The following is a 144179-nucleotide window of genomic DNA, read 5'->3' as shown; positions in this document are numbered from 1 at the left end:
TATTCAAGCAGAGGCTGAACGATCTTGTCTGTATAGAGAGTGTTCTTTGTATGGAAGAAGGGCAGCCATGAAATTCCACCCTTCTGGGCAGTTCTACAATTACAGACTTACTTTGCTATGGCCTAGTGGTAAAATGCTTGCCTAGTATGCATGAAGCCTTGGTTCAATTTCTTGGTACTACCTACACAGAAAAAGCCAAAAGTAGTGCTATGGCTCAAGTGGTAGAGCACTAGCCTTGAGAAAGCCCAAGAATAGTGTCCAGGCCTTGAGTTCAAGTCCCAGGACTGGAAAAGAAAAGAGCAGGTTGAGGCCAGAAGTATGGTCTAGTGGTAAAGTGCTTGCCTAGTATACATGAAACCCTGGGTTCAATTCCTTAGTGCCACACACAGAAAAAGCTAAAAGTGGTGCTTTGGTTCAAGTGGTAGAGCACTAGCCTTGAGAAATAAGAGCAGAGAGCAAATCCGAGTGGCCCATCGTCAAGGTCTCTGTGTCCTGCCAACAAAGCCTCCTGGCTTCCATCCATCCCCTGGGCAACTTCCTCCAGAAAACACTCCAAAATGAAGACAGCTGGTGAAGGCCCAAAACAAGTCAGAGGGTATAATTTTTTATTTACTACCAAGTTGCTAGGCATCAGCGGCTCACACCTGTAATCCTAACTACATGGGAGGCTGAGATCTGAGGATCAAGGTTCAAAGACAGCCTGAGCAGAAAACTTGGTGAAACTTTTATCTCCAATTAACCACCAGAGAACTGGAAGTGGCACTGTGCTCAAAGTCATAGAGTGCTTGCCTTGAGCTGAAGAGCTATGAGATGGCACTCAGAGTTCAATCCCCACAACCTAGGCTCAGAGTTCACATCCTAGTACTAACAACAACAACAACAAAAACTATTTACAGCTTTTCTTTGCTTCTTCTCACAGACCGCAGTAGAAGCTTCAGGATGGGCTCCAGCATACCCTCCCCTGTGTGAGGTGATCTCTTCCTTCTGTACCATCAGGCCCAGGAGCTGCCCCCCTGGTTCCCAGAATTCTGCCCAAACTTTTCACCTACCAGGAGGAATTGGTTAATATAGAAGGGTAGTGGGAGCCATCCATTTGGCCTTGCATGGGAATAGAGGGACAACTGGGTAAGTTACAGCTACCCAGGACTCCTTGGTGAGGTGAGGATACTTGGCTTTTGTCTCCCCTATCTCTGGGGCTGCAGGATACCTGCAGTAATGAAAAATAATGGAGGATATTTGATCCCATAAATATATTGTCCTGGTAGGAATGAGTGTGGGGAGTCCCTCGGGTCTGTGATATTCTGAGCTCTGCTCCCTCCTGTCAACTCCCATGGTACCCATTGCTTTACCCAACCCCTGCCATTTTTCATGCCCAGCCCCTTTCTGTTCTCTGCGTCACTGCCACTCAAATCAGGTGTAAAACATCTCCTTAGGGTTAGTGAAATTCCTCGTTCTCTCTTCTGATTCTGGAATTATGGCCTAGACCAGGGCATTTGATAACTATTTTTGCACACTATTTATTAAGATTATGATTTCAGAGTTAATATATTTTAAGAACTTGTAAAAGATTTTAAGAATAATCAGAAGCCAGGGCTTAGTGGTTCATGCTTACAATCTGAAGTACTCAGGAGGCTGAGGTCTGAGGATTGTGATTCAAAACAGGGAAATGACCCAGATGGCCTCAATATCATCCTGTGTATCCTCAAAAGTGGAGGCAAAGAACAAAGAAATTGGTGCCTCAGTGGTGAAACATGAGAAAGGCTTTACCCACCCTTGCAAGCTTTGATGATGGGAGAGGTCAACACACATGCATAGGAAATGATCTCCAAAAAGGGAGAGAAAGCACAAGAAAACAATTTCTCAAGCTGGGGGTCAGGAGCTACTCAAGAGGCTGAGATCTGAGGATCACAGTTCAAAGCCAGCCTAGGCAGGAAAATCTGTGAAACTCTTACCTCCAATTAATCATCAAAAAGTCAGAAAGGGGCCGGGGTAGAGTGTTTGCCTAGCATGCACGAAGACCCAGGTTTGATTCCTCAGTACCACATATATAGAAAAAGTCAGAAGTGGTGCTGTGGCTCAAGTGGTAGAGCCATTAGCCTTGAGAAAGCCCAAGGACAATGCTCAGGCCCTGAGTTCAAGGCCCAGGACTGGGAAAAAAAAACATCATAAGGGGGGCTGTGGCTCAAGTGATGGAGCAGAAAAGTTCTCAGGCCCAGAGTTCAAGCCTCAGAATCAGGAAATAAAGAAAATAAACAGGTTCTCCAGCTTCCAGCAAGGATTGAGGCTCAGCAATTCCTTCACTTTTAACCTAGATCTAACTTCCAGAGCCATAAGATCATAAGCTGACATTCTTAGTTCTTTTTTTTTTTTTTGCCAGTCCTGGGCTTGAGCTCAGGGCCTGAGCACTGTCCTTAGGCTTTCTCAAGGCTACAGCTCTACCACTTGAGCCACAGCACCACTTCTGGCTTTTTTCTATGTATGTGGTACCGAGGAATTGAACCTGGGTCTTTGTGCATGCTAGGCAAGCACTCTACCACTAGGCCAAACTCCCGGCCCCTGACATTCTTAGTTCTAAACTGCTACATTTATGTAAATCCATTACAGAATTACAAAACATGAATATACTCAACTAAGACTTACACAAATGAAAATTTAAGACTTGAAGCGTCATAAAGTTTGCCTTCAAAAGAGCCTGAAGGAGCTGGGTAACAGTGCCTCACACCTGTAATCCTAGTTACTCAGGATCTGAGAATTCAACCTTTGAAGCAACCAAGAGAGAAAAGTCCTCATGAGACTCTTATCTCAATTATTCACTCCAAAACCAGAAGCAGGGCTGTGGCTCAAGTGATAGAATGCAAGCCTTGAGCACAAAGAGGCTCAGGGACAGTGCCCAGGCACTGAGTTCAACTGCCCTCCCAAAAAGGAGACGGGCCTTACGAGCCCAGATTTAGTAGTACTTCACACCTGTAATACCAGCTACACTGGAGGCAGAGATAGAAAGATTGTAGTCCCACTGCATTAAACTGCAGACCTTCTGTATGGCAAAGGACATAGCTAGTAAATTAAATAGGAAGCCTACAGAATCGGAGAAGATCTTCACTAACCATACAATGGACAAAGGCCTCATATCTAAAATATATCAACAGCTCAAAAAATTGAATCACTCCAAAACTAATCTCCAAAGAAACAAACATCCCATTAAAAGATGGGCCAAAGACTTAAAGAGAGTCTTCTCTGAAGAAGAAATAAAAATGGCCTATAGACACATGAAGAAATGCTCAACATCTCTGGTCATAAAAGAAATGCAAATCAAAACAACTCTAAGAATGGCCAGGATCAAGACAACTAATAACAACCAATGCTGGAGGGGATATGGCCAGGAGGGATCACTACTACACTGTTGGTGGGAGTGCAAACTCATTCAACCACTATGGAAAACAGTATAGCAGTTCCTCAAAAGACTAAACATAGAACTCCCCTATAACCCAGCAATTCCTCTACTTGGCATTTACCCGATTGTCCAGAAACAAGGACATACTAAATCCACTAGCACAACAATGTTCATTGCAGCACTATTTACCATAGAAAAGATATGGAACCAACCCAGATGTCCCTCAGTTGATGAGTGGATCAACAAGATGTGGTATTTATACACAATGGAATTCTATGCTGCTGTCAGCTAGAATTTGTAAAGAAATGGAAAGACTTAGAAAAAAAATCATATTAGGTGAAGTAAGCCAGACTCAAAGGAACTAAGCCCAAGAATCTCCCTCATTTGTCAAAATCAGTAGAAACCTTGGGCTCTCCTAGCAGAGATTTACAACAGAACAAAATCTAGATACATAAGGCCAAATAGTATGACACTAAATGTAAGGACCTCCAGGATAAGGAAACAAAAGCCATATAACTGATTATTGTCTTTAATGTACTATGTTATCTCTCATCTCTTTTGCTGTCCCTTGGTTATCTCATATTGTTATAATATTTCACCTTGTTATCTCATATGTTTTATATGTTCTTAATTGGCTATTTGAAATTGGATAGGGAAGGGGGAAATCAAGATGATCAGGGGAAGGGGGGAGGGCAATGGGGACCATGTCATGAGAAAGGGTATCAATGTTTGTGAAGTAATGCACCTTCTATCTGGTGAATATAATGTAACCCTTCTATTAATTACAATAAAAAAAATCTAAATTTAAAAAAAAGAAAGATCATAGCCCCAAACCTAAGACCCAAGCCAAAAAAAGCAATAAGGGCCTGAGTATGGCTCCAGTGACAAAGTGCCTTCATAGAAAGAACAAGGACCTGAGTTCAAACCCAGTATCCCCAATACCACAAAAAAGGTGGGGGGAATAGAAGTTTGGCCTAGTGGTAGTGTGCTTGCCTAGCATGCACAAAGACCTGGATTCAAATCCTTGGTACCACTTATATAGAAAAAGCTGGAAATGGTGCTATGGCTCAAGTGGTAGAGCTCTAGCATTGAGAAAGCCCAAGGACAGTGCTGAGGCCCTGATTTTAAGCCCCAGGACTGGCAAAAAAAAAATGGTGAGGAGGGGTTCTTAAGTCTCTTTGCTCAAGGGATGGCAATATAGCAGCAAATAAGAAGTTAAGTGATTAACAGGCAAAATATTTGGACTCCAAGGGCAACCCCCACCCTTGTACAATTTAGGTTTCTGTGAATTTCAGAGCAAGTCATAATCTTACGTGAAGTGGGCAGCTTGTTAGCATATGATTTCATGAAAAAGAGTAAGTTTTCCCCACCTCCTTCCTCCCAAATCACTTCTCCATGAGCTCTAAAATCTGGAGCAGTGCTGCCTGCTGAGTAGGGTGGGGTCTGCTTTCTGTCTGTGGAAAACCACCTGCCACAGGCCTAGAATGACAAAGCATTCCCTGAGAAGTGCTGTCTGCAAATCTGTTTCTAACAGAGACAGCGATAACACTAATGATTCTGGCTGGGTGGAGCAGGATGCATTGAGATGCAGGTAATGTTGAGATACAGGTATTGAACCAGGGCAAAGAAGGGAAAAAACTGGCCTGCCAAGATAATCTTTACTATGCAAATTACCATTTTGCTTAGTGTCCTATTTTTTGTTTGTTTATTTTTTCAATGTGGAACTTGGACTCTAGGTCTGGGCACTGTCCCTGAGCTCTTCAGCTCAAGGCTACTGCCCTATCTCTTGAGCCACAGCGCCTCTTCTGGTTTTCTGGCAGTAAATTGGAGGTAAGAGTCTCACGATCTTCAGTGCTGGGGCTGGCTATGAACCGTGATCCTCAAATCTCAGCCTCTTGAGTAGGTAGGATTACAGGCGTGAGCTACTGCATCCAGCACCTTTCATGTCCATTTTTAAAGGGGTTGTCCCCTCACTTCCATCTGTCTCAAGTTGCTCCATCCAGAAGGGCTGCCCCAGCCTCATCTATTGCATTCTCACACGAGATAGGAGACTCTAGGGTTCTTGTAATTGTTCTGTGCCGAGGTGTGAGCCTACAGCATTTATGGAAGTTAGCCTCTAGCTACTTCTTATGAATACACATAAACACACCTTTTATTGCTCAATAATGTTTTCCCTTTTGCAACTTTTTATGAACCACTAAAAAAATAAAATAAAAAGGGGCTTGTCATTTTAATTTTTTTCAAGAGAAGAAAGCACAAATATATCAACTCTTCCCAAATGGGAATTTCTGTTGCCAGCTGCTTCCTCCAAAAATTATTTGTCAGGGGAGTGGTCAAAGTTTCATCATCAACAATTCGAGTTATTAGTTTGGTCCAAAGCCAGCTGGTTTGCTCTCCAGACTGAGTTATTGCATTTCTCTTTATGAGCCCAAACCTGCAAATGCAGAGCACTTAAGATGCACTGCAGCAGAATTCTTCTACTTGCTGGGCCCAAGGGGGTTCAGTCCCCACTCGTTCAAGCTTCCACTCACCTTTCTCAGCCCTCGGTTTCCATCCAGAAGAAACAATCCTATCATCCATTGCCACTTCCACTCAAGTCCAAACCTCTGCATCCCTAATAACCTTCTCAACCATTCTCCCACTCACTCCACACCCACATCTTCCCAATTGAATACGCACATTGCTTCCAGATTCGAACTGATATTTCAATAATTTTCCAACTCAAGTTCTCCCAACTCAAGCACAACCTTCTTCGTCTGCCATTAACCTTACATACCCCAAATGACCTTTCCAGATGTGTCTCTCATGGCTTTCTTCCCTGTGTATTCCACAAGTGACCATGTGGAGGGCCTGCCACAGGGTGTTAGCCTTGACATTGACACATCTTCATGGAAAACCACCACACTGATTCTGGCCACTGTAATAGGGAAAGGATGCACTAGGGGACTTTGGAAACTCCCAGAAACAAACAAGTCAGGTCCAGTGAGGACCCAGAGGAGCTCGAGGGAGGAGGAAGGACCTCAGAGTTGAAGGAAGTACTGAAATGTCTCCTAGGATCATGGCTAGAGTGAACGAATGAAACCACATTCCTGCTTTTTGCCCACATGGCACAGTTCCTGTTGAACTGACCCTGGTGGGTTTAGAAGATCAAAACACCTTGAAAGATACCAGTGCCCATTTTACCCAAAGGAAAAAGAGAATTTCCCCTAGGGGAAAAAAAAGGAAAAGAAAATAAAAACTAATCATATTAAAACCAACAAGTCACAGAAACTGGGCACCCAAAATTGATGTGCACTCACAGCCTATCAGAACACTGCCGTCCGTCCCCAGCCAGCATGCACACCTGCCTCAGCCCACAGCGCATCTCACACATGGTGTGCTTCTGGCTCAGAACACACCCCCTCTCCTCATTTTCCTTGCTTGCTTCTTCAATATAAGGGTATTTTTCTTTGGGTTTTGTTGTGGTGCTGATATGAAGCTTGAACACTGCTGCTTTGGCTTTTTCACTCAAGGCTGGCACTCCACCCACTTGAGTCACTCCTTCACTTCCAGCTTTTTGCTGGTTAATTGGCAAGAAGTCTCCTGGAGTTTCCCACCTGGACTGTAATCCTCAGACCTCAGCCTTTTGAGGAGATAGTATTATAGGCACGAGCTTGTTTATGGTTATTATGTCTAATTCTTTTACCATCTTGGGAGTCAGAAAATCTCTCCTCTCTGTGTTTGTGTTTCTGGGCCTCTACAAAGGTGATAATTTCACCAAATCCTTGAAAATAGTACCAACAGCAATATGTGATCTAAGCAGTTCAGTGCCTGGCAGGTAACATGGCTCTATGTATGATCATTGTTGCTCTTGTTGCTATTTTTAATCAATCTATCCTCATCATTATCGGTGTATAGTTCCAAAGTGGAGACCCATTACCTATTCATCTTTAGAAACCCTAGCCAAATATAGCATACACAAAATTTTCTACTTCTGGTAAATGAATGACTCAATCAATAAAGCAATCAATCAATCAATGAAGGAAGGAAGAAATGAAAATTGGACTCGAAACTGGGATTTGAGTCAAATCTAGCCTTTCTACTTTCACCACTTACAGGAGCAGCCATCAACATAGATGTTGCATAGATGAAGGGTTTGCCTTGAATGTTCCATGGCTCTGGAGCAGAAAGCCCTACTGTTCTATCGTAGGAATAGCCAGGGTCTGCAGGGGATTTTTTTTCATTGGTTACAGACTAAAAAGAAGGACGGAGAGAATGAATAAGTAAGAATAGAGAGTGGTCCAAGATAATATGAAATGCATATACATTGCAAGCACACACATAGATGTTCACATACACACACACACACACACACACACACACACACACACACAAAAGCATGCACACACCAGCCTAGTTTTCTAACTCTGCCAGAGGCCACCACCTGTGCCATCTTTGGTGTCCTTGTTTCCTTGTCTCCACTTCCAAGCAGCTCTCATCTATGAATTCAGCTAAACTCCTTCAGTTCTACGTATATGCTCAGCCCTTGCCATTTTCCACTTGGATCTATAAATCTTTCCTTATGTCTCATCTAGATGGATAGAGAAAATGGGGAAAACAAACCAGATATAGACACTTTCACATCCATGTTCACTGCTGCAAGATGCACAATAGCCAAGTTATGGAAATAGCCCAGATGTCTTACAATGGATGAGTGAATTAAAAAAATGTGGTACTATATACAATGGAATTTGACACAGTCATTAGAAAGAATAATATTCTATCACTTGAAGAGAAATGGATAAACCTAGAACAAATCATGTTAAGTGAGGTAAGCCAAGCTCAGAGAGATACACAGCACATGTTTTCTTTTATATGCAGAAGCTGGATCTAAAATACCAGGACATAATAAATTATACAGGACTCTAAGCATTCACACACAAGGAGACCAAAGGCACAATACCTATGTGCATCTGGTCATACAAAATCGTACTCATGAAAATGAATGCCAGGAAATGGGGAAAAGGGTTTTTTTTCTCTTTTTTTTTTTGCTGTATTTGTTTTCTTTTGCACTTGTTTGTATTTGAGGGTGTAAGGGGAGTCACGGACATTGAGGGACGAAGGGAAAACAGATGAAGCAGTGGTACTCACTAGACACCATCTTGAAAATAAATTATACAGCTTGTAGGTAGGACAGAAGGGGAAAATTGGGAGAAAGCCAGGGAAGGGTTGACATTTTACAAAAGAAAATGTACACTGCATCTGACTTAGTTAACTGTAACCCCTCTGTATTTAGCATTTTCAAATAAAAGGACTTTTTTAAGAACTAGAAAAAATTGCATTTCAATCTTGACCATGTCCAGGCAGGTGTGGTACAACTCTATAACCCCAGCTACTCAGGAAGCAAAAATCATAAAGATTGTGGTTTGGGGCCAGCCTAAGAAAAAGGGAGATTCTAGCTCTACTAACAAGCCAGGAATGGATGTTCATTCCTGTAATCCTAGCAGCACAAAAGGTAAATACAGAAAGATTTTCCCCAAGACCAGACCTGGACAAAAAGTATAAAACCTTATCTGAAGCACAATTAAAGCAAAAATGGATAGAGACCTGGATCAGGTGGTAGAGCGCCTGCCTACCAAGTGCCAAGGCCCTATGTTCAAATCTCAAATAAATAACTAAATCTTACCCATGCCACTTAACTAACAACTTTGGGCTACCCTCCTTTCATTTTGATCCTTAAATTTTGATATGTCAGATGATTGCATTACAGGTTAATTGGATTTCAATATTTTCCTGTTACTCGGGTATAATGGCGATTATTATATACGTTACATCTTATTACAGATTCCGAGTAAGAATCAGTTCTTTTTGGAGGGGAAAAGGGTGGCTGGGTCATGGGGCTTAAACTCAGGGTTTGGGTATGTCCCTGAGCTCTTCAGCTCAAGGTTAGCACTCTACCAATTTAGAGATGAAAGTCTCAGGAGGACATTTCCACCCTAGCTCGCTTAGAACCACCATCTTTTGAGTAGTGAGGCTGACAGGCATGAGCCATCGAGCCGGGCAAGAATCATTTCTTAACTGGTCTCAATTTATGTTCCTACCTATTCACAATTCTGTTTTCTATGTGGTCATATATTTTATGCAATTGGCCATGCCCTGGACACTATGGGGTGACATCACCCGTTCACCATAGGTATTTCCATCCCTTATGAAATATCAATTTTTCATTTCATCATCATGATGATATTAAGAAGACATCATGGGTGTATTTGAGACATCGGTATGTCTTTCCCCACACTGCCCTTGTACACTTAACCAGTTTCTACCTATTAAACAGGAAAGCAAGTGGTAATCCAAATCAAATACAAGTAAAATAGTTGACTCTGCTACCCAGATCTTGCTTCTGGAACAGAGCCCTCTGCTTTGATCTGTTTCCCATGGAGCTGGTTTTTGAGGCCCACTGCTGCTGCTTCTACAGACTCTTAACATGAGTCTATAAGTCAGTCATGCTTGAATGTTTTCTCTGCAACCAGTCTATCAAGTAGCCCAGAAATCTTTCTCAGGCTGAATGTGAAGGAGTTGAGCAAAGGTAAAGAAGAACACCAGTGTTTCTCTTGTTAGACAAATCATTCAGTCTCTTCTCAGAAGGAGGCTATGCTATGGATTTGGTTGAACATTCATTCAGTGAAGACACCAAATATTGTATGCCCAACACTCAGAGCTTGAGGAGAAAAGGAGAAAACTATCCTTTGGTCTGTTTCTATATTTAATATTTCCAGATGGATTTAAGAATATTGCTTTTTTATTTTTGGTGGGTCGTGTGGCTTGGGCTCTGTGCCTGGGCACTGTCCCTAAGGTCTTTAGCTCGAGGCTACCACCCTACCCCTTGAACCACTGTGCCACTTCTGCTTTTCTGGTGGTTAATTGGAGATAAGACTCTCATGTACTTTAATGCCTGGGGTGGCTTTGAACCATAATCCTCAGATCTCAGCCTCCTGAGTAGCTAGGATTACTGGCTTGAGCTACTGGCTTGAATATTGCTATTTTTAACCAGTACTGGTGATTCATGCCTATCAGCCTAGATACTCAGGAGATGGAAATCTGAGGATCATTGTTCAAAACCAACCTGATAGATCAGGCTTTTAACTAATTTATTTTCATGAAAACCAGTTTTCCAGAACACCTTCAGAAGCAGTAATGGCAAAAGTATAGGAAAGCAGTGAAGAGGAACGATCTAGGATAGAGAAGAGGACATTCTAATCTACAAGCCTTGAGACTTCAAGCAAGTCATATAGCAACTCTGAACTCATGAATATTAACAGAACTATGAACCCTACCTGTCTGCTTGGGATGTTTTACAGAAAGATGACTGGTAGAGTTTCTAACTACAGAGCTTCTTGAATGTCTAGAAGCTGAAAATGCAAGATCAGCAGACTATCTGGGCACCAGTGGCTCACACCTGTAACCCCCGCTACTCAGGAGTCTGAGATGTGAGAATCATGATTTGAAGCCAGGCCAGGTAACAAGTCTGTGAGACTCTTAACTTGCAAAAAGCTGGATGGGGAGCTGTGGATCAAGTGAGAGAGCACTAGTCTTAAGTGAAAAGAAGATAAGGGAGAACGCAGGCTCTGAGTCCAAGCTTCATTGAAAGCGCACAAGGTGGGTAGTGGAAGTTAGGACTTCAAACAAGCACATTCTCATAGAAGCTTTTGTGTAGCAGATGTAAATGCAATAAAAAGAATAAAAACTGTACTCATGATGGTATTTATCTCAGCTAAAGAATAGACAGTCAGAAGGAATGAAAATGTCATCTAAGATCAAACCACGAAGAAGCCACATATAAAAAGCTATATTAAAAAGCTGCATGACAAGCTGGATGCTGTTGGCTCACACATATAATCCTAGCTACTCAGGAGGATGAGGTCTGAGGATCATGGTTCAAAGCCAGCCAGAGCAGGAAAATCCATGAGACTCATCTCTAGTTAACCCCAAGAAAATCAAAAGCAGAGCTGTGGCTCCAAGTGGTAGAGCACTAGCCTTGAACAATTAAAAACAAAACAACTCAAGGACAAGCCCCACGAGATAAATATATACACTACATTGCAGTACTATGGCTTGCTTTTGAAAGAAAGGTATGTCACTACCATGTTGCTCAAATACCCACGGCTGATTTACCTGGACTCTCACATTCCCCAAGTCGCAGAATAAACATTTATGGACTATGGTTCATAGTCAGCTGCCTGATTCCTGGCATCAATTCCTTCTATAAGTCCTTCAGCCAGCGGTCTGTGAGCATCCTGCATTCCTCCCTTCCCCACCCTCTGGAAAACAAAGGCTTTCCAGTCTGAGAGGTTTTTTGAAATGATGCCACAAGAAAGTTCTGCATCTCACTCTTCTCCCTGCAGTGCGCAGCATGAACCTGGCAGGCTGTCCTAACCAGGGGCCCTACGTGACTCAACACGTAGATTTACTCTCACAACTCTGGAGCCACCATCTAAGAGCAATTTTCAGCAGCGTTGGTCTCTTTGCTGGGCTGGTCTACAATTCTCAGATGCCAGCCTCTTGACTAGCTAGGGTTACAGATGTGAGCCACTGGTGCCTGGCAACTTAGCTTTTAAAGATCTCATCTCCAAATCCAGTCACATTCTGAGGTATTTGGGGTTAGGGCTTCAACATCTGAATTGGGAGATTTATTTCAGGTCCTAGCAGTTATTCACAAATACACACACACACACACACACACACACACACACACACACACACACACACGGATGATAACTTACCAAGAATTTCTAGAAGTTCTCTTCTGAAGCCTTACTATGCTTTTTTTTTTCCTTACTAGAAGGATATTAGAAGAGAGTCAATGGAAAAGAGCAAAGGCCACAGCTTCAAGCATTTGTAGTATTTGTACTACCCCCTGCTACCTCCAAGTTAGATTGTGAATTTCTAGAGAACATGCCTAGGGTTTTACTAATACTTGTGGTTTTAGATTCCTGCTACAATCAGGACAATCTGCATATACTGGGTGAAGGAAGAGAAGGAGAGAGAGAATGGAGGGATGTGGCTTGAGAATAACAGGACACAGAGCTCTGGATTGGAGACCTGACTCAGTACCTACCTCTGTTTAACCTTTTAGCTCAGAGACAAAGACCACATTCTAAATCAGGGTCTAGTGGTTCATGCCTACAATCCCAAGATTTTGGAGACTGAGGCAGAAGATCCAGTCAAACTTATTTACCTGAGTTTGAAGCCAGTGAGATCCCATCTTAAAACAAACAACAAAAAAAACCCCTATAATCTACAATTGTTATATACTTGCAGCCAAAGTGCCTAATACAAAATTAAGCATGTACTAGACAATAAATATACAATAAATAGGCACTATGTTGAGTGAAATAAATCTATTCTTTTTTCTACTTTTCAAATGGATGATGTACAGATTAGCCACACATTAAGATAAAAACATCCCTAGGATTTTGTAGATGAGTGATTTCTAAATTCAGGATTATAATAAGCTTATTATTGTTCTTGTTTTGGTTGTGGTTACCATGACTACCTCTTTCTGCACTTGACTACTTGACAATCCCACAGGTAAAAAAAAGGAGGCTAGAGTCCTTTACAGACTCAAAATAAAAACAACTTGCCTTCACCTTCTCAACATACTACCAAGAGTTAATTACCTGCTTTGAGGACTGAACAGAACGTATTCCATCTAGAATGAAAACCAAAATCCAGGCCCTGTGGACTCAGGGCCTTCAAAGCTGAGCCTGCTAAGCTGCATCTATTGAAGAACGAGTTAAGTGCTTTCCTCCACTCTCTCCATCTGTAGTGAATTTCGGGGAGGTGAGGACCTCTAGGACCTCTAGGTGTACCCATAGTGTCCTGCAAAAGGCCATTTGGCACAATTCATCCTGAGAGCCAAGCCTAAAGATGGTGATTGTGTCTCTGCTAATTCATGCTCATTGGAATTAATATTTAAAGCAAGGATTCATGAGAAGTCTTGCAGCAAGAAAAAACAGATGTGTTTCTCTTCGTTTCTTAAGAAGTGAGGAAAACCTAGATGTCACTGCTGGTGGCCTGGCTTCTTCTATTAGCTTCCAGCAGGACCTATGTATGCTGTGTCAGCTACGATCTATTAAAATCCCAAATCCTGAAGGTTGCTGCAAGGTCACAGGCAGGGTGACTGCGGCTGAGGCGTGCCTTCACCTCCACCCCCTGTGTCCTCAGCTCCCCCTCTCCTGCTGTTCCTGACTTAGTCCCCCAGGCCAAGCAAGACATCAGGGTTCACGTGAACAGGCTCCACCACGTGCCTGTCTGCAGGCAAGTTCCAATCATGGCCTGGCCAAGGACAATGCCCTGGGTCTCCAAGAAATGGGAAGGTCTGTGCCCCTCCCTTTTCAACAAACAGTCCCTGCCTGGGCGTGGCTGAGTCCAGCCTATTCCCTTTCCGTCCTCCTCCATTTTCCTGACACTAAGTGAGCTTGCTGATGAGACGATGAAGGGTACAGAAGGGTGAGGAAATTCATTCTTTCCCTTTCTAAACTCGAATGAGATCTCAGGCTGCGACCAAGCCCAGTAGCACACCAGCTACAACGCTCTCCAGCCAGTGCCAGAGGTTCTCCGCATGGAAAGCCAGCCATTCATTCACCAGGCTCTTCCTGAGCTCCCGCATAATGGGTTGTGGCTTCAGAGGAACTGGTTGGAGTGCATTACCAAAGCTTTGGCAGGAAGGCCACTAGCCCAGATGTGTGATGTCAGCATAGCAAGGATACAGGTGGGACTTTGTGTCTAAAATCCCAGCTACTCAAATTCCAAAGCCAAACGTAGACAGGAAAGTCCCTGAGACATTTATCTCTGATTAACAACCAAAAAGCACAAAGTGGAGCTGTGGCTCAAATGGTAGAGCACCAATCTCAAGCAAAAAAAAATGGTAAGAGAATGCAAAGCCCAGACTTCACGCCCCAGAACTGGCCAAAGAGAGAGGGAAGAAAGAAGGAAGCAAGCAAAGGATGGAGGGAGGGCAGGAAGAGGGAAGATGGGAAGATGCTTCTCAAAAAGCCCGTAGCATACTTTATAATTCGTCTTTGGAGACATTATGACATCTTGTGAAAAGTTCTTTTATAGCTTACGATTATTTTCATGTTAAAAGCATTCATTGAAGTCAGGTATCAGAACCTCATACCTATAATCCTAGCTTCTCAGGAAGCTGAATTCTGAGGATCATGGTTCAAAGCCAACCTGGAGCAGAATAAGCTATAAGATTCTTTTTTTCTTCTTCTTTTTCTCTTTTTTATTGTTGAATAATATATAGAGGGGTTACAGTTACATTCATCAGGTAGTAGGTGCATTACTTCTAACACATTAATACCCCTTCTCATGTTTTTGTCCCCATTTCCCTCCCCCCTCCTTCCCAATCATCTTGTTTTCCCCCCTTCCCTTTCCTATTTCAAATCATCAACCGTATATACAATATACCAGGCAACACAGTCAGATATAGTAACAATATGAGATTAACCAAAGGGCAACAAAAGAGAAGAGAAATAACATAGTATGTTAAGAACAACAATCACACAAGATAAAACTCTTGTTTCCATATCTTAGAGATCCTTTCATCCAATCTCATCCTATATGACCGAGATTCTTATCTCCAATAAAATACCAAAAAAAAAAAAAAAATCCAGAAGTAGAGCTGTGGCTCAAGTGGGAGAGCACTAACATTGAGTAAATAAGCTCGGGACAGCATCCAGGCCCCGAGCTCACAAAAGAAAATTATCATCAATACAGAGTACACATGCAAGTATGTACACACAATTTTTTCAGTCATGAGGCTAAAACTCAGGACCAGAGCTTTTAGCTCAAGGCTACCATTTTGAGCCAGTGTGCCCTTCTGGTTTTTTGGTGGTTCATTGGAAGTAAGAGTCTAGCAGACTTTCCTGCCCAGGCTGACTTTGAACTATGATCCTGAAATCTCAGCCTCTTGATTAAATAGGATTGGTAGGACTATGGGCATGAGCCACCAGTGCCTGGAAGTACACAGTGCACACATGAATAAAAAATCAAAATTCTAACCCTGTTTAGATATAACTTATTTGTAAATATACTGATCCCTCAAAATGTAGAAGTAACTCAAGTGTAGAAATATGGAAGAGTATAGAGTCATTTTTTAAATACCATAAAACTAGGGAAACAATAGTATTACTTTTCTAGTCATTAAGTCATCTCAGAATAATAATTACTAGTTTTTAAATCTGTTTCTTATTGACTCCTTTTATTATGGCATGATGGTATTTCACTGGGCTATGAAATTGCATCCTGTTGCATGTTTATCACCAATATTCTTTCCAGCCTATTGTGTAAATTTTGAAACAAAAGCCCTTGATGGGTCTGGCTAGGGATATAGTAAAATAGTATATTTATTTGTTTGTTCCACAGGCACAAAGCCCTAGATTCAAGTCCCACCACGAAACATAAGTAAAAGCAATTTTTTTTAATTCTAAGACTAATTTCCTATCATTTATAGACCCTATTTCTTAGATTTTTGCCATTATGGGAAGATACAGTATTGGGCTCATCATAATTGTTAAACATACTCTATAAGTTACTGAAAAAAGTTTTTTTAAAAAATTTTGTACCAGTATTGAGACTTGAACTCAGGGCCTCCAACTAGCTTAGCTTTTTTGCTCAAGATTGGCATTCTATCCCCTGAGGCATGCTTTTGTTCTGGTTAATTTGCTATTAGAGACTCTCAGATTTGTCTACAGGTTTTGACTTCCAACCTTGATCCTCAGAACTCAGCCTGCTGGGTAACTGGAATTACAGTTGTGAGCTACTGGCACCCAACATGAGAAGACTTCTTCAAAACTCTGCCAGTGTGTTATTGAACCATGCTCCTGGGAAGTGGTGTTTATTCTCTTGATTACCCATTGGGGAAACAGAATCTCAGGAAAGCTAAGGCACTTTCACAATGTCACTCAGTAATGAAGTAGCTTCAGGATTTCTGCTCAAGCCCCTCTGACCTCAAAAGTCATATTTTCAGCTCCAGACTAGGCGATGTCTCCCCTTGGGTCCAGAGGCTGAATTTGGCAGCTTTTAATTACCAACAGACTCCTGTGTACTTTTCTAATGAAAACAACACTTAGCTAAGAACAACTCTAAAGAGACATGAAAAAACCAAAGAGTAAATCTGTAGAAGTCAAAGCTTTGAAACAAAAAAAAATTTCCCCCCTCATATTTCCTGAAAGTCGTTGCAGAGGAAGATAGAAGGTGGTGCTTCCAGTAAAACTGTGCTGGCCTCCAGATGCTGACTCACTGATAATGGAATGACATTCCTGGAATCCTGGCCTCTCTAAAGTGGCCTGTCAGGGCTCCAGCCCAGACGACAGGCCTCTGGTTGCTGGTGCCTCTCTCCGGGCCACTGCTCTGCAGACAGAATATTCCCAGGCGCCTTCTGTCTGCTTGTGCTGAGGCAACAGCCAGTGTTTCTCCACAGATGATGTCCAGTATTATCAAATGAATAAGGTTTACTCCTGGGCGTGTATATGCCCTCAGCGATCCAAGCCAGCATTAAACTGAGATACCTGTGTGCCCATGTGTGCTACAGCACGATTCCCCACAGCTAAACTATAGAACCTGCCTAGGTTACCCATCCACTCATGAGTGGGTAAGGTAGACTACATATGTGTGCATATACACATATATACGTTTATGTGTATATACATATATGTTTATATGTATGTGCATACATGTATAATGTGTGTATGTGCTCATGTATGTGCTGTATCCATATGTACAGACATATTTCTGTGTATATGTGTGTGTTTATGCATATGCTTATGTGTGAATATATGTACATGTATGTGTACAGTTAAATAGGTACAGAGAGATATAGACATGGACAGTTACAAATATAGATTAGATAAATAGAAATCTATAGAGGTAGATATATAGTAGTAGATAGATATAGAAGATAGATTAGATACACATGTAGTAGATGGATATAGATACAATGAAATATTAGTCATCAATAAAAAGGTGAAATCTCAATGTTTTAATTTGCATTTCCTTTATTGCCAGTGACATTGAACATCTCTTCATGTGTCTTTAGGTCATTCTCATTTCTTCTTCTGAGAAGTCTCTCTTTAAGTCTTTAGCCCATTTATTAAAGGGGTGGTTGGTTTTGTTTGAAGGATTTGTTCCTGGGGGAGGTGAATTTTTGGAGCTCTAAGCATATCTTAGATATGAGATTATTGTCTGATACAAAGTTAGTAAAGATCTTCTCCCGTTCTGTGGACTTTCTATTTATCCTGCTAGCTATGTCCTTTGTCATGGAGAAACTCTTCCCCTTGATGCAATCCCATTTTTCCAGTCTTTCTTTAATTTGTTGGGAATTCTAGCTCTGACCTATGCCTGGCAGCCCTAATGTGTCTGCTCTCCCATCCTGTAATATTTTCATGGTGTCTGGCCTTACATTGAGGTCTTCGATCCATTTGCTATTGATTCTTGTACAGGGTAAGATAGAAGGATCTAGCTTCTGTTTTCTACATGCACCATTTGTTGAAGATTCTGTCTTTATTCCATCCTGTGTTTTTGGTTCTCTTATCCAAGATGAGATGGCTATGGGTATGGCTTGGTTTTTGACTCTTTGATTCTATTCTATTGAGCCTCAGGCCTATTCTTGTGCCAGTACCAAGCTGTTTTTATTACAATGGCTTTGTAATAGTGTTTGAAGTTTGGTATTGATAGCCTTCCAGCACTGTTCTTCCTGCTAAGGATTATTTCTGCTATTCAGGGTCTTTTATTATTCTGTATGAATTTTTGTATTGCTTCCTTTATGTCACTGAAGAGCGTTATTGGGATTTTGATGGATATTGCAATGAGTTTATAGATAGCTTTGGGCAGTATTGCCAATTTCATGAGCACGAAACATTTCTTTCCATTTCCTTAAGTCTGCTTGGATTTCCTTTTTAGGATTTTTGAAGTTTTCATCATAGAAGTTCTTTATATCTTCAGTTAATTCCTAGGTATTTTTTGAGGCTATTACAAATAGAGTTGCTTCCCTGATTTCAGTCTCCCTCTTCTAATTAGAATGGCCATTATCAAGAAAACTAATAATATATGCTGTCTGGACACTGCTGGTGAGAATACAAACTTGTTCAACTCCTCTGCTTTCCCATACTAGGAAAGCAGTATGAAGGTTCCTCAAAAGACTAAACATAAAAATTCCCTATGACCCTGCAATACACTCCTGGGCATTTATCCAACTGACCCCAATCCAGAACACATGAAAGCCACCTGACAACCATGTTCATTGCAATATTATTTACCATAATTAAGATAGGGAATCAACCCAGATGTCCCTCAGTGGATAGATGAAGAAAATGTGGTATATATACACAATGGAATTCTATGCTTCCATCATAAAAATGACATTTCACTATTTGTAAGAAAACGGAAAGACTTGGAAAATATTATATTAAGTAAAGTAAGCCTGATCCAAAGCAACAAAGGTTGCATGTTTTCCCTCATTTGTAATAATTAGAATGTGGCTATAAATCTGCAAGTAACCGTATGGATAATAAAATTACAGTTGGACATGACAAATTAAACAGGAATCTAACCATTCACACAGGAGAGGACCACAATGGCTCAATAGCTCTGGGCATATCATCTTATAAAATAATGCTTCTTGAAATGAACTCCAAGAAATGGAAACAAGAGGGTTTTTTAAAATTTTACCTTTTATGGTTATTTTTCCCCTTTTGTTGCTGTTTTTTTATTACATTCATCTGATTTGGGAAGGGGAAAAGGAAGCACAGAAAAGGCGGAACAAAGGGTGAACTAATTCAGCAGTGATACTCACCAGACACTATATTGGAAATGAGCTATACAATTTAGGGGGAAGGAGCTGGAAAAGGGGAAAAAAAACTGAGAAAGAATGGGGGAGGGGCAACACTGTTCAAAAATAAATGTATTCATTACCTGATTTCTGTAACTGTAAACCCTCTGTAATCACCTTTACAATAAAAAAAACATTTTTTAAGGAAAAGGAAATGATGTGACTTAAAAAATGAATAGAACTAGATACCATTGTGTTACATAAAATAAACCAGACTCAGAAAAGAAAAATATTACATCTTTTCTCTCACATGAAGAATATAGATTTTCTTTTTTTTAAAAAATGCAGGGATGACATTGTCCAAAAATGGTATCCGTTCTGTACATCGCCTAACAGTTTATAAAAAGGAACAGGTGCTGGTGGTTCAAGCCTGTAAGCCTAGCTAATCAGGAGGCTGAGTGTGAGGTTTGAGACAGCCTGGGCAGATAAATCTGGGAGACACTTAACTCTGATTAACCAGAGCTGAAAGTAGAGGTGTGGCTCAAGTGGTTGAGCACCAAACTTGACAGAAAAAGCTAGGCAAGAGTAAGCAAAAGTACAAGGCAAAAGTTCAAGCCCCAATTCCATCATGGACGCGCGTGTGCGCACGCACGCACGTGCACACACACACACACACACACACACACACACACACACAAACACAGAATGAGATTATTTAAGAAGAGGAAGAAGATTGGGATCAACAGGAAGAGAATTTTGCAAACTTTTCTACCTGTGCTATCTCCCAGCTATGACCCTTGAGGCCTCAGCCTCTGGTGTAGCTAAGGTTGCAGGTATGAACCACCATGTCTGCCATCTACTCTAGGACTGCTTAGTCTCTCCATAGTCCTCAAACCCAGTTCCTCCCCTGAATGAAAATGTTCTTCAATTGACCCCGAGAGTCACAGGAAGAGACATGTCACTTCCTTATTTTGATTTCTATGCTATTTTATGCTCTTCACTACATCCTCCTCGAGACTTTCAGACCCTTGATTTCCTATGTAGTATTCTCTAATTTCTTTTCTCCTACTTATTTGGACAGTCCTTCCCATTATCATCTCACATGTATCATTCATCCTTTTTCTCCTGCATCTTAACATAGAGACCATCCAGGACAGCCTGGTCCCAACGTCTTATTAACTTCTTTCCTCACCCTTATGTCATGTGTATCCAATACTGGAATTATATATAACAAGGGCAGGGAGTCACTTACACATTTGGTGAATGCATTTATCATCTATCTTCAGCTCTTATTCGGGCCTACAAATATGTGTGTTATATAATATGTACTTATTTTTTTTTTGCCAGTCCTGGGCTTTAGCTCAGGGCCTGAGCACTGTCCTTGGATTTTCTCAAGGCTAGAGCTCTACCACTTGAGCCTCAGGACCACTTCCAGCTTTTTGCTATGTATGTGGTACCGAGGAATCGAACCCTGGTCTTCATGCATGCTAGGCAAGCACTCTACCACTAGGACAAACTCCCGGCCAGTATATACTTGTTTATATATGTATGTCTTATATACCTACTTATTGGACAATATCTGAATGTCCTATACATATTTCATGTCTATTTAATTCAATAGTAGTTTTCTAGCTGGGTACCAGCAGCTAATGCCTGTAATACTAGCAACTTAGGAGGCTAAGATCTGAAGATCAAGGTTTGAAGTCAGCCCTGTCAGAAAAATGGAAGAGACATTTACCTAGCAAAAGTCTAAAGTGGAGTCAGGCTCAGGTGGCTCACGACTGTAATCCTAGCTACTCAGGTGGCTGAAATCTGAGAATCTCAGTTCAAAGCTAGCCCAGGCGGGTAAGTTCATGAAACCCTAATCTCAAATTAACCTAGATTTCAAGATCTAATACTGGCACAAAAACTAAAATAAAATTTTAAAATGCCAAAGTGGAGCTGTAGTTTACCAACCTTGAGCAAAAAATCTAAGCAAGAGCTAAAGTCCCTGAGTTCAAACCTCCATATTGGTACACACACATACACAGAGTAGCTTTCTTGCAAGTGACTCCCAATCTCTTTCCTTTGATGCTTCAGCTTATAAATGGTGATATGAAAGTCAGGCATCCTGGACTTTTATCTCTAATTAACCAGCAAACAGCTAAGAGTGGAAATGTGGCTCAAGTGGTAAAGTACCAGTGCTGAGCAAAAAAGGCAAGTGACAGTGAGACCCTGAGTTCAAGCACACTCAAGTTAGATCTTCATAACACGATTTAGGCAACCTTCGAGTATAAATCAGAGCTGTAAGTCATGACAAGCCAGGATAGTGTTACCTACCTCATATTTCTAATCAGAATAGTTATCTTGAACAGTAGCTTATTTCATTCATTTAAAATTTTTGCTAGCATCCCTCCGGCTAGTTAATAAACCCTCTAGTGCTAATAGTTAAACACTGATAGAAGCTACCTACCTGATTTAAAGTTTTTCATGTGCTAACTAACCTCCCCTGAAGTGTGTATTTCTGATTAGAGTGGCTCACATATTAGCAAACTGCCCTGGAGGTAAGTTAAACTAATTCAACATATACCCGTGTGTCATACATTCTATGCTGAGTGACTTTAAACTAAATTACAGACAATATATTGCCCTATTTTGCAGGGCCCTACATGCATGCCTAATCTTCCTACTGGGTAATTAAGCAGTAAAGATTGCAGATTCAACAAATGTTTTGTTAATGAGTAAATGAGTAACTTTGCTCATCTATTAGAACAAAGACACTTGATGGGAACTCAGAATTAATTTGGTCTATCATGACTTTCTTCTTTCATTTCTCTGATATTAGCTATTATTAGTCCCATGCTTATGAAAGTGTTAAGGGTTCAAAAGGACAGCCAGGCACCAGTTAACTCAAGCCTGTAATCCTAGCTTCTCAGGAGGCTGAGATCTAAGGATGAAAGTTTTAAGTCATCTTGGGCAGAAAAGTCTGTGAGACTCTTATCTCCAATTAACTAGCAAAATGCTGAAAGTGGGGGTGGAGAGTGGTAGAGTACCATCCTTGAGCAGAAAATGCTATGGGACAGCCCCCAGGCCCTGAGTCCAAGCTCTAGTATGGACACAAAAGTAAATACTTATTTAAAAATGACAAGTATTTGGCATTTTCACAGAAGACTATTTTCATATTCCTCTGTGATGCTTCCAAATAACAAAGGAGAACCTAGTTACAGCACCTGCAGGAACTAAGTTCTATTCAAAAGTTTAATGACCAGCCCCCAAGAGAAGAAGCCCCACCCTCTCTGCACTGCCTGGTACCTCCAACCTCTTCAATATTCTTAGGCATTCAATAGGATGCCATGGTCTCCATGATGTCATTGTTCAATTGAACCCTGGGAGCTTCTGGGGTGACCTGCAGACTAGGCTAGTGACACGATGAGAGGAAATCAATTTGGTACATTTCAACTTGCATGGATTCCCAGCCCTCCTTTGAGGGCCACTGGCTGAGGTGTTGCCCAGAAAAATGGCGACCCCAGGACACTCACCTCACCATTAGAAGCTCTATCTGTCTCCCTATGTCTTTTTCTTTCCTCTCTGTTTCTCTCTCTCTTACACACACACACACACACACACACACACACACACACACACACACACACACACACACACCTCTTATTCCAGGATTTACAACAAGTAGAGGATGTGATTCCTATTTTACCAATCCTTGAAGGAAAATGATAGGAAAAATGTGAGGCTTCCAATATGGATAAGAGAACTGGCCTCTGATATTCAACAAGTAAGTAATGGGAAGCAAACTGAGGCTTGAAGTCAGGTTGTAGGTGCTGTCCCTGAGCGGGTTTTTTTGTTTGTTTGTTTGCCAGTCCTGGGCTTGGGCTCAGGGCCTGAGTACTGTCCTTGGACTTTCTCAAGACTAGCACTCTACCACTTGAGCCTCAGCACAACTTCCGGCTTTTTGCTATGTATGTGGTACCGAGGAATCGAACCCGGGTCTTCGTGCATGCTAGGCAAGCATTCCACCACTAGGCCAAATCCCGGCCCAGCATATTTATTTTATTTATTTATTTATTTTTTGCTGAAGGTTGGCACTCTACCAGCTGATCCACAGCTCCACTTTTGGCTTTTCGGAGGTTAATTGAAGACAGGAGTCTCATAGACTTTCCTGCCTACACTGGCTTTAAACCATGATCTTCAAATCTCAGCCTCCTGAGTGGCTTGGATTACAGGCACTGAACTTCCAATGCCAGCTAGGAAAGCAAATTTTTCTGAGAAAGGCGGGCGGAGAGGGGTATGGGGAGGGAGGAATTAGCTTCCGGGCTGCAGGGAAAGGAAAGAGGAGTCAAGGTGGGACAAAGTGAATCCTCCATTTAATTAGTAATCAGCTCTGACCTGTCAGATTCTGATTCAATTCCTGAATGACCGAGTCAAAGCAAAAGAGCAGGTAATTAGACAACAGGCACTAGAGCAAACTGTATAGATGTGCTGTGCTCTTAATATATTCTGCTCTTTAATTAGCAATCAGGGCTGATTTGTCAGTCATTCTACCTGTAATGCATAAACCCTGGAACACTGGGAGAAAAGCAAGTTCAGAAAATCAATTATGCTTGTATTTACATTCCCTCAAGGCTGAGACGTTGCTAAAACTGCCGAAATATTATCTCTCACTTTACAAAAGAGCAGAGAGGAAGGGTGAGATTACAATTCAATATAATGAATAAATCTCTGGCTGTTTGGGAAAAGGTACAAAGCCTGAATATTTATGAGACTAGTAATGGGAAATGCACTTCGAAGGACCAGCAACTGTGAAAATAGTTGACCATTTCAAAAGAGTGAAGAAATAAGTACTTGTTCAGGAAGTACAGAATCATCTTTTACATACAAGAAGTTATTTTTAAAAATGTTTTCTGTGCCAGGGTCTCCCACTCTTGCTTTGCTTATAGTTACAATGCTGGCATCCAGCCACTTGAACCTTAACTCCAGCTGCTGGTTAATTTGGGGATAAGAAACTCTCAGATTTGTCTGTCTAGGCTGACTTGGAACCATGATTCTCAGATTTCAACCTCCAGATGTGACAAGATTATAGGTATGAGCCACTGGAGCCTGGCAAAGAATAACTATTTTATTTTATCTTATTTTTTATTTATTTCATTGTCAGGATAATGTATAGAGGGGTTACAGTTACATTAGCCTGGTAGGAGGTGAAATACTTCTCACACATTGATACCCCTTCTTATGTTTTTTGTCCCCATTTCCCTCATTCACCCAAATCATCTTGTTTTTCCTCCCTTCTTTTCCCTATTTCAAATAAACAAACATATATACAATATACCAGATAATAAAGTCAGATACAGTAACAACATGAGATTAACCATAAGGGCAAAACATAAGAAGAAAAATAATATAGTACATTAACAACAACAATCACACAAGGTAAACCTCTGTTTCCATATCCTAGAGTTCATTTCATTTAATCGCATCCTATATGACCTTATGTACCTAGGTTTTGAGCTACTGTAATCCTCTGCTAAGAGTCCTAGATGGGTGCTAATTATTATAAATGAGGCAAACCATTGAGCCTCTTGTTTCCATTTCTTGGAGTTCATTTCAAGAAGCATTTTTTTTATAAGGTGATATGCCCAGAGCTATTGAGCCATTGTGGTCCTCTCCTGTGTGAATGGTTAGATTCCTGTTTAATTTGTCATGTCCAACTGTAATTTTATTATCCATAGGGTTACTTGCAGATTTATGGCCACATTCTAATTATTACAAATGAGGGAAAACATGCAACCTTTGTTGCTTTGTGTCTGGCTTACTTTACTTAATATGATTTTTTCAGTCTTTCCATTTCCTTACAAATAGGGCAATGTCTTTCTTACTGATGGCAGCATAGAATTCCATTGTGTATAAATACCACATCTTCTTGATCCATTCATCTACTGAGGGGCATCTAGGTTGGTTCTGTATCTTTGCTATAGTAAATAATACTACAATGAACATAGTTGTGCTTGTGGCTTTAGTATGTTCTTATTACTGGGTAAATGCCAAGTAGTGGAGTTGCTGGGTCATAGGGGAGCTCTATGATTAGTCTTTTGAGAAATCACCATACTGCTTTCCACAGTGGTAGAAGGATTTTACACTCCCACCAACATTGTAGTAGTGATCCGTTCTGGCCACATCCCCGCCAGCATCTGTTGTTATTTGATTTCTTTTTTTCTTTCTTTTTTTTTTCCTTTTTTTGCCTGCCCTGGGCCTTTAACTCTGGGCCTGAGCACTGTCCTTGGGCTTTCTCAAGGCTAGAGCCCTACCACATGAGCCACAGCACCATTTTCAGCTTTTTTCTATATATGTGGTACGGAGAATCGAACCTGGCTTTCTGTGCATGCTAAGCTAGCACTCTTACCACTAAGCCAAACTCACGGCCCATTATTAGATTTCTTGATCATGGCCATTCTCTCTGGAGTGAGGTAGAATCTCAAAGTTGTTTTAATTTGCATTTCTTGTATGGCCAGAGATGCTGAGCATTTCTTCATGTGCCTACAGCCCATTCATATTTCCTCTTCAGAGAAGTCTCTCTTTAAGTCTTTAGCCCACAGAATGAGTTTAAACTTCAGCCTTTTATTAGATGGTGGTTAGTTTTTCATTACTCTTAAATAGCCACCAAATATCACATGACATTAGGGACTCCCTACCTTTTTGAGAGCTGGCCTTGACCTTCAGCTTGAAATGCCCTTGCTTCTGTCTCCCTATCATTAGGTTGACAGACATATGCTACCATGCTAGACTAGAAGGTGGATTTTTTTTTCTTTTACTTTTTTGTTTGTTTTGACCAGTCCTGGGGCTTGAACTCAGGGCTTGGGCCCTGTCTTTGGGCTTTCTCAAAGCTAGCACTCTACCACTTGAAACATAGCACCACTTCCGGCTTTTTCTGTGTATGTGGTACGGAGGAATTGAACAGGCTTTGAGCATGCTAGGCAAGCACTCTACCACTAGTCTACACTCCCAGTCCTGAAGGTGGATTTCTGATCCAGTAAAATAAGTGCTCATGTGGCCTGTTAGGCACTTCCAGGTGGCCTTCAGAAGAGGATACCCTACAACACAGGTGATGTACCAGTCTTCCAACCTTACTAGAAGATAATGCTCATGTGTTGTGAATGGTTCAGTCTCACAATGAGAAACTATTGATGCATTTTCTTCCTTTCTTTCTTCCTCTCTCCTTCCTTCCTTCTTTTCTTTCTTCCTTTTCTTCTTTCTTTTGTGCCAGAACTGGGGCTTGGATTCAGGGCCTGGGCACTGTCCCTTAGTTTTTTTTACTAACACTCTATCATTTGGACCACAGCTTCATTTCTGATATTTTACTGGCTAATTGGATATAAAATATCTCATAGCCTTTTCCTGCCTAGACTGACTTTCAACCATGACTTTCAGATCTCAGCATCTTGAGTAGCTAGGATTACATGCTTGAGCCGCCATTGCCGGGCAAGAATTTTCTAATTTTAGAGATGCTCCTAACACTAATTTTGAAAATCTGCATCAATGACGAGCATATGAGACCCAGAAAAAAATTCAAAAGCAAATTAATGATTACAAAAAGAAAATAGAAGACAGATGATGTTAACCAACGGGAGGAAGCTGTGTTCTAGAGCAGGTCGAGAGACATCTCACTGGTGTGAGGGAGGGGTTTCTGCCTTTGTTGTAGGAAGAATTGTTGGGCCTAACGGTTGAACCCATGACTTCAGGCCAGGTAAGTGAGGGCTCCACCACTGAGCTACGTCCTCACCGCGTAACAAGTTTTAGAAAGCCAATTCATCAAGAATACATATCTAGGCACCAGTGGCTCACACCTGGAATCCTGGCTACTTAGGAGACTGAGATTCCGAGGGCCATCTATCTTTTCAAAGCCAGTCCAGGCAACAAAGTCTACAAAGCTTCATAACCACAAACAACAACAAAAGGTAAGTCGAGTTGCAGCTCAAGTGGTAAAGTGTCAGCCATGAACAAGACTTGGTGTAAAACACCAAACGAGGAGAAAACTGGAAGTGGTGCTATGGCTCAAGTGGTAGAGCACTAGCCTTGACCTGAAGTATTCAGGGATAGCACCTAGGCCCTGAGTTCAAGCCCCAGGACCAACCAGAATTTTTTTTTAAAAAGGATTTAATTCAGTTCTTTCAGCTGTGCATTTTTACCTTTTGCTTATGGTTTTTCTCTTTTTTTTTTTTTTTTTTTTTTGCCAGTCCTGGGCTTGAGCTCAGGGCCTGAGCACTGTCCTTGGACTTTCTCAAGGCTAGAACTCTACCACTTGAGTCTCAGCACCACTTCCAGCTTTTTCTATATATGTGGTACCAAGGAATCGAACCCGGGTCTTCATGCATGCTAGGCAAGCACTTTAACCACTAGGCCAAACTCCCAACCCCGGTTTTTCTCTTTTTTTTAACCATTCATTTCTATGAACCTGATAAAAAGCTTCAGAAACTGAAAACGAGTTGTTTGAAAGAGATTGTTTCTGAAACAGAACCTGTTTTTAATCCCAAAAGACGATGAAGAGGCAAGCCAGTACCCAGTACTTTTCTGCCACCAGCCCTGCAAAGCATCAAGAGGTGAATCATTTAATCTCACCCACAGAGGATAACACAAAAACTGGATGATGAATTCTGCTATAAGTAGCACCAGTCTGACATTTCAGAACTTCTCCCACATCTAGTTTTTAAGGTGTGCATAAGGTAGGGGAATTAAGTTGCTAGGATTCCTACTAAAAGATTTATCCTTGGCTTTTAGCTGATAAAACCTGAGTCAGCTTTCTTTCACATCATGTTCATGAGGTGTCTTTCCTCCAGGGAGCTCTCCTTACATTCATCACCTCCTTCATCACCCACCCAAGTCCCTATGGAAAAGAAACTGGGAAAGTAGGCATTCCATTGATTCCCAGGAGGAAACACTAAAACTTAGTGAGGAAAAATAATAATAATTTCCTTATTGTAACCATGATTCCTCTAGCGTAGTCTAGGCTTTTGTCCTAGGATACTTGGTAAGGATAAACGATCAGAGAACTTCTCCATTCCGGGATGAAAATCATGATATGTGGCAAGTAAAGCAAATTATTAGAGAATATATTGTCATGATTTGAGTGAGGATTTTAATTTTTAAAAAAGATATCAGGCCATGCCTATAATCCTAATTTTTCTGAGACATGAGAACCACAATCTGGGAAGAAATCTTAAACCAACAAAAATCCAGAAATAGAGCCTTGACTCAAGGGGTAGTGGGCTACTTTGAGTTTAAAAATAAAAACAAAAAACAAAAGCAAAAAAACCGGTGAGAGCCCCAGTAGCAACAGGGAGAAAAAAGAAGATAAAAGTAAACAAGGAAATAGTCATGAAAGAACCCACTGCCATTTCTGAGGGGTTCTTTTGTTGTTGTTATTATTTGTCTGTTTGCCAGTTCTGGCCCTGTCCCTGCGTGACTTGTTTCTCAACACTATGACACTTTGAGTCATATCACCATTTCTGGCTTTTTCTGTAACTAATTTGAGATAAGAGCCTCAAAGACTTTCATGCCTGGGCTGACTTTGAACTATGATCCAAATATTTCAGCCTTCTGACTAGGTAGAATTACAGGTGCTTGGCTTTTTATGTTTATTTTTTGTAAATCATTATTATGACTGCAACCAATGAAGCAGCCAAAGACTACCACCACTTGAAGAGATTGACAGGCTTAGTACATTTGGGGATACCATGTTTGAATGAAAATAATTGACAGAAGAAATAATCAACAGAAGAAAGTGCTAGAATCAACAGAAGAAAGTACAGTGCTCATGCCTGTAATCCTAGCTACTCAGGAGGCTAAGATCTGAGGATTGAGGTTCAAAGCTAGCCGGGCACTAAAGTTCCCATGAGACTCTTATCTCCAATTAACCACCAGAAGATCAGACGTGGCACTGTGACTCCAGGGGTAGGGTGGTAGCCTTGAGCTGAAGAGCTCAGGGACAGTGGCACTGTGACTCCAGGGGTAGGGTGGTAGCCTTGAGCTGAAGAGCTCAGGGACAGCACCCAAGCCCAGAGTTCAAGCCCCACAACTGACACACACAGCAATTTACCAAGGACACTTAGAGACAAGTAGATGATTGAGATTTGAACCCATATTTTTTATTCTTAAGTACTTGATTTTTTCCTAATGTTTCATGTGGAACATTTACCAGTTTGTTTCATCTTTGTGGTATGTGTGTGTGTGTGTGTGTGTGTGTCTTCATATGCTTGTGTGCTTGTGTGGAACTTGAATTCAGTGTAGTCTTATTTAAGGAGCAAGGATGGCACTCTACCACTTGAACCCTTTACTTTAGGCTTTTTGTTGGATAATTGGAGATAAGACTCTCACAAACTTTTCACCCAGGATGGTTTCAAGCCATGATCCTCAGATTTCAGCTTCTTGAGTAGCTAGGATTATTGGTGTAAGCCACCACTATCCGGTTTTGCTTGATCTTCAAACTAGTTCATCTCAACATTTTTGACCATGGAATTCCTGAAATGTGAATGTTTCTGCCTCTATTGTTTGGGAAATCATGTTTCTAGACAAGGCAGACTCAATTCAGTTTCACAAAAAGGAGAAGAGGAATTGATGGTATCCTGGAGAGGCTGAGCTCATAGGAGGCCTCTAAAAAATGTCTGTGACTTGGAATGTCTGAAGAGGAAAGTATTGTATTTTTTAAATACCTGCCTAAAGAAAAAATATTCAAGCTTCAAGATATTACTGTCTTATGCTGCAGTATATGTCTACAAATTAGTATCTAACAAGGTGTAGTCCACTCACATTATTGGTAACAGTGGTTGTAGGGGAGGGTGCTGCTCCATCAGTTACAGCCAGTTGAAATCTCTGAGGATAAAGGATGAGCTAGTGAGACCCTAGAGGAGGGAGGGAGGAAGGAAAGATGAGAAGGGGGAAGGGAGGGAGGGAAGACTGTTACAAAAGTTTGTCACTTGCTCTACTGTGCTTGTCAGACTATCCCTTGCTGGTTAACGGAAAGATCTGTATAGCAAGAAATTAAGTGCAAGCCAGGCACAGTGGCTCACACCTGTAATCCTAGCTACTCAGGAGGCTGAGATCTGAGGATCGAGGTTCAAAGCCAGCCTGAGCACAAAAAGGGCCTGAAACTCTTATCTCCAATTAACCTCTAGAAAATGGGAAATGGGGCTTGGCTCAAGGGTAGGGCAGTAGCCTTGAGCTGAAGAGCTCAGGGACAGTGCCCAGGCCAAGTTCAGGCCCCATGACCCACAAAAAAAAAAAAAAAAAAAGAAAGAAGGAAAAAAAAGAAAAATAAATAAATAAATAATTAGATAATTAATTAAGCGTAGCCTCTCTGGTTGATGGCTCAAAGTAAACAGCTGCCAACAACCATGTGAGTTTGGCACTGGCATAGCTCAGGTAGTAGAGTGCCTCCCTAGCAAGCAGGAAGCTGTGAGTTCAAACACCAGTAGGATCCCCTCATCCCTCTCTAAAAGTTACCAAAAATACCTTTGGGAAAATGAGGAAAGAATATGAATAATTCACAAAAGAAATACAAATGGGCCATTAATAGGCAAAGCAAGTCATGTTCAATAACACTGGAAATAATTGTTGTAATTGAAAATTTGTGTTCACTCACAATAGAGGTAAAACATCAGGAGGGGTCAGGAGATTGGCCTAGTGGTAGAGCGCTTGCCTAGCATGCATGAAAACCCGGGTTCGATTCCTCAGTACCACATACATAGAAAAAAAAACTGGAAGTGGTTCTGAGTCTCAAGTGGTAGAGCTCTAGCCTTGAGAAAAGTCCAAGGAAGTGCTCAGACCCTAAGCTCCAGTCCAGGACTGGCCAAAAAAATAAATAAATAAAAATAAAAGAAGTAAAACATCAGGAATGAGTCAAGCCAGCATCTTTTCACCCAAAATATTAATAAATGTTAAAATGAAAATTACCTAGTACTGAGGGGGAGCGAGGATTTGACACTTATACACATTGCTTTTGGAAGATACAAATCTATAAAATCCTTTCACATGGCACTTGGCACTACATACCAAAAGTCTTAAAGTGCCTACATAGTTTTGAGAAATTTCACTTCTAGGAATTTATCAAGTATGCTGTAATAAATGTACAAGAGCTCTCATGACAAAATTGTATATAACTTGAAAGTTGGAAATAGTTATAATGTTCCATGAAAAGCAATTGGGTAAATAGATCATGATACAGCACTGATGTTAAGACTGCTCCAATACAAAAAGTGAAATGGATTCAATTAGTCTCCACTAAAGGAATACTTAACTGAACAGTAAATGGCACAAAAGGAAGAGAGGAATTTTATCCACTTGGTCATATTTCAAGGGAACCAAAATCAAATAATAATTCCCCAGAGAAAGCACAAGTACAACTGCCCATTTTGATGTCCCCAAAACTGGGCCAAGTGGTATGTGCCTGTCATTCCAGCACTTAGAAGGCAGAGCAAAAAACATCATGACTTTGAAGCCAGCCTGGGTTACATATAGAGACACGTAAAACAAAATGAAGCAAAACTAAAGTAAAACAATCCCCTAAAGACTAGAATGAAATGCAAAGAAGCACAAAACAAACAACAACAAACAAACCTAGCAAAAAACCCCAGCAAAAAGTAGATGAGGGTGTAGTACAAAAACGGAACACTTGCCTAGCACACAAAACACCATGGGTTTGATCCTCATCACTCTTACACTACCCCCAAAAGACCTTTGAATCATCCAAGTCAGAGCACTCATCCACCTTTCAGCTCCCTGAATTCCTTCATCCTGACTCAGCTACTATCAATCAACTCCATTACTCCCATTAAAAGATGACCTCCCCCTCTGTATTATTTAGCTCATTTTGAAAATCATATTTTTCTTATCCTCCAAAGAATGTGATTGGTTTTATTAGTTACCAAAGTTCCTGGCTGGCCAAGCTTTATATGACACAGACCATTGTCATGTTTGCATGTGGCTTGTACTATGTGGGCCCACCCAAAGAGGACAGCATTTCTTTTTAAATTCAGAACTATCAGCCCGGTGCTGGTGACTCATGCCTGCCTATCATCTTAGCTACTAAGGAGGATGAGACCTGAGGATCAGTGTTCAAAGCCAGCCTGAGGAAGGAAAGACAGTGAGATGCTTGTCTCCAATAAACTAGTCAAAAAAAAGTCAAAAGTGGAGCTTGAGCTTACATGGTAATGTGCTACCCCTGAAAAAAAAAAACTAGGCAACAGTGCCCAGGCCCTGAGTTCAAACTCCTGAACTGGCACCCAAAAGAAACCAAAAGAACTATCTGAATTTTCTGGAAAATTCAAGGATCTGACAATACTTAGTTCTGCTGTTGCATTTCCATTTCCATTTCACGATATTTTTGAGTTTCTAGGCATTTTTAATATAAGGAGGTTCTGTTGTGATACTTCCATACATGCGAGAGCAGTGTACTTAGAGCAACCTCACCTCCTCCACCACATTCCACTTCCTCCCCGCCCTCTTCTCTTCTCAGACCACGTACTTTTAGTTTCTTTATGCTTCGTGCATATTCACTTATATGTAAATCCTTCCATTCTCTCAGCCCTCAGTACTCCCTCCTAGTCATTCATCCCTCTTTTTGCATTCTTTTCCATTATCATTACTTAGTTTTCATTCATATTTTGCAGTAGTGGGCAAAAGCTTAATGTTGGTCTCTTTAAGATAAACCGTGCTGTCTTTATCTGCATTCTCTAACCAACTGCTCATGACTTCTTCTACTCGCCAGCTCATTTCAATTATGTACTTTGCTGGACCTTAAGTTTGCGAGGCTCTGTTAAATATTTTCCACTACTCCAACCATTTGGCGAATACTATTCTATGTATCCTGAGTCCTTTCTTTCTCTGCTATAAAAGAATTGAGCTAGATGCCAAAGGCTCATAATTATCATGCTGGCTACTCAGGAGGCTGAGATCTGAGGATCACAGTTTGAAGCCAACACAGGCAATACAGTCCACAAGACTTTTATCTCCAATTAACCACCAAAAAGCTGGAAGTAGAGCTCAAGTGGTACAGTGCTAGTCTTGAGTAAAGAAGCTCAAGGACAGCACCCAGACTCTGAATTCAAGCCCCAGGAAGCCATCAAGAATACCATTATTTGATTTTTGCCTCCATCTGGTAACCAAAAGTGAATTTTGCCATTATTTTACATTTCCCTATAAGACAGTATAAAGGATCATATCTTCTGTTTTGGTTGTCTCTGTCAAATAACTTGCATATAAATGATAGAAAATTGTATGAATGTAACTGGAACCCCTCTATACATTACCCCAATAATAAAATGCAAAAAAAAAGAATACTATTATTTGATACTTCGTTGAATTTTAGCAGATACTTTTTTTATGGGCCATTCATGGATCTGAAAAGCTTTTATTTTATTTTATTTTAAATTTTAAATAAAAATTTATTGTTTTCTTTTAAAAATAAACTAATTTCATTAAGTACATAAATTTGAAAAATTTTAACAGAAAATTAGCTTATAGACATGAAATGAGTAAGACTCAAATCTGATTCCTGCTATTTTTACATAATTTTCTGATTCTTTTTTTCATATATTTTTATTGTAATTAATAGAAGGGTTACATTGTATTCACCAGATAGAAGGTGCATTACTTCACATACATTGATACCCTTTCTCATGTCTTGGTCCCCATTTCCCTCCCTCCCACCCCGACCCCTCATCTTATTTTCCCCCCTTCCCTATCCAATTTCAAATAACCAAATATGCATTTATCCAATATATCAGATAACAAAGTGAAATACTGTAACAATATGAGATAACCAAGGGACAGCAAAAGAGATGAGAGATAACATAGTACATTAAGGACAACAATCACTCATTATATAGCTTTTGTTTCTATATCCTAGAGGTCCTTTCATTTAGCGTATGGCCTTAAGTATCTAGGTTTTGCTCTATTGCAAATCTCTAGCAGATACTTTTTATATAAAATATACAATGCACTAACCATCAGAAATCAGTTTCCATATCTAAAGCAACAAATTATATATATATATGTATATTCACATTTTATACTAAAAACTACAGTATATTTTTAAATGAGCACAAATACTATTTAAACTTGAAAAATCTTTCAAATGATGAAGCAAGTATGATTGTTAGGTGAGACAAACTTGGAGGCTACCGTTGGGGAAAAATTGACACTGCTCAAGTTGGGGTGAGGACAATCCGAACCAGCAGGTAGAGCTCCAAACAGTGCTCCGTGCTCAAGTCCAGCTATCCGTGGCCACTTGACCCTCTAGACCGAGTAGCCTCTCAAATGGAAGACAAGGAAGCTCAAGGGGTAGAATGCCAGCCGTGAGCAGAAGGCAAAGACAAAAGACAAAGTGTGCTGTTTCTTCTCCGGGAAGACACCTAACAGCCAGCCTGCAGTGGGAGACAAGACTTCGGGGACAGCCTCGAGGGTCAAGGTCAAGGTCGTGGGTGAGGCCATGGGCTGGTGGACGCAAGGCTAAGGACAAGGAATGGACTCCCCTCACCAGACTGGTCCACCGGGTTAAGGACATGAAGATTTGTCTTTGGAGGAGATATGTCCTTTCTCCTGCCCACCAAGGGATCTGAGACCATGGTGGAAGATGATGCCCGTGCAGGGGCAGACCCATGCTGGCCAGCACACCAGGTCCAGGCGCTTGTGGCCACTGGTGACCACAATGGCTATGCTGGCCTGGGAGCTCCCGGACAGCTCCAGGGAGGCTGTCACTGTTCCCCAGAGGCCAGCATCCTGGTCAAGCTCTCCACTGTCCCTGTGCCGAGAGGTTACTGGGGGAACAAGCTTGGCAGGCCTCACACTGTCCTGTGCAAGGTGACAGGCCACTGTGGCTCTGTCTGCTTTGTCTCCTCCCAGCCCCTAGAGACACTGGAATGGGTTCAGCTCCTGTCCCCAAGAAGCTGTGGCTGGTGGCTGGTAACGATGGTTGCTACACCTCAGCGAGGAGCTGTACTGCCATCTTGGATACCATCTCTAAGACCTACAGTTGCCTGACCTGACCTCTGGAATGAGACCCTCTTCACCAAACCTCCTTACCAGGAATTCACTGGCCATCTTGTAAAAACCCACACCAGAGTCTCCAGGCAGAGGACCCAAGCCCCAGCTGTGACTAAAATGTAAGATTTTATACATGAATCATAAAGTGAATCAAGCCTAAAAAAAGACAAAGTGTGAGGCTCTGAGTTCAAGTTCTAGTACTGGCACTAAAGTAAAATAATGTTTACAACTAAACCAAAAATTATATTCTATATAATATTATTATATATTTACATTGTGTATTTTTTACGTAAAATACACAATGTAAAATACACAATATATTATGCATATATTGATATATATTATACATATGTATGTATATATAATGGCTGAGTACCAGAGACTCACACTTGTAAGCCTAGCACTCAGGAGACTGAAATCTGAGGAGCCCAGTCCATGAGACTCCTATCCACATTTAACCAAGAAAAAGCTAGAAGTGAAAATGTGGCTCAATTGATAAAAATGCCAGCTTTGAGCAAACAAACCTGCCCAGCCAGGTTTGAATTCAAAGTCCATCACTGGCACAAAACTGAGTAAGGAACTAAACAGATGGACAGACGATAGAAAGAATAGCAGACAACACTTTGTATCCAAACAAAAGCAAACTTGCACAACCATTTTAGCTGCATAATTCCAAATCTTCTGCAGTTCTGCCACTTGGTGTATAAGACACCTCTCCTTCTTCGTCCTAGGACTTAGAATCCCCATTCAGTTAAACAAGTTTCCGACTCCCATATTCTCTGTACGATCTACTTCACTAAATCTGGCCTTCTTCACAAGATTTAGGATTTCTGCGTTGCATTTATCACTCTCTGGAAGCCTTGGAATTCAGCAATAAATGGTGGGACTCATTCCTCCGTGGTCCATTCATTGTTTGTTATGCTACATGCCAAATGCAGTTGATAAATCTAAAGACCTTCTGAATGTCAAAACTCTGCCGTAAATCCTCCAGGGAAGCAGAGCTGTCTGCCTCATCAGCCGGTATATCAGTGCACAGGGGCTGCCAAGAGAACCACCATCTGCAGACATGCCGTGCTTCCCAGGGCCAGAGGCTACCATGATGACACGAGGCTGATGGCATAAAGACCCCCGTGATATGATCGCCATCACTGTCAACACGAGGACATCTGGGAGCTTAATCTATGATCAAAAGTGCCTTGTTTGCAACTTGGCCATCCTGTGTGATCTCTGATGAATAGAGCCACTTAGCGCCTTCTGTAATCACAGAAATGCTGCCTCGGTCACCCAGTCTTTCGAAGCTGAATATCATATAACAGGCCATTCTCTCTTCAATAGTCCCTAAAAGGCACTGAGGTTTTGAAATGACAGACACCAGCAGAGGTTTGAGCTCAACTTCCCAATTCACTTTAAAGCAATGTTAGCCTATTGTGGGTGTTTTATGTTCATGCACATTCATCTTTCCTGAAATGAACTACCAAGATCACATTTGTTTCCAAGAAAGCCCAACCTCATCGGCATTAAAAGATTGCAGTTCTATCACCTTCGTCAATAGTGTTCTGCAATCCGTCGGTTCCAGTGCTTTCTATTACAGCCTTTTCAAATGTCTTCGGAGATATTTGCATATAATAATATGGGGAATCTGATGAGTGAATGCACAATATGTTGAAACTGCTCAAGCAAAGATTGAGGATGATCAAAAAGGCAGAGAATCAACTACAGCCCAATCTGTGTTTATAGCTCTGAATCTGTGTACAAATCAAACAGTTTCACTCTTATGACAGTGTAGATTTGTTACACATTTTCCTTTTAGAGTAAGTTTGGTGGGTGGGTGAATTGTATAAGTCCTTAACACAAGTATCTGGATAGTATAACCCAGATAGCAAGGGATGTAAAGTTTAGAATAAGGAAATAGAATGATGTGTGTGTGTGTGTGTGTGTGTGTGTGTGTGTGTGTGTGTGTGTGTGTGTTTTGTGTAGGTGTATGTATCTGTATATAGAAAGACATAAATATGCATATAGAGATATATGTATGTATATATAGACACATCACACACTCACACACATACACACACATACTTATCAATATCAAGTTTAACAGCCAGTATATCTAAAAGATAGGGAGAAAAATAAGTAAAATAGGTCAGGAACAAGTGGCTCACACCTGTAATCCTAGACCCTCAGGAGGCTAAGATCTGAGGATCGTGATTCAAAGGCAGTCTGGGCAGTAAAGTCCTTGACACTCTCATTTCCAAAACACAACTCAGAAAAAGCCAGAAGTAGCACTGTAGCTCAACTCGTAGAACACTAGCCTTGAGCAAAAAAAAGCTCTGGGATAGCACGCAGGCCCAAAGCTCAAGTCCCAGAACTGTCAATAACAACAATAATTACAATAAGTAAAATAATAAAATAGAGGGAACAGCAATTTTAACATTTTCTATTAGCTCATTGGAGCTTTTAGTCTTCTAAAATGAATATCAAATTTATAGCTTAAATGTGAAAGATATGTCTACAGAACAAAATATGGCAGAAAATTTCTCACTCAGAACACACAAGGGCCTCAGGTAGGAAAGCCTTTCAGCAATATTTCCTATGGTCTTACACTATAAGCCTTCATTTAAAATGTAAGACTAGGGGCTGGCAGTTTGGCCTAGTGGTAGATTGCTTGCCTAGCATGCACAAAGACCCAGGTTCAATTCTGCAGTACCACATACGTAGAAAAGCCAGAAGTGGTGCTGTGGCTCAAGTGGTAGAGCTCTACCCTTGAGGTAAAAGCCCAAGGACAGTGCTCAGATCCTAAGTTCAAGACCCAGAACTGGCAAGAAAAAAAAGAAAGAAAAGTAACAGACTATTAAAACATGTTCTTCATGTTCTTCTTGAATCTACTGCAATGGAGACCACCAGAAAAGTGCAAGTCAAACAATCAGACAAAAATCATTTGCAAATGAAGGTGTCAGAACACTGCCCTTCCATCTTTCCCTTACCACCACAGTCAAGGGAATAAATAGGCTTTATTTTTTCTTTTGTTTGTGCCAGTACTGGGGCTTGAACACAGGACCTAATTCTCTCCCTGGCTGGCACTCCACTTTTGAGTTTTCGTTGGCTAATTGGAAAAAAGAGTCTCTCTTGAATTCTGCCAGGGCTGGCTTCCAACTGGAACCCTGAAATCTCAGCCTTCTGAATAAGACCTCAAGTGTGAACCATGGGCACCTGACACCAAAAGGCTTTACAGAAGAAAACACAGACAGCCAGCACCAGTGGCTCACACTGCAACCCTAGCTCCTCGGGAGGCTGAGATCTGAGGATTGTGGTTCAAAGCCAGCTGCGGTATGAGTCTCTTATAACCAGAAAACCGGACATGGTTCTGTAGCTCAAGTAGTAGAGCACTAGCCTTGAGCTGAAGAGCTCAGAGACAGCTCCCAGACTGGGTTCAAGTCCCACAACCAACGAAAGAAAGAAAGAAAGAAAGAAAGAAAGAAAGAAAGAAAGAAAGAGAGAGAGAGAGAGAGAGAGAGAGAGAGAGAGAGAGAGAGAGAGAGAGAGAAGGAAGGAAGGAAGGAAGGAAGGAAGGAAGGAAGGAAGGAAGGAAGGAAGGAAGGAAGGAAGGAAAGAAAGAAAGAAAGAAAGAAAGAAAGAAAGAAAGAAAGAAAGAAAGAAAGAAAGAAGGAAGGAAGGAAGGAAGGAAGGAAGGAAGGAAGGAAGGAAGGAAGGAAGGAAGGAAGGAAATCAGATAAGGTACTCCTTGTCCCTGACTTCTTTCCCTAGCACTGGAACCCAGAACCTGCAGCTAGAAAGCAAAGACGCAGCAAGTGAGGAGAGAGATTTGTTTCACAAGACATCAGATCACTTCCTCCTTCAACACCAGTACTTGAGGCCCAACCAGTGGGAGATTTATAACTTCAGACCAAGTTTAGAGCTTTCTTAAAGGACTGAAAGTAACAAAGAAGGTCACTGTAATCACTGAACCCAAATGGAAGCATTCTGGTCTTAGAAAAAGGAACTCAGGACAGAAAATCTCACAAATGAGGTAGGGAAGTCAACAGGCATAAAATGATGAGCTGAAAGGGAAAGTCACTTGAACTCTTTGCCATGGCAGCCCACTAGTTTATAGTAGTGAAATGGCCACAAGCACAGTACAGCCGTCTCCTGTAAAGGAGCTGAAGAATACCACATCACCTACACTATACACAGCTTTCATACCAGCCCAGGGGAGTCATCTGCCCAATCTGCTCCAGCACCTGCTCCCTCTCCACACACAAATTCCTAAACTCAAGTCTTTTTGTAATATGCCAAGATAACACATTTATCACAAATACCAACAGATCTAGCATAACACAACTTGCACTAAAATTAATCTTGAATATAATTTGTGTTCTGATGATTATGAAGGTTCTATGGTCTGGCATTGCCTTAAGGACCTAATAGAAGCATCAATTATTACTATGCTGTAAGTTTGACTAAGCAGCTAGAAGAGCCTAGTTAATGTTAGATCTGATAATAAAGTTTGAACACATTTCTAAGTGATGAGAGAAAGGTGAGAGCTGAAAGATAGTACCAAATAAGGAAATGGATACTCAGAATCACAGAAAGAAGAAAAGCAGGGGTGGGGGGGGGGGAGAAGGAAGAGATAAGAACTGAATGGAGGAAAGGAGGAAAGGGTGGGAAAGGGAAGAAAAAGGGGGAAGGTCTCTGTTTATTAACTGCAGAAACCCAAGATTCCAAAATCAGGGTCTGAGGTAGAGAAGGCAAGTTGAATCCTAAAAGATTACTAAAACACCTCTACTAAACAACATTGGAAGGGCAGGGAGGGGAAAGGGAGATAAGGAAAGGAAACTAAGAAATGCCAGTGGGAAGCACAAATAAGAAAGTCACATCCAAAGAGTATTCAAACTAACCATATGACAGTTTTTGAGGAACTGAAAGACCTGATAAGCAAAACTTCTTGGAACTGGACTCAGGAACATTGGTGCCAGGGGTGAAACACTGTATTTCCTTTTTTTTTCTTTTTTTACACTTTAATTTTTTTGAATTGTAATGTATAGAGGGGTTATATTTGCCAGATAGAAGGTACATTACTTCTTGCACAGATACCCCTTCTCATGTTTTGTCCCCATTTCCCTCTCCTCACCCCCTCCCAATCATTTTATTTTCCCCCCTTTCCTTTCCTACACTGCATTTCTAATCCTAACACATCACCTGTCTTTGTACTGGATCATATTCAATTAATTATAACACAAATGTTATATTCTCATTTCCATCTAGTGAATGAGCCTGTAAACCAAACCTGGAACTTAATATGGTTACACAACTGAATATTATGGTAATAATATAAAATTATAAAGATTTAACTCTCAGGGGGTACAGATGCAGTGGAGGGAAAGGAAGGGGCTCTAGTGGCCTGCTCCGGGAGACAGTAGAACAAGATCAGTAACCCCAGCAATGAAGCCATTACAATCTGGTAAGGAAACCTCATACAGGTCATGTAACCACTAGCACTGTTTCCACATCTGAATAATGGGGACCATATCTATTCCATAGGTCTGATGAGGATAAAATTAATATATACGTATATAAAGGGTAGTCCATCTCATATAATAAGAGCTAACCATTTAATATTATCCAACACAAGCAGTTAAGAAATGCTGCCTCACTAGAGTAAAAATCAAGTGGAAAGAACCATTGTTTTCAACTGGAAGGAGGAACAGGAAAGAATCTTTAATAGATTAAACACGTCTCAAGTTGACAATCAGAAAAAAATGGCAGTATTTTGTATTACTTATAGTTAAGGAGTCAGTCATGGCACTACAAACAATGAAACCAGAAATAGTTACACATATTCATTGTCTTTTAACCAAATAATTATAGCGTTATTCTTTCAAAAATAATAATTTAGTAAAAAAAAAAAAAGCTGAAGTCTTTTACAAATGCATTCAGCCTTTGCATTCAGCTGGAGCAAAGCTACACCTCTTGACAAGGCTCAGTCCTTGGAGAGGTGTAACATTAACGCTTTATGTCACCTTTCAAATTCTAGAGATGACACTGGCAAGAGCCCACTTCCACGCAAACTCCTGTGGTGCCCTGGAACTCCAGCATGTGGCCCCAACTAGCAGCGGGGACCAGATCTCACTGAAAGACCGCTCTGCAGGCTGTAGTTTCACACTTCTTCCTAGTGATAACCAAACCATTTGGTATCTCAGAGTTGCAGCCTTTCCTCACCTGTTAGCATTCCTTCCTCTGATGCTCCAAATTTCCATTCATCCCAAAGCACACCTTATGGAAGCATGGCAGACGAACGCCCAAGAATGAAGCCTGCACCAAATGTGCTCAATGTTTATCTTAGTGGAAGCACTGGTCCACTTTCCCCTATGTACATCTTGTCTTAGGTACCAGAACTATTTCAGTGCTACTGAGCTCCTTTTGTCTGTCAAGTGCTACACTAGGAGGTGACAATCCTTTGACACATAAATCAGATAAAATTTAATGAAATAAATTCTACGATAATGCACCAAGTACTGTTGGACAGGTTAAAAAGAGAAAAACCAAAGAAAGAAAAAGAGGAGAGGAAGGCTTTCTCAAGGAACAGGCCAGCAAAACTGGCATCGTATAGACAGAGGCAAGGTAAAGAGCCAGTGGCTCAAGCTTGGAATCCTAGCGGGATTACTCAGGGGGCTGAGATCCAAGGATCCAAGTTGAAAGCCAGCCATGGCAGTCAAGTCCCTGGGTCTCTTCTCTGCAATTGCCTAAAAGTTGGAGGTAGAGCTGGGACTCAAGTGTAGAACTCCAGCCCCAAGTGAAAAAACTAAAGGACAGCTTACAAGTCTTATGTTCAATCCCTACTACCAGTGCCAAAAGAAAAACAAAAGAAAGCAAGCTGAACAGTAAGAGGAAAAATAAATTAAGAGGAAGTGGCAAATGACAGCTCAAGGAGGCAGGAAAGGACCTGATACTGTCTTTATGCTAATGAGCATGGATTCTGGAAAATTTTACTGGAGTTACTGAATAATTTTAAACAACTTAACTATTTAGTTATGGAGATTCTCCAGATGAATATTCCACCTATGCACAGATGAATAGAGATCGTCTATGTATGAGTAGAGGTCATAAAGGATGGACAGTTGCACAAAACCAAGGGCTCCTCCTAACCCATGAAGGCTGTCTCTTCTTCACTGAAGCCAGAGCTGAAGGAGGCACTACCTACTACTTCCTGACTTGAGGAATTCCAGAACTCCAGAACTGGTAAGGCCTTGCACACAAGTACAACCTAGAATCACCAGGAACTCAAATCATGCTGTTGGCCAGGATGGGAGCTGGAAGCTGAAAGCAAGGCTCCTCCTTTTCACACACCACATGGAAACTTCCACCAGACAATCTATGAACTTTCCTTCTGCCTGTCTCTCCTCAGCAAGAATAAGCCCAAGAATCCTAAACAGAAGACTTTGCCTCAGAGTCTGCTTTTATGGAACTAAAAAGAGACCAGGTAAATCTAGGAATCACATATGCCTGAAATAAAACATGGCACTGGGAATAGAGATGGGAGAATGGAGATTCTCAAGGTCTTTAAAATGCCCACAAGGCTTTACTAGCCTATCTGGATGACTCCTGTCTGGCTGTCAAAGAAAGCCATAAAAATGTGAAGTAACAGTAGAGATAAGGGCTATTTCTATTCCAAAATACTGATTTGTAACATTTTACATAGTCTAGAATACTTTTAGTCTAGAGTATATAGAAAATTATACAGTGGGGGCTGGGAACATGGGCTAGTGGTAGAGTGCTTGCCCAGCACGCACAAAGCCCTGGGGTTCTATTCCTCCGTACCACATACACAAAAAAAGCCAGAAGTGGTGGTGTGGCTCAATTGTAGAACACTAGCCTTGAGAAAGCCCAAGGATAGTCAGTGCCCAAGCCCTGAGTTCCTGCCCCAGGATTGGCAAAAAAAAAAAAAAAGAAATTTGTACAATGCATAAAGTGGTTATAAATTGCAACTGCTAACTGTCCTACAGTTTTATATGTATATATACACTAGTACAGTGAGGCTGTAAAATGCAAAGAAAATTCCTAGCACAGGTAGATAATAATGAAAACTAGAAGCATATCCTTTAAAATAAGTAATTTCCTATTTCTTTTTGCTAGTGTATGTATACAACAGTTTTTCTAGCTTCCTACTTTATCTCAGTTCATACCTCTGAAAATGCCCATCCTTTGAGGGAAATTATGCTTCCACTTTCAATCAAATGATAAATGTTTTCCATTTTCTTGCCAGAAAAATGCATGCATACATACACATAAACACAAAATTCACCTAAAATACCTACTCCTATTCCAGATTTTCAAATTCCTGTACCAGCTGGGAGAAAGGCACTCATTCCTGTAATCCTATTCAGGACAGTGAGATCAGAGGATCAGTTTGAAGCCAGTCCAGGCAGAAATGTCCATGAGACTGCTATCTCTGATTAATTATCAAGAGGATGAAAAGTGGAGCTGTGGCTCAAATAGTAAGAGCATTAGCTTTGAGCAATTAAGCTCAGGTACAGAGCGTGGGCCCTGAGTTCAAGCTCCAGGACTAGAAGCTAGATTTAAAATACTTCTGGATATAACTCATATAGGACTGCAGGCATCCACACAGAGATACCCTACCATTAGGGAAGGAAACCAAAGCTGGAACTCCTCTGAATACTTAAAATACTCTATCAAAATCAGTTGCAGGATATGCAAACACAGGCTTGGGTATTGGTAGTTGCAGTACTTGTTTTTCCTTTTCTTTTTATTTTTTTATTGTTTGCCAGTCCTGTGCTTGAGATCAGGGCCTGGGCACCATCCCTGGGCACCCTCAAGGCCAGAGCTCCATCACTTGAGCCTCAGCACCACTCCTGGCTTTTTTCTATGTATGTGGTACTGAGGAATCGAACCTGGGTCTTCATGCATGCTAGGCAAGCACTCTACCACTAGGCTAAACTCCTGGCCCCTTTTCTTCTTTTTAGAGGGGCCCAGAACGGAGGGAGTTAAGAGTGAACAGATGCAGGCATGGTATTCAGTAGGAACTGCCTGAAAAATGCAACTTGTGGGCAAGGACAGGAGGGAGAGACTGAGGAGGGGTAACACTGCCCAAAAACTACATGTTACTATGACTTATAAAATGTTACACCTAATAACAATACAATTACATTTTACAAAAACTACTCCCAATCAGAAAGCCCAGTACACAAAATGTTCTGAAGATTTAATAAAGGAATAAATAAGCAGAAAGGTTAACAAGGCATTCACAGGTCTATGAGAATTCACCTGAAGGAAAAAAAGACATGGGACAAAACATTATTGGGTTTGAAAGTTTATTTACAAGGTTTTAGCTAATGTAACTCTTTAAAATACACCAAAAAATCATTTACTAATATCTGAAGTAGCGTATACATATTATATAAAAAAGAAGCTATAGTCACCTTAAACTATTAATGGAGATAACTGAAAAATACCCCACAAGGAAATATTTGCAATATCCTAGAGGAAATAAAAAAACACATGTATTCCCAGGAGCTTGATTATTTTGTATTGTTGACTACAAAAATACAATTGGAAATGGTAACATTAGGCTTTGGAAAATACAACAGTAAATTTCTAATATTACATTTAATGATAAGACCACAATAAAATGTTACCACACACACACACACACACACACACACACACATATCTATGTACTTCACAGCAGATCATAAAGCTAATGGCAAATGTGGAACTATTTCATAAACAGATAAGCAATCTTTATCACAATTTTCCATGATCTTATCCTTTGAAATAAATTCCAATATTGTATCAAACCAAATCAAGATTTGTTAGTGGCTAAAATCTCCCAAAATATACTTAAATGTAAGTTTATATCAATGTCTTGCTTTTGCAAAATATACAGTTTTATAACTTTTCTTTCCTTATCTCAATTTTCAAAAATATGTTCAAGCAATCTTATTTAAATGTTATACTTGTTAATAAAAGCAGATTTTAAAACCCACATGCTGGATCTTGAAAACGTCTGAGACAAACTGAAAAAGAGCAGTTAAATACATCAAACAGTGTATTGAATGAAGGCCTCATTATTTAATCAAGAATCTCTGCAGGTTTTTATCTAGTAAGTATAATATCACTTAATCTCTGCACAAATTGAGATACACAAATATGTACTTCCATAAACATTCTCGGATACTATACAAACAATCACAGTAGTATCTGACACCTTCCAGTAAAATTTATACTAGATAAATTTTACTATCAGGGGTTACAAAGCTACTGACGTAATGAATAATAAATTACTGGTCTTCAGATGAGAATGTGAGCAAAAAGATAAATTACATCAAAATCAACATATTTTTACATGAATTAATTTGAAAAATCTTTCAAGAAAATCAAATAACATAGTTTAGTGTTACTTATCTTCTTTCCAGCTTTCACCAAGTGCTAATTACAAGTACCATTTAAGTCAGTTTCTTACTAGAGTATAAAGTCTTCATATATTTCTATAATTTATCTAAAGCTTCATATCAGATGAGTTGTAGATCTACTTAAAGTATGACTTCTTCTTTCAAAGAAGGAAGGAAGGCTGACAAGGGAGGGAGATGGAACGCCCTGTAAAGACAAAACAAGTATTTTATTATTAAAATTTTCTTTAAAAACAAACAAAAAAACCATACAGCACAGGAAGAAACACCCTACTGATAACAGTAATGGCCTAACTTTCTTCAATAAGAAAATTTGTTGAGTGAGAAAGACAAATAAGATAAAGACAAAGTTTTTGTTTTTAAAGATAAATAGCCAGGCACCTGTGGTTCACGTGAGGATCGCGGTTCAAAGCCAGCCCAAGCTCTTATCTTCACTTAACCACCAGAAAACTGGAAGTGGTGCTGTGGCTCAAATGGTAGAGCTCTAGCCTTGAGCTGAAGAGTTCAAGGACAGTGCCCAGGCCCAGAGTACAAGCCTCATGGCTGACCGTTCCCTACTCCCGCTAAAAAAAATAACAATGATTCCTTTTCCTCCTCCTCTTCTTCTTCTGTGCTGGTGGGCATCGTGATCCTTGAGCTTCTTTTGCTCAAAGCTATTGCTCTACTACTTGTACCACAGCTCCACTTCCAGCAAAGAGTCTCAGACTTTCCAAGCCCAGCTTTGCTTCAAACACCATCCTCAGTCGTCAGACTCTTGAGTAGCTAGGATTACAGGTGTGAGCCGTCAGGATCCAGCTCTCTTTTTAATTTATAAAATAAAATGAGAAAAACCACTTCATTGGAGATAATTTTCTAAAATTAAGAAATTAGCTTCTAAGCAGGGTTTGTATTCATATATGCAACTTATATTTATGTGTTTGCATATTAAGTATAATTTTGTTCCATTAATAAAGCAGGAGCCCTTTTAGAAAACAATAATTATTATATAGCTGACCTATCGATTATTGTTTTAGAAGTTGGTTAAAACAACACAAGTTTTAAACATATAAAGAAAGATGAATTTGGGCCAGGAGCATAGCCTAGTGGTAGAGTGCTCGCCTAGCATGCATGAAGCCCTGGATTCGATTCCCAGTTCCAGATACACAGAAAAGGCCGAAAGTGGTGCTATGGCTCAAGTGGCAGAGAGCTGGCCTTGAACAAAAGGTATCCAAGGACAGTGGCCCAGGCCCTGACTTCAAGCCCCAGAACTGGCAAAACAAAACAAAGAAAACAAAACAAAAAACCCATGAATTTAAAAACCTAAGAATATAGCAAAAATGAATTATAGCCTCGGCTACATGACCACACTTATTGCCAACAAGGCAGCTCGCTGTAAATTCTCATCAAGGCAGTAAAATGAAATGATCAAAGAGATGGGTTAGTAAAGTAAGATCAACCAAGTGATAAGATAATCATATTTACATAGGTACAAAGCTTACATATGCTGTAAGTTCAAAATTAAAAATCTAACTTAGAATGCAAATTTACATAAGAATTTCTCTAATTTTCTTAAATAAAATGATTTCTAATGGAATTTACTTTTCTGGACTTAAGAGTAAACTTCCTTGCAAAAATATATTTACTTATACACATATCAAATACTAATAAACTCCCAATAAACTTCACAAGGCTTACTTCTGTTATTGTTTGGCACGTCTCCTTATTCTTCACAAATGTCAAAGATGACTTTGAAAGAACTTTTTTTAATTTGAAAAAAAATATTTCCTTCTAGTAACTTTGAAAAAACTAGCTCAAGAGGCAGAATGATGTATACATGGAAACCGCAAATACTGAATACCAGGAGGCTCAACACTGAACATAAGCACACTTAGCATATCAATTACACAGCTTGTGCAAACAGAATGTCAGAACAGAAACAAGCAACTGAGAAGACATGATTGTCTTAAAAGATATTTTATGTTTTATGCATTTAGTCTACATAAAACAGATACAAAACTACAAATAAGGGACTAGGAGTTTGGCCTAGTGGTATAGTGCTTGCCTAGGCATGCAAGAAGATCCAGGTTTGATTCTTTGGTACCACATACATAGAAAAAGCTGGAAGTGGTGCTGTGGCTCAAATAGTAGAGCACTAACCTTGAGGAAAGCCCAAGGACAGTGTTTAGGGCCTGAGTTTAAGCTCCAGGACTGTGGGGGCTAGGAGGGAGCGGAGGGAAACAAATACAAATAATTCATTTTCTAAAAATTTTCTATAAAATACCTTTATCTGAAGACAATATTCATAATAGTTATAAGAGAGCCAGAGAGACAGACACTGAGACACTTTGTTCCTGACAAAGCCTATAATTTAACAAATGGATGTTCACCTGCATTTTGATAAGCCAATTTAATGGATTAAGTTACTTTGTATATGTTTCTACAAGTACAACTGCTTTCCCATTGGTTTACCTTGATTTTTAAAAGTTTGTCAAGCATACTCATTTTTTTTTTTTTTTAATTCGGTCGTGGGGCTTGAACTCTGGGCCTGGGAGCTGTCCCAAAACTCTTCAGCTCAATGCTAGTGCTCTACCACACTGAGCTACAGCACCACTTCTATAACTAGCTTTTGAAAAAATATTTACTGAATATTATATGCTAATATATAAAAGGCTACCATACACTGAAGTTTCCACACACGCTAAGCACTTAAGTAATTAACTTATCTCATTGGTGAAAGTAAAGTAGGAGAAGCAGCATGATGAAGGGAACATAGCTAAGAAGTGATAGCTGTTTGATTTCCTTAACCTATGAGGTTAATAAAAATTTAACAAAAACAGATATACATGCCTATACTCAATGGCAATAATATATGTCAGAAATGCTTTTGTCTAATTGTAATTGTGAACTTGTGAATTTGGATTACAAAGGAAATGTTTCAAACATATGCATGAATTCAGAACCCATAGAATCCGCTAAAATTCAGTTTCAAAGGTCATCATCCATTCATCAAAGAAACAGTAAAAGGAATAAATCTCAGTCTGTTACTGAAACCCACATATAAACAGAACCATGGATGGACATTAGTAAAGTGATCCAGATTGGAAGATTTCTTTTCTTCAGGTTGGTAGAACATATATTAGCCACAGTAAAAGCCCATATTGAATGAACTACATATTAATATATCTCCAGTTAATTTTTTAGTTGCCTTAAATAAAATTAAAAGACCTGATACACTTAAAAAAGCATGGGAGACACTAATTTCTCCTTTCAAAATAGTTAAAATTCTCTACCCAGTTTATAAACATGTGTAAGTGTAGTGCATTAAAAAACTTACTGCTAATGACGATGTGCTAGACAGACGACTCAAAGTGTGCTTATCAGTGCTGGGAGAACTTCTTCCCTCTGACGAACTGTGGGCTGGCATGAGAGCCAATCGTAGAGCTCTTCTTGGAGTTTTGGAAAAAGAGAATGCTCTTGTGACCTACAGTTAAAATGAGTTATAATTAGTTAAGACAAATTCAACACAATCCATGAGACACTATTTTCTACAAGGAAAGTGTGCAGATTCCCCATGACCTAAGCAGTAAGAAAATATAGGATGCTGGCCAGATGCAGTGGCTCATATCTGTAATCTTAGCTACTCAGGAGGCTGAGATCTGAAGGTTGAGGTTCAAAGCCAGCCCAGGCACTAAAGAACATGAAACTCTTATCTCCAATTAATCGGTAGAAAATGGGAAATGGGACTGTGGCTAAAGGGGACAGCACCCAGTCCCAGTCCCAGAGTTCAAGCTCCATCACTGACCAAAAAAAAAAAAAAAAAGAAAAGAAAAGAAAGAAAAGAAAACATAGGATGCTATAAAATATTGTATTGTTCATTTAGATGGCATTGAAGTACACTGGTAAGAAAAAAAAGGAAAAAAGCTAGCCTGGGAGACAAGAACCCTGGATTCTTTTTAACATTTTCTCTTTATCTTTTGAATTTTGCCATGTTCAAAATACAAGGTTTGGTCATATGAGGAAGCTCTACTTAGATCCTCAGTCTACACCCTAGACTCTTGTCTGAGTTTGTCGAGAATAGTTGTAAAATCATTCATCTCAAAGTACTAGTACCTCCATTTCTTTTTTTTTCCTTTTTCTTTTTGTCAGTGGTAAGGCTTGAACTCTGGGCCTAGGTGCTGTCCCTGAGCTCTTTGGTTTAAGGCTAGTGCTTACCACTTTGAGTCACAATGCCCGACTAGTACCTGAATTTCTTTACTGAAAGTGAAGCAGTTCCTTAATCTTCATTTAACATGTTCATACACTATATATGTTAAATGATAGAGGAAAGAGAGATGGTGTAAGGCCTTGCCTTCAAAGGGAGATCAAACAAAACTTGTAAATCTACCCAAACTACATGGCTATAAATTTCCCTGAACACTACAATTCTACTGCTCCTTTTAAAAACCATACTTACATAGTCCTCAGCAAGTGCAATGAGGTAAGGAAGGAAGGAAGATGGAAAACTACTTGCAAGGCCAGGAATGGATCAGATCTCCTCCCTCCCCTACATGTCCTTTGTTGAAAAGATGAGGTGCTCTTCAAGATGAATGTGACACATCTAGATGTGAAGTACCAACACTGAGTTTCTACTGACCTGCGGTGCACAAGCATCACAGAAACAGAAACAAGAGGGATAGCTGGCTACCAGAACCTCAACCATAAGGATGACACTGAACTAAACCATCTTCTCTGTGGACAGTTCCTAGAACTGAGCAATGGCTTTAACACCGTATACGCTATTTTATAGCAGTGCTTATAGCAATATTAGTTTCATACAATACCAAAAAGTATCTCTAAAGTATATAGAGTATTATAAAATAACTGCCCTAAGACTCACCTTTTTTGAAGTCTTTTTGATGGCTCGAGATGCTCTACTCAGCGTACTATCCATATCTTTTGTATTTACCTCAAAAGATTCTGGGTCAGCAGTGTACATAAGGTTCTCCTGTTTAAAATTATACAGTCGATTTTTTAAAAAACACCAACTGATTCTAAATTCAAATCTATGTAAACAAACACAAATATACACACACTCATAGTTTATAAATGAAGCTACTCAAATTTGTGATGCACTTCACAAAATTGCTATCATGATATGCATCACTTTTATATTTTTGAAATGTACTACTATATAGTACACAGTAAGTATTCAAAGTGAGAAAGTCCCAAAAAGAACCCTGAACACGGAGACAAGGGGAATGAATATGCATCAGTATAAATTCTTACTAATAACTGTAAAACTAATCAGTTACAAAGTTAGCAGATTTAATGCTTAGGTATAAAGACTATTATGAAACCAGTAACAAAATAAATTTCCTTAAGATAGTAGCAAGTTAAAATTTAGACTTAAATCTATTTTTCTGTCATTCCTGTGCATCTGAAAAGGTCTCAAATGAGACATGCTGAGTCAGGCCTGGTTGTACACACCTGTCATCCGAGTTTCTGGAGGCTCAAGCAGGACAATGAAAGTTTAACCCTGTATCATTTTTAAAGGAGTTCTTGGGTAACACACATGCATAATACACAACTCCTTGAAATGGTATATAGAATTTTGCATGAACATGTACTTTTTCCTGAAAGAAGTTCAGTTTCCATGACTCCCATAAGAGTCAAAGACCTCCTCATAAAAGCCAAGAATCACAAGAATAACCTTTATATTTAAAAAGATAATAATCACGCAAAACAAAGTATTACTTGAGCAAATTGTTTTGAGTTTCAGAAGGAAATGAGACAAAAATGTTTATGCATATTCCTAACAAACAACTCTTTCAAAATGTACATATCTAGAGTATGCACTGTTACACTGCCTCATTCTTCTTGAACTGTATTCTGTGGCCAGAATTGTAGAGCCTTGTGAAAATTGGCCTTGTCAGAAATTTCTCTCACATGCAACATGTAGTAAATACCTAAGTTCTATAGGACTTATAAAGCTAAAAGAAGACAATACACAGAAGAACTCTGAAGGAAAATGTGAGGTCTTTTTATAAACACAAAGTAGTAAATTACAAATGCCTGTTTGCTCTCCACCACTGACCAGCACATAGATTCTACATTTTTTCTAATTTCTTCATTAGAACCAAGTGCTAATGACTTCTGCGCTTATCTAATCCCAGCCAGTAACGCTACTGCACATCTAATTGTCAATAATTTCTACTATTTTTAGAGTTAAAAAGATGTGAAGGAAGTGGTGCTGTGGCTCAAGGGGTAGGACTGTAGCCTTGAACTGAAGAGCTCAGGGACAGCACCCAGGCCCAGAGTTCAAGACCCACAACCAAAAAAAAAACAAAACCACAAACCTGAAAAATAAAGATTTCAAGCCAGGTGTGGTAGCTCATGCCTGTAATCATACCTATTCAGGAGGCTGAGATATGAGGATCTCGGTTCAAAGCCATCCTGAGCATTGAAGTCCGAGAGACTCTTATCTCCAGTCAATCACCAGAAAACCAGAAGTGGTGCGGAAGTGGTGGAAGTGGTGCAGTATGGTATGGCTCAAGGGGTAGGGTAGCAGCCTTGAGTTGAAGAGTTCAGGGACAACACCCAGGCCCAGAGTTCAAGCACCATTAAAAAAAAAAAAAAAAAAAAAAAAAAGATTTGGAAAAACAACCAGCTATTTACGTGTTTTTTATGTTCTTTTATATTTATATTTATATTCAGGTTTTTGGCTTTTGGGGGCTTGGAGTTCGGTCCAGTGGTAGAGTGCTTGCTTACATGCACAAAGACCTGAGGTTCGATTCCTCCATACCACATACATAGAAAAAAGGTGGAAGTGGTATTGTGGCTCAAGTGTTAGAGCTCTAGCCTTGGAGAGTACTCAGGCCCTGAGTTCAAGCCCCAGATGCAGGGGGGGGGGGGGAGAGAAGCTCTTTGTTGGGAAAACTCTAAGAGAACAATGGAAAGGGTGACACGAATCAAGTTACATTATAAAATTGATATGTTGAATTCAAACCCTTTCTACAATGACTTAAAGAATAATAAAGATAGTCATAAAAGCAAAACAAAAAACCTAGAAGCACACTAGCTTGGTATCTTAGGTTTTTTTCAACTACCTGTATATTTTTTTCTAGACATTAAATTCTAAAAAATATATTTTTATTTAATAATATATTAATATATAAGAATATATACAAATTAGATACTTGAGATACATATATAATAGCTATTATACATAAAGAAATATATATATATATACAAGAATAGATATATTTTTAGTGAACATATACTGTTAATAGCCAATGGGTTTTCTCTGGTTTGACCATTTCCTAAGGCAGAATATTAGAAATAGAGAAGCAGTCAGGCTCCCAAGGCTTACACTTGTAATCCCAGCAAGGTATTAGGATACTAATACCTTGAAGATCATAGCTCTAACCCAACTTGGGCATACAAGTCTGTGAGAATTCATCTTCAATTAAATAGTAACATGCCAGACTCCAAGGATGGGTCAAGTTGAGCAAGAAAGCATACAGACCACAAACACCTGCAATTTGATTTGCAAAAAAACTGACACACTGATCTTTTACTTTTTAAAACTAATAGTGAAGTATATATTTTTCTCCATGTTTTTTTTTTCTTTTTTGCCAGTCCTGTGCCTTGAACTCAGGACCTGAGCACTGTCCTTGGGCTTTTTCATGACAAGAGCTCTACCACTTGAGCCACAGCATTTTTGGCTTTTTCTATGTATATGTGGTACTGTGGAATCAAACCCAGGTCTTCGTGCATGTTAGGCAAGCACTCTACCACTAGGCCCAACTCTCAGCCCTTTTCTCCATGTTCTTTGACTGCTAGTACTTTCTTGTGAATTATCTCTTCATATAACTTAACCTGTTTTTCTATTGGACTATTATCAGTTTTTGAATTATGAATATGGATTAAAGAAATAATTGGTCAGAGGAAGAGAATGATGGAAGAGATGACACTGAGCTAGATGTATTATACTCATAAGTTAACAGATTAATAAGATCAGCTAAACTCACAAAAATGTATTTGTCAAAAAAGAGTAATTCTATCCTTGTTTTTGCTTTGTTTTAAAAATTACAAAGCAATTTGTTAATGCGCATTTGAATTGGGTCAACTTAAAACATTTAAAACCGGGCCGGGAGTTTGGCCTAGTGGTTAAAGTGCTTGCCTAGCATGCATGAAGACCCGGGTTCAATTCCTCAGCACCATATACATAGAAAAAAGCCAGAAGTGGTGCTGAGGTTCAAGTGGTAGAGCTCTAGCCTTGAGAAAGTCCAAGGACAGTGCTCAGGCCCTGAGCTCAAGCCCAGGACTGGCAAAAAAAAAAAAAAAAACACACTTAAAACCTGAAAGCTGAAAAATTGAATGGAATTGGCTGGAAAATTACTCAAAGCAGATTTACTTAAAGTAACTGAGACATGATGACATGGTGGTACATGCTGGCAATTCTAGCACATAGAAGGCTGAAGCAGGGTACTATTTCTGAGACCAGTCTGGGAGACAAGTTCAAGGCTGGCCTGGACTCTGTATTGAGATCCTACTTCAAAAACATGAGGGCACACATACATAGAAAAAAAAGCTGGAAGTTGTACTGAGGCTCAAGTGGCAGAGCTCTAGCCTTGAGAAAGCCCAAGAGTAGTGTCCAGGCCTTGAGCTCAAGCCCAGGATTGGCAAAAAAACAAACAACAACAACAACAACAAAAAAAACGAGAGAGAGAGAGAGAGAGAGAGAGAGAGAGAGAGAGAGAGAGAGAGAGAGAGAGAGAGAAAGCGAGAGCGAGCGTACTCATATATACACCAAAGATGCACAAATTAATAATAAAATAAGCAACATCAATTTACCATAGTATTATAGAAGAAATTGCCTAGGGCTAAACCTAATAAATGCACACTTTCAAAGAAACTTTCTTTATGGTTTTATTTCTGGAGAGACAGTCACAAGTATGAGACCTAATTCAGTGCAGTATTTCCTTTTTCATTTCATCTTTCTCTGATGTACAAATACTATTTTCAAACTTAAAGAGTGAAAGTGACAGCATGGCTAAAAAGCTAAAATACTGGTGACTTAACTCCTTAAATGTCCAGAATACAAAATGTATCAATTATATATAATGAATCTCAACTCCTAGGGTGCCCAATTTTGGTAATGTAAATTATATATATTTAGACAACGTTTTTCTTCGATATAGTTAAATATTTTCAAGACACTAACTCAAGGCTTCTTACAAATGTATTACATATGAACTGTGGTTTTTAGTGCAGCACTTGGGCTTGAACCGAGTGGTGGTGCTTGCTAGGCAGGTGCTGTTCCACCTTGGCCATGCCACCCGTCCAGTGAAGTCTTAAATGGATGCAAGGACTCTGCTGCAGTGAATCTCTATATTTCATTATTTTGTTTTTGAATTGGCACGCATTTATAGAATGTGGGGTTTTAGGGTATATTTCCACTTGTGCACCCAAGGCGCTTCTTCCCTTCCTCCCCCACACCCATACCCTCCAAACAGCATGCAGTAAGGTTCATTATTCTGGTTTCATGTATCTATTCAATTTACAAAGAATTCTAAAAGCAACATTTTCAGAATGAAATAATTTTGAGGTATAAGAAAAAGCAGAACATGAATATTTGCTGCCACCTGGTGGATAACTATGAAATTCTTGCATTTTTGCTTCTATCTCATTCTTATGTTGTTAGTCATTGTAGAGCTGATAACTGTATATATATTTTTAGTCAACCTTTTGCACTGATTACATTTCAGTAGTGGCATTGTAAATCTAGAAACACCTGTTTAAAACCTCTAGTCTCACATCTCACAACTGCAGACGTCATTTCTATAACACTGCAAAAAAAACCTCTAATATATATGTATACCAGTCACTGGAAGAAAATGTTCTTCCTTAAAATGACTAGCTCTGGAAGCTTCTGGCATCTCCATCTTTTTCCTTTGTCAATATATGCTTGTGTGCTCTAGCACTGTTTCCCTCTATGAACCATTTTTTGAAACATTATTTAAAAAAATAATAATAAAGGGGCTGGAGTGGCTTAGGAGTGCCTGCCTAGCACACATGAAGCCCTGGGTTTGATTCCTTGGTACCACATACACGGAAAAGGCCAGAAGTGGTACTGTGGCTCAAGTGGTAGAGCTTTAGCCTTGAGAAAGCCCAAGGACAGTCAGAGCCCAGCCCAGGCCCCGAGTTCAAGCCCCAGGACTGGCAAAAGAAAAAGTAAGCCATGTGCTGGTGATTCACACCTGTAATTCTAGTTTCTCAAGAGGCTGAGATATAATGGTGGAGATTTGAAGCCAGCCAGGGCAGGAAAGTCTATAAAAGTCTTATTTCCAATTAACCACCAAAATGCTGGAAGTGGAATTGTGGCTCAAGTGGTCTACCATAAGTCAAGGGACAGTGCCGAGAACCTGAGTTCAAACCGCATTATCTCCTGCTGCCTGCCCATATGAGGAAATGATCAGAAAATAAACTGGGAAAATGCTAGGAATTAAAACTTTAAATGACTATTTTGAAGAAACTCCAGTTTCAAGAAAACACAGAAAAATAATTATCAGAGACTCTTAACAGAGATGCAACTGAAAAATGTATTAACAAAATTAAAAACGTAACAGAAGGCATCAATATCAAAACATCAAATCAAAAAAGTTATTAAGTTCAAAGACTATTTGAAAATATAGGTCAAGAACAAAAAACAAAAAGAATGAGGAAAACATGCAGTAACTTCCAAATTAAGAGGAACAAATATTTGGATTACTGAGGTTCAATGATGTGAGAATGCCAAAGGTATATAATAGCTAAATTAGAGAAATGGGAATACAAAACTTCCCAAAGCTAGAGGATATACATATACAGGTACAGTAATACCTGCTAAGCAAGCACAAAGCACTGAGTTCAAACCACTGTACTACCAAAAAGTAACAATAACAACCACTAACACTATATTAAAATAGTAAGATAGGCAATATAGAAAAATGTAAAATGGACATTAAAACTTCAAAGTGAAGGGAAAAAGGAACAAACTGGATTCTCTATTACTGTATTTTCTTTAGTCTGTGGGAGGAGGGCTTAATATTGTGATTTGTTTCCTAACTTTAGAATCTTACTGAGTTGGTATCCTTTCAAAATAGTTACAATACTTAAAAAGTTTGAGACTAAAAATGTTTTAAGTCTCATGATAATCTCAAGCAAAATTCAGTAAAGGTCTAAGAATCAGAAAATAGTAGACCAAGAAACAATGTACTTATAACCTGACTTACAGAATTGTAATTCCTCTGTGCAACTACATCTATATCATCATCATCATCATCATCAACATCATATCTTAAGGGATTTACTTTACTACAACCAAATTAGAAAAAAAGTTGTAAATATTATGTATCAATAATTGTCTTAAGTATAGATTAAATTATCCAATTAAATGACTGATTAAATATAAAAACCACATAGTATGTTACAGAAGTTTTACTAAATAAGTTAAGAGCTAGCAAGCCAAGAGAGTATGCTTTGAGCCAAGGACTCAATATGTTTCCTTGTGCCTAAACCTTACAAAATATTTTCCAAAACAATTTATGAAATTAGTTTTTCTGCATCCACACAAACCTAAAACTCTCCTATATTAATTCTGTAGTCATTGGAAATGTACAAACTTACTGTGAATGCACTGCCCTAAAAGTTTACACTTTGAATTCAGCCAAATTTTCCAAAGAACTTACAGCATCTGCTTTACAAATGGTGTTGGCTACGTGTCGACACAGCATCTTCAGCCAGTTTTCCTTGGGAAGGTCATCTGATGTCATCTGGAAACTGAGCAGTACATTTGCCTGCTCTGTTGGTGGCCGCACAAGCAGGGCAAATGCATTATGGCAATCTAAGGTTCAAGAACAAACAAATATTATTATTAAAACACAGGCTCAATGGTTTCCTTCATTTGTCAAAATTAGTATAAACCATGGAATCTCCTAGAAGAGGTTTACAATAGGGCAAAACCTAGATACATAAGGCCATATAGGATTAGGCTAAGTAAAAGTACCTCCAAGATATAGAAACAAGAGCCATATCAGGTATGACTGTTGTTCTTAATGTACTGTGTTATTTCTCATCTTACCTTGTGATCTGATATATTATATATATGTTTATTTGAAATAGGATAAGGAAGGGGGGAAACAACATGAGGGGAGGGGTAGGGGAGGGAAATGGGGACAAAAACATGAGAAGGGGTAGCAAAGATTGTTAAGAAATGTGCCTTCTATTGGCAAATATGTGACCCTTCTATTAATTACAATAAAAATTATTATTAAATAGTGTTTTCCATCATACTCAATATTTCTATAATGAAGTTTAAACAAATAAGAAATTAGGTATCACAGAGCCCCAGTGGCTCATACCTAAATCCTAGCTACTCAGGAGGCTGAAATCTGAGGATCATGGTTCAAAGGCAGATTGGGTAGGAAGTCGGTGAGACCCATCTCCAATTAACCACCAGAAAACTGACAGTGGTGCTGTGGCTCAAAGTGGTAGAGTGCTAGCCTTGAGAGAAAGAGCTCAGGAACAGTGCCTACATCCTAAATTCAAGCCCCACAACCAACAAAAAGAATAGGTGTAATGTCTTAGAAATCTAGTATTTAAGTTTCAAACTAAAAGAGCATTATAAGAATAAAAACGTAGGGGAGGGATGGGTAAGAATGTTGTAAGGGCTAACGTTGCTCAGGATATACTGTATTCATAAACTGCTTTGTTAAATGGCAACTCCTTTGTAAACTACTTGAAGATATTAATTAAAAAAAATAACCTACTTGAAAGTAGATATAAAAAATACCTAAATATTAAAACTTATAAACTATTTTGGATCAAGTTGCTAAAAAGAGAACTTACTTTAAACCAAAAAGCTAAAATCCTCCCAAATGGATTCACAGAAAATAACTGACTGGTTCCAAGAGCATGGCCTAGAGTAGAGTGTTTCCCCAGCATGCATGAAGTCCTGAGTTCGATTCCTCAGCACCACATACTCAGAAAAGGCTACAAGTGGTACTGTGGCTCAAGTGGTAGAGCACTAGCCTTGAGAAAGTGCAAGGACAATGCCCAGGCCCTGAGTTCAAGCCCCAGGACTGGCAAACAAAAGAAAAGAACTAGTTCATGTAATCCTTAGTAAACCCAGACTTTGACAATGAGTGGAAAGTTAAAATCTCTAAGAATCCCTCCAGAGGTTTGTGTCTCAAATCCTAGCTACTCAGGGAGGCTGAGATCTGAGGATCACGGTTAGAAGACAACTCCAGAAAGAATGTTTATAAAACTAATCTCCAATTATCCAACAAAAAGCCACAAGAGGGCTGTGGATCAAGAGTCTAGCCTTGAGCAAATAAGCTCTGGGACAGTGCCCGGATGCACAGGTAATAGACAGGTAATCACTTTTGGATTCTGAAAAAATAAATAGATTTCAATGTGAGGAAAAGATAACTAAAGATACTTAAATACATGACCATTTCAAAGCTCACTGACTCATAAGGGTTATGAATAGTGTTTATGGTAAAGTACACTTTCATTTGCAACAATACACTTTGTACTTCAAAGAGAAGCTGCGATAAAAGCATGAGACCATCTGTTTGACCAGATCAACAACTATACATAGCTTATCCATTCATAAAAATATAGGTAAATATAAGCTTTCATTATTTAACCAATAACTTACCAGTGAGTATGCCATACCTTCTGTTTCTCTTATGTCCAACACCTTCTTGATCTGAGAAAGAGGCATGAGGTGAATATGCTTAAGGGAAGCAGGAGGTCGAGTGTGGCCAGGAGGACTTTTAAAAGTGCCAATAACTTTATGCCGTTTTCTTGCTATCTAATTATAGAAAATTAAAATGTCATAATTAGTCATTTGAAAAACAAGACCAAATATTTCCAAATAAAAGTGACACTAGTTACAAAAACTGACAACTAATTTAGCACAGTTCAGATGTGATAAAACTATGGTTGTAACCATGTGCAGAAAGGCACATGGAAGGGAATTTGCCAAAAGTCCCTTAAGCCAGGTGCTGGTGACTCACACTGTCATAGTAATTCCTCAGGATGCTGAGCTCTGAGCAGAGTAGTTGGAAGCTAGCCTGAGCAGGAAAATCCAAGAAACTCAATCATCAGTTAAGCACCTAGAAACCAGAAGTGAAGCTATAGCTCAATAGACCATCAGCCCTGAGAAAAAGAACTCAGGGACAGTGTCTAGACCATAAATTCAAGCACCAGCACCAACACCAAACAAACAAACAAACAAAACAAACAAAGTTCTACAGAGCCAGAAGAACTGCAAAAAGCAAGATCAAATTATCAAAATATGAAGGAGTGGACAGGAGTTTGGCCTAGTGGTAGAGTGCTTGCCTAGTATGCATGACACCCTGGGTTCCTCGGTGTATGTGGTTCCTCGGTACCACATACACAAAGTGGTGCTGTGGCTCAAGTGGTAGAGTACTTTAATAAAAAGCTTTGAGTTCATGAGGAGGACATTAGTTGCCATAGGATCTCTGTAGAGTTCAAAACCAGAAATTTAAGAGTAGAATTCAACACTTCAGATACTACACAGTGATTAAGCAACAAAAATTAATGTACATGTTTCGTGCACTTACTATGACTTTCATTCTACTAACTAAAGGAAGCATTAACAAAGTAATCATTGAAGTAATAAGTTACAAATAAACACAAAGTAATGCTTTTGGCTGTATCTTTTCCCTTAACCAAATCCTCTTGTAAACAAAAGAGACAGATTAAGGTAACATTGGAAACTGAGTAAACTCAGAAAGTATCTTGTCATTCAGTATATACCAAGATTTTATGAATTTTATAGCATGTTCACACTTTCTACTTTCTCTTTCCACCTTCATAAAAGCCTAGCCTATTTACCTTTTTAAAACATACTTCTTTCTGGCTCAGTTCTATAACCCTTGCTCCTCAGGAGGCTGAGATCTGAGAAGTGAGATTTAGAGCCAAGGCAGACAAATCTAAGAGATTCTCATCTCCAATTAACCTGCAAAAAGCCAGAAGCACAGGTATGGCTCAAATGATAGAAAAAGCAAAACCGCTCTAAGTGTGGGGGGGATAAAAAAAGACATAGGAGAGGAACATATATCCATCAATCCAAAATCTTTTAAGCGTTTTTCTTTTTAAAATTTAGTTATTTATTGTTTATGTGGTACTAAGGAATCAAACCCAGAGCTTCAGGCATGTTAGGCAAGCACTCAACCACTAAGCCACATTCCCAGCCCCCCAAATTAGTTTAGTTTCAGATAATGTCTATTTTAAGTTTTCACCATGTTAAGAAAGTACCATGGGTCCAAGAGTGTAACCTAGTGGTAGAGTGCTCTTGCCTAGCATGCACACAGCCCCGGTTCCATTCCTTGGTACCACATACTCAGAAAAAGCTGTAAATGGTGCTGTGGCCCAAGTAGCAGAGCACTAACCTTGAGCAAAAAAACTGTTCAAGGACAGGGCCCAGACCCCGAATTTATGCCCCAGGAAATGACCCCCCCCCAAAAAAAATAAAAGAGTACGTTTTTCATTTCAGCTTGCCTGAATTTTATTTCTCTTAAAGCAGTTAGACACTAAGAGTTTACTTAGCAGTATGAACTTCAACTGAAGTCCAAATTTATGTTAATAGAGCAGTTCCACCTAAAAGATTCTGAGACAGAAAAGCTACAAGGAAATAAGAGTAAAAAGTCACACTTAGTAGGGGCTAGTGGCTTAGAGCCTACAAGTGGTGGCTAATGATGTGAAGTAGAAAGGAAGCCAATGAGCCAGTTACAGAAGGAAGATATTAAAGATATAAGAACCCCCCGAAAATCAAAATATGTTATGGCTGCATGGTAATAAAGGATAAGGCGCTAAAATGGTTGTCATTACCAATGGATGAATGGAGAAAGTAGACCTGGGCAGTTGGAACAGGAAAAAATTTACAAAGCCTAAAGAAGTAAACAAATAGAAGCAGTTAAACCATTAAAATAATATAAAGTCAGATGAAAGCATGATTGGAATTCATTCCTTTGCCTGGCCCTTTTTCTCAAAAGCAGGTAGGAAAGACTAAAATCCTTACTTACAGAGACACAGTTTAAAATTAACTAGCACTTTTTATCTTTTGCCAGACCTAGAGCTTGAACTCAGGGCCTGAGCACTGTCCTTGGGCTTTCTGAAGGCTAGAGATCTACCAATTTAGCCATAGCACCACTTCTGGCTTTTTCTATGTATGTGGTACTGAGGAATCAAACCCAAGTGTTGTGCATGATAGGCAAGCACTCTACCAGTAGGTAAAAGTATCAGTCTGTGCTCAGACTGACTTCGAATGACAATTCTCAGAAACCAGCTTTCTGAGTAGCTTTTTTGTACTTTAAAAGATATATAGAAGTTGGGCACAAAAGGACCTGAGACTCCAATTAACCTCTAGAAAATAGAAAGTGGGGTCTGGCTCAAGGGTAGGGCAGAAGCATTGAGGTGAAGAGCTCAGGGACAGCGCCCAGGCCCAGTTCAAGCTCCAAGAACCATCAAAAAAAAAAAAAAAAAAAAATTCTATTACTGAGGGGCCAGGAGTTTGGCCTAGTGGTAAAATGCTTGACTACCATGCAGAAAGACCCAAGTTTGATTCCTCAGTACCACCTACACACAAAAAAAGCCAGAAATGGTACTGCGGCTCAAGTGGTAGAGCTCTAGCCTTGAGAAAGCCCAAGGACAGCGCTCAAAACCTGAATTCAAGCCCTGGGATTGGCAAAAGTGTGTGTGTGTGTAATTGGCCAAGTAAAAATATTACGTATCATTAAATTTATAACTAGAAAACTGAATCATGAACACAAGTAGTTTGTGGTGAGATTATATTTTACTGCAACTATTCTATGTATAGGCATGCCTTGGTCTCTAAGATTCCCATGTGTTTTATAATCAAATAGTAATGTTCATGATATAAATAGGACAGCACTTTAAGAAAAGCAATGTAGAAGAGGATAAAAGGAAGAGTGAAGATTTTAAAGGAAACGGAAAAGCATAATCACTTTGATGATGGCAAAAGGAAGTTATCTAGTTTAAGAGAAATATCAAATGAGTCTTCTTAATGTCTTTTTCATGAAAATCAACCTTTTTCTGAGATAATGAAAAATGCACTTTTTATTCATCTAGCCTGTTTAAAAACATGCATCGAAAAGTGTTGCAAAAGTACATAAATATATTGTTCCCTCAGTTATGAATGAGAGCTTAGCTGGGTACAGTATTCTTGGCCGGTAGTTATTTGACTTCAGGGCATGGTATATATCGTTCCAATCTCTTCTTGCTTGCATGGTCTCTGCTGAGAAATCTGGGGTTATTCTGATTGGTTTGCCTTTTTAGGTGATTGTTCTCTTCTCCCTGACTGCTTTTAGGATCCTATCTTTGGCCTCTATTGATCCAGTTCGGATTATAATGTGGTGGTGGGATGTCCTTTTCTGGTCAGGTCTGTTTGGGGTTCTAAAAGCTTCTTGTATCTGGATGGGCCTGCCCTTCTGGATATTTGGGAAGTTCTCTGAGATGATTCCCTGAAGTATATTTCCAATACCATTGACCTCTTTCTCTAGACCCTCCTCAATAACAATTAGCCTTAAATTAGGCTTCTTAATTATATCTTGGACCTCCTATAGCGTCTTCTCATATTTCCTAAATTTGAATTGACTCATTTTCTGTTATTTTTCTATAATAACTAAATTATCTTTAACCCTGGAAATTCTCTCTTCTGCATTGTCTAACCTGCTATCAAAGCTATCTACTTTATTCTTCATCTCCCTTGCTTCTAATTGCTCACCCTGTACTAGAATTAACTCCAAATGGATCAAAGACCTGGAGGTAAAAGCTGACACACTGAAAACTTTACAAGAAGGAATAGGAGATACACTAGACCTCCTTGGCACAGGTCGAAACTTTCTTAATAAGGACCAAGAATCACAACAAATCAGAGAAAGGCTGGATAAGTGGGACTATATTAAACTGTAGAGCTTCTGTATGGCAAAGGACATAGCTGGTAAACTAATTAGGAAGCCTACAGAGTGGGAGAAGATCTTCACCAACCATACAACAGACAAAGGCCTCATATCTAAAATATATCAACAGCTCAAAAAAGTGAATCAATCCAAAACTAATCTCCAAAGTAACAACCATCCCATTAAAAGATGGGCCAAAGATTTAAAGAGAGTCTTCTCTAAAGAAGAAACAAAAATGGCCTATAGACACATGAAGAAACGCTCAACATCTCTGGTCATAAAAGAAATGCAAATCAAAACAACTCTAAGATTCCACCTCACTCCAGTTAGAATGGCCAGGATCAAGAAAACTAATAACAGATGCTGGAGGGGATGTGGCCAGGAGGGATCACTACTACACTGTTGGTGGGAGTGCAAACTCGCTCAACCACTATGGAAAACAGTATGGCAATTCCTCAAAAGACTAAACATAGAGTTCCCCTATGACCCAGCCATTCCACTACTTGGCATTTACCCAACCATCCAGAAACTAGGGCATACTAAATCCACCAGCACAACAATGTTCATTGCAGCACTATTTACCATAGCAAAGATATGGAACAAACACCTAGATGTCCGTCAGTTGATGAGTAGATCAACAAGATGTGGTATTTGTACACAATGGAATTCTATGCTACTGTCAGAAAGAATGACATTGCCCCATTTGTTGGGAAATGGAAAGACTTAGAAAAGATCATATTAAGTGAAGTAAGCCAGACTCAAAGGAAGATAGGCTCAATGGTTTCCCTAATTTGTCATAATCAGTAGAAACCTGCTCTCCTAGCAGAGATTTACAATAGAGCAAAACCTTGATACAAAAGGCCATATAGTAGGACGCTAAATGAAAGGATCTCTAGGATATAGAAACGTAAGCCATATAATGAATGATTGTTGTTCTTAATGTACTATGTTATCTCTCATCTCTTTTGCTGTCCCTTGGTTATCTCATATCGTTACAGTATCTCACTTTGTTACCTGATATATCGGATATATTTGTACTTGGTTATTTGAAATTGGATAGGAACGGGGGGGAAAACAAGATGAGGGGTGGGGGTTGGGGGGAGGGAAATGGGGACCAAGACAAGTGAAAGGGTATCAATGTATGGGAATTAATGCACCATCTATCTGGCAAATAGCATGTAACCCTTCTATTAATTACAATAAAACATAGTACATAAACATAATACAATTACTACTTGTGAGATATTAAGAGAATAGATAAACATGTTGTGTGTTTGGTTTTGTGCCCATCCTAGGGCTTGAAGTCTGGGGCTTGACACTGTTCCTGAGCCTTTTTGTTCAAGAATAATGATCTGCCAGAATCTATTCCAAGTGGATCAAAGACCTTAAGGTAAAAGCAGATACCTGAAAATAGAACAGGAAGGCATAGGCGAAATACTAGGGCTCCCTGGCACAAGTTGAAACTTTAATAGAAGTCCAAAAGAATAAATCAAAGAATCAAATCAAAGAATAAATGGGGTTGCATTAAATTGCAAAGCTTTTGCATAGCAAAGGATATAACTAGCAATATAAATAGAAAGTCCACAGAATGGGCAAAGACCTTGAAACTCAAAAATTAAATCCCCCCCCAAAACAAATCCTCAATGAAAACAACCACCCCATTAACAAGTAGGCAAAGACTCAGACTTCTCTGCAGAAGTAAGAATGGTCAACAGATATGCAAAGAAATAAATGCCCAACATGTCTGGCCATAAAAGAAATGCAAATCAAAACAACATTAATAACAAAAACAGAATGGTATCGGCACAAAAACAGATCAGAAGATCAATGGAACAGAAAATCCAGAAATGAAACGACATACTTTAAGTCAACTTATATTCGACAAAGGAGTCAGAGATATACAGTGGAATAAGCACAGCTTCTTCAATTATTGCTACTAAGAAAACTGGGTAGCAAACTAAAACTGATCCTAGTCTGTCACCATGCACAAACATTAACTTAAAATGCATCAAAGACCTCAGTATCAGACCTGAAATTCTGAAACTGCTACACGACAGAGTAGGAGAGACACTGGAACTCGTAACACAGGCAGAAACTTCCTGAACAGAGTCCCAGGGTCACAACAGATTGGAGAGAGACTCAACAAATGGGACTACCTAAAAATAAAAAGTGCTGGAATCAAACCTAGGACCTTGAATATGCTAGGCACATGAGATCTACCACAGAGTTACATTCGTAGCCCTTATACTTAATAAATCTTCTAAAAGCACTGTATTGTATTAAATGAACAACTGTTCTGATGTAAAAGAATACAAGTCTACTTCAAGCGTCTATGACACTTCAATAATTGCTTGTTTTAAATATTCAGGGAGTCACAGACATCACTGCTATTCTACTGTACCAAGTACAAACCTACCTCGAGGCAGTCATTGAAGAGAAAGAGAGTTACTTGTTCACCTCTGTCACAGGGGTACTCGCCTAGAGAAATTGTTTCAACTCGCTGCACTAAGCTTCGGTGAGAAGATAAAAGATTAGCCTGTAGAGATAGAAAACATTAATAAAAGAAATGAGAACAGTTGGTATCAATAATTTTTAGGAAGGTGTCATTTAAAACAAAGTAGTGCCAAAACTGCTTATACATTATACGAAGACCATAAGAAGAGTTGGGCACCAGGGGCTCACACCTGTACTCACAGCTACTTTAGAGGTTGAGATCTTAGAATCGCAGTTGGAAATCAAGCTGGCCAGTATAGTCTATTAGATTCTTAGTTCTATTTAAGTACACAGAACTGTGGTTGAAGTGGTAGTGTCAGTCGTAAACAAAAGAGCTCAGGACCTGCACCCAAGCTCCAAGTTCAGTCAAGCTCCACGAGACAGACAGACAGACACACTCTCTCTCTCTCTCTTTGAAATAGACAATAATCAAAAATTCTTACTGGGCATCCATCTACTTCATAAACAACATCAAAAATTTGCTTCTGTGCTTCTGTTTTTCTTTTATCTTCATTGATATGCCTGAAAAAAAATAATAGGTTACTTTTTAAAAACATCTTTTAATATAGAATGATACAAATACATCTCATCATACAAAAACAGTTTTTTCATATGAATCTAGTTTAGCTTTGACTGAATCAGATTTTTTTTAAAAAAATGTTTTAAAGTATCATACTACATTAAACAATATGCAATAGAATCTTTTAGTAAAATATGCCTTACTAAGTATGCCCTACTACATTCTTTATCACCATACATTTTCTAAACACATTAAGCCTGTACAAAGCTCCCATGTTAACAAACAAAACATCAAAGTTCTAAATGTAAGTTTAATCAAGGCTTATGTAAGTCATTCCCAAGTCATATGCTAATCACTTCACTGAAGACTAAGACTATTGCTTCCAGACAAATATAATAAGATGGAGTACATTTATCCATCTGCCTGAAACAACAATGAAGCCAATCAAAGCAAAGAAAGCTGATTTGACATCGGGAAACTCAAAATGTAGTGACTGTACAGAAGCCTTGTCAGAGATTTTATCTTATTACATAACGAAGTACTCACACTGGTGAAAAGCCTTAACAATATAAGGGAAAGCTCATAACACAATACCAGAAAATTGACAGTGGAGATAAATTATGAAAGAAATGTAGAAATCTCACTATTATGTGGTGCAAATGCTATAGAAGTGAGAAATGTGGGAAAGCTTACACCTGGAGTTCACACCTTGCCTAACATCAACCAATTCACAAAGTAAGGAAACTTTAACAAATGTAAGCCATGTGGACACTTCTGGGGAGGGGGGAGGAGGTTGGATCTTGTTCTACTTAAGAAATTTCATGATAGAAAGCTCTAAATGTAGGAAATGAAAAAAATCTTTCTTCATGTCTCAATCTTTACTTGACATCAGAAAATTCACATTGGTGAGAGAATTATAAAAGCAAGGAATCAGGGCATATCTTGTTACATGTGGTTCAGAACTTAATTAACAATGGAAAATTCATACTAGAAACTATACAAATACGAAGAGTTTACACTGAGAGTAAATATCTGCCAACTAAAATTATTGTACCCAGCAAATTTGTCTTTTAAATCCGATGGAGAAAGGAACAACATTCAGAATAGCTACCACCAAAACACTAGACTTTTTAAAAAGCTGATGAAGATGGGGTAGAGAATTACACACTGTTAGTTAGAATGGTCACTAAGGAAATCGGTATGAAAGTTCCTCAAAAATCCAAAATTAGAAGTACCATATGATCCTACATACTCCACTCAAATTATACATCTAAAGAAATCCAAGCTAACATGTTTACTGCAGCAATACTCACAATAGCCAAGAAACATAATCAGCCTACGTGCCTGCCAATGGATGAAGTGATGCATCGAAATTACATAAACCTAACGGAATATTATTTTGCCATGAAGAATTAAATTATGTTTTCATTCACAGGGAAATAAATGGAACTGCAGAGAATCATGTAAAGCAAAGTAAATTCAAAGTAAATAATTCACAGGCACCAGACACTCATGCCCGTAATCCTAGCTATTCATGACGCAGCCATCTGAGATCAGCAGCTCAAGACCAGCCCAAGCAAGCAGGGTGCGGTGGCTCATGCCTATAATCCTAGCTACTCAGGAGGCTGAGATCTGAGGACCTCAGTTCAAAGCCAGTCCAGGCACAAAAGGACCTGAGACTCTTATCTCCAATTAACTGTTACAAAATGGGAAGTGGGGCTTTGCTCAAGGATAGGTTGGTAGCCTTGAGCTGAAAAACTTAGGGACAATGCCCAGGCCAATTGAGTTCAAGCCCATGACCTACAAAAGAAACAAACACAAAACACCAGCCTTGGCAAGATAGTTTATGAGACCCGTATCTCCAATTAACCACCAAAAAGCCTAAAGTGGAGCTGTGTTTCAAGCAGCAGAGCACTAGCCTTAAGCAAAAAATGCTCAGGGACAAGCCTTGAGTTCAAGCAATAGTAGTAATAATATGAACTGGATGACATTGATCTCTCTGAAGAGCATTTACTCATAACCTACTTATGGAATTGTAACCTCTTTGCACCACTACTTGGTAATAAAAAAAATTAATTAAACTCCTAATTTTAAATTCAATTACAAGTGGCTGAGATGTGGCTTTATAGTAGAGTGATTTCCTAGTATGTGCTAGGCCTGGAGTTCGATCCCACCACTTCAAAAAGCAGTAAAGGACCAAGAGCATAGCCTACTGGTAGAGTGCTTGCCTGGCATACACAAAGCCCTGGGTTCAATGCGTTGGTATCAAATACAGAAAAGTGGTACTGTGGCTCGGTGGCACAGTTGCTAGCCTTGAACAGTAAGTGTCTCAGGACAGTGCTCAGGCCCTGAATTCAAGCCCCAGAACTGACACAAAAAATAAAAGCAAAACTGAACAAACAAAACCAGTAAAATACATAAATAAAACATAGGATAGGAAGGCATTGCACATCTAAAGGAAATTACCAAAGTGAATGTTGACACCAGGACTCTGGAACTCACCATATAATCTTGGTGGAAATAGAAAACAGAAAAATTTAAGCCGGCACCCGAATGCCAGTTTATGCGTATGATCCTAGCTACTTAAGTCGGGAAGCTGAGATGTGAGGATCGCAGTTCAAATTCAGCCAAGACAGGCAAGTCTGTGGGACTCCATGTAAAATAAAACTACTCGGGAAAAAGAGCTCAGAGAGATAGCACCCAGGTCCAGAGCTCAAGCTCTAGGACTGAAAAAATAATTTAAGTTGGCAGTTCATTGAAGAGCTTTCCACACATCATCTAACCTTATCAGTCTTACCAGCAATTTAGCCAAAAGAACCAAAAGCACAATTCCAAATATCTGTTTATAAATGTTCATGGCAGTTTTCTTCATAATAGCTAGAAACTAAAACTAATAATATAAAAGTTATGCTAGGGGTGGGGGAGTAAGAACCAGACAAAAAACTCAGTTGAGATAAAATGCTCACAGTGACAGAACAACAGTTGTCTTGGGATAGGTAGGACAGGAAGAGACAGAAAAGAGGATTACCAAGGATCAAATTTCCTATTCAATGAGTAAAGAAAATATCCCTTACATTGTTAAGGTTATAGTTTCAAGGAAATATGCAGAAGTATTACAAATTAATCAGATTATGTATCTATACCAAAATAATACTTTATAAACTAAACTGGGCATGATAGTGCATCTTTACAATCCTCGTACTAAAGCAGCAGTTGGAGCAAGGGCAAGACTGTCTCAAATTTAATAAATGAATAAATAATTTGTTTATATAACCTATGGACATTTATGTTGTTCAAATTAAATTTTCTGGTTTACTTGAATGGCAATTTGTGAATTGGTGCTGTCATTATTTCCTTTATCGAAGAGGCTATGGTTGTTTCAACTAGCTTTAATAAGTATGTAATTCCTAAATTTATGCTCAAAAATCTCAAGAATTTTTATCTGGTCAAATTCTTTTTTTTTTGTTAGTCTTGGGGGCTTAGGCTCAGGGCCTGAGCACTGTCCTTGTACTGAGCGCTGTTCTACCACTAAGCCACAGCTCTTCCAGCTTTTTCTATGCATGTGGTACTGAGGAATTGAACCTAGGTTTTGTGCATACTAGGCGAGCACTCTACCACTAGGATCGAACTCCCAGCTATCTGGTCAAATTCTATACAGTTTATAAACAAATCAGCATTATAGTTCAATACTATAATTAGCTCTTGCAATTCAACATTTACTAAAAATCTGTTAGGAACAAGTCACATAGGGTAAGGATTTATTTTAAAATGTAAATATATATGTAAAGGTCAATATGCTAAAGTAATATACATTTCCTTTGTAATGTATCAATTTCATTCTAGATCTAAGAATAAGGAGGATTGACAGGAAAGCAACTCCTTTTGCAATAGCCTCAAAGAAAATAAAGTACCTAGGAATTAACTAAGAATGTTATATATTAAAAAAAAGGCAAATATCATGTAACCCTTCTATTAATTACAATAAAAAATATATTAAAAAAAAGAATGTAAAGGACCTTTTTGGTGAAAACTTTAAAACCCTGAAAAAGGAAATTAAAGCAGAACTGAGGAAATGGAAAATGGAAAAACCTCCCATGCTCCTGGATTGGAAGAATCAACATCATAAAAATGGCAATCTTGCCAAGGGCAATGCAATACCCATCAATATATCAATGTCATTCTTTAAAGAAATAGAAAAGGCAATCCAAAATTTCATATAGCAAAAACACTTCTTAGCAGAAAGAACAGCACAGGAGGAATTTCAATAGCAAGCTATAGTGACCAAAACAGCTTAGTACTGGCACAAGAACAGGCCTGAAGACCAATGGAATAGAACTGAGGACACAGATATTAAACCACAGACCTATGGCCACCTAATCTTTGATAAGGGAGCCAAAAAAATAGAATGGAAGAAAGATAGCCTCTTCAACAAATGGTGCTGGCACAACTGGTTAAGCACCTGCAGAAAACTAAAGTTGGATCCTTCTTTGTCACCCTGCACTAGGATTAATTCCAAATGGATCAAAGACCTCGAGGTGAAAGCAGATACACTGAAAACTTCACAAGAAGGAACAGGAGATACACTAGGCCTCCTTGGCACAGGTCTTAACTTTCTTAATAAGGACCAAGAATTACAACAAATCAGAGAAAGTCTGGATAAGTGTGACTGCATTGAACTGCAGAGCTTCTGTATGGCAAAGGACATAACTAGCAAATAAATTAGAAAGCCTACAGAGTGGGAGAAGATCTTCACTAACCATACAATGGACAAAGGCCTCATTTCTAAAATATATCAACAGCTCAAAAAATTGAATCGCTCCAAAACTAATCTCCAAAGAAACAACCATCCCATTAAAAGATGGGCCAAAGACTTAAAGAGAGTCTTCTCTGAAGAAGAAACAAAAATGGCCTATAGACACATGAAGAAATGCTCAACATCTCTGGTCATAAAAGAAATGCAAATCAAAACAACTCTAAGGTTCCACTTCACTCCAGTTAGAATGGCCAGGATCAAGAAATCTAGTAACTACAGATGATAGAGGGGATGTGGCCAGGAGGGATCACTACTACACTGTTGGTGGGAGTGCAAACTTGTTCAACCACTATGGAAAGCAGTATGGCAGTTCCTCAAAAGACTAAATATAGAACTCCCCTAAGACCCAGCAATTCCACTACTTGGCATTTACCCAATCATCCAGAAACAAGGACAGACTAAATTCACTAGCACAATGATGTTCGTTGCAGCAGTATTTACCATAGCAAAGATATGGAACCAACCTAGATGTCCCTCAGTTGATGAGTGGATCAACAAGATATGGTATTTATACACAATGGAATTGTATGCTGCTGTCAGAAAGAATGACATTGCCCCATTTGTAAGGAAATGGAAAGACTTAGAAAAACTCATATTAAGTGAAGTAAGCCAGACTCAAAGGAACATAGGCTCAGTGGTTTCCCTCATTGGTCATAATCAGCTTAGCTTAGTGGTACAGTTGCTTGCCTAGCATGCACAAAGGACCAGGTTCAATTCCTCAGTACCACATACATTAGAAAAGCCAGAAGTGATTTGTCATTATCAGTAGAACCTTGGGCTCTCCTAGCAGAGATTCACAACAGAAAATCTAGATACCTAAGGCCATATTGATGCTAAATGTAAGGACCTCCCGGATATATAAACAAAGGCCATATAATCAGTGATTGTTGTCCTTAATGTACTATGTTATCTCTTATCTCTTTTGCTGTCCCTTGGTTATCTCATATTGTTACAAAATTTCACCTTGTTATCTGATATATTTTATATATGCTTAATTGGTTATTTGAAATAGGAGAGGGAAGGGGGAAATCAAGATGAGAGGGGGAGACGGGAGGGAAATAGGGGACCATGACATGAGAAAGGTTATCAATATTTGTGAAATAATGTACCTTCTATCTGGTGAATATAATGTAAACCTTCTATTAATTATAATAAAAAAATATATGAAAAAAATGAGGATTGAAACAATACACAACACACTTACGTCATTACTTCTTTTAGTGATCCAATAGCTTTTTCTAATGTGCTTTTGTCAGGATTTTCATCAGCTGTATGCTTCTTAAGATCTGTAATAATAAGTAATTTTTATATGATTAACAACAAATTCAAGCTTGGAATGATGGTGCACGTCTATTCCCCCTCCCGATTCAGGTAGCATCAACAGGAGAATCTCAAGTTCAAGGCCATAAAAGAACAAGACCTGTCTCAAATACAGAAAGAGCTACTCTAGAGTGCTTCCTGGCACGTGCAATGCCCCCATTCAATCTCCAATACTATAAAACCCAAAATGGAAATCAATTAGTATTCCAGCTAAGGCTATCAGTCTTGATATAGTTCAGTTTTTCTTAATAAAAACTATATAGAATCATTGTTTAGCTAGGCGCTATAGCACATATCTATAATCCCAGCACTCAGAAGACAGAGGTCAGAGGGATCCCATTTGAAGCCAGCCTAGGCAACACAACCAAGACTGAATATGAAACCCAGTGGCACAGTGTTAACCTAACATTTGCCAAGTCCTGGGTTCAATCCTCAGCACACACTCAGGCACAGAAACACACACATCTTTACCAACATTCCCCTCAAAATCTCTCTTTTTATACACTTGCTAAGGTTTCCGCCATTTCTTAATTAACTATTTCCTCTTTTCCTTCTAGTAGAACTTGGGAACTTGTCACTCTGCAGTATTGAATGATCCTCACACACACTCCTCAATTATGATATAAATCATTATCTATCTTTCATTTCATATTGGGCTCAATATCTTGGTTACAAAGAGCATTTGGTGCCCTGAAGAACTAACTTTTGTTTGCAAGGAAGCTCATATGAAATATGTTGGCTTTTATTACTATGTTTCTTACCCACACTTGACACATATTAACAAACTATATTTAATCTAGTACCATGTGAAAAGCTCAAGATAACCAAATGATGGAATTCTCTCTCTCTCTCTCTCTCTCTCTCTCTCTCTCTCTCTCTCTCTCTCTCTCTCTCTCTCTCTCTCTCTCTCTCTTTTGTTTTTCTGTTGGTTGTGGGGCTTGAACTCTGGGCCGGAGCTCTGTCTCTGAGCTCTTCAGGTCAAGACTATTGCCCTACCCCTTGACACACAGCCCACTTCCCGTTTTCTAGTGGTTAATTGGAGCTAAGAGTTCAGAGACTTTAGTGCCTGGGTTGGCTTTGAACTGAGATCCTCAAATCTTAGCCTCCTGAGTAGCTAGGATTATAGGCATGAGCCACCTCATGGGCTTAAATGATGTAATGTTATGCAATGAAAGTACTTGGTGAAACAACAGTGAGTGGGGAGTTTTGCCTAGTGGTAGAGTGCTTGCCTAGTCGATTTTTCAATACCACATACATAGAAAAAGCCAGAAGTGGTGCTGTGTCTCAAGTGGTAGAGCTTTAGCCTTCAGAAAGCCCAAGAACAGTGTTCAGGCCCTGAATTCAAGCACCAGGACTGGTAAAAATAAATAAATAAATAAATAAAAGGCCTGAATGTTTTGACTATTTTAAAAACAAGTGGAGAACCTTTACTCTGCCAAGAGCCATTGGATATTTGTAACATCATGTGAAAATCATAACATTATCAGTACAAACATATACAACAGACAACTGTCAAGAAGCATACACGCCTGATTTCTCTGGCTTTATATAACTCAAGGGAATGAGCATTCCCTACTCTGATTTTAAAAAGTCCTTATAATTAGTAAAATAAGAGGGGTGGGGAAATCACTTTATAAGCCACTGCTACTAATTCTCAATTAACAAAGACAAAAAAATGCCAATTTTGGAATTAGTAGACAATTCCTATCACGCAAAACATTTTCCAGAAAAAATAGGTTAAACAGACACAAAATTAGCCTGTTACAATATAAGCCTGTTATCTGCTGTATGTTACTTTAAATTTAGAGATCAAATTATTTTATTTTAATTAATCTTTTGTATATGGTCTAAATATACAGTTGAGGCTGACCCCAAACATGCAAACCTCTTGAAGACTATGATTACAACTGTGCATGCATCACATCTGGAAAAAATTCTCAATTGCAGACTTTCTTACACTTTATAAATTAGCTTTTAGCTAGGCATCGAGGGCTTACGTCGGTAATCCCAGCTACTTAGAAAGCTGAGATTTGAGTATTAGTGTTCAAAGCCAGTCCAGGCAGCAAAGTCTGTGAGACTCTTATTTTCAATTAACCACCCAAAAGTCAGAAATGGAGCTGTGGCTTGAATGGAGAGTACTTGCCCTGAATGAAAAAGCTAAGAGAAGCACTTAGACTCCACTGTTTAAGCCCTAGTATCAGCACATAAATAAGTAAAGTATCTGTATTAATATTATGTATTAAACAAATGTATAATGGAATATACATATACCTTTCTTATACCTGAGACAAAATTCATTCATAAAAACTGAGCTATATATAAAACTACTGAGGTTTGCAGTTATAAGTTCTTAAAAAGATAGCTACTACTGGTTACTACTGGTTTCAACCATATATTAAACAGTCTAAGGCAAATTTAAAAGTGTAAAATATATGAAAAGGACTAAAAATTTGGGACACATGAAATCATCTCTGAGTTTGTAGATGAATTCTGTGTTCAAAATGATTTTGAATTAGCCACACATCATAAAGTAAAAGACTTTTCTAAAAAACAAAAAACAAAGCCAGGAGTGTGGCCTAGTGGTAGAGTGCTAGCCTAGCATGCATGAAGCCCTAGGTTCGATTCCTTCGTATCACATAAACTGAAAAAGCCAAAAGTGGTACTGTGGCTCAAGTTATAAAGCAATAGCCTTGAAAAAACCCCAAGGACTGGTCTTGAGCCACGATCCTCCGATCTTAGCCTCTTAAGCACGATATGAAAGCATTTGCTCAAAATTTGTGGTCAAATACTATCATCTAAATAGTCATACAACATAGGCTCCATGGTTTCCCTCATTTGTAATAATTAGAACACAGCTAGGACTCTCCTAGCAGAGGATCACAATAGCTCAAAAGCTATATGCATATGGTCATATAGGATGAGACTAAACAAAATGAACTTTAGGAAATGGAAACAAGAGATTATCTTTGTGATTATTGCTCTTAATAGACTATGCGATTTCTTTTCCCTTTTTCTCCCCTATGGTTAATCTCATGTGGTTACTGTATCTGACTTTGTTACCTGGTATATTGTATATATATTTATTGGAAATAAGGGATAGGGGGAAAAACAAAATGATTGGGAGTGGGGGGAGAGAAAGGGGGACAAAAACATGAGAAGGGGTATCAAGGTTTGAGAAGTAATGCACCCTACTACTTGATGAATGTAACTGTAACCCCCTCTATATATTACCCAAACAATAAAATAAATATTCAAACATTAAAAAATTTTTTAAAAATTAAAAAGAAAAGATAAAGCCCAAGGACAGTGACTGGGCCCTGAGTTGAAGCCCCAGGACTGGTTCAAAAAAAAGACAAAAGGGTATAAGTCAACACTCAACACAGCTGACACCAGAATAGGGGATCTTCAGGCAAGATTGTATTTTTATAGCAAGGATAACTACTTTCTAAGACAATTTATAATTATGTTTTCTAGGGAAAAGATAAATTTTAGTGCTAAAACCTAAGAATCTCTGAAAAATAGAAGAATTTCAAATGATAAAACTGTGATGGAGGCAAGGATAGATTACTGGTAGATGCCTTGAGTTCAAATTCTAGTACTGGCAAAGAGAGAGGACAAACCAGAAAGAGCCAGAAAGACAAAGAACTATTCCATAAAAATATCTAAAGTAATCTGCAAATAGATCAGAAAAGTACCATTTAAAAGCAATGCAACGCTGGGCAACCTCTGTACTGGTCGGATGAGAAGTTCAACAAGGCTTTGTCGCCCACATTCTGGTTTAGCTTGATTTATCTGAAAGAAATTTATTAAAAAAAAAAAAAAAACTTCAAAAGTTTTTTAAAGTGTCATGTGAAGTTTCAGGCAAAGCACAATAACGGAATATTCTCCCAAGGCTAAGGTGACTCTTAGCTAATAGAGGTCAGTATTTCACATAGAAAGTAAGCTTTTCTACACAATCTTTTATGTATCCTACATGAAGTTTCTTTTAGACCAAATCATTTAAAAGGAAAATATTAACTATGTTGACACCATAAGATAAACTACAGCAATGGTGGAAAAAAATTTAAATCATATTATGTTTTGACAATTAAAGTACATATAACTTTTTTTTCCTAAATAAGCACCTACAGCACTGTCACACATTCAACTGTTAACCTCTGCTACCTACCAAACCAATATATTTTAAACATCACTGTCATCAACAGGTATGACTAAACTTGACAGATTAGTAACTTCTCAAGTTTTAATTTATTTATTGTTATTTTAATGTATTCAATGGTGATTCTCAGATTTGTACTTGAAAGAACATTGGTACAGCATGCTGTACCAATGAACTCAAGACCTCAGTTCAAACCCCAGTTCTGCCCCCCAAAATGTACATTACCTTGGAAGTGGCGCTGTGGCTCAAGGGGTAGGGCAGTAGCCTTGAGCTGAAGAGCTCAGGGATAGTGCCCAGGCCCAGAGTTCAAGACCCATGACAAAAAAAAAAAAAAGCCTTGAAAAATGTATGTTACCTTCAGAAAAGCATGAAATCGGGGCTTCTGTTTTTCACATTTAATAATAGTCTCCTTGCTCATTTCAAAAAAGTTTACAAAAGGAGGGTAGGTTTTTACCAAATCTTTGGACTAGGAATAAGAAAAATAAAACAAGCAAACATTACTTTTTCAGGTATGCCACTCTTGTTCAATGAAATGTCACAATCTGACATTATATACAAAGGAAACTTAGGTTTCACAAGGCAAACATATAAACTTATCCTATAAACTTCTCAGTAAGGAAATGCTAAGCAGCCTGTAATCCTAGCTACTTAAAGGCTAGTATCTCAAAGAACTCTATTAAAAGCCAGCACATGCAGAAAGCAAACAAGCCTCCATCTCTAAATAACCAGTAAAATGCTAGGTTGGAGGAATGGTTCTAGTGGTAGAGCACCAGCCAAGCAAGCTTGAGGTTGAGTTCAAACTTCAGCACTATGCCCAAAAACAAAAATTACTGAACAAAGTGCATCAATCAGTACACACAGCATAAAATTTAAAAAACGAAATAAAGAGCCATAATGAATGACCAAAGGCAAATAAAGTGTACCTTATCAATACAAACATGACAAGAAAAGGTAAAAGTATCTATAAATAAGAAATAAATTCATTAATATTAGAGCTGATACACACAGAATCTTTTATTTCAGAATGATAACCACTGTTAAGAAAACAATTCTATTATCCAAAAATACAAGCAGAACAAGGAAAAAGTCTTAGCTATCTTAAGATACTAAGATGAATCAGGAAGACTTCTGGCAGTAATTCTGACATTTGGAATTCTCTACCAACCAGAAAAGGATCTCTAAGATACAACAAGGAAGGAAAATCAAGGAATGACCTCTAAAGACAGAAGTCCTACCTTCCTGGTAGGACAACATTTTGAAATGTTCAAGTCCTATTCGAAAAGATTAAATTTATACAGTAAAGCCTGTTCCCAGAAACTCAACATAATGAGTGTTTTATGTAATTAGGCTAAGTTTTTTTTTGTTGTTTTGTTTTTCTGTCCTGGGGCTAGAACACAGGGCCTAGGCACCAATCCTGAGTTTTTTGCTCAAGACTAGTACACTACAGCCTCCAGTCACAGCCACACTTACAGTTTTCTAATGATTAAAGAGTCTCGCAAACTCTCCTGCCTGCAGAGGCTTCGAACCTCAATCCTCAAATCTCAGCCTCCTGAGTAGCTAGGATTACAGGCATGAGCCACTGGCACCCAGCCAAGCTATTATGTCATTCTGTTGTTTCTTTATTTTGGTTTTCTGAGACAGTCTTGCTATGAAGCCAAGGCTAGACTTGAACCTCTGATCCTTCTGCCCGACTTTCCCAAGCCCTTAGACTGGCATGCAGCACCACATGCATCATTTGTTTTTAAAGAACCCCCTCCCTCCTGCTCTGGACTGTACCCAGGGCCTCATGCGTGCTAGGCAAATGCACTACCATGGAGCTCCATCCCCAGCTATGAGGTTATCCTCAAATAGAAGCAGCAATTCATTAGGAACCTTTAAACAGAAAGACAGGAGAGTAAAGTATTATCAGTAAGAAAAAGAAAACAAGTTCAAATAAGATCACTAATCTATGACCATCTATGAACAGTAAGCACTCTAATGATGATCTTGTATTAGTCTATGTATAAGAAGCATGTTTTCAGCAGCTAAAAACAATGCACACACATTTTATAAACTAAACTATGTCCAAGTGTGGAAACCTCTCATCATTTAAAGGGTTTCCCTGAGTCCTTGATGATATACTTCGATTTGAAGCTTACAGCAACATTAAAATACTTACATATTTAAGAAAGATGTCACCAATGCTTTTGCTCTCATCCCAATTAACAATTAGGTCTTCTAGATCATCCTAAAATTGAACCGATTGAAACATTTAAAGTTAAGTTTGACAGTTCCTTGTATATTTTTTTAATACTTCCAAGATAGGCAACTGGAAAGAAGGTCTTCTTTGTCCTAATTTGATGTGCAAAATAATAACCTACCAGTCTAAACAAGGATTATTTTTGTCTACAAATAAATTATCCTTTATAATTAAAGAAAATAAAAACAGCATCAAATCAGTTAAGACTAACTTCTCAATGTAATAGCTCAAAAATGTGTCTTGTTCATAAGAACTATTCTATTGAAACTATAAACTGTGTGGCATTATTAATCTTAAAGTTAATCCTGCTAGCATGCTGAGGCATGTCATTAAAAACTATAGCCCACTAACAGGGTCAGCAAATTTTACTTAAAGGAACAGATGGTAAACAGGGAAGACCATATGGTTTCTGTCATTACTGTGCAAAGTAGAAGCCACCACAGACAATATATCAATGCTAAGAGTGGCTCTGTTCTAATAAGACCCTCTATACCCTATCAGGTAATGGGAAAGATTTGGCTCATGAACCATAGCTTACTAATGCCTGGTCAATAAAAACCATGATCATGCTAAAGTATTACATACTCATAAAAATTTAGAAGACATTTATAAACTTTATGAGAAAGCAGGTGACAAAATGAGATGCCAAAAAATGGCATGTACTAATTAAAATTCTAAGTAATTTTAGCACAGAAGTCAGCAAGCTCTTTTTGGGGTATTGGGGCTTGAACTCGGGACCTCCCACTGTCAGGTTTTTCACTCACAGCTAGGTCTCTACCACTTGAGCTTCCAGTTAGTTTTTTGCTAGTTAAGTGGAAATGATTGTCTCTCACATTTGTTTGCCAATGCTGGCTTCAAACTGCATTTCTGATCTCAGACTACCAAGTAGCTAGCTTAAGCATGAGCCATCAGTCCATCTAGAAAGTAACCTCTTACCAGAAGTTTCAAAAGTAGCATCTAAAAAAAGCCTAGGGAGCATTCCACGGATCCTATGAGATTAAAACTATTTTCCTAATAGAGAGAGGAAGGTTGGGCATTTAGTTCTAATATTCAATGTATATATGTAATCATGGAACTAGATAACTAGAATAGAGTGGGGATAGATGGAGGGGGAGAATGATAGAACACTGATTATACTCGTAATTAACATGTTGAAATGAAATTTATTTGTACAACTATTTAAAGATGAACTTTAAAAAAAACTAGTTTCATTGTATTTCTAAGGTATTATTTGACTTTTTCCTCTCTCCTACAGTAATACACAGTAGAGGCTACATGGCGTGCAATACTTCAACAGACTGAAGGTAAAATCACTTTTATACTATGCCCGACAGTAAAAAGAAAAAAAAGTTGTATACAATGTAAATACTGATTTTCTTACTATATTGTCTTAGAAATTAGTTCTTTTTTCATAGAGTGCTATTAAATATACAATGGGTCATTTTAAATAAATACTTTTCAAATTAGATATACTATAGCCATTCACTGGTGTCTCACACCTGTAATCCTAATTACTCAGGAGGCTGAGATCTGAGATCCGAGGATCACAATCTGAAGTCAGCCTGAGCCAGAAGATCTGTGGGTCTCTTATTTGCAATTAACCACCCGGGGGGGTTAACAGAAGTTGAGCTGTATGTAGCTCAAGTGGCAGACCACTAACCTCCAGCAAAAAAGCACAAGGATAGTGCCCAGGCCCTGAGTTCAAGCCTCAGGACCAGTACAAAAAGAAAAAAAAACATTAGATACACTGAGGCTGGGAATGTAGCTCAATAGTAGGATGGTTTCTTAGCAAGCACAAGGCCCTAGATATGAGCCCATTACCGAGAAGCAGAACACAATCAGTTATCCAGAACAGAAGAAGAGCATTATCTGGAAGGTGGGTGCTAGCTTGGGCAACAAAGAGGGTAGATGATGATAAGGACTGTCCAAATAGTTTGTTTACATGTATGAAAATAGAACAAGGAAACCTGTTGAAATTGTTTGAGGAGGATAAAGAGGGAGTAAAATAAGAGTAGTAGAGAAGGTAGACTGGGAGGTAGACATGGATGGACAATGAAACTTCCCCAACCATTCTCCTATAACAATAATGTATTATAATACTAATGTATGCTGCTAAGACAATAACCTCAAGGAAAGTAATTAGATAACCTAAGTCCATAAGAACATGAACTTCAACTCTCACCTCAAACAAAACAACTTTTAAAAGAAAACAAGCCGGGAGTTTGGTCTAGCAGTAGAGTGCTTGCCTAGCATGCAGGAAGCCCTGGGATCAATTACTTGTTAACTACACACACAGAAAAAGCTGGATGTGGTGCTGCATCTCAGGTGGTAAGAGTTCTAGCCTTAAGCAAAAGCAGCTCAGGGACAGTACCTAGATCCTGAGTTCAAGCCCCAGGACTGAGGCAAATAAATGAATGAATGAATTAAGGTAATTCAATTGGATTTCATCAGATTTAAAAATTTTTATACACTAAAGAAACTTGTGTCTAGAATCTTTTTCCTCCCAGTCTTGGGGCTTGAACTCATTAGGGCCTGTAGAAAACGGGAAGTGGGGCTTGGCTCAAGGGTAGGGTGGCAGCCTTGAGCTGAACTCAGGGACAATTCCCAGGCCCGGGGGTAGGGTGGTAGCCTTGAGCTGAAGAGTTCAAAGACAGCTCCCAGGCTGAGTTCAAGCCCCATAACGCACCCAAAAAAAAAAAAAAAAAAAGAGGAAGAAGGAGGGGGAGAAGGAAGTAGAAAGGAGGGAAAGGAAAAAGGAAACGGGAATGAGAAACAAGAGATTTGGAGAAAAATGTGAAGCAAAACTGAAAAAATTCCTCTCTTCCAAGTCTAATGATAACTTTCTCAAGTGCAAAAGCACAAAAGATATAAAAGATTAATGTCATTAAAAAATCCTAACTGAAAATAAAGATAAACTAGCTTTTAGAGCAAAAAGAATGCCTTTAGAGTTCATATTAACTTTTAGAAATTAAACAGATAGAGGATTCTGATAAAAGACAATATACAGACATTCAGTAAATGGTATTTTCACTAACCTACAGTTTTGCTAAGTTACACATCGCTTATATTTTTATTCATAATGTACACTAAAAAGTTTTATGCATCTGTCTAAAAAACATTCTATAGTTCGAACTGATCCTTTTATTGGACTAAAAAAATCTCACGTTGTTATTTTAAATAATAAAAAAAAAAGTGATTTTGCTCAAACATCGCATAGGAAAAATAAAACAACACTGATTTTCCCTGCTTCTTTTTTTCCGTACTGAGAGCAGTGAAACAACACAGAAAATGAGGGCTCACTGCTGAGTGAGACCCCAGGCTCCAGGCTGGTGTGGTGTGGTGTGGTTTCTATGCTCTGAGCTTCTAAGCTCTGTCCCTGACTCTTTTGCTCAAGGCTAGGGCTCTACCACCTGAGCCACAACTCTACTTTTTTGATGGCTGATTGAAAATAAGGTCTTTAGACTTTCCTGTCCAGATTGGCTTTGAATTGCCTATCCTCAGCTCTCAGTCTCCTGAGTAGCAACAATTACAGGTGTGAGCCACTGGCAAAACTCTGAGCTTTTATTTTTTTCTTCGGGAAAGTAGTTTTAATAAGACTCCAGTTTACTAGCATGGTGATGCAAGTCTAAAGTCTCACTATTCAAGAGGCTGAGGCAAAAGAAGCAAGTTCAAGGCTAGCATAATAAGACTATCTCAAAACAAAAAACAAAAACAAGTTTTGGATTAATAAGAATTTTAAAAGAGGTTCTGTTTGAGCTATGTGCCAGGGAGATGGAAAGAACCAACTGGAGGATGAAAGACGATAACATAGTCAAAGTACTTTATACCTACGTATAAAAAGAGAACAATGAAAAATAGTACGGGGTGAATTTGATCAGGATACATTCTTTGTATGTATGGAAATGTCACAATGAACCTTCCTCCACACATAACTAATACATGCTAATAAAAAAAAAATCTAAAACAAAAAACCCAAAACAGCAAAAAAAAAAAAAAAAGCCTAAAGATGAATACAAACAAAAAAAATTGATACAAGAAAACTAATGTAAATAAACAAGTTTTTGAATGTTAGAATATGGACTTTAAGCCAAATCCAAATATATTAGCACAGGGGGTAGAGCTCAGGGGTAGAGCATTTGACTACAAATATATTTGCACAAAATATGAACCTTTTTCTTAACTTGAGCCAAATAATAGCATCAACAGTGTGTAAATTTGCCATACTTTAATACAGTATGTATTTACCAAAACTCAGTCTTTAGCCAGGATAATCACAAATACAGCAGAACTTTCCAAAATATAGTGTAGAGACTGAGGACGTGGCACAAGAAATAGAACACAGGCCTAGCAAGCATAAGGCATAGAGTTTAAGCCCTAGTACTCTAGGGGAAAAAATGAGGAGAAGGAGGCTGATATTGCTCTCCTTGTTTTAGAGGCTCCAACTTTTCTATCCCTGCCACCCCCCAAAACAGAGAGAGAGAACCACAAATGCATGTTATGTTGGCAATATGTATTTAAGATCATTCTTCATACAGTATTTTCATATGGATAATTCTAGCCATTAGTGTTTTCTAGACAAGGGTGAGAAGAGGTTATTTAAATGGAAAACAAAAAAATAAGTTTCAACTGTACACCTACTTAGGGATCCAGATGCTACTCAACAGTAAAGCACCTGCAAGCCGCAAGTAAGTCCTGGGACACACATATGCAGCACATACGAACACATACAAGCATTAAAGAAAAACTTAACTTAGCTAATAGGAAACACGTGAAAGGTTAAATACACAACAACTCAAACAATAATCCTAATCTAACAAAATTTACCTTTATCTTAGTGTGGACATCAAAGATATCTGGGATGCTACCAAAGATAGTTTTAATCTCTTCTGGTGCAAGAATAGGCCCACCACGCTGTCCTTCTTCTTCCAAGGGCACCTGAAATAACTGATTGGGGGAAATAAGTGTACGTTAAGCAGACTGTGGTAAAAGAAAAACAAAACTAAAACACACAGTGATAAAGCAGACAAGATATTGAGATGGTGATAGAAAAGAAAAAAATTAAATGTTCCTACATTTAAAACTTTTCCTTGTAACTGTCTACCCTAAACACTCTTCCATATGTGCATATACATGTATACATAATAAACACAGCCCTTAAAACTTAATGAAAGCAAAGCTCTGGTGACTCACACTATAAATCTAGCTACTCAGGAAGCTGAAACATGAGGATCTTGATCAACGTCAGCCTAAGCAGAGAAGTCCTGAGAGACCTCTATCTCCAACTAGCCAGCAAAAGGCTGGAAGAAGTGTGATTCAATGGTGTGGAGTGTTATTCTTGAACATAGAATCAAGTAAGAACTCATGGCCTTGAATTCAAGCCCAAGGATTGGCACCAAAGCCATGGATTGCAGGGACTACTGTCTCCCACAATAACCAATGGGATTGTAGAGAGTTAAAAAGGAGAGTAAATGAGGATGAATATGGAAGTCTGTTTGCTGATATGGAAATAGAACAATGAAACCTGCTAAAATTGTTTTTTTGGGGGTGTTTTATGCCAGTTCTAGGGCTTGACTCAAGACCTGAGTACTATCCCTGAGTATTTTTTTTTTCCTCAAGGCTAGCATTCTACCACTTGAGCCACAGCATCACTTCCAGCCTTTTGTTTATGTGGTGCTAAGGAACTGAATTCAGGGCTTTGTGCATACTAGGCAAGCACTCTACCACTAAGCCACATTCCCAGCCTCTAGAGTTATTTTAAGAAGCGAAAGACTGATACAAGGAAATGAAGCTGATCATAATACATTGTGTATGTCTGGAAATGAAATGAATGAAATAAAAACCTACTACAACTTAAACATTAATTAAAAAACTGAACTCAAAAGAATGAACTATGCATAGTGGCTCACACCTATAATCTTAGTTACTTGGGAAATCTGAGACCAACAGCCAAGGCACAGATTTCATATCCAATTATCCAGCAGATAATTCCAGACTGGAAGCTTCACTCAAGAGGTAGCACACTAGCAGTAAGTAAACAGGCCGGAGTTCAAGCCTTAATGTGGCACCAAACAAAAGGAGAGGATATGGAGAAGTATATTCGAAAATCCTATACAGATGTATTTTTAATACAACAAATCTGCTGAATTTTCTCCAAGAAAATTCCTCCCCTGTTGTATTTAGCATTTATCATAGAAATGGGTATGATAGGGGCACATTTTATTACATGGAGTATATTTTACCATGTAAACCCCATGGAACATAGGCAAACCCCACAGTGAAGCTCCTATATATAACTGATCCTAATTAGAAAAGGGAGATTAAAAAACCTAAAATCTTCATAAAGAACTGTAAACAGGTTTAGTAATCATTGTTGGTGATCTTTGGCATCACATCTAGTTGTGGCACATATGCTTTTATAATTGAGCCCCTATCATATTCTGTTTGTGTTTCCATTAATTCCCACATTCTTAACAATCACAACAAAATCCAAACCCAAATCAGAAACCACCTACCATTTTTTTCTATTCAAAGATAAGTTTGGTGGCTTCTACTTCATTTTCTTGACAATGTATCAGGCTATCTCCTTCATTACCTAAAACAAATTTATTCCTTCTTTCCAAAGATATCAGAATAATGTCCTATTATTGTCTTTCAGAATCTGACTTTCAGTTTATTCCTTAGTAATATTTTCTTCAATCTTGTTTTAGGGGTTCATCAGAATTACTATTTATTGAGAAGTAATTTCATTGTACATTTTATTAACAGTGAGCAATGAGCTAAACATTTCATATTAAACACTGTTGATTTCATATGTAACACTCAAGGGCCAAGGAAGAGACTTTTTACATCAATTTAGCAAGTTTTACAAATGTGTGTTTGGACAATCTTTTGCCACATGTACAAAGCATTAGGTAAAATAACAACTCTGGAAAAGATAGCTTCAGAGGTTTCTACTATGTCTGAGTATAAATGTATTTCCTTCACAATGTAAAAAGAATTTTTAACTGTGATCCAGGGGTTGATGGCTTGTACCTATAATCCTAGCTCAGATCCTAGGATCACAGTTTAAAGTCACCCCAGAGAGGAAAGTTCATGAGATGTTTAACTCCAATAAACCACCAAAAAGCCAGAAGAGCTGTGGAAAAGCAACAGCCTGAGTAAGAGAGCTGAGGAACAACAGCTAAGCCCTGAATTCAGGACCCAGCTTCAATACAACAAAAAATAACTAGTGTCAACTTTAACCCAAAAGAAGTAAAGCAGGACTGTCTGACACTAATACTAACACAAAAACTGGCCAACAAACCTCAAGTTTCCAGAATAGTCATCACACCTAGCAATCTCAGACTGATACCACTATCATTGGGACTAAGGATTACAGCTTCAAAGTATTTGACATAAGTTCTTCAAGTCTGTCCATAGGAAGATCCCCAGCCTCAGTTTCTTTGAATACACCCACCATTTATTTTGGCATGCATATTCCTATGGGAATATTCCTATGGCAGGGCTCTGCTAGTCCCAAATAGCTACCATTTGTGGTGGGAGAATATGATTCCATTAAACTGACAGGGACCTTGTGAAATTCTAAATCAAATTCACTCCTCTATAAGATCACCTACCAAAGATCATAAGAGTCATTAATGAAAAAATGGTGCTAAAATTCCAACTATAGTTACTGCATTATCTTACCAGCAGTTTTGGTCACAAACTAAGTCAGATTAATCATAGATGTATTAACGTTAACAAACTATAGTCAAAACAGAGGAACTAATTAAAGTAAATTTCTTAACAAGAATTTTAACTTCTCTACACATGCTCTGCAGGTCAGTGGTTGGAGAAGCTCAGTTGGTCCAAACCATGGTCAAACTGCTCTGTGTTATCGTTTCCCTGCCCATGTAGGGTGAAAATCTGCCTCCACATATTAGATCCAAATAGTACAAGAGCAGTGACTCAATTCTCGGGTATTCAAGGTCACTGACATGAACTTGGAGATAGAAGTATAACTATACAGACATATAAATATATGATGGGCTGTATAGTCTATAGACATTGATGTGTAGACTGACATGTATCTATGGCATACAAACTCTCAGCTTAATTTTATTTTGTGCTAGTGATTGCATATAGAGATTCCATTCTTGAATACTTGTTTCTTAAACTTGATATTTCAAATATGATACAAAAAAGTGTTAAGAAAACCTTTTAATTAAAAAAAAAGAAAAAAGAAAATCCACCTCCACAAAAGCAAAGGTGCCAAAAAGCTAGGTCAACGTCAATGAGCGTAATAGCAATAAACAAGTAAAAATTGGAAATTTGCTGAAAATCAGCCTGTCTTTAGTGAAAGCTGAGCAGAGCTATGCAGAAAATGAACACATCCCTAGGACAGCACTCAATTGTATGCAGGCTGTGTACATGCGGGTTTCCTACAGTGGTCTCTTTGGTACCACATAACTGCAAACATCAAGAGTCTGCTATCTATTGGCATTTGCAGTATCTATGTTCACTTGTATTTGTGCATAATTTTCTTCTAAAACCCAGTATTTTTTTTGTTCTTGGGAGCTGTGTTTAATGCTAACATTAAACAATTAAACAATTCTAGGATTGACCCCAGTTAAGACAAGCACCGCATCACTGAGCTAAAACTCTACCTCTTAAAAACATGAGAAGGGGGCCAGAAGTTTGGCCTAGTGGTAGAGTGCTTGCCTAGCATGCACGAAGACCCAGGTTGAATTCCTTGGTACCACATACATAGAAAGAAGCCAGAAGTGGTGCTGAGACTCAACTGGTACAGCTCTAGCCTTGAGAAACTCAGGCCCTGAGTTCAAGCTCCAAGACTGGCCAAAAAAACCCCTATGAATACACACTTACAAATGTAGAAATCATTTTACAAATTGATACTTACTTGAATAACTGTTGCCAATATATTTACATAATTGCTTTCAGTCTGATAGAGCTCTTTTGCAACTTGCCACCTAGCTGACTGCTTTGAAGGAACTGGAGTAGAATTTTTAGAAGACTTAGTACAAGACTTAGGTGTATCTAAAAGCATTAAAAAAAAAAAAAAGCAAAGTAAGCTTTAATTGGAAAACAGATCTAAGTATAAAATATTATAAGATAAGATACAGATCTACATTGAAGCAGAATTAGAATTAATCCCTGAAAGGATAAAGGTAAAAAAAAAACAGAATGGTCAAAAATATTAGTAGCTCCAAATCAACATTATATTAATAAATAATGTAAGCTCTTCAATAATGTCAATGTCATTAAAAATGAAGGATTCTAAATTAGAGGAAAATAGAAATAATTATCATGTGATCCAGAACAACAAAAAAACTCAAATTGTATGTGTGTGTGTGCACACATGTTTAGTGACATATGAGGGAGTAAAAAGGAGATTTTAAAATTTAAAAGCAAGCTTGGCAAAAGAATTTCATTTAGAAAAAATATATAAAGAGTACTTGTAAAGATAATAAAACAAAATGGAAAGCAACAAAAAAATACTTAAGTTTAAAAAGAGAGGAAAACTCAGGGACAGCATCCAAACCCAGAGTTCAAGCCCCATGACCCACAAAAATAGAAAAAAAGAGGAAAGGGTTATTTTAATTATTACAATAGTAGAAAACTATATACATATGGAACGGCCTCAAAAAAATAACCAATGTTAAATAAAAAGTTATTCCTTAGTTCAAAGTGTCTTAATAGATCAGAGTGGTTGGTCATGTCTGTTTCAATGAATCCTTTTCTTCTCCAACTACGTCCTGAAAAATTTACGAAAACTAGGGGAGTGGCCGGGGACCATGGCTCATTCCCATAATCTTAGCTACTAAAAGAGGCTGAGATCTCAGGATCCCAATTCAAAGTCTTAAGACATAACCACCAAAAAAGCTATACACTGAACTGTGGCTCAAAGGGTGGAAGTTCAATCCCCAGTTTACACAAAAATGTAAAATTTTTAAAAGACAAAAATAGATAATAGAAGAAACTGTGTCAGTTCAACACAAAGTAAATTCACTCTCTTCTGACTTTATACTATTTTCTCCATAATATCTCCTGTGATTTTTTTAAAACTAAGAATCTTTTTTTTTTTACTTTTTTGGTCACTCAATAACATCTATGATCTTGGGGTGGGGGTTGGTTTTTTTTTTTAGGGGGGGCTTGAACTCTGGGCCTGGGTGCTGCCCCTGAACTCTTCAGCTCAACCCCATGACTCCCTTCTCCCCTCCCCCTCTCCCCTTCCCCCTCCCCCCCAAAAAGGACTAGGGCTCTACCACTGCACTGGAGCACTACTTCTGGACTTTTGGTGGTTAACTGGAAATAAGAGTCTCATGGTCTTTTATGACTAGGCTTTGAATCATGAGTCTCAGATCTCAGGCTCCTGAGTAGCTAGGATTACAGGCATGAGCCACTGGCTAACATCTATGATTTTTTAAATCATAATGTTCAGAATCTGCCCTTCTGGCCACTTGTGGGACTTGAACTCAGGGTCTAAGTGCTGTCCCTAAGTTTTTTGTCTTCAAGGCTAGTGTTCTACCACTTTGCACCACTGCTCTACTTCAGATTTCCTGGTGGTTTACTGGAGATAAGAGTTTCACAGCAGCCTTTGCTGCCTGAGCTGGCTCTGAACTGTGATCCTCTCATCTCAAGCCTCCTGAGTAGCTATGATTACAGATATGAGGGAGGCTACCAGCATCTGGCCAAAGAATCTGCTTTTTAAGCAGCTCTTGTCACTCACTGGACAAGTTACCTCTCTGTTCTTCAGTTCTATCATGTATGAAATGGAGACAATCAAATCTATTTAGCAAATACACAAAATACGTAAAACACTAAGTGTGTAGTGAGTTATCATCTAATGGAAGATTATGCTTAGTATTTCCTGTGTCTTTTCTCCCTACTGAGTACAAATGCAATTACAGGCAAAGCTTAGGTAAATCTTTACTACAAATACTCCATACCATTCCATCCTTAAAATTCATTTTTAAATGCCAATTACCTCCACAGTTAATGCTAGACTCTGGTGTGTTAGAGATATCTAACAGTGACCCTATAGAAAGGGAATGTTCAGCAGATGGACGCTTCCGTGGAGGGAAAGGTGACATGTCTGTCTCTCTTGAGAGCTGAGCAAGTGTCTCTTTTAAACGACGTCTTTTGCGGTTGCTGTTTGGAGTATTTAGAGAAAGCAGTGACACAGATTTTTTGAGCTCTGGAGTATTAGCCTACAATTAAAAGCACAGAAGATCTGTATTATTTTCAAGGTTCTTTACTAAAGAAAAATATGCTTATGGGTCTGACAAAAATAGGGAGAGCATACAATATGGTACCTACTTAGATTTGATAAACATGTCACACTCAATATTCCACTCAAAATCATCAATTCCCAAATAAACCTCAGAAAAACTGCTACTGTTTTAGTGAATGCCAATGCTCTTCATGGAGACCCAGCATGAGGTCTAGATTTTCAGGTTTTCATTCTACTATTAGTCAACTTTTTAAGGCCATCTCCTTAGGATTCTCTATTGACTCCCAATCCTAATGAATACAATACTAACTCTTTATCATATTAAAACTTACTGATAATGTCTGTCTATTAAGTTTTTTATGTTGGGATTTTCCACACTAAGCTACTTGCTATTTTAACAATATCAAGCTTTTACATCCTCTCTTCTGTTGTTCTAAATTAAATGTCCTTACCTGATTAGACTGGCATTGGCTTAATAGTTATTTGCCCTTCTCACTCCTGATTCAGTCTCTCAGAAAGAGTGAAGCTCTACAGAAGACACTGCTCGACTATATCACACATCATTTGGCATTACAACTGTTGGCAAATATATTTTGCCAATAAAGTTCTAAGTTTCTAAATGGAAATCTCATTACTTATAATAGTATCATCAAGAATCACCAGAGAATGAACTTCTGTTAAACTAAATTAAATGCATTGTTTCAGCTATATCTTCGTAGATTAAGACTATTACTGGATATCTAGTTGCTTAATGATTCTAAAAGTCCTAAACATACCACAAAATGTGTATACCTTACTGTATCTTACTTTGTTACCTGGTATATTGTATATATGGTTTTTTGACATAAGGAAGGGAAGGAAAACAAGATGATTGGGAGTAGGATGGGGGAAGAAAAAGTGGGAGAAAAACTTGGGAAGGGTTAAGTAACAATGTTCAAGAATTAATGCACCTACTACCTGATGAATGTAAATGTAAACTCTTCTACACATTACTCCTACAATAAAATACAATTAAAAAAAAAAAATGTGTAGGGGCTGGGAGTTTGGCCTAGTGGTAGAGTGCTTGCCTAGCATGCACTAAGACCCGGGTTCGATTCCTCGGTACCACATACATAGAAAAAAGCCAGAAGTGGTGCTGAGGCTCAAGTGGTAGAGCTCCAGCCTTGAGAAAGTCCAAGAACAGGGCTCATGTCCTGAGCTCAAGCCCAGGACTGGCAAAAAAAAGAAAAAAAAAATGTGTATACTAATACCAGGCTCTCTAAACCCAAACTCTCATTTTTATACAACCAAAATGAGTATGAGGGGCAACGGGAACATACCTGAGAAAAGAACATACCTTGTGATAAAAATACATAGTTTCCCCAGCACGGGCATCCATCTGAATGCTTCCCCAAAACCACTAGAGGACAGAAAGTATTTTAATTAAAAATTAACTTTAGTTTGTAAGAGAAGCTATTAGTAACATTTTTTTTAGTGTTTTTTTAAAAAGATTTTTTAATGTACTGTGTGAAATGCGGGAGGGGGAAAACACTGTTAAAAATAAATCTAGTAATTACCTGACTTATGTGCCTGTAATCCCTTTGTACATCACCATTATAATAATTTTTTTTAAAGACCATCAAAATGCAAGAAATACTATCAGAAAATTAGTAAAACAGGAAGAGGAAAGGAGTAAACAGAAAAATAACAAAATGGAAGGAAACACATCATATTTCTTGATAGTTATGTCAAACAGCAATGAACTAGAATCTTCAATCATAAGGCATCGAGCAGTAGGTTGTTTCCAAAAACAAGACCCAATCATTTGTTGTCACCAAGAAATATATCTCACTATCAAAAGAAAATACAAATTCCAACTGAAGGGATGGAAAAGATCTTCTAAGCAACGCATCCTTCAAGAAGACAAGAGTAGCCGTACTAGTAACTGATAAAAATAGACTTCGAGTTAAAAACAGTAAAAAAAAAAAAAAAAAAAGAAAAAAGAAAAAGAAAAATATCTATATACCTGTATATATAGGAAATGATGTATGAAGGAAAATATTACCATCATATATATAAATATATTTTTACCAAATTGTGGTATATCCAAACATATTAGACAAACAGACTTACAAAAACTTGCAGTCTCCAATTCAGTAATATCCACTTTTACCAAAGAATGGGTCAATTAAACAAAAGATTGCAAAATAACTCCGAATTAAGTAATATCATGACCCAAATAGACACAATTGACCTATACTGAGTATTTCACCCAGTCACCACATAATATTCATTCTTATCAGCAGCCCATGAAACCTTTTAGAAAATAGATCATATGTTAAAAGATACATTATGCCTGAGCAAATATAAAAAATGGAAATATATCTGTATTCTGATTACAATGGAATTAAACTACAATAGCAAATGATACGACAGAAACTAGTAACATTTTTTTAAATATATGTATATATACTTACCTCTTGCTTGACAACATAAAGTTTCTTTGAAGGCTCAAATGGAAGTTCTTTAACTGTATTCTCTTCAACTATAAGGTGAGTACATCTCTCATCTCCTACTGGTAAATGGTTACCTCCTAAAAGAGGAATGTGTATAAATACAAGTAAGCCAAACTCATCTCTATAAACCCCAATCTCTAAATAAAATTCATTAAGAAACATTAAGCAGGTTTGGGGAAAGAAATAGGTAACTTTACCTTGCATTTCAGTCATCTCTTCCATATTTGTTCTCTCTTCATCTGAAAATCCCAGGAAACTTAAAATGCAATCTTGAAATGGAGGAACTTTAAATTCATTTCTAAAGTCATCAGCTGCTGCACAGAAATCCCTAAAAACAAAATACTTTTCTAAAACTAGTTTAACTTAAATCCTATTAGTTAAGTATATAAATTTGAGAATCTGCAGTAATTCTCAAGTCTCAACATAAGTTATTAAAAATACATCTAAGGCAGGCACTGATGGCTATTATCCTAGCTACTCAGAAGACTCTTATCTTCACCAAAAAGTCAGAAGTGGAAGTGTGCATCAAGTGCCACCTGTGCCACATGAGAACAATCAAGCCCCATTGCAGAATAAAAATAAACAAAACGTATCTAGTCATGAAATGATCATCAAGACTTCTGTTTTAAATGAACTGTGCTTGAAGATATAGATCAGCAATGGCTTCTGCTTAACATACAAGAGACCCTCTAGGCTCACATCCTCTTTACTGAACTGTCTTCAGGTCATCCTGAGAAAATCCAAACCCTGGCTGTGTGGTGAAATGATGAATGTACTCTAAAGAATCCATCCTTTAACAAAATCTTAATGATAAAGTGCCACAGCAAGGTAAAACAGAAATCAGGAGGATACAAAGCTTAGCAAACAAGTCAGTGGGTTTTAAGCATTAATTTAAACGTCTCCAAACAAAAAGTAACAATCTGAGCACTCAAATTCATTAGTAGCAACTTTAAAATGCTTATGATAACCAGAAATATTTCAAGAAGTAAAATAAAACTCAAAGATAATTCTGGATGTCTTTAATTTTTTTTTTTTTTGCCAGTCCTGGGCTTGAGCTCAGGGCCTGAACACTGGCCTTGGACTTTCTCAAGGCTAGAGCTCTACCACTTGAGCCTCAGCACCACTTCCAGCTTTTTTCTATGTATGTGGTACCGAGGAATCGAACCCGGGTCTTCATGCATGCTAGGCAAGCACTTTAACCACTATGCCAAACTCCCGGCCCAATGTCTTTAATTTTTTAACTTAGATTCTACTTCCTAAATTACAAAAGACAATTCAGTGAATCTATATTACACAGGAATTTAAGAGGATAGAGTGTTTTGTGGTTGCGAGAAAAGTCTCACTACGTAGCCCAAGTTAGCCTCAAACTCACCAACATCCTGCCTACCTCCCATATGCTGGGATTTCATGTACCCAGCACAGGAATTCAGTTTTAGGCACATGAATTTATCTTTCAAACTTGTATTGAAAAACAATTCACTATATATGTCCAATTCAAAAACTGAACCACTGAACTTCCAAAAACTTACTGCTCATCCCGCCTTTCCCATGCTTTATAAATCCATTCTGGCTTCACAATTGGAGTACCCAGGCTCACGGCAACCTGTAAGTATTGACATTTAATTACAATGAATTTTCATCTTAAATGACTACATTTAAGCTACTCCTACATAATTATATACACACACTTTTCACACAGTTTTACATTACAGTTATAAAAAATGAACAGTAAAAACTATCACAGTCTGACATTGGTGGCTCACACCTGCGAGGTACTCAGAGAAGAGATTCAAAAACAAAATATCTCTGGGCCAGGAGCTGAGCCTAGTGGTACAGTTGCTTGCCTAGCATGCACAAAGGCCTGGGTTCGATTCCTCAGTACCACATACATTAGAAAAGCCAGAAGTGATTTGTCATAATCAGCAGAAACCTTGGGCTATCCTAGCAGAGATTTACAATAGAGCAAAACCTACATACATAAGGCCATATAGTATGACACTAAATGAAAGGACCTCCAGGATATAGAAACAAAAGGCAGATGAGTGATTGTTGTCCTTATTGTACTATGTTATTTCTCATCTCTTTTGCTGTCTCTTGATTATCTCATATTGTTACAGTATTTTATCTTATCTGATATATTCATATATATTTGGTTATTTGAAATAGGATAGGGAAGGGGAGAAAACAAGATGAGGGGCGGGGCTAGAGGGAGAGAAATGGGGACCAAGACATGAGAAAGGGTATCAGCTTGTGAAGTAATCCACCTTCTATCTGGTGAATATAATGTAACTCTTCTATTAATTACAATAAAAAATACATGAAAAAGAAAAGAAGAAAAGCCAGAAGTGGTGCTGTGATAGAGTTCTAGCCTTGAGAAAGCCCAAGGACAGTGCTCAGGTCCTGAGCTCAAACCCAAGACTGGCAAAAAAACAAACAAAAAAACCAACATGAATTATCATTTTTATCTCGTATATTGAAAACCACAGTGACACATTTCTTGTCCTCAGTATATAGAGGCAGACAGGAAAATGATATTTTATGCATCCCAAGATAATGTTATACATTGAAATATACAAAAAATGCTATGTTTACATACCCTGAATTTTTCTCCTTCTGTACAGTTTGCCACCAAATGTGTAACTTTTGAATTAAAGTCTTTTCTAATAACTCCACCCATATGATGAACTAATGTCACCAATCTGACCTCGAAAGAAAATTGAGCAATATTTCATTAATTTGGAAAGAATTTTAAATAATTTACAATTCACACATCACTTGTTACTTTTTAATGTACAAATAAGAATTTTTATTAAGATTAAATTTTTTTTAGATTTTGCCTATAACCACAGGCAAAATTATATACAAGCTTTACACAGATTTTCCACATAATTAAAGTAATTAAAGAACTGGCTTTCATAATTCCTAAATATGTTGCATATTTTACTAGCAGTATATTTTCTAAATTTATTGAATTTTTTTTTTTTTCTGGCCAGTCCTGGAGCTTGAACTCAGGGCCTGGACACTGTCTTTGAGTTTTCTCAAGTCTACCACTCTGCTACTTGAGCCACAGTGCCACTTCCAACTTTTTTGGTGTATGTGGTACTGAGGAATCAAACCCAGTGCTTCATGCATGCTAGGTGAGCACTCTAGCACTAGGCCACACTCTAGGCCATTACTGAAATAAATCATAAACCAGCAATTCTGGACAAAAACATTTAGCTCTTTACAACGAATTTGTTTCTTCAAAATATTTATAACCTAATATACTAATATATTCACAATTCTTTCTCCTTCAATATATATATATATATATATATATATTTTTTTTTTTTTTGCCAGTCCTGGGCTTGAGCTTAGGGCCTGAGCACTGTCCTTGGACTTTCTCAAGGCTAGAGCTCTACCACTTGAGCCTCAGCACCACTTCCGGCTTTTTCCTATATGTGGTACCGAGGAATGGAACCCGGGTCTTCATGCATGCTAGGCAAGCAATTTAACCACTAGGCCAAACTCCCGGCCCCATCCTTCAAGATTTTTAAAATAAAACATAATGCCAAGAAATAGTAATGAAGCCAATTTAAGATTTTGGTTTTAAGATTTTGTTTTGTAATACTTACTAGTTCTTCTTTCTTCCTGAATCCAGTAAAACATAAAACTAGATTCATCATACTTGTACAGTACAGTGGTCGACATGAAAACGGCAAAGGCTGAGGATACAATTTTTAATTTGTGAGCTTTCTTTTAAGTAAAAATTAGAAGACATCTTTTTCACACTAAAAGTATTACTCCTCTTACCAATCAACTTCACTCTTTTAAAACTTTACTGGCATTTCCCAATAGGTAACAACAACAAAACAGGCAGATCAGGCAGGTGTGGTAGCATATGTCTGTAATCTTAATACTTGGGAAGCTGAGGAAGGAAGATCACAAGTTCCAGGCCAATTTTTTTTTTTGGTGGGGGCGGTGGTGCTATGGTTCCAGTGGTAGAGTGGTAGGTAGCCTTGAGCTGAAGAGCTCAGGGACAATGCCCAAGCCCAGGGGTAAGTTAGCAGCCCTGAGCTGAAGAGCAGAGGTGAGACTACGCCCAGGCCCAGAATTCAAGCCCCAGGACCAACAACAAACAACAAAAAAAGTTATCACCTGAAAAAAACAGAAGTAGAGCTGTGGCTCAAGTGGTAGAATACTAGCCTTGAGCAAAAAAGCTCAGAGACAGGATAAAGGCCCTGAGTTCAAGACTCAGGGTCAGCACCAAAAAGGTAGATAAACATATGGCAAAAAACCATGGGGTTGGGAAAGATGGGGGACAGTAACATATAAAGGGCAATGATCTTGATCAAGATACATTATACTCATAACTGATAACTGAACTGAAATCCCTTGTACAGCTACTTTAAGATAATTAAAAAATGGAAAATGTAACAAAACTACATAAGAACTAAACATATTGAAAGGCTTAAAACAGTTTCCTAATTCTAAACCAAGCACCAAACTGATAAATCAAATGAGAATATATTATGTTTTGTATGGGGTAAAATGAAACATATCTGATACACTTGTCAAACTCAAGTTCAGGCAAAGTGTCTCTTTCAAATACACTACCGGTAGTAAGAATTATGTTACACTATTATTTCACATTAAAAGGCCTTAAATTTTAACTATTAAAGTTTGTAATGAAAATTAAAGGAATATGAATAGCTACTAATATTCTTTTTATAAGTCTTGCATACTCTCAATAATTTCAATAAAATCTGTTCATTAAAAGTAGTAAATATATAATGTTCCTTACCAATCCCTTTTGTGCACAGCTTAACAGAACAGGTGGTCCAATAATTCTACAATCAGCCTTATGTAAGTTATTAAATACAGAATCCTGGAAATCTGGTACCACGAAGACATTCTCAAATTCTGGGGAATCCAAACTTTCAAGTTCGTCCACTGACTCCATCCTTGCATAGGACTTTTGCATTTCCTTCAATTTTTCCCATATAGTGATTGGAAATAAAAATGATTTATAAGCCTAATAAATCAAATCACTTGCATAGCAACATTTTCAACATCATTACATTTTAAAAAACTCACATATTCAATCAAGTGATAATTAACATTACATGTGAAAGCCCTGCTTTCTTCCCCACTTGTATTTTTCCAGAAACTTGCTAATCCACACTATGATATTATTTTTTTTTCTGGACCTAGGCACTGTCCCTGAGTCTCTCTGTGCTCAAGGCTAGTACTCTACCATTTGAGCCACAGTGCCACTTCGGCTTTGAGTAGTTTATTGGAGGTAAGGGTCTCATGGGGACTTTTCTGCCCAGGCTGGCTTTGAACTGTGATCCTCAAATACCTTAAATTTAAAGATTATTAAAGGGACAGCCTTCTGATGAATATTGGTGATCCCCAAATCATCTAATATGCACATTAAGCTCTAGAAAATTAAAATGCTAAAGTTTTCTTAAATATGTGCATTTGGACAGGAGAATACATTAAAGATACATATTGTTTGTCTGCTGACAAAATGCCAGTTCTTTCCCACACAAATATCCTTAAAACATTTTAATAAGGATTTAGCACATAATCTTTATATGAAGGTTTTAGATTAAATAATCTAAATATGCAGAAGAAAAAGATGTGAGGTATACAGGAAGTTGTAGGTTAAAGAAAGTTATTTATAATTACTGACAGTTAACTTTACACTAGGTACCTATAAAGAATGAAGGCACTAAAGAGCCTACATAATTTGAGTTAAAAACAAAACTGGATGGGTCCAGACATTTGGCCTAGAGGTAGAGTGCTAGCCCAGGATGCACAAAGTCCTGTGTTGGATTCCTTGGTACCACATACATAGAACAAAAGCCACAAGTGGTGCTGTGGCTCAAGTGGTAGAGCTCTAGCCTTGAGGAAGCCCAAGGAGAGAATCAGTTCAAGCCCCATGACCCACAAAAACAAAAACAAAAAAAGAAATATGGACTCAAAATAATAGCAGAGGTGTCCAGAAGGGGTGGGGATAGGGGCTCTATGAGCACTCTACAAGCAGGAAACCATCAGCAAACCAAGATATAAGGCCTCAAGAAATTGTAACTAGCAGGGCGTGGTGGCTCACATCTGTATTCCAGCTACTCAGGAGGCTGAGATATGAGGGTTGCAGTTCAGTCAGCCCAGGAACTAAAGTCTAAGAGACTCTTACCTACAATTAACCAGAAAACCGGAAGTAGGGCTGTGGATCAAGGGCTAGCACAGTAAGCCTTGAACTGAAGAGCTCAGGGACAATGCCCAGGCCCAGCATTCAAGTCCCATGACAATAATAATAGTAATAATAATAACCACCACAAAAACAAAACAGTAACCGACATCTTTATCTTGGACTTGTTAAGCAACCTGGTCTTATTATTTTCAGGCAGTCCCAGCACACTCAGCTGAGACATGAGATGAACCTCAGGGGAGAGTTCTTGCCCAGCTGGCACAAGTATCTTTCATACACTGAGGCAATTTTGTGTTAATTATCACTTACTGTGGTTTGTGACTTTAGAAAAACAGCAAATATATAAAATATGTAAATAACATACAAAAATATTACAATAATATAAAGTTAAAGAAGAAAAAGAAGTTTAAGAGTTTTAAGAAAACTAACTAGTTTCTTAAGTCTGTAATTGTAGCTGCTCAAGAGACTGTCATCTGAAGATCATGGTTTGAAGCAGCCCAAGCAGGCAAGTCCTTGAGATTTTTTTTTTATCTCCAATTAACAACCAAAAAGCTAGAAGTGGAGCGGTGGCTCAAGAGGTAGAGTGTCTGCCTGCCTACCTTGAATAAAGAAGGGACAACACCCAGGCCTTGAGTTCAAGTCCCAGTAGGGAAAAACACCCAGAACTATCTGATTCACAAGACAATGTGAAGGAAATGAATTTTACAACTTGGGAGGGGATGAAGGGAGGAAAAGTGGGAGACAAACATGGGAAGGATAAAAATGTTCAAGAAGTAATATACTCGCTACCTTATGAATGTGACTGTGACCCCTCTATACATCACCCTGACAATAAATTTTTAAAAAGAAAACTGTGCTGTATCATTTAAATTTAGTAGTCAAGTTCTTAAAATGTTGGCATTATTTCAAATACATGGTATAGTTTTGGGTTTTGGAAAAGCCCAAATTTTAAAACTAAGTTTAAAACCATTTCTTTTTGTCTAGCTTCAAAACACACAGAATACGCCCAGGCCTGATTCCAATCACCATTAGTGAAACAAGTTGATCAAGGAAGTGCAGCATGCTACATGCAGTGAGAGCTTCACCTACCATGGTAACAATACTTTTTACTAACTTTTCATCCGAGTTTCCAGGACAACTTTCTTTTATCTTTATAACAGGGATTTCCATTATTTTTATAGTCTGTGGAAAAGAGACTTATGTATGAGATTAAGAAACTGATGAAGGAAAGTATTGAAATACTGATGGGACCAAAACAGTTTCTTTTTTAGAAATAAATTGTCAATCAACTCCATACCTCTAGGGCTTTTATAAGTTCTTCCTGTTTTCCAGCTTCTTGAACCATTATCATTCGTGTTTCAACCTGAGGCATTTCTTCTAAAATGTGAAATGTTTAAATATGTTAATCAAGTACTAACAACATAATCAGTAGTTCTTACCCCAGCTTCTGGCTATTTAGTAACTCTTCTATCTTTTGAGATCATAACATTCTCAAAAATTGAAATGACTTCAGCTCTAACTTAGTGTAGAAATATCTCCCCATATTCATGTTAGAAAATGTGTTGTTGCAGAGTATGCAGACACCAATAGCCCCTTTTTCAAAGTGCATACAACCTCAGGAAGTTATCCCATTTACAAAGAGAAAAGGGCACTTAAGACAGGACTGAATAAATTGAAGCTTAATTGTACAGCTAGAATTTCTCCACATCAATGTTCGGAAAACAAAGCAGAGCACTAAGATGTCCCCTTCTTGTCAAAGTTAAAGAACATAAATCTAAACAATTAAAAGAAAACCTATCTACTCAATATCTATACTCTAACAATTTTTATTACATCCTAAGAAAGTCAGCAGAAAGCTCAGGATTAGCAATTTTGTGTTTTTAGAGCATTTAATAAGCCCAGTATTTGGGAGGCTGAGACAGGACGATCAGATGTTCCAAGCCAGCCTGAAAACAAACAAGCAAAGTAGGTAATAATATGATTTACCTTCAATATTTGAAGCAGATCCAATAAACAAGTTTTCCTTAGACGTTTCACCGACTTTAGGATCAAAAATTGAAGAGTCTGCCAAGCAACTCCTCCCAGAGGTTGATATTAATACACTATTGTCAGCCATTATTTCTATGTTGGCTAAAAAAAAAATATATATATATATATATATATGAAAAAGAACATGATTATTGGGCAAAAATAACCATTAACAGCTAATTTAATATCTATGATAGGTAAAACAAAAACACTTCAGCAAAGTCACAATACTCTCAGAGCTTTGGTTTCCTCTCCTGTAAAGATGCAAATATCAGGATTTATGCAAATATAGTGAGAAAAAATATATCAAAGAACACAAATCAAAGAATACAAATCATTACCAGACATAATGCACACCCAAAAAGTAGTCATAAATATTCTCTCACCTCAACACTTCCATCCTCCCAGACTTCTATTCTTACATTTACCATAATCCATTTTAGATTTACCTTGACCTCTCTTCCCAAACTGCTATCAATCCCAACGCAAGCATCTCCAGGACCTAGCCTCTCTTCTCTGCCCAATACCATAACACTTTGGTAAACACAGCCTGAAACAAACTTGAGATAAATTCCTTCAGCAATCACCCTCTACATGGTTTTTACAGTTATGGTCATAAAAAATAAGTGACTCTACGGGAACTCATAGGCACAGGCAAAAAATTCCCAGAGTCCCAGGGTCAGAACAGATTGGAGAGACTCAACAAGTGGGACTACCTAAAAATAAAAAGTTTCTGCACAGATAAAAGCATAGCTACTAAATTACAAAGACAGCCAACCAAGTGGGAAAAGATATTTACCAATACATCAGACAAATGCTTAATATCCAGTATCTACAGGGAACTCAAGAAACTACCCCCCCCCCACAACCTAACAAACCAATCACTAAATGGGCAAGGGAAATAAAGACACATTTATCAAAAAAAGAGGTTAAAATAGCAGAAAAACATATGAGAAAAAGCTCATCATCCATGGTCATAAAGGAAATGCAAATAAAACCCTAAGATACCAACTTATCCCAATTAGAATGGCCAATATTCTGAACTCAGACAATGACAAATGCTGGCAGAGTTCTGGAGAAAGAGGAACCCTACTGCACTACTGGTGGGAATGTAAACTAGTTCAGCCACTCTGGAAGGCATTTTGGAGGTTTCTTAAAGAACTGAAAATAGACCTTCCCTACAATCCTGCCATCTATCTAGAGCATCATAACCCAAGATATGATAAGGATTCCTGCTCAGCCATGTTCATCTCTGCACTATTCACAACAGCCAAGTGATGGAAACAACCCAGATACCCTACTGCAGATATATGGATATAAAAATGTGGTACATATATATGATGGAATTCTACATAGCCAAAAGACAAGATAAAATAATGGCATTCGCTGGGAAGTGGATGAAGCTACAGGAAACCATGTTGAGTGAGGTAAATCAAGACCAAAGGAACAAAAGGCGCATAGTATCCTTAATATGTGGATATTAGATCCAAACAGTCCAACAGCAGGGACTCAATATTTGGGTACCCAAGGTTATGGACATGGTCTTATAGACATAAAAATCCATGGTGGGCTTTATACTCTATAATTTTTATTACACAGATTAATTTGTATCTATGAAATACAAACCCTTAGCTTAATTTTAATTGTCTTCTAAAATCTATGTGCCAGTGATTATATATTGAGAATCCCTTCTTGAATACTTGTTTGTTAAACATGACATTTGAAATATGATGTAAAAATCAATGTTAATAAAATATTTTTAAAAATAAGTGACTCTATCACTTCCTTAACTCCAATGAACACTCTTCCCTGGGTGACCAAATCCCAATTCTACATCCTTTACAGTTTAGTCCCTCCCAACCCACACATTCCATTCAATTCTACCAGTCCACATAAAAGGTATGCTCTAGCAACAATGTATCTCAGCAATTTTCAAAGTTGTTACAATGTACTTCATAACTATTAGAATTTAAAAGTTTACCTTTCTACCTAGAAATGTTCTCAGACTTCTAAGCTGTTTTGTCAGAATCGTAATCATTTACAAACATCTCTCCTTAAGATTTGACAAATAGGGGCCGGGAGTTTGGCCTAGTGGTAGAGTGCTTGCCTAGCATGCATGAAGACCTGGGTTCGATTCCATAGAAAAAAGCTGGAAGTGGTGCTGAGGCTCAAGTGGTGGGGCTCTAGCCTTGAGAAAGTCCAAGGACAGTGCTCAGGCCCTGAGCTCAAGCCCAGGACTGGCAAAAAAAAAAAAAAGGTTTGACAAGACAATTTAGTATGAGTTGATGCCAATATAACTCTGGATTACTAAAGAAAAAAGTTTTTAAGACTTTCAGGAATTGGAAGAGTTGAAGTCAGGCAAGTAGAGAATAAAAGGAATGTCTAATTGTCTTTCACCAGTTGGAGAGTTGGGGGTATAGCTAAGAGGTAGACTGCTCACCTAGCATACCTGAGTCCCCAGAACTGAGGGGGAAAAGGGGAGGAAGAGCAACAATGTTAATTGATTATCTATGTTAATTGATTATCTGTAAGTAAATTTCTAAAATATTCTCAACAAATTTAAACTAATATGACAAGGACTAGTGAGTCCTCTACTTTTGAGGTACACTTATGACCTATTTCGGGATAATAAAATATACAGATATTGTTTCATTCTTAGTAAAGAAAGAGTTCCAGATGGGTGTGGGGTATCATACCTGAAACCTGAAATGCTAGCTACTCCAGAGGCTGAGATCTGAGGTTGCTGCTGTAAGCCAATTAGCCACCAAAAAGCTGGGAGTGGAGCTGTGGCTCAAGTGATAGAGGTCTAACCTTGAGCTGCAAAGATCAAGGACAGAACCCAGGCCCAGAGTTGAAGTCTTAGGACCAGCACACACATAAAAAGTTCCAGCTGAATGCTGAGGAGAAACACTAAGGGATGAACAGCATCATTTCTAGATGGTGATATGAGGGAGTGATATGAAGGAGAGGTACATGTACACAGTGGCCTACAACAGCTATAAAGTTTTAAAAATCAGGCAAGTTGGCTTCCCGTCTCAGCTCTGTGTTTAGTAGACTTTCATTGTCCAAGAGGATAAGCAGTCAAAGTAATACAACTCAAAACCAGTTGTGAAGAAACTATACATTTCAAAGAAAAATTGTTCTCATATAACATTCACGACATGGACACTGCTTATTTTCTTACTATGCATGCATGATAATTATTATTCTAAGGTTCTCCAAAGGAAAGCCCCAATGATTTTAAGAGGCTTCAAAATCAATGACAAATTCTGATTTGTTTTAAATCACCTCCATTTAATCATTTCCAACGAAAGAGAAAAGGTCCTAAAAAGCTTTCAAAGTCCTCACACCTGTAATCCTAGCTACTCAGGAGGCTGACATGTGAGGATCTCGGTTCAAAGTCAGCCCAGGCACTAAAGTCCACGAGACTCTTATCTACAATTAACTACCAGAAAACCCAAAGTGGCGATGGCTCAAGGTGTAGGGCAGTAGCCTTGAACTGAAGAGCTCAGGGACAATGCTCAGGCCAAGAATTCAAGCCCCACAACTAACTCACATACACATAAAGTTTATAGGCATTGCACCTGTAACCCTGGCTACTTGGGAAGCTCAAGCAGGAAAGTCCAAGAGCCTGTTACCTCCAAATAACCACCCAAAAAGCTAGAAGTGGAGCTAAGTCTCTCAAGGGATAAAGTGACGGCCTTGAGAGAAAAAGGAAAAAAAGCCTAGGGACAGTGCCCAGGCCATTAGTTCAAGCCTTATAATCTCAACATTCCGGAGGCAGCAGAATGGAGAATTCCAGGTCAGAAAGTGTGGATTATATAGTGAGAATCTGTCTCAAAAACTGTGCGAGATTACAAACTCAAGAGATACGCACCAATGTGTTAAGCACTGGAGAGAGGCTGGAGGTGTGCCTTTCTAGTAAGCCCAAGGCCCTGAGTTCAAACTCCAGCACCACCCAAAAACAAGGTGCACTGAGAATAGGATGAAAGCTCACTACTAATGTTCTACAGTACAGTGGGGTAACTACCACTGGCAATATTTGTGCATTTTTTAATAGTAGATAGGATTGTGAATGATCTTACAGAAAGTGATGCCTGAAGAGATACACCAATTACCTGGTGTGATCATCACACATTATACCTGTGTTGAAATGTAACAAGCTAACCTCAAGTTTCTAGTTCACAGTGGTAATCCTAGCTAGTCAGAAGGCTGGGATCTAGTAATTGCGGTTCAAAGCCAGACCAGGCAAGAAAGTCCATGAGATTCTATCTCCAATAAGCCCCCCAAAAAGTGGAAGTGGTGCTGTGGCTCAAAGTGAAAGCTAGAGAGCTCAGGGTCAGCGCCCAGGCCCTGAGTTCAAGCCCCATTGCCAACCAAAAGAAAAAAAAAAAAAAGAAAAGAAAACGAAAGAAAGAAAAGGAAAAAGAAAAGAATAGGCCTGAGGTTGCAGCTCAGTGCTCAGTAATACTCAGTAATAGTGTCCTTAGCATGCAAGGGACTCTGGATTCAATCCTGAAAAGAAACAAGACAGGGAGGAAGATGAGGAAAACGTAAAGAACTTACTGTTTCCAAAACCTTTTACAATACATTCATGTTTATATTTTCCTATGCTTCCTTCTTTAAAAAGCATCAAAACAGTAATTAACACAATTAAAACTGCTTTCTACATATATCAATTTACTCCAAAAGCAGCTCTCAATTTTATGCACATAATGACATAACATCCAATCATCCAATTCCAAACTGAAAACCATTTCCCACATTCATGTATTCCAGAGGCTTCTAAAATAAACAGCAGGATGAGGATTCCTGCATCTATTCAATTCATCCAATGACAGAATCAAGGGGCTTTGGATGAAATACACTTAGACCTTTTAAAACAAATACTTGTTTTAAGTTTCCTTTTAAGTAAGTTCATTTAGCTACATTCCAGGATGAAAAACCAAAATGTAATTGTAGAGAGGCTGGAGATGTGATTAGCACCAACATGAAGATGATACAAGAAATCATATCACCAAAGTTTGGTCAGGTACACATGAAGGAATGTACAGTTGTGAACAAAGACTGGGCTCTGACGAACAATTAGCACCGACTGATCCCTTTTACGGTACTTTATTTCACCTGGACAGAATAGTTAGGGAGTATATTATAACCTGCACTTCCCGGATAAAGCAATGTGATACCGCAGCGACTTCACAGGCTGTGCTCTTTAACCACAAAACGATACACAGGTGGAGCAGGAGAAGGGACTGATGGGTGACCTGGATTCGGGTCTAGATTCTCTCTTTTTCGCACAGGTCCTGATTGTGTCAGGGCCTAGGCGCTGACCCTGAGATTGTTTTGTTGTTTTTTCATTCTAGGCTAGCGTTCAAGCACTTGAAGCACACAGCTCCACTTAGTCTTTTTCCTGTTTTAGAAGGGGCGTGGGGTGGAAGTAGTTAATTGCAGAGAAAAGCCTCCCAGACCTTCCTACACAGGCTGGCTTTGAACCGCGATCCTCAGATCTCAGCCCCCGGAGTGGCTAGGATTACAGGTGTGCCCCACCCGCCAAAATCTTAACCAGTAAATCCAGCTTCCCGTCCAGACGAAGCCCCCGGGGGCCCCAAAGGCCCGGGCCGCTGCCGGGAAATCGGAGGCCGGCGCCGCTCGCCACACCCCTCCCCACTCCCGCTCCCCACCCGGCGGGGACGGAGGTCCGGCCACCCCGGGACTGCAGGCCGCGAGTGGGGACGCGGCCCGGCAATCTGAGCACCTCAGGCCCGGCAATCTGGGAGGTTCAGGCCCGGTTCCCACAGCCGGGAAGCCAGCGCCGGGACGCCCGGAAAGCGCGGTCTCCCACCGGGGAGATGACGCTGACCGCAGGCCCCGCGGGGCCCGCGGCTCAGGAGACGTCGCTCGCTCACTCCCTTACCACACCACACCACACGGACCTCAACAATCCGAGGGGGAAAACAGTCCAGGGATCGGCTTCCTTCAGGCGTGGGGCCCGCTCCCGAAGACAGCCTTCTTCTCCAACTCAAAAAGCGAGCGGCGCCCTCCCACAACCATGCCAATTGGCGCATGAGGTCAGCTTCCTCCCCATAGGCCCGCGGCGCCGAGACGCCGCTGATTGGTCGTTGCCCAACGCCCGCCTCCCTAAGGGGGACAGCTGATTGGTGAAGCGTGTGTTTCAAATGAGCCCAACGGCTGGAGCGTGAAGACGTCACGGATTAGCAGAGAAGTTGCCCGGATGTGGCCACGAGGTGGCGGTGTAGGTTACTGAGCCCCCGGGGAAATTGCAGGTGTCTCCGTGACTACCGCTGTTTACCGGATAAACAGCCCATTTCCCGCGGAGAACTGCTTTTTTTGTTGTTGTTTTTAAAGAAATGCCATTGTATCCTTTGCAATATTTAGTGTTTCTAGGATTTTTTAAAAAGTATCTAAGTGCTTGCACTTAAAAAAAATGGTAATGGGCAACTAGATTCTTGAAGCTCTTGGGTTGTTTTTTTCTTTTTTCTTTTAAAAAAAAAAAAAAAGCTTCCGGGCTGTCCTCTCCGTGGGAAAGTTCGCTTTCCTCTAAACTCCAGGCAGAGACTATATGGCTTTTTTACTTGATTAATATTGCTAATATGAAAATAATTATTTATTCACCTTCTAAATATACAACACAATTGCATGAATATAAAACATAATCTCTTTAAAAAATTGACTAGGTTTGTTGTCCAACCCTATAATCCTAAACCTAGGGAGGATGAGGCAGGAGGATAAGGAGTCAGAAGCCAGTCTTGACTAGCTCCAAAAATAAATAAATAAATAAATAACGAAATCACTTCTACTGGGTGATTCTCGCCTGATTGTTGATTTAAATTTAAAACCCTAAAATTCCGGGCTCGGTGGCTCACACCTGTAATCTTAACTACTCTGGAGGCGGAGATCTGAAGATTAAGGTTCAAAACCAGCCTGGGCATAAAAGGACCTGAGACTCTTATCTCCAGTTATCCTCTAGAAAACGGGAAGTGGGGCTTGGCTCAAGGGTAGGGCGGTAGCCTTGAGCTGAAGAGCACAGGGACAAGGCCCAGACTGAGTTCAAGCCCCATGACCCACAAAAATCAATTAATTAATTAAACCCTAAAACTCAGGGAGTGGACTAAAATGCTTTGAACTGAATACTTGAGATTCAAACCGGTTCTTGGGATTTTTTTGTTGTTGTTCAGTTATTGGGCTTGAACTCCAGACCTGGGCACTGTTCCTGTTCTATCACTTTGAGCCACAGCACCACTTCCAGTTTTTGAGAGGTTAATTGCTGATAGGATTCTCCCGGGAACTTTTCTGCCCTGGCTGGCCTTGAACTGCAATCCTCAGGTCTCCGTTTCCTGAATATCTAGGATTACAGGCCTAAACCACCCATGCCCAACTCTTGAGTATTTTTACAGTTTTATCATTTTTTAAAGAAAGCAGAGTGCCTGAAAAGTTTATCATGCAATCTACAAAATGAGTGAACTAGTCTATAACCCTTCAATTTTTTTTCTTGCTTGATGATATTTATAGTCTGCTTTTCATACTCTTATAACTATTATGGCAGAAGAAAAAGAAAAATAGATTTGAAATTTTCCTTTGGAATGTGCTTGCATACTTAAACATGGGTGTGCCCAGCATTCCAAAAGTTCCCATCCCTGAAAATCTATTCAGCTCCTGTGGAAAGCAGCCTACTTCCTTTGTGCTGCTCTAGAACTGGGCTTCCTGCCCAGAACTAACCATGGGTTACACTTGGTATCACTGCAGGAAAAAGCTGTACATGATTTATTTCAAAAGACATGGTTATCCAGCAAAAAAAAAAAAAAGCAAATGCAATCACCAACTCTTTCTGGTTTTCTTTTTTTCAGCAAAGTGAAATGTGTGTATGTGTCTTTGTCTCTGCATTGTGATATTGTGTCTGTATTGTGAGAGTATGTGTGTGTGTGTGTGAGTACTAGGGTTGAACTTGCCTCTTGCTAGGCTGGCACTCCACCACTCCACCATAGCTCTCACCCTGCTTTCTGCTGATTATTTTGGAAGTGGTGTTTGAGAACTTTTCCTGGGGCTGACTTGGAGCTCGCGACAGTCTTCCAGATAAGAGAGCTAAGAACAGACTTTCCTTCCTCAATTGCTTCAAATGTTGATCCTCAGATCGCAGTCTCCTGAATAGTTGGATTGTCGTCATGAGCAATTGGCACTGGATGCAAATTTTATTAATTCCAGTGTAATTTCAGGAGTACAAAGATGAGTAACAAATAGATATCTGCCTCTCAAGTCCCCACAATCTGGTTTGGAAGAGTATCGAGTAAGCAGATAGTTAAAAGATGATTGGGAAGGGGTGGGGGGAAATGGGTACAAAAACATGAGAAGGGGTATCAATGTGTAAGAAGTAATGCACCTACTATCTGGCGAATGTAACTGTAACCCCTCTACACATTACAATAAAAATAAATAATTAAAAAAAAATTACAATGCATGGGAGGGAAGGAAGAAATGGTTGTACACCACTAGTTTACTAAGCACATTAAATTATTTATTCCATTTTTTAAAAAGCCAATGAATAGGCATCGTGAAGCCCCAAATTAGAAAACATTAGGAAAGATCTGACCTTTTTTTTTAGTACATATGTATTTTAACATAATTTTATTATTATTAAGGTGCTGTACAAAGCAGTTGTCATTTCATAAGTCAGGTAATGAGTACAGTTCTTTTTGGAAAATGTTTGCCATTCTTGTCCCTCCCCTCAAGTTGCATAGTTGATTTTCCACATAGTGTATACTGAATACCATAACTGCATTTATTCCCTCTCTTTTTTCCTCTCTCCCTGTTTGTGCCAGTACTAGGTCTTAAACTCAGGTCCTGGGCAGTGTATTCTCAGCATTTGTTCTCAAGGCTAGTGCTCTACCACTGGAGCCACAGCTCCACTTCTGGCTTTTTAGTGCTTAGCAAACTGAAGATAAGAGTCCCATGGACTTTTCTGCCTGGACTGGTTCCAAACCTTGATCCTTAGATGCTAGCCCCCTGAATGGCTAGAATTACAGGTGTGAACCACTGAAGTCCAACTTCATTTTCTAAATGATGAAAAGGAAGGAGACTCTGGCAGCAAGATTTTTCTGACTTTCCAGGAGTCATGAATTCTAAGCTCATGAACAAGGAAGTTGGCAGTAAAAATGAAGAAAATGGGAAAGGTAGGATGAACAAAAAGTTAAAGATTTGCAGGGCTAGCATACATAGGAGAATCACATAAAGCTCAGTGAAAAGACAGGTTCTGTAATTGGTAGCATGCTGTGGGAAGCTCACATTCACACAGGGTAGTACATTTTCAGGAGCCTGTGACTTGTTTCCTCCAGGCAGTAAGATTACTAGGGCCACTTTGAACACTTGTCTATCCTGGACTGGTGCTAGCGGACAGCCCCTAAAGGGTTGCTATCCAATTAGTTTGTATTTTGCAGTGATCTTGGGGAGTTTTAAAAATAGTGCTGCTCTGTGGGGCACCAGTGGCTCTTGCCTGTAATCCTAGTTATTCAAGAGGCTGAGATCTGAGGTTCATGATTCAAAGCCAGCCTAGGTAGGTAAGTTTCTACAACACATCTCTGTTTAACCACCAAAAAGCCACAAGTGGAACAGCTCTGTCATAAGTGGTAGAATTCTAGCCTTGAGCACAAAACTCAGGAATTACATCTAAACCCTTAGTTCAAGGCCCAGGACTGGCAACACTCCTCCCCTACTAAAAAAAGTGATACTCAAATATGATCACAAGCCTAATACCTGTTGTAAGCCTAGCTTCTCAGGAGGCTGAGACCTCAGATAGGATCTGAAGATCAGATTTCAAACCCAGACCAAGAAAACAAGCCCAGGAAAGTCTTCTCTCTTACCATCAAAAAGGTAAAGTGGAGCAAAAAGACAAAATGAAGCTATGGCTCGAATGGTAGAGTGCTAGCCTTGAGCAAAGAATGCTCAGGGACAGAGCCCAGGGACACAGTTTGAGTCTGGGACTATCATTAATATATATATATATATATGTATTATGTGTAAATATATATATTACCAGATCTAGTTTGTAAGCTCGCAAAGAGATAAGTATAGAAATTGAGAGTAAGCTTTTAGAAACTTTGGTGCTGGTTCTACAGATGAATTCAAGGCCTATGTGTTTTGTTGTTGTTTTTTTTTTTGCTAGTCCTGGCTCTTGAACCCAGGGCCTAGGCACTGTTCCTGACCCTTCTCTGTACTCAAGGCTAGTGCTCTACCACTTGAGCCACAGAGCCTCTTCTGTGTATGTGGTACTGAGGACTCGAAACCAGGGCCTCACGTGTGCTAGATAAGCACTCTATCATTAAGTCACCTTCCCAACTTCCAAGACCTGTTCTTGATGAGCATTTTCTGCTCAAGGCTACTGCTCAACCATTTGAGCCGCACCTCCACTATAGCTTTTGGCTGATTAAGAGTTTCTTGGATTTGTTTACTTGGCTGGCTTCACACCTCAAAACTCATATTTCAGCCTTGTTCTTTGCCATAAGTACAGGCATGATTGACCATTGTCAGTAAGCATTTAGAAACTTGAATAGCAATTTGCTATTGCTGTGTTAACCTACCTCACAAGCAGAGCGATTTAACAAAAGCATCAGTTAGTGTGGTCACATTTACCAATAGTCTTAGCTACCTAAAGGCAGATAAAAGAAAATCACTTGGACCTAGAAGTTTGAGAAGAGCCTGCACAACATAGTGAGACCCTGTCTGAAATGATAAATGAAATAAACTTGAAAAATCTCGCTTCAAAGCCAGGTCCAGACAGAAAGTCCATGAAACTTCATCTTCAATTAATCACCAAAGAGACAGAAATGGAGCTGGGACACAAATAGTAGAGTACCATCCTTAAGTGAAAAAGCCAAGAGACAGCACTAGCACCCAGGACCCAAATACTGGTGTATACTCCCTCTCTCTCTCTCTCTCTCTCTCTTTCTCTCTCTCTCTCTCTCTCACACACACACACACACACACACACACACTCTCACACACACACTCTCTCACACACACACACTCTTTCTCACACACACCCTCCCCTTTTCTCTCTCTCTCTCTCACACACACACACACACACACACACACACACACACACACACACACACACACACACAGTACAGAGCCTCCTTCATCCTCCCTTGATCCTCCTTGTTAACCCAGCCTGGTCCTGCTAGTCCTGATCCCTCAGTGGAGTCTATTTTCCTGGTCTCACTTTCACGTTATGAATGTTTTAAGATTCAAGTGCCACCTCCAGCTCATATCCCTCTCTTGCGAGCTGAAGGCATACAATGAACTGTCAGCCTGCATCTCCTTTGGAGACCTTCCAGATTTTGAAACTTCAAATTGAGATTAATAGAAATCTAAAAGTTCTAGAATTCTATTTCTCCTGCATTTTCTAAGCAAGTGGTGCCACTCACTTATTTGCCCAATGACTCTAGAAACCTTGAACTTTCCCTTTGAAAATCTGGGCCCTCCTGCTACCCAGTTCAGGACTCCAACACTCTTATATGCACCATCATTTATTTCCAGGCAAACACAGTCCTATATCATCAAAACTATCTCTTTAAATGAAAATCAATTATGTTACCCACCCTTCAGTCTCCCAGACTCCACCATGGTTTCATTCTCATAACTTGGCAAGCAAGGCTATCCTTTCCAGAACCACCTGCTCCTCCCTTCCCTTGCCAATCTAGATTACCTTGCTGAAGTTTGAGAAAAGTTAACATTCAGAAAGGCAGTGATAAACTGTGTGTGTGGTGGGCCATGTCCATAATCCTAGCATTCTGGAGGCTGAGACTGGAGGATTACAAATTTAAGACTCATCTGGACTACAGAGTGTTACAGACCACTGCAGCCCAGCATTTTATTGAGTCATTGAAAGTAAGAATTTCAAAAGCCTTTCTGAAATCCTGGGCTGGTTTCCAATCATGATCCTCCAATTTCAGCCTCCTGAGTAGCTAAAATTAATGGCAAGAGGTACTAGCACTCAACTCTCTCTTGAATTTTTTCTTCAGTGAGTTGGAGAACCTGTCCTTTCTTTTCTGCTTCAAGGTTGAGTTTTTCCTGACATTTGACCTGGTTGGAAGGGAAGCTTAGCCTAATGCTAAGGCAGGCCTATCTACACATATTTACAGATATTTACCAAGTGCCAGAAAACCCCAAAGAAAGTATTATTGAAGAATTACAAAATATTCCAAATTAATTAATCCTTAAAAAGGAAAGAACACATAGCCCAGTGGGGTGGGGGGAAGTCAGGCTTTTAATAACAAATACGTAAAACTTAGCACAAAAGTTAGGGAAATAGCATGCATTTTATGTGAAGTAAGTGACAAAAGCATTTGTAAAAATAAACAAGTTCTTAATTTAGTAGAAAGAGGCTGTCATATGCTATTAAATAATTGTCCTTGGTGAGTGCCAGTGGCTCATGTCTGTAATCCTAGCTATTCAGAAGGCTGAGATCTGAGGATGAGTGTTGTTCAAAGACAAGGCTGAGCAGGAAAGAAAGGTCTTGAGACTCTTATCTCTAGTTAAGCACCAAAAAGCCAGAAGTAGGGCAGTGGCTCAAGTGGTAGAATGCTAGCCTTAAGCAAAAGAAATAAAAGAAGCTCAGGGATAATGCCCAGGCCCTATGTTAAGCCCCAGGACCAGAGTAAGAAAGAAAGGAAGACAGAGTAAAAGAAAGATATAAAAAAAAAGATAATAGAGAATCTGTGAATGTTTTTCAAACTAACCTATGAACTTACCTCTTCTCACTTTATTAGGAAGAATAAAAATTCATTAATTAGAGTGAGGTACTGATGGCTCATGCCTTTAATCCTAGATACTCAAGAGGCTGAGATCTGAGGAATACAGTTCAAAGCCAACCCAGGTATGAAAGTCCAAAAGTCGGGAGACTCTTATCTCCAATTGACTGCTAGAAAACTGGAAGTGGCATTGTGTGGCTCAAGTGGTAAAGTGCTAGCCTTGAGCTGAAGAGCTTAGGGACAATTCCCAAGCCCACAGTTCAAGCCCCATGAGCAACTGACAAAAAAAGAGGGGGGAATAGAAAAACCTCTCCTGCTTCTGGATTGGAAGAATTAACATCGTGAAAATGGCAATCTTGCCTAGGGCTATCTACAATTTCAATGCAATACCCATCAATATCCCAATGTCATTCTTTAAAGAAATAGAAGAGGCAATCCAAAATTTCATATGGAATAATAAAAGGCCCCGTATAGCAAAAGCAATTCTTAGCAGAAAGAACAGCGCAGAAGAAATTTCAATACCAAACTTTAGACTCTATTACAGAGCTATAGTGACCAAAACAGCTTGGTACTGGCATAAGAACAGGGCCGAGGACCAATGGAATAGAACTGAGGACACAGAAATCAACCCACAGATCTATGGCCACCTAATCTTCAATAAGGGAGCAAAAAAAATAGAATGGAAGAAAGACAAGTGGTGCTGGCAGAACTGGTTAAGCACCTGCAGAAAACTAAAGTTGGATTCTTCTGTGTCACCCTGCACCAGGATTAACTCCAAATGGATCAAAGACCTCGAGGTGAAAGCAGATACACTGAAAAATTTACAAGAAGGAATAGGAGCTACACTAGGTCTCCTTGGCACAGATCGAAACTTTCTTAATAAACACCCAGAAACACAACAAATCAAAGAAAGTTTGGATAAGTGGGACTATATTAAACTGCAGAGCTTCTGTATGGGAAAGGACATAGATAGCAAGCTAAATAGAAAGCCTACAGAGTGGGAGAAGATCTTCACTAACCATACAACAGACAAAGGCCTCGTATCTAAAAATATATCAACAGCTGAAAAAAATCAAATCACTCCAAAACTAATCTCCAGAGAAACAACCATGCCATTAAAAGCTGTGCCAAAGACTTAAAGAGCGTCTTCTTTGAAGAAGACTATAGAAGGCTATAGACACATGAAGAAATGCTCAACATCTCTGGCCATAAAAGAAATGCAAATCAAAACAACTCTGAGATTCCACCTCACTCCAGTTAGAATGGCCAGGATCAAGAAAACTAGTAATAACAGATGCTGGCGGGAATGTGGCCAGGAGGGATCGCTGCTACCCTGTTGGTGGGAGAGTAAAGTCCTTCAACCACTGTAGAAAGCAGTATGATGATTCCTTAAAAGACTAAACATAGAGCTAGCTCCCCTATGACCCAGCAACTCCACTACTTGGCATTTACCCAAATGTCCAGAAACAAGAACATACTAAAGCCACAAGCACAACTATGTTCATTGCAGCATTATTTACCATAGCAAAGATGTGGAACCAACCCATATGCCCCTCAGTAGGTGATTGGATCAACAAGATGTAGTATTTATACACAATGGAATTCTATGCTGCCATCAGAAAAAATGACATCACCTCATTGGTAAGGAAATTGTTAGAAAAAAATCATATTAAGTGAAATAAGCCAGACTCAAAGGAACATAAGCTCAATGGTTTCCCTCATTTGTCCTAATCAGTAGAAACCTTGGACTCTCCTAGTAGAGATTTACAATAAGGTAAAACCTAGATACTTAAGCCCATATAGGATGAGGCTAAATGAAATGACCTCCAGGATATGGAAACAAGAGCCATATAATGTGTGATTGTTTTTCTTAATGTACTATGTTAAAGATGAGGCTAAATGAAATGACCTCCAGGATATGGAAACAAGAGCCATATAATGTGTGATTGTTTTTCTTAATGTACTATGTTATTTCTCATCTCTTTTGTTATCCCTTGGTTATTCTCATATTTTTATAGTATCTTACCTTGTTATCTAGTATATTGTATATATGTTTATTTGTTTATTTGAAATCGGATAGGGAAGGGGGAAACAAGATGAGGGGAGGGAGTAGGGAAGGGAAGTGGGGACAAAAACATGAGAAGGGGTATCAATGTTTGTGTGCTAATGCACTTTCTATCTGGCGAATATAATGTAACCCTTCTATTAATTGCAATAAAAAAAGAAAAAGAGGGCCGGGAGTTTGGCCTAGTGGTTAAAGTGCTTGCCTAGCATGCACGAAGACCCGGGTTCGATTCCTCGGTATCAATACATAGAAAAAAGCCGGAAGTGGTGCTGAGGCTCAAGTGGTAGAGCTCTAGCCTTGAGAAAGTCCAAGGACAGTGCTCAGGCCCTGAGCTCAAGCCCAGGACTGGCAAAAAAAAAAAAAAAAAAAAAAAAAGAAAAAGAATTCATTAAGCGATGATAAGATCTCTAGTGTTGATTACAGGATGAATGATGCAATTCTATTCATAAACTAAATCTCCTTTTAGGAGATCATTTCAGATAAACTAGTCACAGGCATTGAGAAAGCTAAATCACTCATTTAATCTAAGAAAAAGAAAAATAATTTGGGGCCAGGAGTACCTACAGATGTGGAGTTTAAAATTTCCCTGTGTTTCTTTCAGTCATACCATTTCTTGCCATATACACAATTCTGTGATGTCACTGTCATCACTATGTTTAATGCTATGTTTAATACTATGTTTAATGCTATGTTTTCTTGATTTTTCCCAAGTATGTTACTTTTTGGTGAGAGTTATTGTATTTTCTTTATTAAAAACATTTTGTTTTAATCTGTTGTGGGGCTTGAATTCAGGGCCCGGACACTGTCCCTGAGCTTTATCACTTAAGGCTAGCACTTTACCACTTTGAGCCACAGCTCCACTTCTAGTTTTCTGGTGGTTGATTGGAGATAAGTGTCTCACAGACTTTTCTGCCCTTGGTGGCTTCAAGCCCCAACAATCAGATCTCAGCCTCCTGAATAGCTAGGATTACAGGCAGGAACTACCAGCGCCTGGCCTAGTAAAGACATTTTAAAATATTTTTTGGCCTTTTAAAATACTTTATCTTGTGTTATAGAGTGCCAGGTGCTGGTAGGTCATACCTGTAATTGTAGCTACTCAGGAGCCTAAGATCTAAGAATCACAGTTTGAAGTTAGCCCAGGCAAGAAAGTCTAAGAGACTAATCTTCAATTAACTATAAAAAGCCAAAAGTGAAGGTATGGCTCAAATGGCAGAGTGCTAGCTTTGAGCACAAAATACATTTTTTCTTTTTCATATATTTTTATTGTAATTAATAGAAGGGTTACATTATATTTGCCAGATAGAAGGTGCATTAATTCACATACATTGATACCCTTTCTCATGTCTTGGTCACCATTTCCCTCCCCCCAACCCTCATCCCTCATCTTGTTTTCCCCCCTTCCTTATCCATGTTATCTGATATATTGGATATATTTGTATTTGGTTATTTGAAATTTGAAACAAAATAATTTTTTTAAAAAATAGCACAAATGGGGCCGGGACTTTGGCCTAGTGGTAGAGTGCTTGTCTAGTATGCACCAAGACCTGGGTTTGATTCCTTGGTACCACATACGTAGAAAAAAGCTGGAAGTGGTGCTGAGGCTCAAGTGATAGAGCTCTAGCCTTGAGAAAGCCCAAGGACAGTGCTCAGGCCCTGAGCTCAAGCCCAGGACTGGCAAAAAAAAAAAAATAGCCCAAATGGTGCTGTGGTTCAAGTGGTAGAATGAGAGCTTTGAGCTGAAGAGCTCAGGGGTGGGGATAAGGCCCAGAGTTCAAATCCCACAATTACCTCCCCCCCCCAAAGAAAATAGCCCAGAGACAGGGCTCAGACCCTGATTTCAAGCCCCAGAACAGGCAAACAAACAAAAAAATCTTATATAGTTAGTGGGTCCTCATGTGAGTGTATGTGTGTGTGTGTGTGTGTGTGTGTGTGTGTGTGTGTGTGTATGTATGTTGAGGATATTGGGGCTTGAACTCAGGAACTGGGTGCTTCCCTAAGCTTTTTGGCTCAAAGCTGGTATTCTACCACTTGAGCTTGAGCCACACCTCCATTTCTGGCTTTTTGATTGTTAATCACAGTTAAGAGTCTCTTGGATTTGTCTGCCCAGGCTGGTTTTGAATTAGGATCCTCAGATCTCATTCTTCTGAGGAACTAGGATTCATGTGTGAGGCACTGGTACCCAGCTTCAAAGTACATGATAGGTGTGTGTGTGTGTATGTATGTATATATATATACATATATACATATATCATTATCATTACAAAACTCCTAACGATGAATTTATGGCAAGGAAAACACAAAATACAAAAGACTGGCGTTTGGATCTGTGGCCTGAGTAAAGAAGCTCTGTTCTCATCCAGTGTGAGTAAGCACGTTCCAGTGGCTAAAGCTCTTCTTTTCACCTCCCACTCCTCCCTTCCCTCCCCTGGTCCTTTTCCCTCTCCTCTCTTCTTCCCTCCCCTCCCTTCCTCTCTCCCCTGGATTTGAGGCACCCTTTTCTCTTTTCCTGGAATATCAGAACTTTACATTCACTCCTGTTTGGGTTCTGGAACTGGCATCAGTGGCACGTCAGTTCCTCTGTGTTCAGCACCAGAATGGAAATCAAGTTCCCTCTTTGTTTGGACTTGAACAGTGATTCAGGCTTCCCTGTTCTAGATTAAAACTGGACTCCTCAGCCTCTGTACAGTTTTTTTTTGGGGGGGGGACGGGGAGGAGGAAGTTGTGGGGCTTGAACTCAGAGCCTGAGCACTGTTCTTGGGTTTGTCAATGTTAGAGCCCTACGGCTTGAGCCACAGCCCCACTTTTGCCTTTTTCAATGTATGTGGTACTGAGGAATCGAACCTGGGTCTTTGTGCATGGTAGACAAGCATTCTACTACTAGGCCAAACTCCCAGCTCAGAAATCCTCTTCTCTTTACTTACCCATTTGTTCAATTATATTGGTACAACCGCTTGGATTTTTATTATTTGCTCAATTATTTTGGCACAGCCGCTCGGATTTTTATGTTATTGAATGGTTTCTAGGTGATTCTGATGATTTGCTGACCTCATTTTTCTTCGGGTGCTGTTACTTGGACTTGAATTCAGGGCCTGGGAGATGACCTTGAGATGTTTTGTTCAAGGCTCGCTCTTTACCACTTGAGCTACAGCTCTACTTCTGGCTTTTGGTGGATAACTGGAGACAGGCGTTACATGGACGTTTCTGCCCGGCCTTGGGTAGGAACCACGATATTCAGATCTCAGCCTCCTGAATGGTTAGGATTACAGATGTGAGCCAGCGCAGGATCATGTTAAACATTTTTTTTTTCATCCTTGGCACAGGAGCTTTCTCTTGTAGTTTGCTGGTCCCACCTTGGAGTCAGACTTTTTCTAAGGATGTTGGAGCAAAGAGCGTTGGTTCTTTTTGCTGGAAAATCGGATGCGGAAAGCGAGACTTGAGATGCTGATGAATCATGGGGCATCATGGGGAATTTACTAATTCTCTGAAATTTGCATTCCATTAAAAGTCTGGCTCAAAAGAGAGGAAATTTATTTATCTGTGTTTTGCTATTATTATCTTTCTCACCAGATCATCATTTTGAGGAATGACTCAAACCCCTTGGATTCCAGCTTTCCAATTCAGAGCAAGGCCCAGCGTGCCCGGCTGCAGTCCCGCGCACGTCCTCCGGGGCGCGCCGCGCGCCGCCGCCCGCAGCTGCTTCCTCCAACCTGGGGCGCGGGGCACGGCTTCGCCCGGGCACCGGGGAGGGAGAGGGCACGTCTGCGTCCGCGCGGCCACTTCCTCCCGACGCCGCCGGTGATTGGCTCCCGGGCTCATCATAAACACGCGGAGGAGCGGCTGCAGCTGACAGAAAACTTGCTGGAGGGCTGCGGGTGGCATCGCTGGGGACCCCAGCCTGGCGCACCATGAGATCGTCCTTGGTCCTGCTCACCGCCCTGGTGGCGCTGGCCGCCTATTACATCTATATCCCCCTGCCCAGCTCCATGTCCGACCCCTGGAAGCTGATGCTGCTGGACGCGACTTTCCGGGGCGCACAGCAATTGGTGAGGTGCAGCTCCCTTCTCCCTCCCCTCGAGTCGTGTGGCGTGGATGGGCGGATAGATGGATAGATGGGTGGATGGATGGATAGATGGAGGAGGATGGATGGGGGAGATGGCTGGATCCGAGGACGGATGGGGGTGGGGGTCACCGAATTTCACCACCCATGGAGCACGAGCATGCATGTTTATGCCCTCTTGATTTTTGCAAACGCAGCTACTTGATCGCCCATCAAGGGTGGCCCAGCCCTACATTTTTGGGGTATCCCCGTTTGCCCCTCTTTGCAATCTGCGAGGCAGATCTGTGTGTGTCATGCCAGGGGTGAAGTTCTTGCACCGGACTTGACAGCTGCTCAACATCCTCCCCTCCCCGAATTTATCTCTCCCCTCCCCCAAATGCCCTCCCCCACCCCCTGCTCCGTTGGTGCAGTCAAAAGCCGAATCCCTAGGGCACCTTAGAAACTACAGGTCTGCATCCTTATCGCCCTGCACCCTCATAGCCCACCCATCGGGCCCTGGCATGGAATGAGTTAAATGTTGGGAAACAGGTTCAGGCTCCACAAAAGCAGAAAAGAGAAACCACAGGCTGGGTGGAGGTGGGGGCGGGTGGAAGGTCTCCGGGGATCTCTGGCCAAGGGTCCCCCAGCTCTGGAACCCTTCCCTCTGGGACCATTCCATCTTCCTTCATGGGTGCCACTTCTCAGCCCTGGAAGGTGAGGGAGCTGCAAAGTTCTGGGAGGTGTTTACACAGGGTGCCTCTGCCTCCCACTATTTGTTTTCTGTCCTTGACTGTCAAGGAGATAACCTTTCCCTGAGCCTGGGCAGGCTCTCACCCGGAAGGATAACTTTGCTCTCCCTTGTACACGATCTGTGTTTGTACACCAGCTCCCTTTCCCCTGGAAAATGTATCTGGCTCTGGATTGTTCCATGATAGGAGGTATTGTGTTCCTTAACAGAACTGCAGTCTGAAACCAAGGCCTAGCTCTGTGAGTGGATAGTATTTCTGAACAGACTGCCTTATCTAAGCTCTTCTTCTGTGTGTGTGTGTGGGGGAGAGGGGAATGCCATTATGAAGATTTGAACTCCAGACCTGGGTGCTGTCCCTGAGCTGTGCGTGTGTGTGTGTGTGTGTGTGTGTGTGTCCTGGGGCCTGAACTCAAGTCCTGGGTACTGTCCTTGAGCTTTTGAGCTTTCCTGCTCAAAGTTGTGCTCTACCATTTGAGCCACAGCTCCACATCCAGCTGCTTCCAGCTTTTGGTGATTAATTGAAGCTAAGAGTCCCATGAACTTTCCTGTCAGGGCTGGCCTTGAACCTCAGCTCTCAGCCTCCCGAACAGCTAGGATTACAGGTGTGAGCCAGTAGTACCTGGCCCATTAGCTTTTTTTTTTGCTTCAAGGCTGGCACACTACCATTTGATCTACAACTCTACCTTTGGCTTTCTGGTGGTTAATTGGAGATGAGAGTCTAATGGACTTTTCTGCCCAGGCTGATTTAAAACTGTGACCTTCAGATCTTAGCCTCCTCAGAAGCTAGGATGACAAGCATAAGCTGCCACCACCTGGCTAATCTAGGTTATTTTTGCAAAGTCCTTTCAGAATGACAACTAGACAGAGAGGAAAATCATGCTTTTTCCTAAAGGATTTATATTCCTTGTCCCTGTCTACTTTGTATAAGATTACAATGCTGTAGCTTTGCCCTATTAAAAGTCTGCTACATGCCTAGTGGTTGAATCTAGCCATACTCTACAGCTCTAAGTTCTAGCTTTATTAGGGAAAGGTGAAGTTACAGACTCCCGTCCTGCTTCCTGCTCCAAGCCAAAATGTTGGCCTAATGAAGCAATGGTGGTTCCCTACTCTAGCATTGCTACCAAAAACTCAGTCTTTATGTAGCTCCCTGCAATCAATCTCTCACTTTTCTCGTAGAAGTATGTAATGTGGAATCAATACCTTTCATTAGTTTTCTTGAGAAAACTAATGTCTACCCAGATGGATTGAATGGATATCCTATAACACATTCAAAATAAGGAAACGAGCTCCTTACGACTAGCTTTACGTATTCCCGAGCTATGTAGGAAGCTGAGATTTGAGAATTGAGATTCAAAGCCAGACCAGCCAGGAAAGTCCATGAGACTCTTATCTCCAGTGAACCACCAGAAATCTGGAAATGGTGCTGTGGCTTAAAGGGATAGAGCATTAGCTCAGGGACAGCACCCAGGGCCCTGAGTTTAAGCCCTATTACTGGCAAAAGGAAAAAGGAATGGAAAATAGGAAAAAGAGAAAAAGCTTGCTGTGTTGACAGAATATTGTTTTGAGTTTTCAGGTCACCAAGGAAGTCTTCCTTATCCTATGTAATTTGGGGGAGCTTTTCTTGCTCCTCTAGACTGCTGAGCAGGGTTGTGTGGGGTCACCTGTAGTATCCTGGTTTGGAAAGGGACTGCACCCTGGCCGTAGATAAGGACACCAGTGACCTTATCTGACACAGTGGGTCAAGAGCCCACCCCTCTTCTTACTTCTTTTCAGAACTGTGAAATACTGACAAGATCATGAAGACCACATGAAAGTATATTCTATTCAGGAACTGGTGGATCACGTCTGTTATTCTAGCTCCTCAGGAAGCTAAGATATGAGGATCTTGGTTCAAACCCAGCCCAAGCAGACAATTCTGAAAGACACAACTCCAGTGAGCCAGCAAAAAAGCAGGTAGTAGAGGTGGCTCCAGTGGTAGAAAACTAGCCTTGAATGAAAAAGCGAAATGAGAGGGAAGGGCCCCAAGTTCAAGCCATGGAGCTGGAGGAGGGGAGAGGGAGGTAGGAGTTAGTCAATGCCAGAGCCTTATGTACATTAGTCAAGCCCTGTGCAGCTGAACAGGCCAAGGAGTGTATTTAAATATCTGGTACCTGTAGATATTCGACAACTTGTTCTTAGAAACCATTAGGAGCTGTGGGAAAATCTATAGGACTGCCCATAGTCCCTAATGGGTCTTCAAGATTAGTAAAGGTAAACTGGTACTGGGGATGCTGCTCAGTTATAGAGTGCTTGCTTAGTAAGTTCAAGGCCCCAGATTCCATCCCCAATGTCAACATGGGGCCACAGGGAAAGACTGGGAGCAATGTATATCCCTGAAACCTAGAAAGAGCTACATTAAATTGCTTGACATAAACTTTCTCCACCTAATAATTTTGATTTGATTCGATTGGTTCAACTACAGAATAAATGAAGCCATTTAAGAGATGAAGCACGGCCTATTTCCTAATGGCCTCACCTATTCAGCATCAAAAAAATTAGCCTGGATAGCTTGCTCACGTCTGTAATCTTAGCTACTCAGAAAGCTGTGATCTGAAGTATAGAGGCTCCAAGCCAGCCTGGGCAAGAAAGTCCAAGAGACTCATCTCTAACTTACTACCAAAAGGCTGGAGGTGGAGCCACAGCCATCCCTGAGCAAAAACACTAAGGGACTGTGTCCAGGCTCTGAGTTCAAGCCTCCTCTAACAAGAACAAAAAGCCAGAAACATGAACACTAATTTATCCTCTTGTCCTTGGCAGATGCCTTCCCTTCCCCCTCCTTATCTCTTTTGTGCAAGAGGAAGATTATGGGGATTATGTTTGTGCTACTTTTCCTGGGTCCACTGGTGTTACCTAAAAAGAAACTGTATGGTGTCTCTCAACTCATCCCTGACACAGATTCTACCTTGGGGTCCCCTACGAAATCCTGACATTCTGGTCACACACACACACACACACACACACACACACACACACGTGCATGCATACCTACATATACTATAACTATTTGGAATCTCTGAGAGAGAAATAATTTTACCAGTGTTTTAAAAGCCCCTCCTCTCTCCCCAGGCCCTGCTCCCACCTGCCCTTGCCATGCCATGGCTCATGCCTGTAATCCTAGCTACTCAGAAGGCTGAGATCTGAGGATCACCATTCAAAGTCAGCCCATGCATTAAAGTTCATGAGACTCTTATCTCCAGTTAACCACTACAAATTGGAAGTGGCTCTGTGGGTCAAGGGATAGGTTGGTAGCCTTGAACTGAAGAGCTCAGGGACAAGGCCTAGGCCCTGAGTTCAAGCCTCATGACAACCCCTCCCCCATTTCAGTTGCTACAAAACTTGCAAACTATTACTCTAAAAAGTAACTAAAAATGCATTACTGTTATAATGTATTCTATTTCAACTGTTCAAGTTATATTTGCTAGAAATAAGCCCATTCCCATTTTATTGGTATAGATGAGTTTATTGGATTACTGGGTTGATAATTCAGATCTAAGAGTCCAAGGGGATAATATAGGCAACATTAAGTATTTTGTGGCCTTGTGAGGGGAGAAAAGTTGTGATTGGTTGCTGGTGGCTCATGCTTATAATTCTAGTTACTCAGGGGGTTGAGATCTGAGGATCATAGCTCTAAGCCAGCCTGAGCAGAAAAGTCCATGAGATATTTATCTTCAATTAACTACCAAGAAGCTGAAAATGGAGCTATTGCTCAAGTGGTAGAGCACTAGTCGAGCACAGGAACTCAGGGACAGCACCTAGGTTCTCAGTTCAAGCTTTGGGAGAAACACACAAAAAAAGAAAATAGGAAAGTAGGCCTGAAAAGACCAGTGGAGCAAGTCCTGAAAACAGGACAGCAGAAGACAAGAGGAAAAAAGTGTTTGGGGAAATTCTGAAAGCTAATTTCAAACTGGTATACAAATGCTATACATAAATGCCAGTCCCTAAGTTGCTTATGACTGTCATCTTGCTTCTTAGGAGCAGAGATCTGAGGATCATGCTTCAAAAGAAGTCTGTGAGACTCTTTTTTTCCCCCTAGTGCTGGCACTTGAACTCAGGGCCTGAGCACCATCCTTGGGCTTTCTCAAGGCCGAAGCTCTACCACTTGAGCCACAGCACCACTTCCAGCTTTTTCTATGTAGGTGATACCAAGAAATCGAATCCAGGTCTTTGTGCATGCTAGGCAAGCACTCTACCATTAGGCAAAATTCCCAGCCTTTATGAGGCTCTTATCTCCAATTAATTACCAAAGAGCTAGAAATAGGGCTGTGGTGTAAATGGTAGAGCACTTGAGTGAAAAGGACAGTGCTCAGACTCTGAGTTCAATTCCCAGTCCTGGTGTATGTACACACGCATATATCCCCTCCCCCCAAAAATATTCCACCCTAAGACAGTGAAACATGGATGAAAGTAGAAATGTTTCTAGCAGGGGGTCACATGGTCAAGCAAAGTCAACAAAGTTTATAGGTTTGTTTGATTTTTCAAACCTGGGGACCACACCTAGGCGCTCATTCATGCTAGGCAGGCACTATACCTCTCACCTATACCACAAGCCAAGAGCATTCCTTCTTTGTGCAGTGGAGAAAATTGCATTTAGGAAATCAAATTTGGAAGCCAGAGATACTATTTAGAAATCACAGATCCAGGTGAGAGCATGGCATGGGGAAGGGGGTAGGGGAGACACTGATAAGACCTGCTGCTGAGAAAAAAGTCAAGAGGACCTGTGGGGCCCCAAGAAGCCCCCAGCCCCACCAAAAAAAAAGCAAGCAAGCAAGCAAGCAAGAAAGAAAAAAGCTCAGGAACCAAACCCAGGTTCTGAGTTCTAGGACCAGCACCCCTCTGCCCTCCCCCCCCCACATGCACACACACAAAGAAAACCAAAATAAAACATGACTTTCATTCACTTTACGTAGCCCTGGAGCTTGATGTAGGATTTCACCTCTACTCTATCACCCGGGTTAGTTAGGAGTTTACAACAAGTAGAGTTTGGCATCATTACTTCTGTGTCAGCTAAAAACCTTTGCAGGCTCCTGGAAAGATGGTACCTCTCCTCAGTCCCTTCATTCCATGGTGCCACGGGCTGGCATGGAATCCCCTTTGCTCCATTTCTTACTCGCCCCACTGGGCACTCTGTGCTGGTGCTGGTGCCAATTCTACTACTTGGGGGAATCGCATGGAGTGAAGGACAAAATTCATCTGATTTATAAGGTTATCCAAATGTTTTTATCTACAGCACCCACAATGATTTTTAAGACGGGCCTCAGTGGCTCAACACTTGCAATCTGAGCTACTCAAGGGCTGAGCTCTGGTTCACCACACAAAGCCAATCCAGGGGGAAAAGCCACAAGTCGGGGCTGGGAGTTTGGCCTAGTGGTAGAGTGCTTGCCTAGCATGCACAAAGACCCAGGTTCGATTCCTCAGTACCACATCCATAGGAAAAAGCCAGAAGTGGTGCTGAGACTCAACTGGTAGAGCTCTAGCCTTGAGAAAGTCCAAAGACAGTGTTCAGGCCCTGAACTCAAGCCCAGGACTGGAAAAAAAAAGCCACAAGTCTCCATGTCCACATCCCCCAGATGTGTGTGTGTGTGTGTGTGTGTGTGTGTGTGTGTGTGTGTATGTGATATTTCTCATCCTATGTCCTTAACCCCATAAAAAACCAAATTCACACACACAAAGAGCCCACCTCCAGGACTGCCAACAAAAACCTTCACTGGAGGCATGGTGAAAGTGGTACAGCACTGGCCATACGCAAAATGAGGCAGAGTTGAAGCCATGGAACCAACACATGTGCATGCACACACACACACACACACACACACACACACACACACACACATTCACATGATTTTCAGCTGTAATCCTAGCTCTTAGAAGGCGAAGGAAGTATGATCTAGAGTTCAAGACCAGTCTGGGCTATGTAGTGAGGAGTTGTATGAAAAAAAGAAAAAGATGAGTTGGGCGTGGTGGCTCATGCCTGTAATCCTAGCTACTCAGGAGGCTGAGATCTGAGGATTGTGATTCATAGCCAGCCAGGGCACTAAGGACTGTGAGACTCTTATCTCCAATTAACCACCAGAAAACTGGAAGTGGCTCTGTGGCTCAAAGGGTTGAGTGGTAGCCTTGAGCTGAAGAGCTCAGGGATAATGCCCAGGCCCAGAGTTCAAGTCCCACAACTGCCAAAAAAAAAAAAAACAAAAGGAAAGAAAAGGATGAAAGAGATGAGATTGATAAATATTCTCTGTACTCTTAAACTGACATATAATGAAATAATAATGATAATAATAAACAAATCTTGGCTGTGGAGGTAGCTAAGTGGTAGAGCCCTTGCCTAGCTTGCACTAGGCCTTGGGTTTAATTTCCAGCATGAAAAAAACAGATACTTGAATATTTAAAATACTTAAATATCAGTATTTGGTGGCTTACCTATGCCCCATTTATAGTGTATCTGTCGGAAAGGTCATGTTTAGACAGTTTGTGATGGTTTAATTGTGTTTATTACCATTGCTATTAAACACAGATAGACTCCTGGTCACATATATGTTCATTTCCATATAATCATATAATTTTTTTGTGAGTGACAGAGGCTGCTATTAATAAACAGACCAGGAGAACAGATTTTTGTTTGCTTGTTTTGCCAGTCCTGGGCTTGACTCAGGGCCTGAGTATTGTGCTTGGGCATTTCTCAAGGTTAGTGATCTACCACTTGAGCCACACACGGTAGCACTTCTGGCTTTTCTATCTATGTGGTATCAAGGAATTAGACCCAGGTCTTTGTGCATGCTCTGCAAGCACTTTTACCACTAGCCAAACTCCCAGCCAAGAACAGATTTTTGTTTACTTGTTTTTGTGAGCCCTCCCTGGGCTTACCCTCAGGGCCTGAGCACTGTCACTGAGCTTTTTTGTTCTTGTTGTTTGCCACTTGAGCCACAGTTCTGCTTCTGGCTTTTTGATAGTTAATTACAGATATGAATCTCACAGACTTCCTGCCTGGACTGGCTCCAAACCTCAATCCCCAAATTTCAGCCTCCTGAGTAGCTAGGATTACAGGTGTGAGCCAGTGGTGCCCAGCTGGGGACATCGGTTTTAAATAGAAAATTTCCCAGACAAACTGGTCAGATGATTCTAGTGCATGCAAATGACTTAAGAACATTAGTTGCATGAACCAAGTTGTACACTGACCTTGTGCTCCAACTCCTGATGCTCAAATTCACTTCACACTCCACTCACCCCCTCTTCTACGCTTTCTGGCTTCCTCTCTCTAAGTTCCTTAGCTGAAATTACTCCTAAAGAGTTCACCCACTTGCTTTTGTTCTTGTGTTTTGGAGACAGGATCTTGGTGAGACCCAGGCTAGCCCAGAACTCATGATCCCTCTTTCCTCATCCCTCAGAGTGCTGGGATTACAGGGTGTGTCATCAGGCCTGGCAAGAGATGACACACTTGTGTCGGACACCTTTTCTTTTACCCCTCCGCCTCATATGTCCCTTGCTGTCTTGCCACCATATCTTTTAACATCTACTTCAAACTGATCTCTTTTTAGAACTTCCTCATCTTGCAACCCTAATCAGCTTTCTTTCTCTTCATGTATCCTGCCACTGGGTTTCTGTTTGCTTTTGGAGCCCTTAGACATTTCGTTCCTTGGATTGGCATTCTTTTTCCTTGTGCCTCTCTACCAAGCCATCTGCTTTCTTACCACTCACCATTTAATTCTGTCTTAGTGTTCATGGTTTGATTTGAGGATGATTAATGACAAACTGTCCAAAAAAAGAGAAAGAAACAAAACCCAGGGATTCACGGTTCTGCTTTCTTTCAGTTGCTTCCTTTTTGTTACTCATCTATTCATGGGACAAAGCCTTTGCTTCGAAATGCTCTCAACTCAGCCAGAAATGGCTTTTTGTATCATTTCTCAGCTTTTAAAAAAAAATTCTGCAAGCCTTGCAGTCTTCTGAGATTTTAACTTCCTCATCATATGTTTAGAGATTTATGCTTGTTTTTGAATTTGGAATTGATTAGCTACTGCAATTGCAGTTTACATTTCAGTTTCTCTCTTTCTCTCTCTCTCTCTCTCTCTCTCTCTCTCTCTCTCTCTCTCTCTCTCTCTCTCTCTCTCTCTCTCTCTCTCTGTTTGGGTGTGGTTTTCTAGTGGTTAATTGGAGATAAGAGTTTCATGCTCTTCAGTTCCTGGGCTGGCTTTGAACCACAACCCTCAGCTCTCAGACTCCTGAGTAGCTAGGATTACAGGTATGAGACATCATACCCGGTTTCAGTTTTTCTCTTGGATAGGATAAGAGGTGAGTGTCCCATAAGAAACAAAATGACAATCCCTCTTCTGAGCTGCCTATCCTGTAATATTGTCCCTGCCTTGAAACACAAATTAGCTTTCCTTTGAAAGCTTGAATTTTTTTGGGGGGGGTGGGACAGTCACAAGTCCTGAACTCAGGGACTGGACACTGTCACTAAGCTTTTTTTGCTCAAGGCTATCATTCTATCAGTTTGAGCCACAACTTCTGATTTTTGGTGGTTAATTGGATATTAGAGTCTCAGGGATTATGCTGCCCAGGCTAGCTTTGAACTGTGATCCTCAGATCTCAACCTCTTTAAATAGCTAAGATTACAGCCTGAGCCACCAGTGCCCAGCCTATTTTTTTTTAATGCCCTCAGCCTCAGTTGCTCATAGCTGGCACATTACCACTAGACCCATGTCCAAACCTTTTTTTTTTTTTTTGTGGGTTATGGGGCTTGATCTGGGCCTGGGTGTTGTGCCTGAGCTCCTCAGCTCAAGGCTACCACCCTATCCTGGAGCCAAGCCCCACTTCCTGTTTTTCTAGAGGTTACTTGGAGATAGGAGTCTCAGGTCCTTTTGTGCCCAGGCTGGCTTTGAACCTTGATCTGCAGACCTCAGCCTTCTGAGTAGTTAGGATTACAGGTGTGAGCCACTATGCCCAGTGTCTCAAACCATTTTTCCTTAAGTCATTTTTCAGATAAGGTCTCTCTCACTCTTCTTTTCTTTCATTGTTTGTTCCACTTGGCCTGGACCATGATCTTTCTAGTTACATATCCTATTGCAAGTGAATGTTATAATGAATTTTTTTAAAAATTAAGACATGATAGGGAAACAAGAGAGTTATCCTTGTGGTTATTGTTTTTAATGTTCTGTGTGAAGATAGTTCTTTACCCTTCTTTCTTTTTTTCTCCTTTTTTTTCTCTTTTTTTTCTTTCCCTAATGGTTTATCCTCTGTTGTTACTATATCTGACTTTGGTATCTAGTGCATTGTATATACATTTATTTGCTTATTTGAATCATGGAAAGGAAAGGGAAAAACAAGATGATGTGTTAGAGGACAAAGGATGAATCAGTATAACTGATATTCAGAAGGCAGTATGTGGAAATGAACTCTAAAACTAGGGAAGGAGGGGAGGGAAGGTGGAAGAAAACATGGGAAGGGGTAACAATGTTGAAGAAGTAATGTACCCACTACCATATGAATGTAACTGTAATCCCTCTATGCATCCCTATGATAATAACAAATAAATTGATTTAACAAATTGAGATATAGTCTCACTAACTTCTTGCCTGAGCTGGCCCCAAACCATGTGCCTTCCAATGTCTGCCTCCTGAAAATCTAGTGTTACAGGTATAAGTTACTGCACCCAGCTGGATATCACTTTAATACTAAACAGTAAGATATATAAATATATTTTATATATTTATATAAAGTACATAATGTATCTTTAGTTATATAAATAACTAAACTCATGTTAATGGGTGCACCTATGGAAGCAAGTTTTACAATCTAGACATTTTTTTTCTTTTTCTTTTTGATACTGTACCTTGGACTCAGAGGCTCATGCTTTTGCATATTTATTTATTTTGCTCAAGGATGGCTCTGGACCACTTGAGTCACACCCCACTTCCAGCTTCTTGCTGGTTAATTGGAGGTAAGAGTCTCTGCAGTTGAAGGGACATGATCTCAGGGTCATATACACTCAGATCTTAAAAGTATCTGGTACAAACTGGCTACAGGTGGCTCATTCCTGTAATCCTAGTATTCATAAGGCTGAGATCTGAGGATTGTGGTTCAAAGCTAGTTTGTGCAGAAAAGTCTGAGGAGACTTATATCTCCAATAAATTAACTCCTCCACCCCCAGCAAAAAAAGGAAAAAAGAACAGAGTGGAGCTGGGTAGAGTGCTAGTGTTGAGCAGAAAAGCTCAGGGAAAATGTCCAGGCTTGAGTTCAAGCCTAGGATTGGCACAAACAAAGTAGCTGGCACAAACTCCCTGAAGGAATAATGAATGAGAGACTCAAAGTCTCTAGACAGCTTCCACAGAGAGAGTGTGTTTCATCCCTTAGGACATAACAATTGACCAGCAGAACAAGTCCTCAGAATTACTTGCTTTTGCCCTGGATTTTTGTTTCCTTTCCATAAAGAGCCTAAGACAAAAAAAAAGTTAAACTGATGACTGCTTAGAGGCAACAGAGAAAAGAAACACAGTGATATTGCAATTTATTCATTCATTCATTTGTGCTTATTAAACAGGATTTATCTTTTGGCTTTGGTTGTTGTCTTGACAAGATCTCACTCTGTGTAACCCACTCTGGCCGGGAACTCAAAATTCTTCTGCCTTAGCATCCCAAGTGCTGGGATTAACACTGTGCCCAGCTTTGAACACGATGTACACGGTTAATATTCCAGACCTAAGGGAAGAAAGATGAAGGAGATTGATCTGGAACCTTGATAAGAAACAAGTTTCAAAAGTAAAATGAGTGTGCAAGGAGTAAGCTGGACAAGGCAACCCCGACAGGGTGCTGTTGAGTGGGACGCTGTGTGATGAGCAGGAGTTTGAGCATGAGGAATAAAGACAGACTCCTGCAGCTCAGTCCTCTGCATCTTTGAGGAACTGTGGGTGGGACAGACATCATAGAGGCAGGGTGTGTATGGGAGCATACAGGACTGCTTGTAGGTAAAGGGTATGTGTAGACAGTGGGTGTGTGAGAATTTTTACACCCACCATATCTAAATATCATCGCTGATTTCAGTTGTCTGCACATTTCTCTTTAGTAAATTAAGACTGAATGATTCTTGTTCTGAACTCAGCATCTTGTGCTAGACAAGCAGGTCCTCTATCACTGAAGCCACACCCCAATCCAAGACTGACTTATGTTTCACTATATAAAGTTACCCATCATAGTTGGGCACCAGTAACCCATGGCTGTGACCTGGGGAAACTGTTCAGAGCCAGCCCAGGCTATGTTATGACAATTAACCACAAAAAGCCAGAGGTGGAGCTGTGGCTCAATGTGTTAGGGCACTAGCCTTGGGCACAAAAGCTAAGGGATAGTGTCCAGCCACAAGTGCAAGCCCCACAACCAGCAAACACACCCAAGTTGAACAGAGCTAGGCATGCTGGGACACACTTGTAACCCTAGTATTCAGAAGGTTAAGGCAGGAATATCTTGTGTCGGAGGTGGAATTGAGCTATGCAGGAAGTCCTTGTCTTAAAGAAAGGAAGAAAGAAAAAAATACTGAATACATTTTGAATCTGGGAGAATAGATAAGCTACATTCGCAAGCCCAGTTGATGGCAGGGTCACTGAAACCTTCAGCCCTCATTCTCTGTACAAAATTCCCTCCCCTGCTCTTCTGTCCTCTGGTTCCATCCTCTGGTACTTTTCCCAGATTGACGCCTTGAGCTGTTCTGATTATGTCTTCGTGTCTCACGGCCTCCCTTGGAGGTATGTTTCATTGACTATATTCCAAGTAAATCTTGTAGGAATCAAACCCAGGTCTTAGTGCATGCTAGGCAAGCACTCTACCACTAGGCCAAACTCCCGCCCCCCATAGGCTGTGCTTCTTAAAAAGATGCACACGAACTGGGAGTGTGGCCTAGTGGTTGAGTTCTTGCCTATCATTCATGAAGCCCTGGGTTCAGTTGTTCCTCAGTACCACATATACAGAAAAAAGCCACAAGTGGCGCTGTGGCTCAAGTGGTAGAGCGCTAGCCTTGAGAAAGTCCAAGGATAGTTCCCAGGTGCTGAGTTCAAGCACCAAGACTGGCAAAAAAAAAAAAAAAAAGAAAAGAAAAGAAAGATGCATGGATAGGAGGAGAGTCGGTCACTTTATTTTTCCTTAGAGGATCGTGCTCTGTAATAGAAACAGCAAGCTCTGGGAACTTTGACTTCACATGTAATCTTAGCTATTCAGGAGACTGAAATCTGGAGGATCAAGATTTGAAATAAGCCTGGACAGAAACATCTGTGAAATCCTGCCTCCAAAATAACCAGCAAAAAGCTGGGCTGGATGCATGGTTTAAGTAGTAGTGATATAGGAAAAACTGAAACACTTGGATCCTGTTGTTTGTCATGTTGGTGTCCACCAAGTTGAACAGTGGGCCCACAGACAAAATAATGGCAAAGCAGGATTTATTGAGGAAAAGATCAGCAGAGCTCCCAATACATGGGAAGGCTACTGCTTGGAACATTTTTTGCAGGGGTTACTAAGGTGCTTTCTGGAAAGGCCACAGGACTCTTGAGTGCCATGTCAGCCCTCTCGCTCAATCAAAGGCTCTGCTTGGCAAGCCTGCTATCTTCATAGTTCCATTCGCTCCTCTAGGAGGTACCCTTAGGCAGTAACCTGAAGTTCATAGGTAAATCTTCCTGGGGCCATGAGCCAAGGCCTGGTGCCCAAGATCCACAAACAGGACAGTACTACTCTAGACTGTGGTGAGGGGAGGAACCTGGTGGGAGGGGGATGGGAGGAGCCTTAGTCAAAACATTTTCTCTTACTCTCAGTGGCATGGCAGACTAGTAAGCAGGCCAAGCAAATGCCAGTCCTGGAGTTCAAACTCAGTACACAAAAAGGAGAGGAGGCGGGGCCGGGAGTTTGGCCTAGTGGTAGAGTGCTTGCCTAGCCTGCATGAAGACCTAAGTTCGATTCCTTGGTACCACATGCATAGAAAAAAGCTGGAAGTGGTGCTGAGGCTCAAATGGTAGAGCTCTAGCCTTGAGAAAGTCCAAGGACAGTGCTCAGGCCCTGAGCTCAAGCCCAGGACTGGCAAAAAAAAAAAAAAAAAAAAAGGGGCCGGGAGTTTGGCCTAGTGGTTAAAGTGCTTGCCTAGCATGCATGGAGACCTGGGTTCGATTCCTCGGAACCACATACATAGAAAAAATCCGGAAGTGGTGCTGAGGCTCAAGTGGTAGAGCTCTAGCCTTGAGAAAGAGTCCAAGGACAGTGCTCAGGCCCTGAGCTCAAACCCAGGACTGGCAAAAAAAAAAAAAAAAAAGGAGAGGAGGGGAGGGAAGCAAGGAAAGAAAACAATAAAGCAAGGGAAGGAAGGAAGGGAGGAAGGAAGGAAGGAAGGAAGGAAAGAAGGAAGGAAAGAAGGAAGATAGGCACTCAGGCTAAATTCCTTTTAGGGTATGTGTACGCAGGTACTAAGGCTTAAACTCAGGGTCTGGGTGCTGTCTCTGAGCTTTTTACACTTGAGCCACATCTTTCCACTTCTGAATTGTCTGCCTGGGCTGGCTTTGAACTTGAATCCTCAGATCTCAACACCTGGAGTAGCTAGAATTACAGACATGATCCATGGGCTCCTGAGAACAAATTCTTTAGCAGCTGGCATAAGGAAACAGTCATCATTGCCCAGAGCAAACTTCCACTGAAATTGACAGACCTTTGCTTGGTTGGTAAGGTTTGGATATTTGAACCTCAGCAACATGCAAGAAAGGTCTGTTCCTAGGCAGAAAGGTTGCAGATAGTGAGGATTTAGATTATACTTGATGCTGTCAAGACATGGCCTTTGGCTTCTAGCTTTGAGCTAAGTGGAATAGGAAAGTGGTAGGATAGGATTGCATCAAAAACTAAGTATACATTAAGATTAAGGCTCTGGTGACTCACACCTGTGACCCTGGCTATTCAGCAGGCTGAGACTTGGAGGTCTGAGGTTTGAGACCAGCCTTGGTACAACCCCCCCCAAAAAAAAAAATTCCTATCTCTAACTAGCAAAACGCCGGACTGGAGGTTTTATTTATTGTTTTTATTAAAGAATTTATTAACATTGATTTTTTTACATCATATTTCAAATTACAAGTTTAACAAACAAGTGGTTTTATTTTTTAATTAATTAATTATTTATTTTTGCCAGTCCCGGGCTTAGGCTTAGTGCCTGAACACTGTCCTTGGGCTTTCTCAACGTTAGAGCTGTATCACTTGAGCCACAGCACCACTTCTGGCTTTTTTCTATGTATGTGGCATCAAGGAATCGAACCCCAGTCTTCATGCATGCTAGGCAAGCACTCTACCACTAGGCCAAACTCCCGGCCCCAGACTGGAGGTTTTAGTTCAAGTGGTAAAGTGCTACCTATGAAGTAGAAAGCTGAGTGAGAGGATGAGATATTGGATTCAATTGCTAGTATCCCCAAAAGAATTCATAAATGATCTGAGACAGAGTGGTATATGTCTTGTTAAATAGTTTCCAAAGTTTGAGAAGCATCAGGGTTATTTCTTTTCCTTCTTCCTCTTGTTCCTCCTCTTCCTCTTTTTTTTTTTGTGCTGGTACTGGGACTTAAACTCAGGGCTTGGATCCAATCCCTTAGCTTTTTTCACTCAAAGTTGGTATTCTACTACTTGAGCCATACCTCCACTTCTTTGGTAGTTAATTGGAGATAAGAGTCTCAGAGACTTTCCTGCCAAAGATGATTTTGAGCCTCAGTCCTCAGATCTCAGTCTCCTGAGTAGGACTGCAGGCATGAGCACCAGTGCCCAGTATCAGTGTTCACATAGGCAAAGTGGTTCTGCTCAGATTAGCTGCGTAGATCTGTTGACAGGGAAAAAATTCTGCCAGTAAAGTAGGGTTTGGGATACAAATTGTAGGATTTCTAATCTACTTCCTTTCTCTGCCGTGATTTTAAGCCTTTTACTCACAAGGGCTACAAAACCTGTGTGATGGGAGAGGCTCAGGTTTACATTCTGCTTGGATAGAGGTTGTATTCTGTTGAGTAATAACAGAGAAATGAATGAGTCACAACAAATTGAACAAGGGTGTACACTCATATTGTTGTATGACCCTGGGTGTGGCAATTTTTCTAAGCCAACAGTGTGCCTAAGACAATTTTAATACCCATCCTACTTCACAAATCCTTGTAAGATTCAGTGAAGCTAAAGTCCGAATGGGCATTAGCCATACATTTGAGTGTCATGTGTTACTTAGTATGTATAGCATGTATTTTAATGCATTATGCATCATTTATCTTTTTTTAAAATCAGTTGTGGGCCTTGAACTCTAGGCCTGGGCACTGCCCATGAGCTCTTCAGCTCAAGGCTACTGCTCACTTGAGCCACAGTGCTACTTCTGGTTTTCTGGTGGTTAATCAAAGATAAGCATCTCACTGACTTTCCTGCCTGCTCTGGCTTTGAACCAAGATCCTCGATCAGCCTCTTGAGTAGCAAGGATTACAGGCATGAGCTACCAGCTTGCATCATTTATCTTAATCACTTGTGTGGGAGGGCCTGAAGTAGGGTCATGGTTAGGGGACAGGGTTCCAGCAGCTTCAACGTTCAGAATCTCTTGAATTTATGGTGCAGGTCTGGCAGGTGTGGGAACCTATTTAAGTTCTCTACTCAATCTACTTCTAGAAATTCAGGTGCCTGTCACCTGGTGGTGGGAGTGTGGGTGTGGAATTTCACATTTAGATTAAGATTCTGGACTGGAAAAATTCTGTTAGAGGTCCAAATAGAGGGGTCAGCCAGGGAGACCATTGACAGGGAATCCTACCAGGATGACTGTTAAAAGTGACTCCATCCTGTAAAAAGGCACAGTCTCCCTTGTGCAGCAGTGAGTCAAGCCCTCATCTATTTGCATAAGGGCTCTAAGGTCCTATCACCTGCTGGATCAGTCCCTGGCACTGGGCCCGAGACATTTTGATACAGTGGCTCTGAGGATTGTGCTGGAATGGCTAATAGAGGACTGGCAATAGTGGGAAGCGCCAAGAATGTTGGGGAGGCCTCCAGATGAGGGAGCTCCTTCCCTGGGCAGAATTGTGAGATCAGGGAAAGGATGACAAGGTGGCAGGACAGATAGAAATGATACATGGGAGAACACACCCTGGTCACAAGCCAGAAAAGTTTCATTTGGAGCACAAACTGCATCTATAAGGTAAGGCGGAATTTCCATGTAACTAGACTAGTGCAGGTCTGGCAACTGGGAACGGAAGAGCATGGTGGATGGACTGAAACAGCCAGATACTGTATGGGGCCTGGTTTTGTACAAATCAAGCAACAGAAGCTAGGACTGGATTGGAGTGGGTAAGGGACCAGTAGGGGGTCTTAATGTCTTCCTGTGACTGGGCTATAGATGTCTTCTGAGTATGAATTGGAGACCCAGGAAGATGCCAAATCCTAACACCGTGAGATGGACAGGTGTTGCCATTAGATAGGCATGCTTATGAAATATTTTCTTTTGGTCTCCTAACTCCAATTACTTGTGAAGGGACAAGCATAACTGACTCCATTACTGATCTGATGTCATCCCCTCTTATTTGAACAGTTCTCTTAACTGTCTCGGGATGGTCCTTTGTTGCCAGGACTAACTCAGTCCTGGGGTTTGGAGAGGTCTCTTCTTGCTAGAATAGTGTCCTGTGGCATTACTCATTACTGGATGATGTGTCCCACTTGGCTGAATCCCACGTTGGAAGGCATGACTGGTGAGAGATGATGTCAATAGACTCTTTTATTTCCAAATGAAGAAACAAGGAGATCAGTAGAAATAATTTTTAAGCATGGCTTACCTGGAACTTATTAAGAATCAAAGTTAAGGGCCAGGAGCATGGCCTACTGGTACAGTGCTTGCCTAGCATGCATGAACGCCCAGGTTCAATTCCTCAGTATCACATACATAGAAAAAAGCCAGAAATGGTGTTGTAGCTCAAATGATAGAGCTCTAGCCTTGAGAAAGCCTAAGGACAGTGCTCAGGCCTTGAGTTCAAGCCCCAAGACTGGCAAAGCAAGTTTTTTTTTCTATTTTAGAACAAACATTTAAAGTAATTCTTAGTTTTAAAATCCTTCTTTACTCAAAGAAATCAGCTTGTGTTTCCTCAATTCCTTTCCCGTGGCTCTCTTTACTAACTCTCCCCCTTCTTTACGTTTTCTTATCTCCTTGGTGATTTCTTCTTTAATTTATATTTTGAAATAATTCTTAAAAAAAAAAGAACCTCTAAAGTCTGCCTCCTTTTTCCACTCCCCTTCAATATAGTTCTGCAATTATTAGCCAGAGCAATAAAGGCAATTAAGGGGATCTACAGAAGGAAGAAAGAAGTTAAACTATCCCTATTTGCAGTTTAAACTCCAGTCCTGGTACCAAAAGACAAAAAGAGGGAAAGAGCTATATGTCTACATATCTATCTCTGTTATCTATATCTATGACATATGTATCTATATGTATAGATACAGATACAGATCAATATGAGAGCCACCTACAGATATAGAGAGATATCTATAGATAGATTAGATATAGAGATGCAGAGACAGATAGATCTATAGATCAATCTTTTTTTTTTTAATCAGTTGTAGGGCTTGAACTCTGGGCCTGGGCCCTGTCCCTTAGCTCTTTAGTTCAAGGCTATCGCTCTACCACTTAAGCCACAGCACCACTTCTGGTTTTCTGGTTTTCTAAATTGGAGATAAGAGTCTCACAAACTTTTGTGCCAGGCTAGCTTTGAACCTCCATCCTCAAGTCTCAGCCTCCTGAGTACCTAGGATTACAGGCATGAGCTACCAGCACCCAGATATAGATCAACTATAGTGCTGTTACTGGGGCTTGAACTCAGGGCTTTGAGCTCTCAGTTGGCTTTTTCACTCAAGGATAGCTCTCTACCACTTGAGCCCCACTTCCACATCCTGCTTTTTGCTGCTTAACTGGAGATCAGAATCTCACAAACTTCTGGGTTGGCCTTGAATTTCAAGCCTCAGCTTCCCGAGTAGCTAGGATCACAGGGTGAGCTGCCGGTAGCCGGCTTATTCCAATGTTGCTTTAAGTGATGACGGTCTCCACAGTTCTGTTTCCCCCGCCCCATCTTTGTAATTCCTGCTTCCCTTAACAAATTACCTGGTATGACCCTCCCAGATATGGTCTTCTGGCAAGTGCTGTGCAATATACCTCTAGTCTCAGCCATTTGAGAATTGAGATATTAAGACAGCTACTTTGAGACTAACCTGGTCAACTTAACAAGACCTTATCTCAAAAAACAAGCAACAGAAAAGTGCTTTCCCTTCCCTATTTTCCTCCTTTTCCAGCCTAATGACAATTCATTTGAGTCAATTTATGTCAGGCCCCAAGTAGGTGCCCCCTGTAATGGTAATCTCAGGAAGCTGAGATCTAAAGATTATGGTTCAAAGCTATCCTTGACAGATAAGCCTAAGAGACTCTTATCTCCATTTAAACCAGCAAAAAACGAAAACAAAAAAAAGTAGGTGGATATGTGGCTGCCATGATATTCCTCCAATCTTGAACATAACACAAGAGTTCATTAGAACATGAGTTCAAGCCCCAGTACTGATACACATGCAAGAAGTCAGTCGATCTCACCTGTGTCAGCCTTTCAGGGCTGTCTGCTTCCTCTTTGCTAGGTTCTATTTCCTAACGAAGTTTCTCTATCACTTCATAAACATCTATCACATTGAGACTTCAACTTGTTTGTTTCTTGAAAGCAGTCCCTTATCCAAGCTCAGGATGCAGTCAAGTTTGGCTTGATTTTCTTGGTGAGACACACCTCGCCCTTAACAGTGCCTTGGGAATTCAAACCCATACCATATGCCATCTTCTCCAATATTCTCATCTAATAAGTGTGTGCGTGTAACTGAGGCATTAACAATTTCTAGAAGCCTCCAGGCTTGGCTTCTATGATAGAATAACTCTTCTGAGTAAGTCTGTTTGGCATTCTCACAGTAACTCAGGGAAAGGAAAGCAGAATTGTATTTTTAGTACATGGAAAAATACATGTAGATATATAGATATAGATATACTAGACCTGAGTGATGTGATAACTTTGCATTACCACAGACTTGGCCAGTGGTGGAAGTAGGACCAGACTCTATTTTGGAGCTGTCTGTCCTTCCCTCCAGTGGTGGGGGAGTCTGTCCCAGTACTGTTGAGTCACAAGGCAGGGAACATTGTCCAAATGGCTCAGTTGTGTAACACTGGGAAAATGTGCCTGTGGCTTTTGTTTCCTTCCAAGATTGAGCTTGGATGGAAGTCAGCCCACACAAAGTCTGTCTGTATTACCCTAGCTTCTGCATTTGTAGATCTATTTTGTCTTTTTGCAGCAGTTTCCTTCCTTTCTTTCTTTCTTTCTTTCTTTCTTTCTTTCTTTCTTTCTTTCTTTCTTCCTTTCTTTCTTTCTTTCTTTCCTCCATCCCTCCGTCTCTCCCTCCCCCTTCTCTCTCTCTCTCTCTCTCTCTCTCTCTCTCTCTCTCTCTCTCTCTCTCTCTCTCTCTCTCTCTTTCTCTCTTTCTTTCTTTCTCTCCCTCTCTTTCTGTCTGTCTGTCTGTCTTTCTTGTGCCAGTTCTGCAGCTTGAACTCAGGGCCTGGACACTGTCCTTTGGCTTTCTCAAGGCTAATGCTCTACTGCTTGAGACACTGCATCACTTCAGTATTTTTCTGTGTATGTGGTACCAAGGAATTGAACTCAGGGCTTTGTGCATGCTAGGCAAGCATTCTACCACTAGGCTATGCTCCTGGCCCAATTTTGTCTTTTTCTCTAGGCAGAGCACTTAATCTTGCTTCATAATTTCTTTAAGGTTTGGCTATTTATCTTCCTCCTCCTCCTCCTCCTCGTCTTCCTTCTCTTCCTCCTCTTCCATCTTCTCTTCCCATTCCAAATTTCACCCAGGGAACACCCTTGCCCCACTCCCTCCCCCACATCATTTGTTCTAAGTGGATAGTAACCAATTCTTGTTGCATGAAAGAGAACACACATATCTTGTACTGAATGTACACTTAAGGCATGGGACTATTGGACCCTACCAGAATCTCAGAGCTGTTGATTTTTGCCTCTAGTCTCTTCTATACTGTGGACTATTTAATGCATCCCCAAACATAGGCTCTTTGTTTTTTGTTTGTTTGTTTTTGCCAGACATGGGCAATTGTAGGTACTCTCAAGGCTGAGATTTGAGGATCTTGGTTTCAAGCCAACCTGGCAAGCACCAAAAAATGGCAGCAGTGGAACTGTGGGTCAAGTGATAGAGTACTTTCATTGAGCAAAATAGTTCAGCACCCAGGACCTGAGTTCAAGCCCCAGGTTCAACACAAATAAGAGCACAAAAAATCTTGTTTATAGCCAGTGGAGGTAGCATGTGCTTATAATCTCAGCAGAACTCTGGAAGATGATGCAGGAAGTTTGCAAGTTCAAGTTCAGCCTGGGATACCTAGTAAGTTTTTTGGCCATCTAAGATACAGAGCAAGACTCAGTCTCTAAAACAAAGGAGCAAACAAAAATCTTTTATCATTAGGCACCTGTTACCCTAGCTACCCCGGAGGCTTAGATCTAGAGAATTGGGGTTCAGAGCCAGCTGGGGCAACAAAGTCCAGGAAATTCTTATCTCCAATTAACAACCAGAAAAGGCCATAAGTGGACTCAAGGCAGGTTAATTTATACTGAAAAGAGGTTGCTTCTGCTCACAGTTCCAGAGGTTTAAGGGCACAATACCTGCAGCATGGCTCTGGTGAGGACCTCAAGTGTAGGCAAACATGTGAGAGGGAAGAATCTCAAGTCACACAGGAAGACACAGACTGATTCAGGGGTCTGTTCAAGGCCTTTCTTTCTTTTTTTTCTTCTAAGAATGTGGTACCGAGGAATCGAACCCGGGTATTCGTGCATGCTAGGCAAGCATTCTACCACTAGGCCAAACTCCTGGCTCCATGTTCAAGGCCTTTCTAACAACTTATTCATTCAGACAGCTAACTCAGCACCTGAGGGGATTATCCTAATCTAGACACTCATTTAGGAAACCTGACATGAAATATCATAGATTTTCCTGCTAATGGAGAAACAGAATTTGAAGAGAATTAAAAAGATGTTTGCCAGAATGAAATGCCACTGACCTCAAATTCAAGCCATAGAATATGAGGGACGAAGTTGGTCAGGGTTAAAATCGATGGCTTGTGTACTTAGTGCATGATTCATGATACGACCCAACCACGTGTTGAGTTATTTATGTGGGCAAAGTATCACAGAACTGGATCTCTCCCCGCCTCCTCCTTCCTTCTCCCTCGCTGACACACACAGAGACTCTTCAGGTAATCATCTTATGTCTTTATTACTTTGTTTTTGTTTGGATGCCAGTACAGGGACTTGAACTCAGGGCCTCTTGCTCTTACTTAGCTTTTTCTGCGTAATGTTGCTCTATCCCTTGAGCCATACCTCCTCTTCTCACTTTTTACTGGTTAATTGGATATGAGTCTTGAAGACTTTCTTGCCTAAAGGGCTTGGAACCATGAACCTCAGACCTCAGCTTCCCGAGTAGCTAGGATTATAGGTAGAAACCACTGGTGCCTGGCTCATTTTCAGTTTTTGAAAGGCTTTCCTTTGGCTGTTGAGTAATTTTTTTAATTTCTAATTTATCAGTATAGTTTCCAATCTTCACAAACATTGTCATTTAGCAGCTGTCTAGATTCTTTTTACACCACCGAGCTTTCTTTTTCCTGTCTTTCTTCATAACGTTTCTTCTGATCACCTCTCTTGCCTCTCCCCTGCCCTTGTTGCAAACAGGGTGAGTCAGTAATCCTGTGGACACACACTGATGTGCCTTGGAAAGGCTTGGGCCAAGGGATTCATGTCTGCATGCCCTTAGAGGAAGTAAAGGAAGAAAAACATCCCCAAGAGCAATGGAGCCACTGCTGCCTCTGTGTTCATAGGAGCACAATGGGTCCTTTTTGTTCTTTGTTAATTATTGTACTGTGTTGACAGACTATGGGCCATTCCTTAGCTAAGACATTGATTCATTTAACTTATTAATTTGTGAGTGTTGTTGTATACTGGGGTTTGACCTCAAGGCCTCACACACTTGGTTAGGCTTTTCTTTTTTTTTTTAATTTTTTATTGTAATTAGTAAAAGGGTTACATGATATTTGCCAGATAGAAGGTGCATTAATTCACATACATTGATACCCTTTCACATGTCTTGGTACCCATTACCCTACCCCCCGCCCTCCCACCCATCTTGGTTTTCCCCCCTTCCCTATTACATTTCAAATAACCAAGTACAACTAAATTCAATATATCAGATAACAAAGTGAGATACTGTAACAATATGAGATGACCAAGTGACAGCAAAGGAGATGAGAGACAACATAGTACATTAAGGACAACAATCGGTCGTTATATGGCTTTTGTTTCAATATCCTGGAGGTCCTTTCAATTAGCTTCATACTATATGGCCTTATGTATCAGGATTTTGCTCTATTGCAGATCTCTGCTAGTAGAGCCCAAGGTTTCTACTGATTATGACAAATGAGGGAAACCATTGAGCCTAAGTTCCTTTGAGTCTGGCTTACTTCACTAAATATGATTTTTTCTTTTTTTTTATTGTAATTAGTAAAAGGGTTACATGATATTTGCCAGATAGAAGGTGCATTAATTCACATACATTGATACCCTTTCACATGTCTTGGTACCCGTTTTCCTCCCCCCCCACCCCCCACCCGTCTTGGTTTTCCCCCCTTCCCTATCAAATTTCAAATATCCAAATACAAATAAATTCAATATATCAGATAACAAAGTGAGATACTATACCAATATGAGATAACCAAGGGACAGCAAAGGAGATGAGAGACAACATAGTACATTAAGGACAACAATCATTCATTATATGGCTTACGTTTCTATATCCTAGAGATCCTTTCATTTAGCGTCCTACTATATGGCCTTTTGTATCAAGGTTTTGCTCTATTGCAAATCTCTGCTAGGAGAGCAGGTTTCTACTGATTATGACAAATTAGGGAAACCATTGAGCCTATCTTCCTTTGAGTCTGGCTTACTTCACTTAATATGATTTTTTCTAAGTCTTTCCATTTCCTAACAAATGGGGCAATGTCATTCTTTCTGACAGCAGCATAGAATTCCATTGTGTACAAATACCACAACTTGTTGATCCACTCTTCAATTGAGGGACATCTAGGTTGGTTCCATATCTTTGCTATGGTGAATAGTGCTGCAATGAATATTGTTGTGCTAGTGGATTTAGTATGCCCTTGTTTCTGGATGGTTGGGTAAATGCCAAGTAGTGGAATTGCTGGGTCATAGGGGAGTTCTATGTTTAGCCTTTTAAGGCGTTGCCACACTGCTTTCCATAGTGGTTGAACGAGTTTGCACTCCCACCAACAATGTAGTAGTGATCCCTCCTGGCCACATCCCCTCCAGCATCTGTTGTTATTAGTTTTCCTGATCCT

At 39.9% G+C, this 144179-nt stretch overlaps 2 protein-coding genes and 2 long non-coding RNA genes across 7 annotated transcripts in view; 2 read left to right on the top strand and 2 right to left on the bottom strand.

The window, feature by feature from the left end:
- Positions 1–29938: 29938 nt before the first annotated feature.
- On the bottom strand, positions 29939–34872 carry LOC150068927 (uncharacterized). The gene is made up of 3 exons (XR_016534976.1): positions 34723–34872; positions 34296–34609; positions 29939–30088 (listed from the first exon to the last, which is right to left on the bottom strand). It is a non-coding gene; the product is annotated as an uncharacterized LOC150068927 (long non-coding RNA).
- A 263-nt stretch (positions 34873–35135) lies between these two features.
- On the top strand, positions 35136–36764 carry LOC150068926 (uncharacterized). The gene is made up of 2 exons (XR_016534975.1): positions 35136–35347; positions 36048–36764. It is a non-coding gene; the product is annotated as an uncharacterized LOC150068926 (long non-coding RNA).
- Positions 36765–44587: 7823 nt separating this feature from the next.
- On the bottom strand, positions 44588–107139 carry Ect2 (epithelial cell transforming 2). Of its 4 annotated transcripts, XM_090342263.1 has the most exons (25): positions 107033–107139; positions 101058–101201; positions 100369–100448; positions 100161–100253; positions 97659–97841; positions 96490–96579; positions 95472–95579; positions 94405–94478; positions 93073–93203; positions 92837–92952; positions 91717–91779; positions 90135–90357; positions 88047–88183; positions 83972–84091; positions 79067–79135; positions 77264–77374; positions 76445–76541; positions 72634–72715; positions 66540–66618; positions 66020–66139; positions 59330–59468; positions 57340–57494; positions 50505–50612; positions 48963–49109; positions 44588–45836 (listed from the first exon to the last, which is right to left on the bottom strand). In XM_090342263.1, the coding sequence occupies exons 2-25, from the start codon at positions 101185–101187 to the stop codon at positions 45747–45749; spliced, it is 2745 nt and encodes a 914-aa protein (XP_090198389.1). In that variant the 5' UTR covers positions 101188–101201; positions 107033–107139; the 3' UTR covers positions 44588–45746. The 4 variants fall into 4 exon arrangements, with proteins under 4 accessions (XP_090198389.1, XP_090198360.1, XP_090198370.1 ...); XM_090342234.1 differs by lacking the exon at positions 100161–100253; XM_090342244.1 differs by lacking the exons at positions 79067–79135; positions 100161–100253.
- Positions 107140–119648: 12509 nt separating this feature from the next.
- The window catches only part of Nceh1 (neutral cholesterol ester hydrolase 1), a 43150-nt gene continuing 18619 nt past the window's right edge, over positions 119649–144179 (top strand). The window contains exon 1 of the mRNA XM_090342221.1: positions 119649–119968. Coding sequence (XP_090198347.1) covers positions 119831–119968 — 138 coding nt within the window. The 5' untranslated portion in view covers positions 119649–119830. The remainder of the gene's footprint in view (positions 119969–144179) is intronic.

The sequence above is a fragment of the Megascapheus bottae genome, chromosome 1 (genome assembly GCF_031878675.1).
Source record: "Megascapheus bottae isolate mThoBot1 chromosome 1, mThoBot2.hap1, whole genome shotgun sequence".
Classification (NCBI taxonomy): Eukaryota; Metazoa; Chordata; class Mammalia; order Rodentia; family Geomyidae; genus Megascapheus; species Megascapheus bottae.
This window is presented reverse-complemented; position numbering and strand designations above follow the sequence as displayed.

Excerpts from the sequence above, each read along its gene's own strand:
- Ect2 (XM_090342263.1), bottom strand. The coding sequence starts at position 101,187 with ATGGCTGACAATAGTGTATTAATATCAACCTCTGGGAGGAGTTGCTTG. Across the intron at positions 97,842-100,160 it reads TAAAAAGTATTGTTACCATG|GAAATGCAAAAGTCCTATGC; the intron begins GTAGGTGAAGCT and ends GAAAAATTGAAG. Across the intron at positions 50,613-57,339 it reads CCATTTGTAAAGCAGATGCT|GAGAACCTTATGTACACTGC; the intron begins GTAAGTTCTTTG and ends AATTTTAAACAG.